The sequence below is a fragment of the Grampus griseus genome (assembly GCF_964374135.1).
Source record: "Grampus griseus genome assembly, chromosome: 7".
Classification (NCBI taxonomy): Eukaryota; Metazoa; Chordata; class Mammalia; order Artiodactyla; family Delphinidae; genus Grampus; species Grampus griseus.
The window spans coordinates 81,569,280-81,694,215 of record NC_139001.1 but is presented as its reverse complement, the minus strand read 5'-3'; the positions used below and the strand labels follow the sequence as shown (position 1 = coordinate 81,694,215).

Here is a 124,936-nt window from a genome sequence, read left to right as displayed (position 1 = left end):
GCAAATAAATAACACATGAGATATGCAGTTAACTCCTAATTAATTATGTTCCAGTGTAAATTATTTATGTTCTCTGTTCCCTTACTATCTCCCCTGGTTTAAGCTGTAAAACCAGAGGAATATGAAATTTGTCACAAGGATTAAAGATACCTTGAACTACAGAGAATGTATCAACATGGAGCCAAGCAAAATCAAACTTGATAAGCAGTTACATCCGCATTACTCGTAACAAAACATCTGGCTCTGAGGAGGAATGAGTATAGTTGGCCCTCGGTATCGGCAAGTTCCACATTTGTGGAAGGGCCGACTATGGAACTTGAGCATCTGCAGATCCACATCGGGTCCTGGAACCACTCCCATGCAGATACCAAGGGACTGCAGTACAGTGAGCAGGGCAGAGAGGTGATAGGCACATCCCATAAATCCTAATCTGCTTTCCGTAAATGGACCCTGTATTGCAGCACAATCCAAGGCGGCACTCACTCAGAAGGCTTCCCAGGTGGTTCCGTGCATGCTCAGATGAGCTGATGCACCCCTCTCTGGGTCCACCCCAGAATCATAGCTTTAAATCCTTCTGTTTCTTCCACATAGTGCCTACTGCACTGTCACTCATGCTTTTGTGGGGGAATTTCAGGTATCTTAGCACACAAACCATACAAAATATCAGTAACTGCTCATTTTGAAGGTGATTACATTAATTTAGGAGGTAAATCATTTAATCTTCCTCATGGCCAGTATACTCATTTCCTTTTATTCATTAGCGTGATACTATGTAAATAATTTTTAGATTCTTCTGAATCTTTCTGCTTTCTTTTGTTCTGTAGCCTCATTCTTTTTGGTTGCTGTGTCCTTCTATGCTTCTTTCCTCTTTAAGGAAATATTTTGCCCTTCTTGTGCAAAACCAGAGGCATTTTTCATGGATCCTTTAGACTTTGTGAAAGTATAATTTCCTTTCTCTAGTCCTACACCTCTATAGTTTTAGGCTGAAACTGCTCTCTCCAGAACCACTGGAATGTTTATATGACAGGATCTCTCATTATGAAACCTGAATTTTCTGATTCTCGTCACTCATTCAGTGTTTTCTGTGGTATCTTCCCTTTCCTAGAGCACATATCCATCTCCCTGTCAAGCTTCTTTCAAGTCTCCTGTTCCTTTAGACTCTCACAGGTTCTCTAAACTCCTCAGGTCTTTGCCATTTTCCCAGGACCACCAGCATCTCATTGTTGATTGTTCTTCATCTCACATGGTCATATTTCCCATTATTCATCTTTTGTCCTTTCTATATCTTCTCTGATTGACATTAGCTCATTCATTCACTTATTCATTCAACAGATATTTACTGAGTCACCACCATGCACCAGAGCTGTGCTAGGTATTAGGGTAAGTGGTAAAAGAAACAAACATGGTCCGAAACCTTACGGAGTTTTCTGTCCAGTTGAAGGATTAAACATTAACCTCATACTTATACAATTGTTATACTTGCATTCCTTAATCTGCATGTGACTTCAGGGGAAGTAGGTTTTTATTACAGAACCGTCTTGTGCATTTGCAACCCAAAAAGGAATAAGATAATCTTACCTTTTTGCTGGTAGCCTAGGCATAATTTCAAGACCATTTGCCATGTTTCCAACAAAATGAGTAGGTTATCCCCTATAAAAATCTTGTTAATAATTGTAACCAGTGTTCTTCTTGGCCATTTAGGCATGATTTACTATGATTCTCACAAAAATTTATGAAGAAATGGGCACAAAGAAGTCAGTGGCTGTAGTTATTCAGGCTCTATGTGAGAGAGTGGAGGTTCAAATCCAAGTCTGTTCAGTCCCAGAATCTGAACTCTGTTATTGCTCATATTTGCTGATTTCCACCACAAGTGAAATTAAAAGTCAAATGTATAAAATTTGTGTTGACCCTTTGCTGTTACTAACCATCCAGTATATCTGCTCTGTAATATGTTAAGGAATTTTGTTTCAAAAATCAAGATATAACCATATTCACAAAGCCACTTTTTGTTTGGTTGATTTTGACTATGAAAGAGATTATGACTTTTGAAACACTGGGAAATACTCTCAAGTGGAAAATATTTTTGTAAAAGGATTGATTGCATATTAGTATTATTTACGATTTTAAATCAACTTCTGCTTGATTGAGAGTCACTAAACATACTTTGTTAAAAATTTTTTAAGTGAGAAGATGAAAAGATATCATACATGCTTCCCCCAAGTATATTTTGTATATTTTTCACTTTATAATATTCACTTAATGTATTTCACCCAAAAATTAGATATAGAGCATCCCAATCAAGGCCCTGTATTCCACCATGCCCTTATTGAAATATTTCTCTTTTTATCCATTGTTTATATCATTTATAAAAAATATTTTTTAATCCTTCACATTTTCGCTATCAGGAAACTTTTTTCTGCTAGATAAAGATTGCACAAAAAAATTGAAAACCTGGCTTAGAAATACTATATAAAGTCTTTTTTTGCCTGCTTGCAATTTAATACTTAGTTTCATTTTATAGAATACAGATTTTTTTAAAAATTTTTATTTATTTATTTATTTGGCTGTGTTGGGTCTTTGTTTCTGTGCTAGGGCTTTCTCTAGTTGCGGCGAGCGGGGACCGCTCTTCATCGCGGTGCACGGGCCTCTCACTGTCACAGCCTCTCTTGTTGTGGAGCACAGGCTCCAGATGCGCAGGCTCAGTAGTTGTGGCTCACGGGCCCAGTTGCTCCACGGCATGTGGGATCTTCCCAGATCAGGGCTCGAACCCGTGTCCCCTGCATTGGCAGGCAGACTCTCAACCACTGCGCCACCAGGGAAGCCCCTAGAATACAGATTTATGTGGTACTTAAAAGCATTGGACTTGAAGTCAAATAACAAGATCTCTGCCTCGTTTTGCCATTAATATTGGGCAAATCACTTAACTACCTAACCTTTTCCATGCTTCTCTTCTCATATAAGATGCCACCAACTCCCTGTGACATGCCTAACTGAAGCTTCATCTTTATTTTGGGATCATAAAATTCACCCAACTAGAATTTAAAATATTCCCAAAACAAGGACATATAAAACAAAAGATACTATATTATAATAGCCATTGAATAAATAAAACAATTTTGACAGATCTTAGTTAATATTTTCCCTTATTTTTTACCTCTTAAAATATAACTTTTTAAAATATTTAAATATTTCAGTATAATGTTTGTTGATTTCCAATTCATTATTTCAGTATGTATAAATTTTTCATCATGTTACATTGATCTTTCAGTGGAAACTTGGGCCTGTTAAAGTCTTTGTCTCAGATTAAAAAACAATGTCTTAAAAAAAAAAATGTCTTTAATAGTCCGTGTTTTTTGTTTTGTTTTTTAGAACCAAGCGATTAACCTTCACTGTGCAAATATATACTTTTAAGAGTGATTCAGGCTTACCCTATATTGGCTCATCTTCTTTAAGAAAAAATTGTCTTCGTTTAAAAAAAATACATCACCATGAATTCTTTGGAAGAAAGCCATTATGTAAATACAGGTTATCTTGTTACTATTTATAGAATATTTTTGCCATTTAATGGTGGCTGATTTTTTTTCCCCCCTGAGGCCTTTTTCTCTCTTTCTCAAACAATCCACTCCCCTATCCTCCATCTCCAACTAATAGCATTTTCTTGTTGCCATCATTTTTCCTTATTTATTTGGTTGAGAATTGACACTGTTAATGACAGTGGGTTTTTAAAGAGTTGTAGTAAACATTTTTGATTGTCTTTAAATTTGTTCTTATTTTTCTAATATAACGTTTTTGTCTTTTTTCAAAATATTTGGCTAATGGCTTCCATTGTATTTGATTATGGAAGTTGATGGGGAGATCTGTGAAGAAGAGAAAACATAGGAGTACATATTTTATAACTGTAAACCAATACTTTCAGAAGAGTAACAGCATTTCTTTTCCTACCAATGGCACAGGATGTGGCAGGCCAAGAGAAGCCTGGGACCAAAGCTGATTTAGGCTGATAAGAGGTGACAGATAATGAGGGTCTCTGCAAACACAGAGCTTTAAGCAGAAAATTAGCTACCCTGGAGAGAATATAAATTCTCAAATAATAGAAGATGGAGTCTAATTTTAAGTCAGGAAAGCCCCTGAAAGCAGAAGTGAGTAGGTTCTAGCTACTAAGAAGCTGGCAGAAAAGGGATCAGTAGGAAGGAGGGAGAAGGAAACACTAGGCAGATTGACCCAGGGATGGATCCTCTGTGTCACAAAAATGTATTTGGTCTGAGTAGCCAACACAGCAGGTCCTGACCACTGAAACAAGGGCAGGGTTGAGAAACACTGTCCAGGTTCAGGGCATTTCTGCTTGAGTGTGAGGAAACAAGGAATGGCTGGTTTTCTTGGCAGCCAGTGTAAAGCAATGTTTCCCACATCACTGTTATAATTATTAAAGTAATTGTTGATTGTGGCAGAGAAGCTAATCTAAATCTCATATTTTGAATAATGGCATTTTCTAACATCCAGTCCAAGAGAAACTGTTGTTATTACCTCAGCCTTTGAAACCTTTGCAAGATTCCTTGGGCACCAGAACAATTTCTGATATCCAGGGCTTTTAAAAGCTTTTTGGCTATTGTCACATAGTCTTTAGCTAGTTAGGAAGCCCCCCCAATTTTCTTTTTTAAAGGTGACCATGGATCACGTTGAGAGAGTAACATTTGCAGATACTGATACGTGTCCATAGTCCCTTATCTATAATTCTGAACTTTAAAAAGTTCAGAGGGAGGAGGGAGGGAACTCACACTTTTTAAATAAAAAATTAAGTAAAAGTGTATTTAGTTAAGGCAGCAAAATCTGACTTGCACTTAACTCAGTTGGTCGCAAATCCAGAACTGAGTTTATGTGAGGCTATTTGTAGGCTTTATGTTTCCCATGTGTGAATACTGCTATATTTTACTGCAGAAATATTTATGTGTTTGATTCTCAGGTGCTGCCCCAGTCACCTCTGGGGATATCACATCATATATACTATATGCACTATATTACCTTTCTAAAATTAAAAGCAAAATACATATATATCAGTGCTGAAATTCTGCTAGCCCCAGTGGTTTTGAGTGAGAGGTATTGTGTCTGTTAGTAGTTTTAGTCATGTGACCCTGGGGTCACATACTTAGTAACTGTTAACTGTGATGGGCCTCATCATCCTGGAGAGAGTAATACAGGCAGTCTGTAATTTGTATATCAGTTTTTTCACTCAGAATTGCTTTATCATAGAAATGCTGTTTTACCTGGTGGTTATGCTTGGTGGTATTATGTCACTTTAATCAATCCATAGTGTATTTAAGGCATAATATTAGCAGTGTTTCTATAGAAAATATTTTTAAATTGTACCTATCTCCTTTACTCCATCTTGGCCAGCCCTCAAACATAAACACACACCTACTGCAGCCTTCATGTGACTTCTGAGTCTCACTTATCCCATCATGCAACAAGAGTAGCAATTCCAACAGGCCCAGACCATTGCTAAAGGCTCCTTTAACCAACAGGATGCAGGGTGGAGATGGAGTTCTTTTTGCTTCTTCTGGCTTCCCTATCATTCTTTTCATCTTTAGACTCTAGGAACTGCCCTGCCTAATCCGTTTCCATTTATACCATCTGTAATTCTCATGTTTATTTGGAAGTAATGCAACTATTTTCCCTTCTTTCTTATGTACCACTTTACCTTTGTCTTTAATTTTGAGCTATCCACTTAACTCTTCTGTCTTTCAATTTTCCTTTCATAAAAATGTTTTTATTCAAAACTACATGATAGATGAGCTATTAAGTAACTGACACCAGGAAGAAAGAATATTAGAGCACTACTACCAAGAAATTAGAAAAGCTAGAAGCATGGCTTCTTGTCCATCATGACCTTTTAGTTTCTTGCAGATTATTAGTTTATATGACAAGTCAGTTTGCGAAGGAATACACCCATTAGTACCTTTTCCTATAAATGGTTTCCCAATTTCACTCTGTCCTGTATGTATACACATAATGTACATATTGGTACACTGCTTTTAAACAAATATCCTAGAAACTATCCATGCAGACAAGTATCTTTTCTTAGAAAGTAATCATGTGAGAGGCTATGTACTTATTTCAGTGCTGTTGCTTTGCTTAAATACTTTTGGAACTCCTTAGGTTGTCTAAACAGTATGACATCATTTTGAATGTTATCTGTATTATCAGTCATTTTTTGAGGGCTAAGTTTGAATTAACAAGCAACTGTCTGAGTGATGTCTAATAAGCAAAGTTTTGTTTTTGTGCTTTGTTTCTTGGTCAAAAACAAGTGAAAGTTTAAAATCAGTAGAATTCTGTTAGGCTTTTAAATAGATTCTTACAGTAGTTCTAGAAGAGAAGGTTCAAAGCTATTCGGAACAATGTAGACCTGTAATCCTATACTTTGTTTTTCGGGGTTTTTTGGCCACACCCTGTGGCATGTGGGATCTTGGTTCCCCGACTAGGGATCTAGGGATCAAAACCATGCCCCCTGCAGTGGGAGCATGGAGTTTTAACCACTGGACCGTAAGGGAAGTCCCTGTAATCCTGTACTTTGAATAGAGCAACATTTATTTGGTGTATAGGTTTTTGTACGTTGATTTAAAATACATGCTATTCTTAGGTTTATTATTTTGTAACCTTTGAACATTCAGATACAGACACTAAATGATATGGGATTATTAGGAAGTTGAAGCTATGGAAATTCAGATACAAAAGAAAGAGTTTTCTTGAAAACTTAGCATGTTTCAATTCTTCTTTCATTGCTTTGAGCTGATGAGTTTATCTGGAAGAGCAGAAGAGACTGATCTGGAATAACATTTTATTAAGTACCCACAAAATAATGGGTAATTACTGGGTATTATATATTAATTATCTTGTTTAATCTTCATAACAGTTTTGGAGATACTTACTCTATTCCCTTTTATAGATGAGGAAATTGAGGTCCAGAGAACTGAAGATTTTACCATGTCCTTGATCACATGGGTAATAGGTAACAGAGCCTTCTGAGCCTCTGACTTTTGTTTTTAGCCCTAAATTTTTTAGACCATGCCTACTATCCTTACCAATTAGTGGTATATTCTATTATTATATAGTGAGACAGTGAGACCTTTTCTTACAAATACAATGCCATCAGATTAATTACAGTATTCATTATTTGTACTCCAATGGCAGAATTTTTCAGTATGGTGTATTGGAGGTCTTCACTTACAGAAAACTCTCCGAACTATTTACCCCATCCCAGATGATACTATGTGATTGACTTGGCCCCTGAGTATCTATCTACCCTCATTTGCAATCCAAATTAACCTATTTCTTGACACACCAAACTTGTTTCTCCTTTAGGACGTTTACACAAGTTGTTCCCTCTACCTAGAATGTTCTTCTCTCAGTCTTTCCATAGGTGGCTCTTGTTAGTCAGATCTCAGCTTAAATGTTAACTCCTTAGAAAAGTCTTCTCCAACCACCACCAAATCTAAAGAAATCACTCAAGTCACATTACCTTGTTTTAATTCTGTTTATGGCATTTACTACTGTCCTGTATTTTTCTGTTTATTTATGTATTTATTGTCCCCCTAACTAATAGAATGTAAGCTCCATGAGAGCAGGAACCTTGTCTATCTTGTTCACCAGAACCTTAAACAGCCTAGCCAAGAAATAGCTGTAGGAATAAATGAATGAATTGTGTCTAGAAAATATAACAGATTATTCAGATTACAGAAAACTAGGAATAATGTAGATTTAGAGATATTTGGACCAGTGGTTCGCATAGCCTGCTAAAATAACCTGGCTAGCAGCATCAGCGTCACCTGGAACTTTGATAGAAAAGCAAATTCCAAAGACCTAGCCAAGAGCTATTGAATCAGAAACTCTGGAGGTGGGACCTCGCAGTCTGTTTTTTATTAAAACAGAGACCAGCTGCTGCAAAGAGTAATTAAATCTTTAATAAGTTGCAGACAAAGCTTGATCAAAGAAGTGCATTGGCATTCTAAGGATTAGTATAATCTAGTATCTCCTATAGATCTTAGAAGGAAAATTAAGTACAGAGCCCTGTATTTGAAGCCCATTGCTCTAAACTGAAGGTTTACTCAGGGACATTAAAATATTTTCACAATCCCACTTAAATTTTATCTGTCTTGAAATATTGATTTCTACTGTCATTTTCATATGTACCCATTAAGTAGTGTTCAGCTAAGTTTAGTGGTATGAGTACATATAAAGTAGTTCAAAAAAAAGAATGAATCCAGAATGGCATCTGCATTGATATTTTGAGATATTGATTTTTTTCTATCCGGCACGGTACCAAAGCCTTATCTTTTTTGATCTAGAAGAGAATATTGTAAAAAATAATATGCTTAATTCTCTAAAAGTCTAACCATTTTTGAAGAGGAAGAAATGTATTGTAACTTATGGAATGGCAGCCACAAGCCAGGTACATACAAGTATCAGAGCTAATAGGTATAGAATCAGCTATTCAGAGAGTAAGATAAGTGACTTGACCAAAATTCCTTGGGTACTGTGCCAGTGAAAGGCTTGAAACCTAAGTGTGTCTATTTCCAAAGCCAATGCTTTTTCTACCATTGGATGCTGCCTCATAATGCCAGTGTAAAAGACCAGGTGAATCATCTTAAAACATTACTGGAAGCTAGCAGGGTATAAATAATAAATGAAAAATAAAATTACCACAAGTTATACTCTTTCCTCACTAAATATAGTTAAAAGGTTAACATTACTCTCAGCATATGCCTAATCACTTGAAAATGTTGGATCACAATTAAGAAATCCAGATTCAGCAACTCTTTTTAACAGGTGGGAAAATGTTGTTTGTCATAGAAATGTTCATTTTCAAATTCTTGAAAGAACACAGTGAATATTAAGATAACATTATTTAAAGAAGTATTTGAGACTGAACAAATTTCCCCATATTCTGTTGCTTTAGAAATTAAAACTACTTCCTTATGTTATTTTTACATTAGATCTTGAAGGGAATACAAAATTAAATGTAATTGCTAGGAAATGATTTATAGCTGACCGCCTGTCATTTTATATTATTGGTTGCATTATTTAATCCCTTTAGTACATATACAATCTGTATTTAAGTAAAAAGTACACTTGATTTATTTAGTATTAAAGTGCTTTAGTAATATAGGGTGTATTTTAAGGAAATACCTTTATTTGAAGACTTTATTTTCAGGTGCTTAAAATTTATTCCTTTCTTATGAAAGGTGGGAACATTTAATAATTAGATTTAACATTTATAAAGTGTTTTGAGAGTGTGTAGAATAGTATAACTACAAATTACTTATTATGAGCAATATATGTCCCCATGCATAATACTCATTTTTAAATTAATTCCATTAATTTGAGTTAGATTATCTTTGAAGTATTCTTGCTACCTTCAACAGAGTTGGAAAAAAAAAAATTTCAGAGTGAAGAAGCAGTTTTTCAGTGTTTGCAAGTGTTAAATGTTAATTGGGATCCCTGAGCTATAAAGCCACCAAGTGTGGGAGAAGGGAAATTGAAGTACCCTTTTCTTCTTAAAAGAGAATATAGAAAGTCATTGAAATATTGTTAAGAGTTAAAAGAGCAATATTATCAAATTTTAATTACCCCAGGACAAATTGTACAATCAGTTTAACATTTACACTTTTCCTTTTCTTTCTTTCTTTGATATGCTTTTGACTATTTAAAAGCGAATTACAAGAGAACAGAGAAGGAAAAGGAAAATGATGCAGACAGACTATGAACATTCAACCTGGTAATTTGTTAGACGTTCTGGAAAAAATGGGGGATAAATTACTGAAAAAGCTATAGAACTATAAAGTATTGTTCTTCCTTATCTTAAAGCAGTGGTTCTCAGCTCCTCATTGCACATTGCACAATGTTTGGAGATATTTTTGATTGTCCTCACCTGAGAGTAGCAAGATATTACTACTGGCATCTAGTGGGTAGAGGTCAGATATGCTGCGCTAAACATCTTACAGTGCACAAGACAGCCTCCAACAACAAAGAGTTATCCAGTCCAAAAATATCAGTAGTGTTAGGCTGAGAAACTCTGCTGCAGAAAGAGACACACCTCTCTCAAAAATAATATAAATACAGAGAGATTATGCATAAGGCCATACAACTACTAAATGAAGTGGCCAGAACTTAAACTTGGATCTGCTGATGCCAGGCATTGTGCTTTCCTTGGCTCTTAAATCAAAATTTAATTTATCTTTGGAGAATTATGGTGGAGTGGAGGAGGAACAAGAGAATCATCAGAGTCAATGCTATGTCTCCATTTCTGTTATGTTCCTCTTAATTGTAGTATAATTGGGTTTATATATATATATTTTTAGATGTCTTATTTATGCAGTCTCTGGTAGTACCCTTTGTTTTGGAATTGATAGCTTCAATTTTTCCGCATTAAAAACTTAATCGAGGGCTTCCCTGGTGGCGCAGTGGTTGAGAGTCCGCCTGCCAATGCAGGGGACACTGGTTCGTGCCCCGGTCCAGGAAGATCCCACATGCCGCGGAGCGGCTGGGCCCGTGAGCCGTGGCCACTGAGCCTGCGCGTCCGGAGCCTGTGCTCCGCAACGGGAGAGGCCACAACAGTGAGAGGCCCGCGTACCGCAAAAAAAAAAATTCTTATACATTTATGGTATGCCTTTCTAGATGCCTTGAATTGAAAAAACATTGATAGTATGTATCAAGTTTTTTCTTTTTTTTTTAGTGTTTAGTTTAGTGAAAAAAATTAAAACATGTTTAGTGAAAAAAATTAAAACAGGATACAAAATATATATAGCTGCTTTTGACGAAAAATAAAAGATATAGAAAAAATACTGGCAGATAAAATATCTGGTATATAGTATTACTTACAAATTCAAACTGGTGGTACTACAGTATTCTACTAAACAAAGTAAGTTATATTGATCCATTCATTCATGTACCAAAATATTTTCTTAATGCCTTGTAAGTTTCAAGCACTATGCTACATTCTAGACATAAGGCAGGGAACAGGAGAAGCACAAAACTTTTCCTTAAAATGCTAAGAGTCTTATCTGGGCAGACAGACAGGTAAGCAATAACAAACTATGCTAGGTAGTAAAGGAGTCCTGTGGGAATATATAGCAGAAGCCCTGTATTGTTATTAGTAAGTGTAGGCTAGGTTAATCTTGGTAGCAAATTAACCCAGATATCTCAGTAATTTATTACACAAGGAATTTGCTTTTCACACAAGTAAGATCCAGTTTATATCAGGCATTTCTCCTCCATCTTGCTTCTTCAGGTGGCTTCTTCAGTTGTCATGACAGAGGAAGTAGGAAGTAGAGAATTGGACATTTTTAAGGACAATCCTGTAAGTTGTTTACTTCTTTTTCCTCTCATCTTACTGGCCAGAAATCAACCTCATTCCCCCAACCTTACTCGAAGGCATGCTAGAAAATGCAGAGGAGGTACATTTGACTATTTGTTGAGCACCAGCTCTGCCACTGGCCTATACCACAGACTGGACATAGGAAAGGCCTCCCTGGAAGCTGTGGCATTTAAATTGAGACCTGAAAAATAAGTAGTTACCTAGACCAGTAAAGACATGGAAAAATTATTTCAGGTAGGAATAATCTTGTTCCAGTGCCTAGAGGAGAGAGAAGGATGACCCTTTAAAGAACTGGAAATTCAGTATTTGAGCTTTGAATGTAGGGGGAGGGCAGGCAGGGGCACATTCATGAAGGACTTTATAAGTTGTGTTAAGGTATTTTAAAATTATTCTGAAGGCGAGGAGAAGCCACTGGAAGGTTTAAAGCATGGTAAAGTTTGAGCAATGTGAGTAGAGTAATGTAATAAAGTTTGCATTTTAGAAAAGTCATTCTGGTTGCAGTGAAGAGTATGGATTGAAGGAGAGCAAGATTGTAGGTGCGAGGCCAGTTAAGAATCTCCAGTATCAGTCCAGTTAAGCAATGATGGTGACCTGTAGGAAGAATAGGGATAGAAAGTAATAGATTGGAGAGATATTTAAGAGTTATAGTTGTTGGAATTTAGTAGTTCATTGGAAGAACAGTAATAAGTGGGTTATTTGGGGGATGGGGAGTGATTAATTCAGTTTGAGATATCTTGAGTTCGAGACATATAAACCATCAGAGTGTTTCTGTCTGAATGAAAGATTTGAATACATAGATAGGTCTAGAAATCCGAAGAGAGATCTGAGCTGAAGATACAGATTTGGGATTTATCAGCATTTAGATCATACTTAAGCCACAAGAGTAGGTGAGTTTGTACATGCATACTGTAAAGGAAAGAGGGCCTGTGGCAGAGCCCTGTGGACAACATTTAAGGCAGAGGTTCTTAATTTTCACAGTGTCTGTGAAAAAAGACGGAGAAGGAGAAAAGAAGGAGGAAAAAAGAAGGAGAAAAAAAGAGTACTACCTGGAAAGAACCTGAGACTGGAGGAGAGCTCTTTTAATAATTGGAGAGACTTAAGCATGTTTAACTGCTAAGGGTAATAGAGAGACTGAACAAATTAGCAACAGAAATGATAAACAGGTAAGAGGATTGAGACTAAAAAACCAGAGCACGAAAAGAAATACCTTTCCATACTAAGAGGAGGGAAGAAGAAATGTTGGAAATCTATGAATAGTAGTTTGTAGCATTGGTGGTAGAAAATTGAGGGAACTGAGTTCTCATCTCATCTAAGGGCAGTGATTTTTTTTTTTCCTATTAACCAGCACTTTATATGCTCTGCTGGGAGTGAGGGAAGAGCTGGTAAGGACAGAGTTTTTAGAGAAGTGATGAATGTTTGAAACAATCACTAGGGAGAGGTTGAGAGAGCTAAAGAGGAAAAGCTAATAGGATTACCAGGCATCATTGAGGCCCAAATTGAGGGTGCTTACCAAGGATTTATGGTGGCCACTATCTGTAGAGTTTTATATTTTGTAATTTTTCTGTTGAAGCACTCAGGAACCCAGATACAATGGAAGGACAGTGAGGCAGGGGAATTGAATATATTGACAGGGGAGTGGCTTACGTGATGTACAACGCAATAAAAACAGAGTAGGGAAGGCAGTAATGAGAAAGAACAAAAGGTAGAAAGTAGCCAATGAAATGGTCTTCAATTTTTTAACACATACCATCGATGTATATATGTATTTATAAATTATATGTATTTACCTGTATGCTCATATACTTTATATAAAGCTTATTAAAAATATATTAAATTACATAAGTATAATAAAATCTACTTTGTATAACCTGCAACCTACTTTATATATTCTACAAAAATATAAACTATAAAAATATAAAATATAAATAATGAAAGATTAAAAAGTTCTAAGACTTTCATCTTGTGCTCTACAGGATTGTCTTACACTTGTCTTACAAGTGTATTTTAAGACACTTGTCTTACAATTGTCTTACACTTCCTACTTTGGAGATGACTTGCCTTGAGAATGTATATATATTGGATTGTAATTAGTAGAGAATGCTGGGATGTTGGGAGGTCATGGTCAGAGAGTAGAATGTCTAAATTTATTATTTTGAGGGTAGAGCAGTAATGACATCTGGGACATGTCCATGGAAAAAAATGGTAGATTGAATCACTAAGAAAAATCAAGAAATGGAAGACAAGTATGGGATTATTAATGTAGCATATTGTGGTTACTCTGGTTGATTGCAACTTTGGGGTAAAAATAAAAGCCTGTGAGCCAGGTGCAAGGGGATAAAAAATGAAAGAAGTTTTTGAAGAGGAAGTTATCTAGTAGGTGACAACGAGGAAGAGGGATAAATATACAAGTCTGCAAAAAGCATAGACTTGTACTCCTTGAGAGACTTTTTGTATACACTACCTGCAGTAGACAGTGAATGCTGAAAGATATTCCTAACTCAAAAGTAATTCTTTACTGGGTAATTTGTTTAAGGAAACAAGTCCCTCATCTCCCGTTGATAATCCCTGGGGAGGGATAAAGTGATTCATACTCTAGAGTTAATTGTTATAATTAAATTGATACTTAGTTTAAATCAGTACTAAGGAATGGAAGCAAAAACTTCCAAGAATTGGAGCATAATTTTGGAATCTTTAGTCAGATGTCCTTTTTTTCTCTCCAGAAAATTGGGATCCATCTTACACTTCTATCAATTCATGAATGCGTTTATATGGTAGTTTTTATAATGATATTATTTCATGTAGATTGATGTTTAGATTAATGAAAAGAAAAAAATGTATGAAATCAGTACTGTCTTGAAAACTGCCAGCTGTATGATCCTAAGTATGGGGCATTTTTAATGGCAGACCTGGATAAATTAGGAGATTTTGAATTTCTGGAGGTTATCATGAGGGTCTACAAACCAAGGTAGCATGAGGAAATGAAAGTGTGTGTCAGGAGAGAAAGGTAAGACAAACTGAGGGAGAACTGAGTCTGATTTGCAGAATTTTCTGAAACCAGAATGGAGACTGTTTTGTCTCTGAAATTCATCAGACCCTATGACTTTAGCTGCTAACTTCATTGTGCCTTTGTTCATTCCCGTCTAACCTGCAGTTTCTGAATATCTACTTTCTCCAGCTTTCCAGGGTCTTGCCTTTCAGTCCTTTATAGCAGGGTAGAGGTAGAGAGAAGCATTCATTCATTCATATACTCATTTATCAAGATGATTTTTATTGATCATCCATCACTATTTGATGCTGGGTATGCAGTAGTAAATAAGAAAGTTCATATCCTCAAGGAGCTTACAGGCTAGTAGGATGGAGGGATAAATAACTGGAACATAGTGTGATAAATTCACTAAAATCTAATAGAAGGGGCACCTAAATCCATTCCTTAGCAGTCAGATGAGTCTTCTTGGAGAATGTGACATTTCATGTAAGACCTAAGACCTTTGAGGAGATGAAGATCAGAGTGAGTGTTGGGTCACAGGGGAGGATGAATGTTCAGGCTGAGAGAATAGAATAGAATGTCCCTAATGCAAGAGAAAGCAAAAGCCATATATTGACTGGGAAAATTAGATCAGATGTTAACCCCCCCTGTCTTCCCCATCTCCATCATTAGAGATATACTCAGATTTTCATAGAAGTACAAACCTCTATACATAGGCCTCAAATGCCAGAGTCTCAAACTTGCATGTATGGAAGTACCTTATTCCAGTTATCTAATGGTGCATAACAAATTACCCAAAACTAATGGGATAGAATATACATTTATTATACTCACAGATTCTGGGTCAGGATTTCAGACAGGGCATAGTGGGGATGGTTTGTCTCAATTCCATGATGTTTGGGGTCCAGCTTGAGGATTGGAAGTCTGTGAGAGCTAAAGTCATCTGCATCATTGTTCATTCAACTTTTTAGCAATTAATTTTGGATGTTGGCTTGGGGAATTAATTCTTCTCTAAAAGGACTACTTTGTATGGTCTCCTCATGGGCTAGTTTGAGTTTCCTCATAGCATGGGGACCAGGACCCAAAAGCAAGTGTCTCAAGAAGAAGAAAATTAGGTGGAAGTTTTATATACTTTTTATGCTCTAACCTCAGGTGACCTAATCATCTTTACCATATTCTACTTGTTAGAACAGTCATGGGCTCATGTTGAAGGGAAGGGAAAATACCACCTACCTCTCAGTGGGAGGAGTGTCAGTCACATTGTAAGAAGAGAATGTGGGAAAGGATTGATTTATTGATTAGCATCTTTGGAAGGTACAATCTTGCATATTCCTCACTTAAGAATGTTCACAAATAAGATCAAATCTATGTTCCACTGCACCAGTAACAGTCATTAATTTCCCTTTATAGTTCACCTGTCGGTTATTCATCCACGATGTCTTTGACATTACTTTTGAGGTATTTTATAAATGTTAGTAGCTCCATCCTGTCCAATAAGTGCAAAAGCAGAAAAGAAGGCTAGACATGGTTCAAAGAAAAATCAACAAAGTTTTAAAATTAAAACAGAGATAAAACTACAATATAACTAATGCTTGTATGCTGTCACCTTAAACATATAAATAAATGAAATTAAATGCACATCCTTTCAGAACCTAAAATAAATTTAAGTAAAGGAACTTCAGTACTACTTTACCATCTTTATGCTTGCTAGCTAGGTTAGGAGAGTGTTGGGTTTGTTTTTTTAACCTCATTTTATTTCACTATACTGACTACTAGCCTCAGCTATAATATAAACTGAATACTAAACTTTTTAAAAATTGTGTTCTTTCAGTAAAAATAGATGTTAAATTTTAAACTACAACTCATTACATTTCTCTTTGTTTTTCTTTGTTTGGTCCTGATTTTCCCATGCGTAGATTTGTCTTATGTGTGTTTGTGTAAGGTATGTATGTGTACTCACACATGCGTGTATATACATACACAGATACGTTGAACACTCTCTATATACATACATAATACATACCCATAAATGCAAATCAAGCTCTTTGTTGTTTCACTTAGCCTATCTTAACCATTCACAGAATCCTCCAATTTAAAGTGATCCAGGTGGGCCTGAATTAAATTAGAAGGAAAATGTTTAAAAGTCATGTATCTAGTCTTGTTTTCAAGTTTGCTGTTCTAATCCATCCCATCCTCCTTTCTTCTGCCTCAAAAATATTGTAGGAACAAGGTTGATCTGGGCATGAAGTTAAACAGGATATTGCTTTCATCTACTTCAGCCAAATCTCAAAGTCACTGACCTAAGAAAGACCTCCCCATCTACTTTGATAAAAAGCAGAGTTGAAAATGGTAATGTCCACTATTTTTTGCTAGTTGCTGTACATTTGTTACCTCATTTAATCCTCTGAAGAGTGTATGTTATTCTGTTTATTTCAAGAGAAGAAAGCAAAAGGCTGGAAGAAATGAAGTAGCTTGTCTGTTACACAGCTATGACATAGTAGTGACAATAAGATTCTAGCCAGATCCGTCTAACTCCAAATGCTGAGTTCTTTCAATTTAGTATCAGTACCTGTAGTTTTTCTGTAATATTTCTCAGCTGAGTATTTTGATTTTGATGTAACATTTATGTGAGTGATCAGAATCGCTTGTTTTATTCAGCTAGCTGAATATATAAACCTGGATTGTTTGTAGTAGGCATTTACAAAGCAGAAGACTTATAAGAACAGAACATTGGCCCTACTACGAGCTCACAGTCTGTTCATTGGCAAATCAAAGAAATTTTAAAGTCAGACAAAAGAAACTATGAAAAGCATGATTTATTATGTTGTATAAGACTAGAACATTCCTACTCACCAAGAGAAGATAGATGGGAAAAATTTAATCAGAATATAAGTTCCCGTAAGAAAATAGAGCATTCTGTGAGAAATCAGACTGTTGCCTTAGAATAAATTTCTCATGTATCCATGTAAGCAGCATGAAGAAAACAAAATGTACATTATCAACTTTTTCTTTACTGTACCAAAGCCAAACACAGCCCCAACTGTGTTGCTACTTACTACTTGATCTTTCTATTATTTTGCTTTCCATCAGTGACTTTTTTCCTCTTCAGAGTAACAGCTATCCCTAATGGTAGAGTGCATTTCTTACAGAGATCAAAATTAATGCAATTGAAAACATTATGGCCTTGAAAATACTTTAATATTTAATTTAGTGGTTCATGGGTAAATGTTACTGGAGTTATAGAAAAGTTAAGATAGAAGTAGTGGTATAAGAAACAATCCCCAAAGCCAATCAGTCCTAGAAGAAGAGCCCAGGATAGTGGCCTTAGTTCAGGGAACCTTTTCAGGAAAACACACAACCTGCTGACATTCTGATACATGCTGCATACTAAGGTGGCAAGTTAGTACATGGAATAGTTTGGAAAGGTAGCCTCAGAATTCAGTGAAGTGCCCTTTCTTTGTTCTGGACCAGAGATACGCCCGACTCTCCCCCGACTTTCCCATCCCGTCATACATCCCTTGGCTTCTTATAATTTCTAGCTATGTCACTATATGGAAAACTGAAACAACATGGGCATGATTTTTTTTTTAATTTCACTGTATTTTAGTCAAACATGGATGTCTAAAGTTTGATTTCAAAATAAATTTAAGGTATCTTGCCAGAGTTAGGAGAATAATTTAAACACATTACATAACTCACATTATTAAAGCTCATTTTTAGCATTATCCAATAGTAAATTTAAAATCCTGTTCTTTATGAAATAATTTTTGTGACAGGTGCCATGCTTGACCAGTGTAATGTAACATATTAATGCATGATGAGGTTGTAAGAGGGGGCATGAGGAGCTGTGACAGCAGTGGCCTGAGTTCCCTCCTCCTGGAATGGCCAGCCGTCTCCTCCTAGCTAACTCTAATTTCTTCTCTCATACACAGCTTAGAAGTCATCCCTTCTGCGGACATTCTCCGATCTTTTCATTTTGCATTAGGTGTACCTCCTCTGTGAACATCTGTAGTATCCTGTGCATACTCAGGTACTTCTCTTTATATATCTCTCTCTCCTTCACTGGACTGTAAAATTGTTGTGAGCTTCACTGTTTTTCATCTTTGTATCCTCAACATCTAAACTTGTGCCTCATACCTGGTAGGCACTAACATCTTTGTTGAATGAAAGCATACATGAAAAGATGAATATGAATAGATTTATAGGTATTTTATGAAGCGCACATTCATAGAAGGTTATGTTTCACAAGGAAAAAGCATTAACTCATTACCCATGAAACATTGTCTTGTTATGCTTCTTCATCCCATTCTGCAATATTATTTTTTGTTTCTTTGGACCTTTAACCTATTGCACTAAACAAAAAATAGTTACTACTTAAACTACATTTTGTAACTTTGTCATTAAGTTTTTAACACACAATATTGACTATTTGTAAAGGTTACTCTAAATTTTTTCAGAATTTTTAATTTGCAGTTGTATTATTTTGTGGCCAGTTTTCCTCCCAAAGAATGTATCATTAGGTATTCAGTGGATGCAGTAGCAAAATAAGATTTGCCTTTTGGAGAAAATTTTACTTTGTGGAAGATTCTTTGGAATGTGTCTTTTTAAAGTTATGGGCTTTCTGATTTTAATCTAAAATTAGGTGAATAATATTTATAGTTTTTGTAACACCTTAGAGTTCACAGATTGCCTTATGTACTTTTTTATATAATCTTCAAATTAAATTGCTTGCGAGATAGCATAATACTTACGAGATAATATGGGATATCATAAATAAGTAAACAAAGAATCATAGAGGTTAAATAACACCTTAGATTGTACAGCTGAATCTGGAATTTTATTTGTGAGGAGATTTTTACTGTTGATTCAATTTCTTTAGTAGTTTTGTTCAGAATTTTCTATTTAATCTTGAATCAGTGGCAGTAAGCTATATTTTTCTAGTTTGTTCATTTCATCTGTCTTCAAATGTATTGGCATGAAGCTATTTTAATATGCTCTTATTATTTTAATGTCTGCAGCATCTGTAGTTATGTAGTTTCTGACACTAGCTATTTCTGCATGCCTGCCCTTCCTCCTTCTCTTCCTCGCTTCCTCCCTCCCTCCCTTTTTTTCTTCCTTTCTTCCTTACAACTTTTTAATGAAATCTATCCAGAGGTTTGAAGTTTTACGCTTTTCAGAGAGTCAATTTTTAGCTTTCCCGTCACCTCTATTTTATCTTTATTTTCTGGTTCATCAGTTTCTGGGTTTTTATTTTAATTATTTCTTGTCCTTTGCTTTTTTCAACTCCTGTTTTTTTCTTTTTTTTTTTTTAAAGTGTATTGTGTTTCTTTTATAAAGCCTGTTTTATTGGATTCTCAGGTCACTAATTTTCATCCTTTTCCATAGTAGGCATTTAAGGTTATAAAATTCTCTTCAGTTATTGATTTTCACATATACCACAGGTTTTCATATTAGGTTGTCACTTAGTTCTGAATATTTAGTTCCAATTTCCATTTCGAGTTATTTAGAAGTATGCTGCTTATTTTCAAAACACTTGAATTATTTCTAGTTATCTTTTTGTTATTAAATTCTATCTTAATCTCATTGTTGTTAAAGAATGTGGTTTGTATAATATCAATTATTTAACTTGCTGAGCCTTATTTTTGTGGCCTAGTTTGTGATCAGCTTTTGAAATGTTCTATTTTGGAAATGTACTTGAAAATAACGTGTATTTTACAGCTCTGGGTATCATTTTATACATATGTCCATTAGATAAGGGTAATTGTTCAAATCTTTTATGTTCTTATGACGTTGTCTTCTTGACCTTTCAGTTACTAAGCTAAACTATAAAGCTCCCATTTTACATCGTTTGTTTAGTTTTTCTTGTCAAGTTTTGCTTTATATATTTTGAGATCGTTAGCTGTGTACAACTTTGTTATTGTTATATTTTCCTGAAGAAGTAAACTTTTTATCATTTAACAATGATCCTCTTTATTTCTAGTAATGCTTTTTTCCTTATATTAATATAATTTTGATATTTGTATTAATATCTTTTTTCATTTTGTACTTTTATTTATGTTATGGATGTATCTTTTGAAAAGAGAACAATATAGCTAAGTTTTTTTAAATCCAATCTGACAATTTTTATCTTTTAACTAGACTATACACCCAGTTTACGTTTATTGTAATTACTGATGTATTTGGGTTTATTTCTGCCATTTAATTTGGTATATTTATTTTCCCATCATTTCTTTGTTTCTCTTTCTTTCTTTTATTGACTTCTTTGTGCATTCTTCACTATTTTTTTCTCATTCATTTTTTTTCCTACTGGTTTGGAGGTTATACTTGCTTACCCTAGAAATGTTATCATGTATACTGTTTAAATTATATACATACCTTTACTCTCTACCCAAACAAAAAGACCTTAGAAGAGAATATTTTAACTCTGCTTACCTTTTTCAAATTTATATATTTTTGCTTATGTTTTTAATTCTGTAAGAAATAAATATCCTATTTTATAATGTTAATATTGTTTATATTTACCACTTTTTTTCACCTCATCATTCTTTAGGCATTTCAGAACTTTTGATTGAAAATAAATTCAATGAGGACATGAGAGTGATAAACACTCTCAGTCTTTATCTCTAAATGACCTTATTTCACTCTCATTGTTAGAAGAATTTTATTGGGTATAAACTTCTAGGTTACTAGGTTAATTTCTTTTAGCCCATTAAAGTTATTATTTCACTGTCTTGTGGATTCTTTTTCTTTCAAAAGTTTAATTATTGGTCTGTCAGTCCTTTGAATGTAATTTATCTTTTTTTTCTGTTTGCTTTTGATGTCTTTTCTTTTTCTTGTATTAACAGTTTCACTCTTCCAATATATCCTCTACCTCTTTCTGTCTTTGCTAGAGCTTTAATTCAGATGTACATGAGATCTGTTTGCAATATTTTCCATGCCTCTTTATGTCTCAGGATTACATCTGACATAATATATTCATTTCTCGATTACAGTTCTCTAATTCTCATTTCAACTATTTTGAAGTTACTGTTTAACCTATTGATTGACTTCTTTTGCTTTATCATACTTTGCATTTTTAAAAATTCTCTTTTTTCAGAATTCATCGTTTCTTACATTGTTAAACTTTTTACTTCTTGAAACATATTAAACATATTTATTGTATGTGCAGTGATTCTAATACCTGGCAACTTCTTAGGAGGGATTCTGCCATACGTTGTTTATTTGTTTTACATATGATGCCTTGTTTTTTAATATATTTAAATGATTTTTAAAATCTTGAGCTACTCATTTTTCTTTGAATTTTACATGTGAAAGTATTTTGATACCTGTGTTTCAAGGTGTACATTCGTTTCTATCAGATGCCTGACAGTATTAGTATGATACTGTTAATATAGGACCACTTTAAAATCTTGGCTTGAGATTTTGTGGAGCAAAAGAGTAGTGAGACTTCAGACTGCAGACTGCAGTGAGGGTTAGCTCGTGATTACAAATTATCAGAGAGGACTTATTTTTCCCATCCATCCAGTGTCAAAGTTCTGTATAGGCAATTTCCCTTACATTTCCTCTTAGGGAAGGAAGCAAGAGGGTGGGGGTGTTATGGCATAATGCTTAAGAGCATTGTGCCTAGACCCAGACTGTCTGAATTTGCATTTTGGCTCTGCTGCTAACCTTGAACAAATTACTTAACCTTTCTGTTCTTCAGTGTCTTGATCTCTAAGATAAAGATTATAATGGTGCCCTTTTTATGGGTTTTCTGAGGATAAAATGAGTTAATATCTTTGAAGCACTTAGAACGCAGTAAGTTCTATAAGTGTTTCCTATTATTATCATGATCATCATTATTGTGTCTAACTAACTCTTATACTAAGTGAGTAGTGCTTTGTGGCCCCAGCACTCTTGGGGGGTGGGGTCTGCTGTTAGACATCCTACCTTTTGAGGCCTCAAAAATTAATACTCAACTTCAGCTGATTCAGCAAATATTCTTAAGACAAAAGACAACTCAAGTGCTTACCTTACTACTCTGAATACCAGTCTTCACTTAGTCTTGTCCCCAGAATTCCTTACTTTTTTTCTTACCTCATGGGATCATTTAAGTATTTTTTATATTTCTTATTTTATTTTAGTTGTTTTCAGGTGATACTCGTGTTACAGGATATAGAAGTCCGTTATACAGCTTGTAAATGGCAAAGCCAAGACTAAAGTCCCAAACTGACTCTGAGCATGGTGCTTCAAGAAATTTGGACAGCAGACATACACAGACATGAATGTTTCAAATATTTAAAATCATTAGTGATCCAAGAAATACTGATAGAAGTAACTATACAGTACCGTTTTTCTTATCAAATTAGAAAAGTTAAGAAGAAAAGAAAGGAAGAAGGAAGGAAACAGAATTTGAAACCCCAAATTAACAAGCATTCAAAAATCCAGAAACTTTCTTATCTCTTATTGGCAAAGATGTTAATTGCTACAACTCCTGTGCAGAGCAGTTTGGCAGTGTATATCCAAGTTAAAAGATTTATATTTATGACACATAAATTTCGCTTCTACAAATTTATAAAAACAATTAAAGGTATGTATAGAGATTTAGCCATAAGAGTGGACATTACATCACTTTACAGAAAATTAAAATATTGGAAACAAACATTTACCTCACAATAAGAGAATGGGTTGAGTTGAGTGTGAAACATCCAAATAATGAAATGCTAAATGCAATTTTAAAAGATTTCTTTGAATGCCATCAAAAGAAGTTTGTGGTAATTTGTTGAGGGGAAACAGAGACGGTTGCAAGTTAAAATATACAATCTAATTTTTAAAAAAACAATGGTGTGTATATATATAATCATAATCCATTGCAAAAGTCAAAATTAATAGCTCTTGGGCATGAGGTTTGGGGTGATTATTAACACATTTTCTTTTTACTTATTCGTAGTTTCTACAGTGATCTGAACACTATTAAAAATAGATAACATGCCGTTAAGTAAATTCTTAAATAAGAATCATAATTCAAGATGCCAGTACTCTAATAAAACTATTTATATTTCTGTATATTGACTTTTCAATTCTAATGCTTAGGCATATATATTTTTATGTAGTTAAAATTATTATGTACATATATTTTATAATCTGACATTTTCTTTGACAATTTCTGTTTTTCCATGTTTCTACATAGCTTTGCAGTGATCAATTTGATGACCACATCATATTGATATTCTGTTTATTTAATTACTAAAATTTAACATATTTTCTACAATTGTTTAAATATTTACTTTTTTTAGCATTTATCTATTACAGCTAGCACTTCAATTAAATAATACAAATGATAGTTCTGAAAATAATGGTAACACATTATCAAATACCTTTTTGGTGTTTCATAAAAGTTATGTATACTCTTAGAACAATTCTATGAGTTAGGCATTATTATTCTCTTATGAAAATGAAGCTAAATAACCCATTGATTACAAATCTAGTGAGAAGTTGAGCTAGAGTTCAATCCAGGTTTGTCTGATTGTATGTCTGATTTATCTAAGCTTTTTCCATTAAAGTTTGTAAAATTGTCCTCCGTAATCATTAACAGGAAATATTAGCAGGGATGAAAAATAGTTCTAATTCAGTTTCCTGAATCCCATATCTATTTAAGAGTTTTTGAGACCATTATCTTTTAGTTTCTAGTATTGTTGTTAAAAGAACAGTAACCTTTCAGAGTCTCATCTTAGGCACAGGAGTTCTCCCTGCCCAGTCTCTGGAATCTTTTAGAACCTTCTCTTTTTCCTCAGTGCTTTCTACTCTCTTAATGATTCACCTTGTTGTTTGCTCAGTTTTCGTCCTTTGACCTGGGTATTCCATTTGCAGATTTTTCATGTTTTATTTCTTTGATGGTTTCCTGTCTTCTAATTTGCTGTTATTGACCATGTTGTGTTGTTGTTGTTGTTGTTGTATCCTTGGAACTCCTTTTATTTGGATACCGGACCTCTTATACTCTTACCGTCGTATCTTTTGTTTCCTATTGTTCATTTCTCTATCATTTTGTTTCTACCTTAGGGAAGAGTTTTTAGCTTTATATTTGAATCCACTTTAAAACTCTGCCTTTTTTTTTTCATTGATCGATCTTGTTCTCTGAGAGTTTCTTTTTTTATAGCTTCTGATTCTTGCTTCCTGGATACAATATAGTTTCTTATTTCTGTGAGGTTTTTAAATACATTTTTTGAAGTTTCTTCTGTTCCCTGAATGTATGTTTCTCCACGTTCAGTTTTTCTATTTATGTGGTTTGAATTCCTATCTCTGTGTACTATGAGCAGAGCTTGTTGATTGGAGAGCTTCACTGAGCTTTGAATGCACGATGAACTGATCTCTTTGTTGGGAGGTCACCAAATGTCAGTATCTGCAGGTATTTACTCTTAGGCAGTTCAGATTACTCAGAGAGGAATTTTCCAGTATCTTGTCTCTGGAGGAAAACCCTGTATGCCAGAATTCTGGGAGGCAATCAGTGGAAACGGAGGAAAGGGAGTGGTGTAATAAACCTTTACTTAATCCCAGTTGTTAAATAAGACAAATTATTCCACTCTCAACTCTTTTTGGTGACTCATAATCTAAAGCCTCTTGGTTCAAACTTTTACGGAATAAAACTTGAGTCAACTATTTAAGTAGTCACCTGGCTCCAGAGTAGGGAAGATCAGTATGGCATCCTCTTTTAAAAAATTGTGAACGAAGCCCTACCTTATTATACCCTTCTATCCAGAAATACAATTCCTTAGCTTTTCTGAAGTTCTGCGATAAAACTGCCTTCTCTGTCTCTCTCTCTTCCCCTCCCTTCTTCCCCTGCTTCCTGCCTACCTCCTTCTCTTTCTCCCTTACCTTTCTCACCCTTTGGGTTATTTTTAATCAATTCAATTTCCAGTTTCAAAAAGTATATTGATACCTTCTATCTGTTTTGTCTCCTTTCTTTTTTTTTCTTATAGTATTATAATTTAAAATGTATGTATACATTTACTATCTTTTAAATGGTGTTTCAGGAAGGAGTAGAAAGGAACATATGTTTAATCCACTATGTTTAACTAAAAAACTCATTTTATAATATTATGGCCACCCATTCAAGAACATGTCTCCATTTATTTAAGTCATAGTTTAAATATACTAATTAGGTTTAATGGTTGTCTTCATAGAGATTAAATGCAGCTCTTATTAAATTACATTCTAAATAATGCAGTTTTTCCTCGTTATTTGGAATGAAGTCTCTTCTTCCTTTCTATTTTCTACCTAGTTGTAACTTGATGATATTACTTTAGCATGTTTAACTTACATCTGGAAAAATTGCTACTCATTAATGCTATAATTTCTGCACTGATTCTTTTAGATTTCATAGTGTACATTTCATCAAAATAATATCTTACCTCTTCCTATGTTATATTAATTCCTTATGTTTCTTTTTCTGTTGTTTTACATATGTAAAATATATTCAAAACCACTTTGAATAATATTGGTAATAATTAATATCCTTATTTTTATTCCTGAGTTTGGAGGGAGTACTTCTAGTAGAGTTCTATTTGATATAATATTGACTTTTGTTTTGAAATGTCATTATTTTTAAATGTATTTTGGAACAGGCTTAAAAACTGAACAGACATGTCCAAAGAGCATAGGAGCTAGCTTTAAGGGGGCTCCCTCTGAACATATTTGAGACAATTATGTCCCAAATCAAAAAAATAATGGTAGAAATGGATTGTAACACACCGAATTAAAAACAATAATCTGTAAGTCCACACTGATACATAAAAGAAATTAGAGAGAAGAATGGATGAAGGGAAAGTGCCTTTTTACAGAATGCCATCTAACAAATGTAGAAAGGATAAAAGAAATGGAAAATCACTTTTCTTTACAACGATTGTAATAATTAAGGCCTCAGTCACCAGTTGATGCTAAAATTATTGGGTAAAAAGACTGCTTGGAAACAGGATATTCACATGGTCTCCAAGTATCACCTCACAGGTCACTTATTAATTAGAATATTACCTGTAAAATGGAGAAATCTGGCAGCTACCATCTTAACCATACGATTAAACTTCAAAACACCAATAAAGGACAGTGTGGCATCATGTGCTTCCTAATATGTTGCACCTCAGAAGGAAAAGATGCACCTTTGTTATAGTCCTGCCAATAATGTTTAACCTAAATCTATTCGTGAGGAATTAACCAGACAGATTCAAATCGAGAAATAGTCTGAGAAACAAGTGATCTAGACTTCCAAAATGTCAGTGATGTGAAAAACTAGACAAGATTGGAGAATTGCTCTAGATGAAAGGAGAATGAAGATTGATTGGATCATAATTTGAAAAAAAAAACAAAACAGTAAAACCAACAAAAGGCAAATGGCTTGGGAGACAAATGGTAAAATAGAAATATGGATTATAAATTATATCATATTATCAATGTAAAGTGTCCTGCATGTGATAATTATATTATCACAATTGTGTAGAGAGTATCATTATTCTTGGGTGATACATACTGAAGAGTATACATCAATCAAGTGCTGCAGTATGTACAAGTAACTCTCAAATAGTCCAGCAAAAAAAAAAGTGTATGTATAGATACAGATATGCAGATACACAAGCACATACCCATAAAGGGGGGAGGGCAAATGTGGCAAGTGGTTAAAAATATGTTAAACTAGGTGGAAGTTATTAGGTGTTCTCTGGAGGTACTATTATTGGAACTTTCCTTAAGTTTGCAAGTTTTCAGAGATCTTGGAAAAGTGAAATATATTTTTGTAACTTTGATGTATAGTGTCACAGAATTTAAATTTAGCTATTCTGTATCTACAACTATATCTCTTTAGTAGTAAAAGAGAACAATTTGTTTCTCTAACAATTTGTTTTGATTCATTTTTTTTCAGCCTATATAAGAAATTTTGTGTGTGTGTGTGTGTGTGAGTATGTGTACACATACTCATTTGTGAGAACCTTTAATGTCTCTACTGAAATCCTGTTCTCCAAGGAATCTCCTCAGCATGTATATTTTTTATTGGAGGTTCTGCTCTGTCATAAATATCCTGAACTAAAATGCTCTTTCTTTCTTTAAAAAACTATACCATTTATTAGCTTCTCTTGAATTGTTTTTCTAAACTGGCCTAGCAAACCTTTGCACCAAATACTTTCTACTGGGTGCAAAATGAATGTCTTTATGAATTTTTCACACATTTCAAAATAAAAAAAAGCATGAGGAATTATCACATGAGCCTCTTTGTAGTTCATGGTCTTTAATACTTAATAAAAAGAGCCTAAAGTGCTATTTCTTCTCTTAAAATTTTACAATTTTTAAATGCTTATCATTGAGTCATTATCTACTTTGCCACCCAATTATACTGATTTGTATTTAAATCTAATCCCCATGATAATTCTGTTTATGGCTTGTCTATCTCATTTTGTCTATTATTATAGTGCTGAACTTGGAATTTTAAAAATTCTCTTAGTTAGACTCAGAAATCCTTGGAGGCCCAGTTCTGCCTCTGACTAGCTCTAAAATTCAGGTATCAGTTTGGTAATCTAAAAGTTTTATTAGACCAGATATGTAGAAAACAATCACCAATATTACTTCTACTCTAGCATACAATGAGTTGGACCCTCTATTGTATGGCATCTGCAGCTGTGCATTTTCAAACCATAGCTAAAAATCTTGCTGGTTTTATCACGTTCTCTCCATCTGTAATACCTCAGGTGAGGTTGGGGTTGGTTGAGAAATAGGTGGTATGACTTTAGAGCATCTTCTTAATTCTCATAATAATTCTTTCAATGATTGATGCTTCCCTTTTGCACATAAAGTTTAACTCTTAAAAAATTGGTACATTGTATTTCATCTGCTGGGAATATTACCTTGTGGAAAACTTTCTGATTTATAGTAACTACTCTCAAACTTGTACTGTTGATATTTTTGGCATTTACTGTTAACAGCTTCCAATCTCTAATTAAAATGTTGTTGACATCCCCAGTTTTGTTAGAGGATAGAGGAACTTAAAATGACATGCGTGGAGGACCCATTCACTACTTTCTGTGTTGCAGTGGAATGTGAGTAGCCTAAGTACACCTTATTCTGTTGTGACAGCCAATTTTTAGCATGGAAGAGGCTGCTAGGAAAAGTAGGACAAAGTGGTGAACTGGGTTAATAAATGATCATCACTTTGCTTTTGTACCCCATTTTTCCCCTCTCTATGAATAATCTGAAGATGACTATATACCATATGGTAAATATAACACAGCACACAATTTTGATTCTTTTCAATTTTTTCAACTACTAATTTTGTTATTACAAATGTAATATTTTTTCTTTTAGAAAATATAGAAGAGGAAAATTAAAATCACATGTAATTACACCATCCAGAGATAATCACTTTGGTGCTTACCCTCCCAGATCTTTCTCTTTAGGGATTTCTAGTTTTGAAATGAGTTCATGTTGTATATGCCACTTTGTTACTTGAATTTTGTCATTAACAATATACTGTGGACCTCTTTCCAGGTTATTTAATTTTCTCTGCACTATTATTTTATATGGCTGTATAATATTGTGTAGTTGTTCCATGACTTATTTAAACAGCTTCCTGTGATTGATCTAAATTTTTTATTATACTAGTGCTCTGATGATACTGATGAAATAAATCTGTGGTCACAATTTCTTTTGAATGAAAAATCTAGCTATTGCTAGATCAAAGAGGATTGAAATTTTAAAATTTTTGATACATGTTGCTCAACAACTTTTTTTTAAAGTACTCTATCCTCAAATAGCTTAATGGAATTTTTAGAGAAAACCAATAAGGAAGGTGGCTGGCTTAAATACTATGAGTACTCTAGATAATCTCTTAGCAAGCTATAAAATTGTTGGTTAATTGTTTAGAGGTGAGAATAAGTTAGTTATTACCTGCTGTCATTAGGAATAACATATCAGAAATTTCCAGTATAAATTGAAGGTAATACCTATGTAACAGCATAAGACATTTTACCAATATATAAAACCTATGAGCTTATATAGGAAATGATTTGTTAAATGTAGTTTTCCCTTCTTTTTTTTCCAAAAGGGGGATGTTTTTACTAATTATTGTAAATAATAAAAATAACATGAGATCATACTCTAATTCTGTTTTGCAAGTTGATTTTTAAAAATCTACCAACATATTACTAAAATATTCCCATATTGCTACATAGAATTACCTTACTGTTTTTAATTCCTGCATATTACATGGTATGGTGGATATGCTATATGTTAGTAAATAAATTCCTTGTTGATAATTATTTAGATTATTTACTTTTTTCTCAGTTATAAATAGTGAGTGCACTTATTGTCTTGTACAGACATCTGTGTACTTATTATTCCATTAAATACACCTGTAGCAGTGACATTGTTACTGGTAGAAAACAGTGATAAAACTCTGAGTTCTGGTATTAGAGCTTGAAACCCAGCCTCCATCATTGACATGCTGTGTAACTTTGGCAAGCTAATTGACCTTACTATAATACTGATCTGAAATTAGAAGACACTTTGTAGAATTGTTGAGAATTCTATAGCCTCTCCTTAATAACGGAATTCATGTAAGGCAGATGCTATGTACCTATTGCATCTGGTACATAATAAGTGCTAAAATATCCCTATTGTTATATAAATTTTCTTCTTTAGTGAATTTTCTAGTCATTTCTTTTGTTTGTTTTTCTCTTGGATAGTTTCTTTTTTATTAAGTTTGTGGGAGAATTTTTTATATTAAGAATATTTACTTGTCCCTTTTGTAAGTTATAAATATGTTTCCCCAATTTATCATATCTACATTTTGGTTTAGTCAAGTGTGTCAATCTTTTCTTTTATGATTTCTGGTCTTTGTGTCATGCTAAGAAAGGAAATCTCTACTGTAAGATTATGAAATTATCATCCTGTATTCTATCCTAGAGATCTTTTTATTTTCTACATTTAAGTATTTACCTCTTTTGTATGTGTGTGTGGCTAGTACTGCTCCTTCTCAGCTCCCTTGTATATTCCCCCAAGGGATATATTGGAAATGCTAGGGTCCTTTTTAGGTTATCACCATGATTGAGAAAGGACTACTGGTGGTATTCAGTGGTCAGGAGCCAGGGATGTCTGCCACACTCCTTTAGTGCACAGAACTTCCCTTAACAAAGAATTCCTGAGTCCTACTTGACTTTGAAATGCCTTGCCAGACCTCTGAATCTTACCATTGCTTTCTGCCAACAGCAAACATCTGAAAACTAAACATCTAAGAATTAAAAATAAAAATAACAGTGGATTTAATCGATTGCTTCTCAGGTTGAGTTTAAAAATAACACCTGAATATGTAGAGAAAATCTGAATTTCATGGACTAGGGGGAGTATGTAGAATAGTACAACCTTTTTTGGTTTTGTTTTATTATTGATTGCTCCTTTTCCGTGGGAGTTTATTCTTGTTTTATTTCCACAATACCCCTCAAATGTAACTGAAAACAAAATTAGAAAATTTCAGTCACCTCTCTTGTTTCTTGCATTGTTTTTCTTCATTGGGTGCCATTTGCACAGCTTGTTCACATTGCTCTTCTCTTTTGAGCTGCTGATTTTTCTCTTACGTCCAGTAATTTCTATTTGTGTAGATAGATCTCCATTAATAGTATTGTTGTCTCTCTTGGGCTTCTTCAGCACATCGATAGGTCTGGCTGCAGGGTTTCCCTGGCTGGGAAATAGGAATTTTTATTACTGAATATGATCAACTTGTAGAATAGAGGTTCAGTCCTTTTCCATAAATTACAGTGGTCAAATAAGTCATTCCTTGTTATTTTATACCTTTTTGTATAATATAGATAAGAACATAGTTTGAGTTTTTAGCCTTCTGGTAGTGAAAGTTTAAGAATACTACCTAAAAGAGTTGAAAAAATATATATAGCTTACAAATAATTTTCCATAAACATCATTTCTCTTACTGTTTTTTTAAGTAATTACCCACAAGAGAAGCTGGGGGAAAAAAGGCATTTCTACAACGTGAAAACATCTTTGGAGATTATGATGAAAAGGTACATGGCTATAGCGTCTACAGAATTTCAATAACAGTTCTTAAATAGATTTCTTATGGCTATTTATTCTCTACTTTTTCAATTAAAAAATGGAGTTTCTGTGAAGGGCAACCATTATCCCCATTTTGTTGATGTAGAAATTAAGGCACAGAGAATCTAAATAACTTGTTCAAGGTCTCATAGCTAGGAAAAAAAAAATAGTCATACAGATTGAATTAAAAATTCATGCTTATAGCATGCTGCATCTTTAGTTAAAAGAGAATTTGGGTTCTGCTCCAGGACACAGGAAAAAACTGTTTGAGACCTGGGAAGTCTTTACCATAAAGCATAAAACACTACAAAACATCTTGTCCTGCTTATTACTAAAGTAGGCATTACCATTATTCCACCATACCCCTCAAAGAATGGTCACCACTGAATACCCAGCACTTATCACAGTGCCGCCATAATCAGTACTCAGTAAATATTCACAAAAGATGAGTGAACCTATGTAATGTCCCCAGGGACTGACTAAAACAATGGGTGACATAGTCTCATTCTACCAAATAAGTTAGTTTCAAAAATGTGCCCCCAATTACAGGAATGAATTAATTTGCTGTATTAAATTATTGTTATAAATCAATTGTATTTTCAAGAAAAACTATTAAAAGTTTAATCATTTTAGCTTTACAGTCATTAATATTAAACCATTATATCTGATAATAGTTTAATAGTAGAACTGTTCTAGCTTGGTGTTGGTCAAAATAGGCAGCACATGACAAAGAGGATTTTAACCTTTTCTCTTTCACAAAGGGGGCATCTCCCCAGGTCACCTAAGGTAGGTTTCACTCACAAGTAATTTATATAAGGTAAAAATATGATATTTAAGTTATTTTAACAGTTTTATTGAGCTGTAACTTATACCAAATATCGATAATTCACCCACTAAAAGTGTATGATTCAGTGATTTTTTAATACATTCATAGAATAGTGCAATAATCAACACAATCAATTTTTAGAGTATTTTAATTACCCCCCAAAAACCCCATGTACCCATTAGTGGTCACTCCCTATTCTCCCCACCCTCCAGCTCTAAGAAATCACTAATTTACTCGTTTTTTTCCTATGGATTTGCTTATGCTGGACACTTCATACAAACAGAATCATATAATATGTGGTCTTTTGTGACTTGCTTCTCTCGTGTAACATAATGCTTGCCTATGTTACAGTATGTATCCTAATTCCTTTTCATTTATTTCAGTATATGGTTATAACATTTTGTTTATCCATCTGTCAATTGATGGACATTTGGGTTGTCCCCTATTAGGTACATGATTTACAGATATTTTCTCCCATTCTGTGGATTGTCTTTTCACTTTCTTGATGGTATTCTTTATAACACAAAAGTTCCTAATATTGGTGAAGTCTAACTTTATTTTTCTTTTATTGCTTGTGTTTTTGGTGTCATATCTAAAGAAGGCTTTGCCTGTCCCAAGGTCGCAAACACTTATTCCTATCTTTTCTTTTAAAGTTTTATAATATATCTCTTACAGCAAACTATGTGACCCATTTAGAGTTAATGTTTGTGTATGATATAAGGAAGTGGTCCACTTTTTTCTTTTTCATATGGATATTTGATTACACCCAGCATTGTTTGTTGAAAAGACTATTATTTCACCATTGAATGGTCTTAGAATCCTTGTCAAAAACCAGTTGACCGTAAATGTAAGGATTTATTTCTTGACTCTTGGATCTGTTCCATTAATCTACACCTGTATTCTTGTGCCATTATCACATTGTTTTCATTTTGTGAAGTGTCGGTTCTCTACTTTGTTATTCTTTTTCAAGATTATTTTGGTTATTCTTGCATTTCCATTTGAAATCCTAATCAGCTTGTCAGTTCTGCAGAATTTGATAGATTATTTGATAGTGTTTGCATTTATTCTGTAGACAATTTCAGGAATATTACTGTTACTGTCTTAATAATGGTAAGTCTTCTGATTCAGAAGTATGCCGTATTCTTCAACTTATTTAGGTTTTCTTTAATATCTTAATATTTTGTAGTTTTAAAAATTTAAAGCTTAAGTCTTATACTTTTTAGAAGTTTATTTCTAAGTATTTTCTTTTCAGGCTCTTGTAAATAGAATTGTTTTCTTAATTTCACTTTCAGATTGTTCATTGCTAGTGTATTGATGTACAGCTGACTTTTGTATATTGGTCTTTTATCCTGGTGTCTTACTGAACTCACTTATTCTAGTAGTTTCTATGGTGGATTCCTTAGGATTTTCTACATATTAAAAAAATCATGTCCTCTGTAAATAAAGATCAGTTTACTTTTTCCTTTGAAATCTGGCTCTCCTTTCTTTTTTCTTTTTTTCTCCTTTTTCTTGCCTAATTGCCCTACCTAGAAACTCTAGTATCATATCGTATACAAGGGGCAAAAGACTTGTTCCTGATTTGGAGAGAAAGCATGCAGTCTCTCATCATTAAGTATGATGATAGCTGTGGGTTTTTCATGATGCCCTGTATCAAGTTGAGGCAGTTCCCTTCTGTTTCTGGTTTGTTTGGGGCAGTGTTTAAATTGTTGAATTAAAAATACTCAGTACTCCATTTTTACATTGGATTTAACATTTTGTATTTTAGAATTTACATCATATAAAGACTGCAGTAACTAAAATATCCTTCAGTTATATTATCAGCTCTTCTACTTTTTATTAAACAGTGTTTCTTCTTTCCAGTTGTGTGAACTTGAGCAACTTTAACTTCTGTGCACCTGAGTTTCCTCATCTGTAAAACTGGGTTTCACTGATTTCATTACCTACCTTATAGAGCTTTTTAAAGACTAGACTATTTACAAGTAAAGCATTTCGAATAGCTGATGTCCCCATTGTAAGCAATAATATATCTCAGTTCTTATTAAAGGTATGCATAGTTAATGCCTGAATTAATCCCAATATATTTTTTCACATGTACAGCTTGTTTAGAAGAGATTTCTTTAAGAAAATAACATTTCTTTCAGAGCTTTTATTTCAATCTCTTTGTTGTTTACAATAATACGTATCTCTAACAGTAGAAGAATATTCAAGCAAGCTTGTCTAAGACTTCATATCTAGCACCTATAAAATTAGGCAATGTAAGACCCAGAAACCCTTGTTCAATATTTGGAAAGTTTTTAAGTTAGTTTGGTTTATTTTTATGTCTTACCTTTTCTGTCAGATGACCTTGGTTCTTCGGTCATGTTTCTTTTACAAAGCCATGTACTATGTCTAAAAAAACTTGAGAGGCATCTTCCTGGTTTTGATATTTAGTTATTTACCTAAGCTACTTCCTTAGAGAACATGAATGAACAGCTGTGAAAAGCAAGACATCTTGCCATGACGGACTAGATTCATTAAGGACATCCTAAATTTTTTTTTAACATCTTTATTGGAGTATATTTGCTTTACAGTGGTTTGTTAGTTTCTGCTGTATAACAGAGTGAATCAGCTATACATATACGTACATCCCCATATCTCCTCCCTCTTGCATCTCCCTCCCACCTTCCCTATCCCACCTCTCTAGGTGAACACAAAGCATCAGGCTGATCTCCCTGTGCTGTGTGGCTGCTTCCCACTACCTATCTATTTTACATTTGGTAGTGTATATCTGTCCATGCCACTCTCTCACTTCATCCCAGCTTACCCTTCCCCCTCACCGTGTCCTCAAGTCCATTCTCTATGTCTGCATCTTTATTCCTGTCCTGCCCCTAAGTTCTTCAGAACCATTTTTTTTATTGCATATATATATGTGTTAGCATACGGTATTGTTAATCTCTTTCTGACTTACTTCACTCTGTAAGACAGTCTCTAGGTCCATCCACCTCACTACAAATAACTCAATTTCGTTTCTTTTTATGGCTGAGTAATATTCCATTGTATATATGTGCCATTCATCTGTCGATGGACACTTAGGTTGCTTCCATGTCCTGGCTATTGTAAACAGAGCTGCAGTGAACATTGTGGTACATGACTCTTTTAGAATTATGGTTTTCTCAGGGTATATGCCCAGTAGTGGGATTGCTGGGTCATATGGTAGTTCTATTTTTAGTTTTTTGAGGAACCTCCATACTGTTCTCCATAGTGGCTGTATCAATTTACATTCCCACCACCAGTGCAAGAGGTTTCCCTTTTCTCCACACCCTCTCCAGCATTTATTGTTTGTAGCTTTTTAATGATGGCCATTCTGACCGCTGTGAGGTGATACCTCATTGTAGTTTTGATTTGCATTTCTCTAATGATTAGTGATGTTGAGCATCCTTTCATGTGTTTGTTGGTAATCTGTATATCTTCTTTGGAGAAATGTCGACTTAGGTCTTCTGCCCATTTTTGGATTGGGTTCTTTGTTTTTTTGATATTGAGCTGCATGAGCTGCTTGTATATTTTGGAGATTAATCATTTGTCAGTTGCTTCATTTGCAAATATTTTCTCCCATTCTGAGGATTGTCTTTTGGTTGTGTTTATGGTTTCCTTTGCTGTGCAAAAGCTTTTAAGTTTCATTAGGTCCCATTTGTTTATTTTTGTTTTTATTTCCATTTCTCTAGGAGGTGGGTCAAAAAGGATCTTGCTGTTATGGAGTGTTCTGCCTATGTTTTCCTCAAGAGTGTTATAGTGTCTGCCCTTACATTTAGGTCTTTAATCCATTTTGAGTTTATCTTTGTGTATGGTGTTAGGTAGTGTTCTAATTTCATTCTTTTACATGTAGCTGTCCAGTTTTCCCAGCACCACTTATTGAAGAGGCTGTCTTTTCTCCATTGTATATTCTTGCCTCCTTTATCAAAGATAAGGTGACCATAGGTGTGTGGGTTTATCTCTGGTCTTTCTATCCTGTTCCACTGATCTATATTTCTGCTTTTGTGCCAGTACCATACTGTCTGATTACTGTAACTTTGTAGTATAGTCTGAAGTCAGGGAGCCTGATTCGTACAGCTCCATTTTTCTTTCTCAGGGTTGCTTTGGCTATTTGGGGTCTTTTGTGTTTCCATACAAATTGTGAAATTTTTTGTTCTAGTTCTGTGAATAATGCCACTGGTAGTTTGATAGGGATTGCATTGAATCTGTAGATTGCTTTGGGTAGTATAGTCATTTTCACAATGTTGATTCTTCCAATGCAAGAACAAGGTATATCTCTCCATCTGTATCATCTTTAATTTCTTTCATCAGTGTCTTACAATTTTCTGCATACAGGTCTTTTGTCTCCTTAGGTAGGTTTATTCCTAGATATTTTATTCTTTTTGTTGCAGTGGTAAATGGGAGTGTTTCCTTAATTTCTCTTTCAGATTTTTCATCATTAGTGTATAGGAATGCAAGAGATTTCTGTGCATTAATTTTGTATCCTGCTACTTTACCAAATTCATTGATTAGCTCTAATAGTTTTCTGGTAGCATTTTTAGGATTCTCTATGTATAGGATCATGTCATCTGCAGACAGTGACAGTTTTACTTCTTCTTTGCTGACTTGGATTCCTTTTATTTCTTTTCCATCTCTGTCTGCTGTGACTAAGGCTTCCAAAACTATGTTGAATAATAGTGGTGAGAGTGGGCAACCTTGTCTTTTCCCTGATCTTAGAGCAAATGGTTTCTGTTTTTCACCATTGAGAAGGATGTTGGCTGTGGGTTTGTCATATAAGGGACATCCTAAAATTTAAAGAACGAAGTTTCTAAGCTTTTTATATCAGAGTAAAAAAAAAATCATTTTCTTTTCTGAGAAGTCCTTTGATGGAAATTGAAAGAAAGGAGACAGGTATAATGTTTTCTTATTTCCTGTTATTATGAGTTAGACATACAGATCTAAGAAGTTTCCAAATGAAATTCTTTGCATTTCTTTACAGTCAACTATGAAAGCATGTTTCAACATGTGAATTTCCTTACCTTATGAACAATCAACATATGATTTACTCTCATCTTTTAAAATTTGAATACCAACTTAAATTATTCTTTTAGCTATCTAGAGAAATTCCAAAATTAACGGACCTCCCCACTTTTGATATGAAATAAATTTTAGCACAAGCAACCATTTGAGTACAACTCCTAATACAGAGATAAAGTAATATAAAAACTCAGAGCACTGAAAAGAGTTCTCATGAAGTACTTGTATTAAAGCACTTTACTTTCTCTTTAGACCCTCAATAACATTATTATTATTATTTATTTTTGTGTGTGTGTGCTGTACGCGGGCCTCTCACCGTTGTGGCCTCTCCCATTGCGGAGCACAGGCTCCGGACACGCAGGCTCAGCAGCCATGGCTCACGGGCCCAGCCACTCCGCGGCATGTGGGATCTTCCCGGACCAGGGCACGAACCCGTGTCCCTTGCATTGGCAGGTGTACTCTCAACCACTGCGCCACCAGGGAAGCCCAACATTATTAAATCTTAACATCATTTTCTAGCTGTCCAGTACAAAAAAGATTAGAAGTAATACCTGAATGTAGAGATGTGTAAAAGTATTTGGATGAAAGAGATACAACCTTTATTTAAAGAGGAATCTGGGCTTCCCTGGTGGCACAGTGGTTGAGAGTCCGCCTGCCGATGCAGGGGACACGGGTTCGTGACCCGGTCCGGGAGGATCCCACATGCCATGGAGCGACTAGGCCCGTGAGCCATGGCCACTGAGCCTGCGCATCCGGAGCCTGTGCTCCGCAACGGGAGAGGCCACAACAGTGAGAGGCCCGTGTACCACAATAAATAAATAAATAAAGAGGAATCTAAAAAAATGAGAGACAGTAATATTATGACAGTGTATCATAATAGATGGACTGAAATCATCAAATAGAGTTAAAATCATTCTATATCTTTCTACTTAGCAAGGTAGGAATGTGTATATTTTCGAATGCTTCAAAAGTGGTTAAATTTTTTTAAAGTTTGACATCTAAGGAGGTAAATATCCGTTCCTTAGAAAATTATGTCAAACATTTCATTTCCTAAAAATTGCATAAATGATATATTTTATTTTCTTAACTTTTCCTTAGGATGGCTTGATGAAAATAGCATATACCTTTTCCTATTTATTAGGTTGACTCTTTTGTCTGTAATAGTAAACTATGCTATGTTAGCCTCAAAATGTCAAATAAATGGTGGGTAATTATGTTAATGCAGTGGATATGAAAGCAGCTTTTGTAAACTCTAAAGTGTTATATAGAGTTCATTCTTGGCCATTTTTATCGCCTTCAAGGCTGTCCCTTAAAGAAGAAGGATAAGTGAATATTAGAGGCCATATGTGAGCCAAATGACTTGGCCAAAGGTAGGGTAAACTAAGGGTAGACAGATGGAGGTGGGCAATGGTGAGTTGGGTAGAGAGTAGTGATTGCTAAGAATATGCAACTTTGTGGTCTCATCAAGTGCTGTTCTTCTCCTTAGCTTTTACCTCCACTCCTAATTTTTTTTAAAGTCTTTCTCCTGTTTATCACATATATAGGCACATAAAAAGTACTTATTAAAAATTTGTGGAAATATTAGAAACTGAGGAGTTTGAGCTTTATAGTGTGGGAAGCTTTTCAGATTAGCACTGTTAACTGAATAGACTTTCTACATTTTAGGAAAATGACTTTAATGTGAATTATCATGGGGAGATTAGAAACAGGGAACTCAGAAAGCTATTATGGGTTGGCCAAAGAGTTCATTCGGATTATTCTGTGACAGCTTACAGAAAAACCAGAATGAACTTTTTAGCTAACCCAGTATAATCCAAATGAGAGATGTATGCAAGTTATGGGACTTTGAAAGGGAGAGAATGTTAGAAACAATGTTGGTATAAATTCAACATTGTTTATTAATTACTGACCGGTGACTGCCTATGTTGGGGACCTTGTAACCTTGTAAAAAGGATAGGAATCACAGGTGTTTCTGAGGTTTCTAGAATGAAAGTTTGATTCATTAACCAAGATATGGAGCAATTATCAAAGTAGGATTGAGAATGAATAAGGTGGGTTGTGTTTTGAATATGTTCATTGAGTGTTGACTGTGTGATATCCACTTAGAAAAGTCCCTCAGACAACTGGTAATAAACTATTTCCAACTTTATTTATCTATTATTCACATGTGAGAAGTGAGACCTAAGGAACCTAATAGATATGAGCTGACACCATTAAATAGGTAAAGTCTCCAAAGGAGGTATCTGTACAGGAAGAAGACTGATGAGAACTAAAACGTGGGGAACAATAACAAAATTGGGCCATAGAAGGGGAACCAGTGAAGGATATTGGATAGAACACTAAAGCTGGAACTCAAAAGAGTGAAGTATCCAACAAGACAAAGGATAGATCACTTAAACTATGGAAGTTAAAACAAATGTTCATAGTGATTTTTCTAAGAAATGTTAATTTTAAGAGTAATATGTTATTTTTTTTAATTACTGAAAGAGTTTTAAAAGGTAGAAAGTGAAAAATTAGTGCCCCTCTCCCTACCATGTTCTTCCCTAGAGTATTAAGTTTTTAATTTCTCCTGCATCTTTCTAATCATTTTTCTTGCATATGCAAGCATTACTGTATTTCTACCATCTGAAATGCAAATTTTTTCACATTTTAACATTTCTGAAATTAGGCTATATCTTACAGTAGGTATATATGTTAAATTTAATGACTTTTTTCCCAGAAAGACTGATATTAAATGAATACCATCTGAACGTCTAGGAATAGAATTAATATAAAATGTAAGTGAATAAAAAATAAAAGTACATGTATATTTATAATATATCAAATCAAGAAAATGTAGTTATCTAAGTAAAAGAAATATGTATGTATGTAAAAAATACATTAAATTATATACAATAAAATACATATAAGTATAAACATGTTTAATATACAAGTGGAACTAGGAAGATATTTATTTAGAAATGCTTTTTAACTTTGAGATGTTTTTGACATACAAAAATTCATATATATACATAATTTCATATTTCATCAATTCTAAGAGGTACTTTTTTCTTACTTTAAGGTCTCTGAATCCAGGTTATATTTTACCATTTCTAGCATCTTAGACTCAAAAATACAGTGATTAAGTCTTTCTCTTGGCTGCATATTATTCCATGGTATGAGTCTTTCATAATTTTCTAACCAGTCCCTTATTTACAAATTAGGGGTTTTTGTTATTGTTCATTATGATTTTGGGTTTTCATTTTGCTTTTAGCTTTTTATTATTACCAAAGATGACTTAATTAACATTCTTTTTCTACTTTAAATGTTGTGTTTATTTCATTTTATATAAATGCCTGTAAGCTATATTGCTAATTTATATACATTATTAAAATGGAATAGTGGTTAACTTCTTAGTTTTTGCCTTTTATCTTTTTTCTTTTTATTTATTTTTATTAATTGGTATTGGAGTACAGCTGCTTTACAATGTTGTGTTAGTTTCTACTGTACAGACAAATGAATCAGTTATATGAATACATGTATCCACTCTTTTTAAGATTTCCTTCCCATCTAGGTCACCACAGAGCACTGTGCTATACAGTAGGTTCTCATCAGTTATGTATTTTATATATAGTAGTGTATATATGTCAATCCCAATCTCCCAATTCATCCCACCCCCCACTTCCCCCCTTGGTAACCATAAGTTTGTTTTGTACGTCTGTGACTCTATTTCTGCTTTGCAAATAAGTTCATCTGTACCATTTTTCTAGATTCCACACATAAGCAATATTATACGATGTTTGTCTTTCTCTTTCTGACTTAATTCAGTCTGTATGACAATCTCTGTGTCCATCCACCTCACTACAAATAACTCAATTTTGTTTCTTTTTATGGCTGAGTAATATCCCATTGCATATATGTGCCACATCTTCTTTATCCATTCATCTGTCAGTGGACACTTAGGTTGCTTCCATGTCCTGGCTATGGTAAATAGAGCTGCAGTGAACATTGTAGTACATGACTCTTTTTGAATTATAGTTTTCTCAGGGTATATGCCCAGTAGTGGGATTGCTAGGTCATATGGTACTTCTATTTTTAGTTTTTTAAGGAATCTCCGTACTGTTCTCCATAGTGACTGTACCAATTTACATTCCCACCAACAGTGTAAGAGGGATCCCTTTTCTCCACACCCTCTCCAGCATTTATTGTTTGTAGATTTTTTGATGATGGCCATTCTGACTGATGTGAGGGATACCTCATTGTAGTTTTGATTTTTATTTCTCTAAGAATTAGCCATGTTGAGTATCTTTTCATGTGTTTTTGGCCATCTGTATGTCTTTGGAGAAATATCTATTTATGTATTTCTCCCATTTTTTGATTGGGTTTTTGGTTTTATTTGATATTGAGCTGCATGAGCTGTTTGTATATTTTGGAGATTAATCCCTTGTCAGTTGCTTCATTTGCAAATATTTTCTCCCACTCTGAGGGTTGTTTTTTCATTTTGTTTGTGGTTTTCTTTGTTGCGCAAAAGCTTTTACATTTAATTAGGTCCCATTTGTTTACTTTTGTTTTTATTTTCATTACTCTAGGCTGTGGAGGTTTTTGCCTTTTTCTGATTCATTTTCCATATTCTAATCTAGGCCTTTCTAAAAAAGTAAATGTGATTATGACAATTATGTAATATAGTATATAAATTCTTATGATATTCCCTCCGCTTGAAATACCCTACCCAAATTTTTGTTTGCCCATGAAGAATTCAGGACTTAGCCTTGCTGTCATCTCAGAAAACTATCTTCAACCTCAAGGGTGTCTCCAGCATTGCTCGATAGCCCCCTATGCTTAACTCCTTTCAACATTTATCATAATTGTACTGCAGATGCCTATTTATTTTTCTGTCTCTTGTATTCGGCTTCCTTAAGATCTGGGACTGTGTAGCTAGCATAAGGAGTAGTTGCCACTTGATAGATCAGTAAATATTGAAGGAATGAATAATGCTGTGATTGTTTTTAAAGTGTTTCCAAATGTTTTAAAAATATTGGCTATGAAAAGTTTTTGTTATGCTGAAAAGGAAAGTAAAAAGAGAAATTTACAAAGCTGTATGACTAGCTTAGAAGGAAATGAAAAATATGTTAGTATTACAAGTACATGCTTTTTTTCTGGTTTTAGCCATCTTAAGAGGAGCAGTAACTAAAATAAAAATGTGTTCAAGAGATCTGTTATCTACCAACCAAGGCATTGAGAATTACGGGTCAAGAAGTAGGTACCTTTACAAAGGAAAAATTACTAAAGGCTTTGGATAAAGAACTATAACTTTAGTCTTTAGATGGCTAAATATTACTTTCCATATGTGTTCTTGTTATATTTCACTATATATACTGAGTGCTTACTCCTAAATGCTTCCTTCCCATACTTTACACATACACCAAAGGGAAAAAACAAAGCAATCCTTTGTGCTTACGTTTCTCAGACTGATGTATGAATTACAGCTTTAAGAGGAGGGCTCTAACCTGGGCTATGTTAATAATAGGAACAATGATAATACCATTTTTTTCCCCTAACTGTTTATACTGAAATAGAAGTTGACAATCTCTTATCCAACATAACTACATGATGGATAGTAGTCACATGTACAGCACATTCCTTACTCAGAAAAGCATATCAGAATGCACTTAACTGAAAGAGAGAATATAATTTACAGTTGAACAATAGTATTAAATATTCCTTAAAGTAAAAATAAATTTAAAATTTTTTGCAAGTTTCAGTACTTAATTATTAATAATTACTGTGACACTTTAGTTGAGAAACTGTACTTTAAAAACCACGTCTACATGTATTTCTTTACATGCATATAATACAGTACGTATATTATTGACCCTTACGATAGACCTGTATTTGGGGTAGTAAAGGTCCTGGTATCCTGAAGGCCAATTACAAACACTTGTCTGTCCAAAGTTACATGTTAATTAGAATTGGAGGAGAAACTAAGTCCCAAGTTTCTTCCTTCATGGGCCTGTCCTTTTTCCGTCATACCACATAGCCATGTATGGACTGAAAACGACAATCAGCACAAAAAAGTAGTGTATAAATTTTCATATACGGACACACTCAGATATACACATTCATGTATATGCGTGTATTGCTAGTGAGTCAGTCTTTAAATATCTGAAAACTGTTTTACCAACAGCAAATATCTGAAGCTTCACTTCCACCTCTCTCTTAGAAAAACCTTAAAGTTAATAGGTTTCATGTGTATGGAGTGTTTACACTTATCCTTATTTAGTATACCAGCACAATTCCTGTTCTTTAAGGGAAAAAAAAAAGTCTGGCATCTAATTGAATGCTCCTGTCAGCACTGTTGTAAAATTTGATGCAAAGTTTTGATCTTGTAAGAGTTGAAGCTTTAACTCTATTTTTTTAGGCTATCAATTTCAGACTACTTTTTGTCATTTTATAATGATCTCCAAAATGCCTTTATCTATCCAATCCCAATTTTGAAGATATTACAGTTCAGGAGAATTAAAAGCAGCAAAGAACTGTCAGCAGTCCTGAACAAGAAAACACAAGCTATGGCTGAGAGAAACTTAAGGAACTTCCTAACCAAAATAGTGACTCAGATCATAGTGTTATGTCTTAAAAGATAGGCTCAGTGGAAATACGGCCGACACATTGTACAAAGAAAGTTGTCACTGAATTGAAAGTATCACTGATCATTAACAAAAAGGAATATTTTGTTGGTAATAAGTTTTAAGAACTTGGCAATTGATGAAAATATGGAAATTTGGGGGAAGAACTCATTAGTTCTATATCTCCGTAGCTTTTTTGTGGCTATACGCCATAAAAATTGATAATTCAGACATTAAGTATACTTTACTAAATAATTGACAAGACAAATGTAGAATTTGGTATTAATATTTAATTTATTATTAAATAATACAGGACTTAAATTCTTTTTACTTTATGTACTAACTTCCATCTATAGAATACTTAAACATAATTTAATAGCCTTCTGAAATTTGGACTACCTACCTCCCTGACACTTTCAAAAAGTTTTAATTTCCTGTTGTTTAAATGTATGTGATTCAAATAGTTTTCAAATTAAAGAAATTTTGTGACATCACAGAGATTTTGGTGGCTTCTGTAGGCTTTGAAATAATTGTTATGGATGGAGCACAGTCTTTGCTTCATGGATCTACAAGCAAAGTCTCTGAACATTTAGGGAAATAATAGTTTCAAAGCCCATGCATTATTTTCTAAAAGAGAGAACTATAAGCATTCTAACTATTTAGGAAAAAAAAATGTTAGTATACTATTTTAAGAAAATGTTAATATAAGTTTTAGGTAAATTGGTTAAATAAAGTTCATCTTCTGGTTTTTCTGACAGCTCTCAACTCTTCCTATATAGTAGTATGTTAGAAACACTGTAGTTCTAGAAGTTGACACAGTATAGCAAATGCCTCTAGAATATCATCTTTAGTGATAAACTAGGTCGATGAAACCATGCAAATTTATTTTCAATATATTGCTTCCTATAACCGGTATTTCTGTTTGTTACCATACAAACATCTAGAAATAAGCGTGTAGAAAATTTTCATCAAAATTCATCAAATTTGAAACGTTTGTTTGAGATTGTCTAACTTAAAATATAAGCTGTGTGATATAAACAAAATTTACTCTGGGAACTGAGGAACCTACCTCATAGACCAGTTAAATTATCATACCAAAGAAGTTCTTATGACTCCTGGTCAGGAGAGACAGGGATGTGTATTAACACACTGTACAAGGAGAAAACAGTGGTGTTAAATACAAGTGTCCAAACAAATGTCCAAAGGATGGACCTGCCAAATTGCAGACCTTGATTTGCTATCCAGCTTTGTCTCATATAGCATACTCCAGAGTGAGTAGCAGCAAGGATTTACTCATTTTAATGATCGTTAGTGATTCTCCTGGGCAAGGTTGAGGAGACCAGAAAATATGTAATAAATTTTAGAAAGCTCGCCAAAAGTGATTAGAGTCAAAATAGTTTGGGCAGTTATTAAGTGAAGCTTCACCTACCTGAAAACTGCATTCATCCATAACATCTTATTTCCTCATAGTAAGAGATGAATGAGAAATTCTTAGTCATAAAATGTGGTATAGAGGCCATTCAAAGGACTTATTTTGTTCCTATTTTTAAAGAGGATTTATGGGTCAAGTTATACTATCAACTAATTACAGTAATCACTTGTCCATGTTCAAAAATAGAAATTAATTAGAGCTTATTAAGTGAAAAGACTATTGATTTTGCTGTCTTTAAGAACATTAGACTCTAAGCTTTTATAGTTTAGGGACTATCTGTTGGTCATCTTTATACTATGAACATCTAGATACCCTGTTTGACATATAACGAGTAAATCTTTAAGGAAGGAATGAAAGAATAGCCTTCATATGTATGTAAGATAGAAAATCTACTTTTATTATTATTATTATTATTATTTTTGGCTGCATTGGGTCTTTGTTGCTGCATGCAGGCTTTCTCTAGTTGTGGCGAGCAAGGGCTACTCTTTGTTGAGGTGCATGGGCTTCTCATTGTGGTGGCTTCTCTTGTTGCAGAGCACAGCCTCTAGGCGTGTGGGCTTCAGTAGTTGCAGCACGCAGGCCCTAGAGTGCGCGGGCTTCAATAGTTGTGGCACGTGGCTCAGTAGTTGTGTACACGGGCTCTAGGGCATGCGGGCTTCAGTAGTTGTGGCACGCAGGCTCAGTAGTTGTGGCTCGCAGGCTCTAGAGCACAGGCTCAGTAGTTCTGGCACATGGGCTTAGCTGCTACACAGCATATGGGATCTTCCCGGACCAGGGATCGAACCCATGTCCCCTGCATTGGCGGGCAGACTCTTAACCACTGCGCCACCAGGGAAGTTCCAGAAAATCAATTTTGTCTTAGTTATAAGGGTATTTTGTTTCTAACATAGCTTCCAGGTGTAGCTGTTTATATTAGACGTGAGTTTCTTAGAAATGGAGGTTCTCATGCTTCGGCCCCACATTTTCTAATTCAGTAGATCTGGGATAAGGCTGAGGAATCCACATTTTATTAATAAGCACTGTGGATGATTATTTTACAGGTACTGAATGAACCATGCTGAGAGATACTGCACCCAAACTCATACCCAGTTCATACCTGAACTGCCACAGCCACTCTCTTTTCTTTTTCCAATTTGTATCAAACTTTACCTTTCTTTTTTTAAGTATAATATTGATTTTTTTTTTTACCTCAGTTCCCTAATATTGTATTTAACAAAATGTGGATCCTGGACCACCAACATCAACATCGGCTGGGTGATTTAATAAAGTATTCCCAGGAGAAATTGTTTATCAGTCATGTTCATAGTTGTTAGAACATAAAATCTAATTCTGACCAGCATCTAGCACAGTGCCTGGCTCCTAAAATAACCACACAATATCTGTTGAGTGAATAGATAGAAGAGAGGAAGGATGTTGGAAGGATTAAAAGATCTGCTTGTTTTTCTATTTCCCAACCTGCAGTTGTTTAGGGGTTTTTTTTTTTTTTTTAATGGAATGAGGGGCATATCAGGCAGAGGTAGGCATGCTTGCAGTAGCCAACTAATAAGAAATAGGAAAATGTTAGAAAAGATTTAAGAAGTCAAAAAGTATGGTCACCTGGGTCCTATTACAATAAGGGCAAATAGCACTACTCTCATTGACAGCTAAGGTCACCGCTATAATTAATTACAGCATAGTCACTGAATTTTTTTAACCAGAAGAGATTCCAATTTTAATAAGAATAAATTTTCATTATCAAGAAAAGTTACATTATTCTAAAAAGTTTATTCTGTTAAGAATATAGGAAAATGTATTATGTGTATTTAGAAAAATGCCCTTAAATATTTTAAATGATGAATAGAGTGCTGTGTTTTAATTATCTGGAAAAATCTCCTTAAAGTTTCTAAAGTTTCTAAGTCTTTGATGGTTCCAGATGACTGAGATGTTATTGTATCTTTTCAGCATGATGACCTCTTCACTTATGGGATGTGTGTGTGGTGCGTGTGTGTGTGTGTGTGTGTGTGTGTGTGTATGTATATGTTCCTTTTGGGGTACTGTTCACTAATGACTACTTTTCACATTGTCATCTTAGAGTTAAATGTTTTTGATAAATGACTTTTATATGATTTTAGAGGAAAGAGCTTTGAAGTCAGACTTGAGCTATGATTCTGCCCATGTGACCTCTCCAACTTTGTTTCTTCACTAGCAAAATGGGAATAATTTGCTTGCTGCATAGATCTAGTGTATTATGGGAATTAAGTGAGATAATTCACTGAGCACAATGCCTCGCACATTGAAAGTTCTCAATAAATAATCAAATCTATTTTTAGAAGATTGGAAAAAGAGAATTTTATATGTATTGTGGTAGTTTTTTAGATCTGCTCCTTCGTGTTTTTATTTTTCTGTAGACTAAATCTACTTAGTCTACTGTTCAAAGTCAACTGTTCAAATACTAGAATGAAAATAAAATACACATAGACAATGCATAATTTACCCTCTGTTGCTTTTACCTCTTAGTGTAAACAAAAGTTCTCTAGGCTTTCAATAGGCATGGATCTTTAGTGAAGTATATCCATATGGCAATTCTAAAATATAAAAATGAACTTTTTTAATATTGAATAAGCATAAAAATCAAATTATGTTGCTCGAAAAGGAATACATCTTTTCCCATCTTGCATAACACAAAAATAGCTAACTGCTTTTGCTCATAAAAATCATATTTAGAGGGTGACTAAGCATGAGACAGTTCCCAAACAAATCTTTGAGAAAGTTATGCAGGAGTAAAAGTGAGATTTCAGTTGTAATCAGTTTCTTCATCTAGGTTAGTTCAGTGACGGTAGACTGGTAAATTTCTTAAATCAACTGTTAGCCATACATCATATTTCAAGATATTTTGTAAATCACTGGAATATTAAAACCTAATGTGATTTGTTTTTAACCAGAACCTGGTTTTGTAGGCTCTAGCTACTATGTTCTTCTTTCTTTTACAGGCACATGCGTACATTTCCGTAAGAATATTTGTTCATTTACATAAAATGCATGAAACAGAGAACACTTATCTGAAGGATGATTTAGTAATCTGTCATCTTATGTATCCATATACTATTGTTGCTACATAAAAATAATTGGATGGTCCATTTATTAACAATAAAATTTTTATTAGAAAGTGGGGATATTGATAGCACCATACCAGAATGTTACTTTAAAAAAAAATTCACAGTTAGTGTCTCAGAATACATAATATGAAGGGATTATGCAATCACTTATAAAGGAAATATAAAAAGTTTATCTCTGCTATTCATGAGGTCCAATAATAGTTTAATTTGTTTCTTCATCTTTTAAAGAAGCATACATATCATATTTTTAGGACAATCTTTGTATAAGTTTTTCTTATGGTAATCAAATGTCATTTAGGGTAGATTGTATTTTCTTTTTTCATATTTCAAGAGATTCGGTTTTGTAGTTTACCTTAAAAACCTTATATTTACAAATTATGCCATTTAAAGTAAGTTATTCTCAGTAGAATATTGAGGTATGAATTTGCCCTTGTTTATCTCCAACTTTTAACTTTCATTTGGATAACTTTCCTACTGTGACATTTCTGCCTTTACTTCATTTTCTTCTTTGTTTTTCTTGTCATTTTAGTTGTCAAACATAGAAAATAGAATGTATAAGTAAAACTATCCTATTTTCAGAAAAAAGGCAAGTTAAGCATACTATTTGTAACTTATTTTGAAAAGAAAAATAATTGCCTCGAAATTCACATTACATTACGAAAATTTATTTGCAAAGCAAGGGTAATGAGGATAGATATCCAAATTGCCATGCATGTCACACAGAAAATATTCCTCTGGAGTTATCTGGAATGTGAAGAAAATATTTTTCTGCTAAATAACTGTGTATCATCCAACCTTTGAACAAAATTTGACTTTACTTCTACTTATCATGCCTAGCTCTTGTTTATCTTAATGGTTGGATAGAGACAGACAGACATATATATATTTACATTTATATTTTTTAATTCTTAGCACTGAAACAAGAAAGATATATAGTAATTTCTTTTAAATGTGTTAAATAAACGTGTTTAAATGTGTTTTTTTACAAAATAATCATATTGCTGAGTTTTACTTTTTTTTTTTTTTTAACATCTTTATTGGGGTATAATTGCTTTACAACGGTGTGTTAGTTTCTGCTTTATAACAAAGTGAATCAGTCATACATAAACATATGTTCCCATATGTCTTCCTTCTTGCGTCTCCCTCCCTCCCACCCTCCCTATCCCACCCCTCCAGGCTGTCACAAAGCACCGAGCCAATATCCCTGTGCCATGCGGCTGCTGCCCACTAGCTATCTACCTTACTACGTTTGTTAGTGTGTATATGCCCATGACTCTCTCTCGCCCTGTCACAGCTCACCCTTCCCCCTCCCCATAACCTCAAGTCAGTTTTACTTTTTAACCCTGTCTGAAACTCCCTCTATTTAAGAGGAATCCTCATATCACTGTGCAGAGTGACAACTGATACACGTCATTGGACTTCTTCCATATTACTTTATGTTCATTTTTGTTGTTGTTGTTTGCTCTTTTCCCTTTCCTTTCTTTTTACTGATTTGTTCAAATTACTATTAATTTCATTTTTCCGTTTGTTATTATTTCCTTTTGTGCCTTGTTAATCTGGAAATAATGTGCTTTTTTATTTTAATACTCATTATCTGACATATATTTCTCCACAGTTATATGAAAACCAGAAACCAAATAAACTCTCCACCAATCCACTCTATTCCCCTCTCCTAGATGAAAGCTTTAGAATGTTTTAATTCCCCATTCCATTCCCCTTCCCAATGACATTTAGGGTGACCTTTTACTTTCCTTTACCCCCTTCCAACTCAGTTTTGCTGACATAGTTCAGTACTTTTAGTTCCAGATTTATTAGACTTTTCCCTTGCCATATGTCTCCTCTGTTTTAAGAATCCTTACTTCATAGTTACATTACAAATTCCCAGTCAATCATTTTCCATTTAGTTTTAACATATATATTGCAAGGCTATTGTACTGTTTTCTATTATTCATCATCTTCTGTTTTGGGGTTTCTATTCTGATTCATATGTTGTTTGGTTCAAGTACTTTTTTGAGTATTTTCATTAGATGGTTTAGATAAGTGGTATTATCTCTCATGGTTGTATATCCACAGTTCTTTCTTCTAACCTGCACAATGTATGATATACTTAGTTGGGCCTAGAATTGTTTGTTGGCAGTCTTTTCCTCAGTATAAGGATGTATAAAACATGTCTAACATATTGTGAAAGTCTGTGGAAATGTCTTAACTAGTTTGAACTTTATTTTTGTTTTTGTTTTTTTTTTCTTTGCGGTACGCAGGCCTCTCATTGCTGTGGCCTCTCCCGTTGCGGAGCACAGGCTCCGGACATTCAGGCCCAGCGGCCATGGCTCACCGGCCCAGCCGCTCCGCGGCATGTGGGATCCTCCCAGACCGGGACACGAACCCGTGTCCCCTGCATGAGCAGGCGGACTCCCAACCACTGCACCACCAGGGAAGCCCTGAACTTTATTTTGCCTAAAGCATTTTAAATTGACAAATCACTTAAAATTATCATCAGAATTAATTATAAAATAATTTTTGTAATGTCAGATTATGTGAATGTATTTATGAAATATCCTTGAAATTGCTATAGGTTTTGTATAGCCTGCTCAAAGTAGTTTCAACCTGTACAGCAAAACAGAGTAAGGAAATAGCACTTTACTCTCGATGCCTCTTGAGTATCGCTTACTCTAAAGAGTAAGAGATCTTCAGATCCTAACATTTGGAGATCCTCCTACAAATAGAATATCTTATCTGATCAAGGTGATTAACTCTCAGTGAAGCCCACAGTTGACAAGTCCTACCCAGACACTTTCTTTTGGTGTTTCATTCTTAATATGAGTGAATGTCCAGCAGTTCATTCCAGCAGTTTTCCAGTAATTTAAGGAAAGCCTCCAACATGAAAAACATGATAAATCTAAAGCAACAGAGGGAACTGACAATGAAGGTAGCCAGATAATTAAAATACAAAAGCAAAAAGAAAAGAAACATACACAAGTTAGAGAAAAACAAACTATATCCTCGAAGAGTTAAGAGAAAATATGGAGTCCATTAAATAAGAAAATACAAAATTCATTAAACAAGGTGCTATTTAAATTTTTTAAATTAGAAAAGGCAGAACTCTGAAGTTAAAAATACTATAACATAAATAAAATTTAATTATAAACTTTAATAGGCTGGAAAAGAAAGTATGGTGAGCTCCTAGAAAATAGAACAAGAAGCAAAGAATAAGAAACCAAAAGGCAGAAAATACATGAGATTCAAGGCTTAACCAGGAGCCCCATGATATTGCAAATAGGACTTCATAAAAGAAGAACAGAATAAAGTAGAGGGGAAAAGAAATTGTCAATGAAATAAGACATATTATTAAATTTCTCAGAACTGAAGGATATGAGTCTTCACACTGAAAAAGCCCACTGAATATCCAGCACAATAAATGAAAAATATGCATACCACAGAAAATTTTCACAAAATTTCAGCATACCAAGGATAAAGAAAAAATGGTAAGAGCTTCCCAAGGGCAAGGAATGGGGATAGTTCACATCCAAAGGAGTATAATGGCATTGGACTTCTCCGCAAATACACTATGGAACAATTTCTTCAAAATTGTAATGGAAACAATTTTATTACTTAGAATTTTATCCCCAGACAAATCAAGTGTGATGGTAGAATAGAAAGAGTACTCCCTCCAACCCCCCAAAAATACTTTCCATGGACTGATTCCTAGGAAATTACTGCAAAATGTGTTTTGCTAGATGATTAAGTAAATTATGACGGAAAAAGATGTAGACAACTGAAAATAAGGGATCCCACTCAGGAGAGGGATAAAGAAAAGTGTCAGCATGGCTGCTATTCAGTAAACCAAAAAGACAACCAGTTAACATTGTACTCTTAAAAGAGAACCTTCAAGAAGGAACTCACCAGGAAACAAAGGAAAATGATATGTTTGAGCATATAGAAAAAATATTGATATGCATGTTGCAGTGATGTTGGAAGAGTACATAATAATTGTATTAAGCACCTAGAAAACTAGGTTAGTGAAAAAAATGAGGAAATTATTAACTCCAGAAGAAAAAAATAGGCATGGACCTAATTCACTTCTTGCCCTATAGTGTTTATAAGTCATGATACGTAAACATTGGCTATTCGATTAACCCAAAATTATAACATTATTTTGGCATCAGAGATGTGTAGAAATGTGGGGTAAGTGTACAGAAGAGTTAAGTCTTCATATATGATTGGGAATCAACCAGTAGTGTTTAAAATTGACAAGTGAAGAAATAGAAGAATAAGAATATCATTTAGAAATATATAGGTTAATCCCAAAGGAAAAAGCCAGAAGAGTTGAGCATGATTGCCTCTGGGGACATAGAATAGAAAGGTATGTGGCAGAAGAATGCTGTTTTTCACTAGAAGTCTTTTAATATTATTTTACTTTATAAACTACATACGTATGTTACCTTGATAAAATCAATTTTAAAAATACAATATCCTACTTTTTGTGGAAGTAAGAGTTAATTTTGTGTTGTTTAGTCCTCTTCTATTCCTGATCTGACTTGAGATCTTCTTTTTTTTTAAAAAAAAAAAAGGTATTTACAGCTATAAATTTCCTTCTGAACACTACTTTAGTTGAATCATACTGGTTTTGGTGTATTCTGTTTACATTTTTATTCATTTAAAATATTTTCTGATTTCCCTTGTGACATCTTATTTGACTCATTGATTATTTAGGAATGTGTCATTTAATTTCCACATATTTGTGAATTTCCATGTGCGTTTAAGAATAATAGTCTACTGTTGTTGGTTGGAGTGTTCTATAGATCTCTGTTAGGTCCCGTTGATTTTTAGTACTCTTTTAAGTCTTTTATTTCCTTACTAATTTTCTGCCTAGTCTGTCCATTGTTGAAAATAGAATAGTGGAGTCTCCAACTATTACTGTTCAATTGTCTATTTTTTCCCTTCAGTTATGTGAGTTTTTGCTTCAAGTATTTTGGGACTTTTTTGTTAAGTACATATATGTTTACAATAGTTATGTCTTTCTGATAAACTGACTCATTATTATAAAACGTCCTTCTTTATCTCTAGTAAAAATTTTGGCTTAAAGTCTCTTTTGTCTCATATTAGTGTATCCATTCCAGCTCTCTTTTGGTTACTGTTTGTATGACATATTTTTTTCATCCTTTAAGTTTCAACCTATTTTTGTCTTTGAATCTAAAGCGTTTCTCTTCTAGACAGTATATAACTGGATCATGATTTTAATCCATTCTGCCAATTTCTGACTTTTGTTTGGGGTGTTTGTCCCATTTATATATAATGTAATAACTGATAAGGTAAGAATTACATCTGCCATTTTGCTACTTGCTGTCTGTGTTTTTTATGTTTTTTCCCCCCTCTTTCTTCGTTATTACCACCTTTTGAGTTTGATAGATTTTTTTTATAGTATACCATCTTAATTGTCTTGTTGCTTCTTTTACTGTATTTTTCAGCTGTTTTCTTAATGGTTGCCCTGGTGACTATAATTAACATCTTAACCTAAAACAATCTAGTTTAGATTAACACCAACTTAATTTCATTGCAAAAACTTTGCTCCACTGTAGTTTCATTCCCTTCTTTACTTTGTACTACTATTGTCATATAAATTACATTTCTTATACACTATCAGTCCATCAACAAAGTTTTAAAATTATGCAGCTGTTTTTTAAATCTTATAGAAGAAAAGAATTACAATAAAAATATATATTTATACTGTCTCTTATACTTATCTATGTCGTTACCTTTACTGGTGCTCTTTGTAATGTAGATTACAGTTATTGTCTAGTATTAGGCTGAAGGATTCTCTTTTTTATTTCCTGGGCAGAGCTGCTAGCAACATATTCCCTCAGTTTTTGTTTTTCTGGAAATATCTTGATTTCTCCTTCATTTTTAAAGAATAGTTTTGCTGGATGTGAGATTCTTTTTTGACAGTTGTTTTCTTTGAGCACTTTGAATATGTCATCCAAGTGCCATTTGACCTCCATGACTTCTGATGAGAAGTCAGCCTTTAATCTTACTGAGGGTCCCCTGTACATGATGAGTCTATTTTCTATTGCTGTTTTAAAGATTATCTCTTGTCTTTGTTTTTTGACATTTTGACTATGATGTGTTTGAGTGTGGATCTCTTTGAGTTTATTGTACTTCTGTTGAGCTTCTGGGATATTAAGATTAATGTTGCTTTTTTCAGTATATTTGGGGAGTTTTCAGTCATTATTTCTTCAGATATTCTTTCTGCTCCTTTCTCTCTCTCCTCTCCTTCTGGGACTTCTGTTTTGCATTCCCTGGGATGCTGGATGCTGTCCCACTGGTGTCTGGCTCAGTTAATTTTTTTAAATTCTTTTTGCTTTTTGCTTCTTATATTGGATAATTGCAATTGACCTGTCTTCAAGTTAACTGATACTTTTTTCTGCCAGTTTATATATACTATTCAAACTTTAGTTATTTTACTTTTCAATGCCAGAATTTGTTTTATTATTTATTTTAATTTTCTCTCTTTATTGTGATTCAGTAGTTGGTGAAACATCATTTGCATATTTTCATTTAATTCTTGGACTTTTTTTTTTTTTTAGTTCTTTGAACTTATTTATTATAGGTGATTTAAAATCTTGTCTAATAAGTCTAACTTTGGGGCTTCCTCAGAGATAGTTTCTATTGATTGCTATTTTTCCTATTTATGAGCCATACTTCCTTGTTTGCATATCTCATATTTTTTTGTTAAAACTTGACATTTTGAATAATAATCAGCTCTAGAAATCAGATGCCATCCTCCCTAAGGTTTGTTATTGTTGCTGTCTCTGTTGTTGTTGCTACTTGTTTTTTCAGTGATTTTTCTATAAAGTCTGTATTATTTGTTATTTTGATCACTAAAGTCTCTGTTCTGTTACCTTAGTAGCTATCTAATGATTGATGGGAGGTTGAACTAATAAATCTCTTATCCTTTCCTGAGAAAGCTCTGTGTATGTGTTGGGGTATGTTCTCAGTGCTCCATCAGGCAGTTTACAACTCTGCCTTAGACTTAGCCTTCACTTTCTCCTTACACAGAGCCTCAAAGTCAGCCAGAGGTGAGAGCTTAGAACCTTCTCAAATCTTTCATGGTCATGCACAAAGCCCTATGCCTGTTCATGACCCTCCAGGGTATGTTGGACCTTTTCATAGCCCTGTGTGGACATCCCATTCTCCAGTTTTCCCTTTAATTTTTTTGATCAGCCTCTTGTTAGTCCCAACTATCAAAGCCGCCTCCCATAGCTTTAGTGTTAAACAATTGCTGCTGATTGTCCTCAACAAATGCCTTGGGGGGAGGACTGTTTTTACAGAGGTAGGTCTGAGTCAAATGAAATGAAGTGCAAAATGGAACCATGTAATGAATGACCTGCAAGATTAGTCAAATAGTGACAGTTCTCTGGGGATGGACATTTTGGGGAACTCTAAATCTGTACTAATCCCTTAAGTGGCTGATAAGCTGCAAGTTTATATAGCTACCAGAATTATGTGGCGCTTGGTTTTCAAGGCTACTCCAGAACCTGAGAGGGGAATGGGATTAACAAAAATTAAAATATCATAAGATTTGCTCTTACCAAGATTCAGCCATTTATCTTGAATAAACAGTCCTTGGATTGTCATTAAGCCTTCAGTTAATTTCCAGAGTTTTGAAAAAGGTGATTTTGACAGTTTTTTCCAGTATTATCATTGCTTTTATGCAGAAGCTATTTTTGGAGGTCTTTATTCTACCATTCCAAATATTGATCTCTGTTTTTTCAAAACAATTCAGATAGTACAAATAGACCAAAAAAGTACTGTAAATAAGATTTTTACCCTAAACACCTTTTTTCCCCAGTCCCATCTGGAATATTAACTAGTATTAGCAATTGTGTTCTTCATAAATATATGCCTAGAGAAGCATATATGTGTATAGAGATAAGATCTATGTTTCCTTTTATACATATAGAAATATACTGTATACTATAGTCTATACCATTTTCTTTGCACTTGATAATTTACCTTAGATATTGGTCCATATTGATCTGTATTGATGAAGCTATCTCAGTCTGGTTTTGCTCTTGTTGTAGTTGTTTGGTATCCCATGATGGATAGTCCATTATTTATGAATTTTCTAGTATCAGATATTTGGGTTGGTCTACTGTTTTGTTATTTCAAACAATGATGGAGTGAACATTGTTGCATTTACATCTTGACCGTGTGTGCTGATATCACTATAGGATAAATCCCTACCTATGTAATGTAAGATGTATTTGTTTTTAAATTTTGATGGATGTTGATAAATTGCTGCTTCAGTGATGTTTCATCAGTTTATACTTCTATCCCTGGTAAAAGAGAATGCTGTTTCTCCTCACCCTTGCCACATTGTATTACAAAATACATTTTGCTAATTTCAAAGATGGAAAAATATATCATTTTAATTTTCTTCTCTAATATCTTTTTACTAATACCTTTTTACATCTTTGTAAATCTTCCTCCACCACCACACACCACCCTTAAGAGTGCCTCTTTTCATATCCTTCATTCATTTTTTTTTTTAAGCGAGTTTTTGATTTGTAATAGATCTTTGTGAGTTAGGGTGATTAGACTTTAGGTCTGTTTTATGTATTACAAATATTCCTATCTCTAGTTGATTATTTATCATTTGGCATGTTTACAGTATTTTTTTTCTTAATTTTTTAAAAATAGTCAAAATTTTCAGTCTTTTTCCTGTGGTTTTTATGTCTTTTTAGAAAGGTCTTTGCTTTTTCTAAGTTTATGAAAATTCAAACAATTTCTTCCAAGAACTTATTGTTCCATTTATTCATTTATTTGGCTGGTTCATTGTTTGTGAGTGCTAAGGAGTTGTCTCTGCACCATTCCCCTTGATTTAAAATGCCACTCCTTTTGAATACTAAATTCTTCTATGTATAAAGAATATTTCTGGACTCTTCATTCTTTGCCATTGATGTCTTTGCCAATTTGTCCCTTCTCTAGTGCCAAATTTTAATGTTTATTTTTTCCATGAGACCTTTAGAATCAGCTTGTCTAATTCTGTTTCCTTCTTGAAGAAACAAATCCTGTTGTTACTTTTGTTGATAATTACATTAAAAAACAGTGATCTCACATTTTTGCATGTATCAATCCGGATCATGTAGAAAGCTTGTTAAAACATAGTTTGTTGGACCCTACCTTTAGAGTTCCTGATACATTAAGTCTGGGCTGGGGCTTGGGAATTTGCATTTCTAAAAAATCCACGGGTGACATTGATGCTGCTGGTCTGAGGCACCATACTTTGAGAAACACTGCAGTAAATATATTTATACATTAATTTTGGGATAGTTGTTACCCTTCCAGTGTTAACATCATTCTAACAACAAGGTATGTTATTTCATTTTTGTCCTGTTTTCCCAGTAGAGTTTCAAAGTTTTCTTTGTATTGATCCTACCTAAGTTTTAAGTTTATTCCTACACAGTTTATTTTTTGTTACTTTTGTAATAAAGGTTAGTTTATAGTTTCACTTTATATCAGAGACATCCCTCCTTTATTTGGCAATTTGTGAATTATTGTTTATTTATGGTTAACAGTTCCTCCTTGTTCAGCTTCTTGCAGTGGAAGTGGGGGTAGTTTTAAGTTACCATCTGGGAAATTGGAGGAAACAGGGAAAGAAAGGAAGGTGAGCTATGTTAAGCAGATGATTCCAAAGCTTTCCCCACTCATGGCTTAAAATGTATTGCCCACATGTGTTTCTACTGCTGGAAAAATTAGTTGGGATAACTAAGTCTTCTAAAATACAGTAAAACCTCTGAAAAGTGTTGTCCTTGCTTAACACTTAAGATGAATTACTAATATTTTTCATTCAAATAGCTTGAGCTCTAAATATATGTATATTTAGAGGGCAAAGGGAAGTCCCAGGCAGGGTGAAAGTCTTTATCAATTCCAAGGGCAAAGGATGAAGGAATGATGACTAACAAAAAGATACTCTTACTTTTACAGAAGGTAAGTACCTTTCAGGACCGTAGCAATATGCTGCTAAATATTATTGCGTAGACGGAGGATATCTGAAGATTATTTTTAAGATGTGAAAGATAGATTTTTAAAATTCAGTCTAAATTTTCCTGCCATATAGTGTAATCCAATTTAGTATTTCCCAGTCAGGCTAGTATCTGTTTCCTTCTTTTTCTATCGGTAAGAGAAATAAAAAGAAATGGAAAACACATGTCTCCACCCTGTTCTTCAATAGTAGGATCATATCATGCTATGGTTGAGGATTTTCTTGGTTACTGTGGTAGACACACTACCAAAAATGACGCTCCCCAAAGATGTCCATGTTCTAATCTTCAGAACCTGTGAATGTGTTACCTTAAATGGCAAAGGGGAATTAAGGTTGCAGGTGAAGTTGAAGTTGCTAATCAGCTAAACCTTAAAAAAGGGAGAGTATCCTGGATTATGCAGGTGATCCCAGTGTAATCATAAGAGTCTTCAAAAGTGAAAGAGGAAAGCAGGAGAGGAGGTGAGAGTGATTTCATGTGAAAAGGAAGGACTCAACCTGCCCTTGTGGGCTTTGAGAATGGAGGAGGGAAAAACAAGCCAAGGAGTGTGTGAGGCCTCTAGAAGCTGGGAAAGGCAAGGAAACTGATTCTCCTTAAATGCCTCCAGAAAGGAATGCAGCTCTGCCAACACCTTGATATTAGCGCAGTGAGACCCATGCAAGATTACTAACCTACAGAACAAGGTAATAAATTGTGTTGTGTTAAGCCATAAGTTTGTGGTAATTTATTTTGGCATTAAATAGGAAATTAATGCAGTTATTAAACGATTAGGACAGAGCACTCACAAATATTGAAGATTTGCTGTGTTGGTAAACATTTAACGGGTGGGTAAAGTTATGCTTAATATGCTACCTGCTTCCATTTTTTTTCTCAAATTGTTAGAATTTGTCCAAAATTCTGAAAGTTTAACTTTTTTTTTTTCCAGTTAACATTACATTTTCTGGAAGTTTAATAACTCAGAGTTTATTTAGGGCAATACTTCTTCTATCTGCAATTACTTATCTGGAAATCTGAACTATCTGCAAAGTGACTAAGGACCTCCTTGGAAAATTAGCCTGGAAAACAGCTGAGTCAGAATTAAGAATTTGAGCTTTGGAGTTGGAGGCTCAGACACTTAGAATGTTTGCTAGGACTGGCTATGTGACATTGAATAAGTTATTTAACCCCTCTATGCCTCTTTTTTCTTATAATAGAACTTAAATTATAAACACGTGGTGAGGACTACATAAAATGACATATGTATAGCAGTTAGCATGGTTCTGTCCCATAGGCAGAAAAATTATGAATTGAAGATACAGATACTCAAATTAAAAAAATCATTGTAGTGCCTTTCATCATAAAAGCAAAAACTCCAGACAACTCAAGAGTTCCCAAAGGCATAAACACAGCAAGTAATAGTCATAATGGTATTCTTGAGTTATCGAGTGTAAGCTTTAAACTTTTAAAGATCTTTAAATATGTGAGTATTGGTGCTTAAAGTGGCAAGCTTTTTGTACCTGGAAAATTAATTACACAGAAAATTAATTTATGTGGAATTTATATTGAATGTCAAATGAACAAAATATTTTTAAGTGTGTTTTCATTATGACTCAAACCTTAGCTCCTTCGCTTGTTATTCACCTATACAGCTATGAGCCACTTACCCTTTCTGAGCCTAAGTTTCTTCTATAAAATTTAGGTAATAGAATAGCTACCTGGCAGTGTGGTTAGGAGGATTCGAGATATGGTATATTTTAGCATGAAGCATCTTGCATAGCATATAAGTAGGTGCTCAGTAAGTGGTAATTATTCTCGTGATTATTTTGTGCTCTTCTAAGACTGCATTGCCTCAACACTGACCTAGTTATGAAATCCTATGGATCGTCCTCTTCCTTTATTTTAGTTTCTGTTATATTTGATGCTATTGAACTTCTTGAAATTGTTTCTTTTCCCCTTTTCTAGGGTTCTTCCTACTCCTGTGGGTATTCTTCAGATTTCTTTGCTTGCTCTTCTTCCTTTGCCCACTCCTTAAATACTGGTGTTTCCCAATTTCCATAGGTCTTTATAATTTCCTTTTTCCTCTACATATTGTCTCTGGGTATGAAATGCTTCATGGCACCAGCTGAAAGCGTTTCCCTGAGCACCAGTTGGGATATCCCACAGATGTCTCCTAATGAAGTGTATCTAAGAATGAACTTATAATCATCTCCTGCATACTTTTTCTTTCTTCTCTCTGCCCATATGGACAACACTGTTCATTCATTCAATGAATTAATTCAGTATTCATTGAGTGCCTACTCTGTTCTAAGCCCTGGGGATACAGTAGTGAAGTAAACAAATTACAAATCCTTACCCCTCAGGGATCCTATTTCTAGTGGGAGGCAAAGAAAATAAAATATGTTATGTGTCTGATATTGATAAATTCTGTGGAGAAAAATAAAGCAGGGAAGAGAACTAAGGAAAGCCAAGATGAGGATAAAGGTTGCAGTTCTAAGTAGGATTTGGGGGGAAGTCAATCACTAAAAAGGTGCCATTTGAGCAAAGATCTGAGGAGGTGAGGGAGCAAGCCATGTGGATATCTGGAGGAAGATTATTTCAGGATGGGGAAATAGCAGCTGTGCACTGCGAGGCAAAGGTGTGCCTGGCATTTTGAGGAAACAACAAGGTAGCCATTGTGCCTGGCCTGTGTGAGGGAGAGAGCAGTAGGAGAGAGGTCAAAGAGTTATAGGAAACATGATTGTGTTGGTCCTGTCTATACTTTTCTTAAAAATAGGCAACTAGCCTTCACTACTTAATCTATCATTCTCCTTTCATTTCCTCCTCTTACATCTAGTAACTCACCAAGTTTTACGGATTACAACTCCCATATTACACTCCTGTCTATCCTCTTCATTCTCACTGCTTTTGCCTTAGTTCAAGCCTTTATTATTGATCAGCTAACTGACCTGCTGCTAGCCTCACACTTTATGTTCATCACTCATTCAAGAGATTGTTTTGAGCAACCTCTGTGTTCCAGGCCCTGCACTAGGTATTGTGGATATCATGGTCATCAAGCTAGACACGATCGTTGTCCTTAACAAAATTCACAGTAATTGGAGAGAAAATCATACAGGCAGTTAGTAACATGACTGTGTAATAAGTGCTTTGAGATTGGAAGTTCTAGCAGTCTTAGTACTTAGTGGTGGGTGGGCAACTCTGACTTATGAGGGTTAGTGCAAGCTTTCCAGGAGAAATTATCTTCCAGTTGAGATCTAAAAGATAAGTGGGAGTTAGACCCTCAGAATGGGAGTTAGACCTTTCCAAGCTAAGGGACCATTTGTGTGAATGCCCAGAAAATAGAACTGAACGTAGCATAATGTGACCAACTAGAGGACAGAGGAGAGTAGCTCAGACTCAAACTGGAGAGGTACAAAGAGCCAGATCATGTCTAGTATCTTCAGGTCCTTTTAAAATGTTCAGTTAATCCATTTGTTACCAAAATGATCATTTTATGACTTGAATATAGTAATTTATCTCCCAGAATTAAAACCCACCAATGACTTCCTATTGGCTTTATGTTAAATTCAAGTTCTGTAATATAGCACACATTCTGTTTTTTTAAATTTTTTTTTATTTGAGGTAACACTGGTTTATAACAGAAGTTTCATATGTACAACATATTTCCACTTCTGTATACCCTACAGAGTGCTCACCACCAAAAATTTAATTTCCATTCATCACCATCTGGTTGATCCCCTTTACCCATTTCACACACACCCACCACGCACTCCTTACCCTCGGGTAACCACTACTGTGTTCTTTGTATCTACATGTTTGTTTTTGTTTGATTTGGTTTGTTCATTTATTTTGTTTGTGTTTCAGATTCCCCATATGAGTAAAATAATACGGTATTTGTCTTTCTCCATCTGACTTATTTCACTTAGCAGAATACCCTCAAGGTCCATCCATGTTGTCACAAATGGCAGATTTCATCCATTTTTATGGCTGAGTAGTATTCCATATACTTGTATGTGTGTATATATATAAATATAAATAAAAACAAATATGTATTTTTTTTCACATCTTCTTTAGCAATTTGTAGATGGGCACTTAGGTTGTTTCCATATTTTGGCAGTTGTAAATAATGCTGTGAAGAACATAGGGATGCATATATCTCTTCAAATTACAGTTTTTGGATTCTTTGGATAAATACCCAGAAGTGGGATAGTTGGATCACGTGGTAGTTCAATTCTTAATTTTTTGTGAAATCTCCATACTGTTTCCCATAGTGGTTGCACCAATTTACATTACCAGCAACAGTGTGTGCGGGTTCCCTTTTCAGCACACAGGGTTCATTAATCTGCCTTTTGCCTCTTCAGTGTCAGCTCCCTAAGACCCCACTCTTACGTTTATGTACTAGTAGTGTGGAACTGCTTGTAATTACCCTCCAGAACACAGAAATTTTAAGTCTCCAGGCCTTAGCAAATACTTGGAATATGCTTTGGCCCTTGCCAACTTCATGAATTCATTTTTGCTTTCAAAATTAATCTCAAATGTCTTCTTCTCTGAGAATCTTTCCCTGAAAACTCAAAGCTAATCATTTCCTCTTCTTTGCTACCACCCACTTCTTTGTGATCTTTTCATTGCAATTATCTCAATCTGTAACAGTTTGTTTATATGTTAAACTTCTCCACTAGTGTGAATTCGTTGAAGGTCTATGGGTTTTTTGTTTTTGTTTTCATCTGTGTATCCTTAGCCCCAGTATAGTGCATGGCACTTAGCCACATTTAACAAATGTTTAGTGAATTTAATATAATAAATTCTTAGCGCTATAATTCTCAGAGACTATCCCACCGAAATCAATCTCATGTATGAATCTGAGTTGCATCTTTTTAAAGAATCTAAAGGCGTTACATTCTTAATTTAGCATTATCTTTAGTTTTGACTTTCAAAACTTGCAGAAATTTCCCTATCATACTTGTGCACTCTTAATCATTTTTAGTAATTTTAGAATTCCTTTACTTTTAGCCACAGAGTGATAGGCTCACTGTTAAATATTTAAATCATTTTGTAAATTAATATTTGAATGAAAATATTTGTCATTTTTGTTTTCTTATAATAATCCTTTATATTTTTCATCTCTGCTTACTATTTTTTAAAAACCTAGTGTTTTATCATAGACAATGGAATGATTTCACCAATGTAGGTATGTAAGTATCCCAAAACACAAAACTAGCCTTCCTGGCACTTCCAGAGCCCTTGAATAATTTCAAGTTTAACCTCATCTGAGCCCATGTATCCCTTACATAGGAACCTTTAAAGCATCCATTGTAAAAACCACTGGAGATGCCTCACAGAATCTCAGAATTGTCTCATTACTATGGACAGTTCTGAAAAAGAAGAAACATAGATGACAAGTAAATATTTTAAAAATCAAAACCTTACTGTTCATCACTGAAAATGAAGAAAAATATTTTGTAAAACCTTTCTCACTGTCAAGGTTTTTTACTTTTTAATATATTTGGAAATAAGTGTGCTATGAAATGGGTTCTCTCAGATACTACTGATGAAAGTATAAATTGGCCTACTTTTTGAAGGCAGTTTAACAGTATATATTGAATTTTTTTTTAATGTTCATTCTTATTAATACCTCAAAATATTCATCCTGATGGAAATGTTTCAGAAGTAATGGTGGTGGTTGCACAACATTGTGAATGTACAAAATGCCACTGAATTGTTCACTTTAAAATAGTTAATTTTATGTTATGCGAATTTTACCTCAATAAATTATGCTTTAGAATGTTCATCCTAAGGAAATAATATAGAAATGTTAATGAATAAGGATATTCCGTTCAGCATTATTTATAATAGCAAAAATTTATAAACAAAATCAGGGCTTCCCTTGTGACGCAGTGGTTAAGAATCCACCTGCCAATGCAGGGGACACGGGTTTGAGCCCTGGTCCGGGAAGATCCCACATGCCGCAGAGCAACTAAGCCCATGCGTCACAACTACTGAGCCTGCTCTCTAGAGCCTGCAAGCCACAGCTTCTGAAGCCCACGCGCCTAGAGCCCGTGTTCTGCAACAAGAGAAGCCGTGACGATGAGAAGCCCGTGCACCTCAACGAAGAGTAGCCCCCTCTCGCTGGCAAGTAGAGAAAGCCCGCGCACGGCAACGAAGTCCCAACACAGCCAAATATAAAAACAAATAAATAAATAAATTTATTAAGGAAAAAAAATTTATAAACAAAATCAAAGCCTAACAGAAAGGGAGCAATTATATATGATACATCTTTATGCTAGTCAACTATGCAGCCAGTGCAGATAATATTTGTAAAGAATTTTTAACGAAATGGGGAAATGCTCAAGAGAATATGTCGTATGAAGAACATTGAATACAAAATTATACCTTTGGACAGTTTTGTAAAACAAGCATACATAGAAAAAGATGGGAAGAAAATTGTGAGTATTCCTTGAGCTCCTTTAAGCACATGAAGCCCTTGTCCCTGGGTTTAAATGGCAGGCTTTCCATTCGAGTCTCTTGCAGTTGACTCTGTTAAGATCATCAGCCATGGGGGCTCCAGTTTTGTCAGTGGTCTGTTCATTATATCCAGAACCTTAACCATCATGGTACAAAGAGCTAGAATAGAGAAAATGTTATTAACATACTAAATTGGGAGATTAGATTTGGCAGTTTATATTGTCTTTTAGCTTTAAATAGGTTAAATAGGATTGGGGGGCTCACATGGGGGGAACATCAAATTTATTGAATATTTACCATGTGTCCAACTGTATACTAAATACATTCACATTCATCATCTCATGTAATCTTCACAGAAACATTGCAGAGTTAAAACTTTATATACCCACTTTACAGAGAGGAGAACAAAAAGTTGAATGTTCTGCTCTGGTTTATACAGAGCAAGTGTAAATTGAGTACAGTTGAGTACTAAATTGAGTAAATTGAGTAGTCAATTGAGGCTCAAACACTAGTACCCTACTTCTAAATCTATGCTTTTTCTACTACATAACATAGGTTTTATTTTTCTGTGCCATGCTGGACATCACTACCACAAAGCTTCAAATACAAATAGTCCTCAATTTGCAAATAAGTAGTGTTCTAAGTATATTTCTCAGTTAGAAGTGTACATATTAAATGTCTTTTTTCATAGGTATAACATTAAACTCATTAAGTTTCAGCCCCCAAGACTGTCATTTCTCAAGTCTGAATTGGCAAATACTTAGTACTTAGGATGCCACTCCCATGACAGTTGCTAATATTTATTGAAATTTTCCACGTGCCAGGCACTGTTCTAAATTCCTTACTTAGTAAAGTTTTTATTCATCTCAGCAACCCTAGTAAACACCAGTATTATTCATGTTTTCATATAAGGAAGTTGAACACAAGGTCACACAGGTAATTAATGCCAAAGCCAAGATTTGAATCCAGGCAATCTGAGCTTGCACTGGCCCTAGTATCCTTCTTAATACAGTGTTCGTGGCAGCCACTGAGAAATCCAAATTGGTGCTCATGCTATTTAAAATGTGTCTGTGTTGTAAAAGTGTGTAATGTACATTAGCTGTCAACCCTGGCTACACATCAGAAATACCTGTGGGGTTTTCTAAGCATACAGAGGCCCAATCCAACTGTGGACAAAATGAATCAATATCTTCTAGGGTGGGTTATGGATATCTGTGTTAAGATGTTCCGCAGATGATTTGGGTGTGCAATTATCTTATGTACACAAAGCAAATGGAATTGTCGTGGTATCTCAGGCTCTCATAGGCAAGAGTTTTTTTAATATAACATTTACAACAATGTTAAGCAAGGTAGTATTGCTTATTGATTGGTAGTGTGGCCTCTGGAGCTAGACTTCCTGACTATAATTTATTAATTTTGTTAGTTTTCCGCATGTGACTTAATTTTTGTAAGCCTTAGTTTCTTGATGCATGAAATAGAGTCGGTTTTGTTAAGTAGCATGCAGGGTTGTTGTGAGGATCAACAGAATAAATACAAGTAAAGCAATTCAGCACAGTACCTGACAGTAAAGTTACCAAAGTTTAAGGTAGTTATGTAAGTGATATCATAAATAGTAAGTAATGTGGGTAGGGTAGTCATTACATGTTATAGAGAACAATCACAGCGTTTGAGACCAGGTGAGAGAGCTTCCTAGAGTTGATGGCATTTTCAGAGGTCATGTGAAATATAACAAGAAGCTGTTGAGTGGGATCTTTCCAAGACATTGGATCTATTGTGGGAGATATCTTTGAGATGGATAAGCAGAGGAGTTTATGAGATTCGTGTTGAAAGTTATAATTAGGGATAGACTTGCATCTGAGTTCCTTAGTATTAGATTTTGAATCTCAGTCCACCAGAATTTGATTTACTTTATATCTTAATTCTTCAAGAGTTACAAAGGAGTTATTACTCCCTCCCACCTCTTAGTTTCCATGGTATTTTATTTGTATCTCTGCTTTTATGGTGATTTGTGCACATTGATATCTCCAACTCTTTGTACTCCTTAAAACGCTCAAGAGCACCTGAAACCGATCTCACACAGTAGGGTTTCCAAATTTTACTGTATTGAATTAAGAGAGAAGACCCAGTTATGTTCTTTAATGTTAGTTTACTAGAAGAACTATGATGTATATATAATGCTAACAACATGGAAGTCTAAAATTATGTATATGTTGAGATATCTACATTGGAATTAATAAATTATATATAGCTTCAAGAGCCAGGTCTTATTAACAATCCAGGAAATTCTTTTGGTAGGTGAGCATTTGTTATTTCTTCCAAGATCTGTTTTAGTCATAATATTTAAATTTTAGTGTCAAACCTAGTGATGCCTATTTATTCCCATAGTCTGTTTGGAGAAGTAAGTCATACCATATCTAATTTCTATCTTTGAAGCAAGAAAGAGAGGGAAGAAAGGAAAGAGAATAGGTAAGTAGGTGAGCAGAGAGGAGAATTTAAAATGTAGGTCGTGTGTAGTTTTGTCCCCTCACAAGATATTATAGTGGCAGACTTGGAAGTAGAGGACCTGGAATGTCAGATTCTCAGTAAACCACAAAGGACTGCACCTACTCAGAAAACCGAAGTTGGTGCTGAGCAGGAGTATATCATGAGAATGGGACTGAGATGGGGTGGAGTTAAACTTCTTGCCCTTTGCACTTTTTCCACTTATATCAGTCATTTCAGAGGCACATGAATTTAAATACTGACAGATAAACTCGACTCTTTACCCCTTAGCCCAGTTGAGGAGTGTGTCAGCTTTCTTTACCCTAATGAGGAATTATTTATGTCACAAGATCCAAAAACATTTATAGGATAAAAGCCAGGCTTGTAAACCTTGTTATACTGTATGCTATTTTCGTGCTGTGTTAAATGAATACACTCTGTTTCTTCCCAGGAGGAAATTGTAGTTTGAATACTAATTAATAAATATTTAATTGAAAAGATGGGTTTGAAATGGATTGCATAGGTGTTTTTCTGGAAAGTGCTAATAACACTTAGGAGAAGTTAGGCTTTGATATCTTCCTTCTACTTTCCATATATAATATGTAATATACCTTCCAGTTTTCATAATATATAATGTGATCAAAACTGGGTATTATACTAATGTAATTTATTGAAATGAGTTTGATCATATTTGAATTAAAATCTCTCTGGAAATGAATATATTAGGAACTAGAAATATCTATGTAGATGTTCTTGGTCACTGTACTAGTTCTGTAGACTTTCTGCATTATTCCATCAAATAGGGAATAACTGAAACCCCCAAGCCTCAAGTTATAGGGTGTTTTTTTTTGGTAATTTACTGTTTTGGAATTGGAAATACATTTCTACCTTTGAAAACCATGTAGTAGATGGAACTAGGTTCCTAGGGCAGAGTTCCCACAGAGATCACATCATCCTGGCCACCTGGGAAAAGGGAGACCTTTTCTGATTTTTGGATCATTGTTGACAACTACATCACTGAAAATAGAGGGACCCATAGAAAAGAGAATTCCAGAGTGATTATACCTGACAACATTGCTGAATTAATGATATTTTGAAAAAAGCGCTATATTGCTAAAGTAGGTCTTATATATTAATATGTTCCTGTACTGTCATCATAATGATATATAAAAACATTCATTTCCTACAACTCTTTCTTAATCTCAACTTTTCCCACTCATAATTTTTCTTTATCTCAATTTTCTCACTTATTTCCATTTTAATATATGGTACTGGTACTTTATAAGCTATCTCAATCACTTTGTAATAAAACAGACAAATAATTTTAAAATGTAATAAATCTGAATTTTGATACTAACAACTAAAAAAACAATGTGGAAAGATGGAGTCAGCACTAGACTTGGGCTTGGGTTCTACCACCCCAGTTTTTCAATCCAGGGCCAGAGCTTTGTCCTCTCTTAGTCTCTTGGTTTTCTCATCTGCTAAGTGAAGATGAGAACACCTATACCCTAAGGTTTTAATGATGATGAAATCACATTATATTAGGGAAAGTATATAGTATAAACTAGAAAGTTATTACTTGAATCCAGATCAGATTTTCATAGTTTGGGAAAAAATATTTTGATTTCTGTTCATTTAAAACCTATCATTCCTGTGACTGAATTGTTATAGGTTGTCCCAGTCACAAGGAACGAGTCTAGGCATTCTGGATTCTGAGCATCTGGTTTGTGAAGATCTAATTAATGCCACGTTTGTGCTGTACCTAGAGAGCTCCCTTTAGAGAAGAAGGCTTATTCTTTGATCCTCCCATGTTGTCTGTATGCCAGTAGACAGCAAGAGGAAGACATTCTCCAAGCCTCCAAAGCAGGAACCTAAAACACATCTTAGAGAAGTTGTGCTGTAAATAGGATTGATTTGTTTTGGTTTCTCCCCAAAGCTATTTTACTCTTAATATAATTAAACAACTGTGCACTTGTGAGAATATAATTTATACTCACTATATTTCTTATTGTAAATGGGTCTTTCCCTCAGGTGCATCTAGACTAGTTATCTTCATGTTGGCCTTCATTCTGAGCCAGCATTTTCTTCAGTCAGGAACTTCTTTCAACCTGTTTCATGTCCAAGCCAAAAAACTCTGTACCCAGGGCTTCCCTGGTGGTGCAGTGGTTGGGAGTCCGCCTGCCAATGCAGGGGACGTGGGTTCATGCCCCGGTCTGGGAGGATCCCAACATGCCACGGAGCGGCTGGGCCCATGAGCCATGGCCGCTGAGCCTGCACGTCCAGAGCCTGTGCTCCGCAACGGGAGAGGCCACAGCAGTGAGAGGCCCGCGTACCACACACACACAAAAAAAAACTCTGTACCCAGATGACTTGTTAATGAAGTAGTACTATATTGTTGATTTAAAACCTTTTATGGATCAATGAAGAGCTGTTAGAAGCACTTTTCTTGTTTATATGTAGTTTTGGAGCGGAGAGAAAAACAAAAAACGTGGGCAGGGGAGAAAAACTTTGGGTTAAAGTGCTGGGATAATTTTTTTTTTAATTTACATGTCCACATCCCCCTTTTCCACACTTTGCTTAATTTTAGGAGGTGTGACTTTCAGAAAATAGCTCTTTATCTTTTGAGACTGGTGACTTGCTGTAAATTTTAAAAGAATTACAGTAATTCAGATGTATTTCATGTTAATGGAATTGTTAACAGTCAAGATGTATAATATATAGGTGTATAATATAATATAAGGTGTATAATATAATATTATATATATATATATATAAAATATATATAGCCGTACACAAACATCCTTTCACACTGTTAGTGAGAAAATAATTAAAAGACATACAGATTTGAAATATGCTCAAGTTCGGAGGTGGTGCAATGCTTATAATACTTCCTACAAGTACATACATGAAGAAGGTATTATGTTGTGGAGCACAGATGAAAAGCTCTGCAAATTGCGTAAAAACTATGTCAATAGTATTTTAAAGTTTTTTGTGAAATGGACATTTGAGAGGAAATGAGAAGACCTGGATCCTAGCCCTTTTATCGCTGTTACGACCTTCGGCAAGTCAACCATTTAGCTGTTTTCTTTTCTTGAAAATGAAGCAAGGTTTGGGAGATTACTAAGGTTTCTTCTAGCTGTAAATTTCTTCTTTTTAAAATGTATTTTATTCAGGTATAGTTGACTTACAATGTTGTGTTAGTTTTTGGTGTATGGCAAAGTGACTCAGTTATACATACATATGTATTCTTTTACATACTCTTTTTCATTGTGGTTTATCACAGGATATTGAATATAGTTCCCTGTGCTATACAGTAGGACCTTGTTGTTTATCCATTCTATATATATAGTTTGCATCTGGTAATCTCAAACTCCCAGTCCATTCCTCTTCCACCCTTCCCTCCCCCTTGGCAGCCACAATTCTGTTCTCTATGTCTGTGAGTCTGTTTCTGTTTGATAGATAAGTTCATTTGTGTCATATTTTAGATTCTACATATAAGTGATATCATATAGTATTTGTGTCTTTCTGACTTCATTTAGTATGATAATCTCTAGGCCCGTCCATGTTGCTGCCCAGCTATAAATTTCTGTTATTCTTGTTATTAAAATTGAGATGATAAGAAATTAGACATATTGTACGTAAAATGATTGTTTTACTCAAGAGTTATTAATAGTATATAATTTTATATTGCAAACTGCTCTTTTAAAAATATACGAAAGTACAATTTTATTCTTTTTTTCCCAAGTTTTTAGTGCTTTATGTGCTATATTTCTTTACCAGACTTCTTCATTTTGAGAAGGAAAATATGTTTCCAAGGTGAATCTCTTACCCTTTTCATTTCCTACTACCTCTCCCCCAACCCCACCCCCTCAAAAATACCCACCCCGTGCATTCACACTTTAAAAGTAAGTCTGACAACCACAGAACCCACAGAGTGACAGCAGAGGTGCTCTGACAAAGTCTGGGGCGCTACTTTCTGCAGTAGAGATAGACCAATGCTTGGCAACTATGTCGTAAAAATATAATTCAGAGCAAGTAAATGCATGCATAATTGTCCCAAATAGAATGATAAGTAACATGGCACAGTTTAAGGGGAAACGTCATTTCTTTACTTTCACACAGCACTTGCTTTCCACCTTTTTTTCTCTGTTCTCTGCAAAAAATCACAACTACAATTCAGTTTCATAGCTACAGTATTGATCTTGCTTGGTACAGATACATAGTTGATATACAGTTATTTTTCTCACTGGTATGTTTAGCTTTTGAAAGATCACCGCTCTTTTAATAAACCTACATCAGTGGGTAGTATGTGACCAAAGATGCCCCTATATGGCCCACAGAGCTCAAGACAGCCATCTAGTTTGGTTTAGCTATCCAGTTGGCTGTAAGCACTAATCCAAAGTGAGACATTGAGCAGAGTGAAGATCCAGAAATAGGAATCCATCAGATTTGACATCACATTGACCACAGGAGCTCTGGCATTATGGTAACACCAGGACCTGGACCTGAGCTCTTCAGGTCAGCAACTATCAACTGACCCCAAGAAACATAAATGCTATCGAATACTCCAAAAGGAGGAGGCTCTAAGATGCAACTCGGATGAATACTAAGAGGAGCAAAGAAAGACTTTAAAGCTGAGGAAGAATTCAAATCTGAGTAACAGAAATTTTACTTAGGTCAGGGCAGTATTGTCTTTTCGGGGAAAGCGTTTGTGGATCCTCCAAATGACTTTATCCATACTTTGATTTTTTTTTTAATACCATGGGCCTTCAAGTTGCAATAGGAATGTAGCCATTTATTAGGGACCGGCCAGACTGATTATTTGGTTTGATGCTTCACATTCTTTGTTCTGATGGGTGTTGGTCCTTGCTGGAGTTTGAGACATTATAGGAATCTGTAAGGATTATTTCTTGAAAGAGTTAAATCATAGGCTGGTATTATTCCTTGAACTTATATGTTTCCTAGTGTCTTTGTACCAGGCTCCTATTGGGTTAGCATTTTGAATTGAGAAGTTACAAACTACCTTTTTAGTAGTAATATTGGGCTGGCCAAAAAGTTTGTTAGGGTCTTTGTAACATCTTATTGAAAAACCCGAACGAACTTCTTGGACAGCCCAATACTTAGATATTGTCACCAATATCTAATTTCAGCTTCCAGTCAGAACTGGTTTGCCAAAATTTCACCAACATTTTGGGCTAAATTTACTTTGTTGGAATGATCACTGTGGCGATTGGGGGCTACCTAACAGCTTTAATAGGTAATGTGGTACTCTGTCCATATGCTCTTGTAGCCCTTCACTGTTTTGTACACATCAGCCTTCCAAAGGCCAGCACCTGCATCTAAGCCATAGGATTGCCTTTGAGCTGCTGGAAGCTACTGGGGGAAAACTTTAAGCAATGAGTGATAGGTTTCAGCTTCTTGTCCTTGGCTTAGGCAGTTCTGAGACATGTATCTTATACCATTTGCCAGGTTCCCCCATTAGATTGTTTCTATTGGCTTCTGTGATACCTAGCTTAATAATGTACCCTGTATTAGCTGCCTGCCCTTCTCTTATCACCTTGCCCCCTCCCCTACCAGTTTCGCTGAACCTCCCAAATAAATTATGTCCACTCAGTCCTAGTCTCAGGGTCTGCTTCCTTGGAAACCCCACTAAGATAACTAATAAACCCAAAGATGAGAATCCTTCCCGTTTTGCTGGTATAATTTATTTTATACTGTTATGATAAATTGTTTAGAGTAAATGAGCAGTTGTAAAGGTTATCTATTAATTGTTTGGGACTGAAAATATTTAGTATGATAGTATTTTGTATGATACAAAACTGTTAAAATTACTAGCTACCAAATACTGGTAAAAATTAGCGAAGTTATGTAAGTAAAAGGGTCTTATATGGTCACCCTTTTATTAAAATTCTAAACATAACTTTAAAATACTAGAATCAATATAAATAGTAAAGTCTCAACACTGGAAGTAAGAAAAAATGCATTTTAACCAAAAAATTAAATATAGTTCTAACAAAAAATATATTGAAACCTACAGTCTAAATTAAAACAAACCTTAATACTCTTAAAATGCTCAAATATAAATGTTTAGGGATACCTAAAAATGCTAAGAATTGAAAACAAAATAATAAAGTAATAAGATCCTGAGAGACTAGAAACTAGCATTCAGAGCATTTAATATACCAAATAAATGAATAAAATACTTAACGGCCACCTTGATTCTAGAAGTAAAATGTAATTCATTGCTCAGAGGAAAATATTAAGAGCAATCTAAAAATACTAAGAGTGTTAGAGATAAATTATTTAGCACACCAAGAAGTGAACTTAAAAAGTAACCTTTCAAAGCCAGAAATGGTCACAGAGCATTCAGAGGAGTCTCAAGGGTAAAAAGAAGGCCTAGGTCTAGTTTGAAGAAGATAGAGTCAGGCAGTGGCTGAGTTTAACCCCCTTGGATCAAATATGCCCATTCTCTTGATCTGAGGGAAAGGTGCCAGGCAAGAGCCTGGTCACTGTTGTTAATCCAGTTTGGGGAGCCCAGGCCGAAACCAGTTGCAAACTGTTTGCAGGCTGTCTTTAAAAGGACACTTACCCTGAAAGAGGAGGGAGAAATCAAGCCCATTTTAGGGACTATAGATTTCCTGCTGGATTTTCCACCCTTTAAGTGTCGTTTTGTAAAACCTATGATAGATATGTAAATAAGAAAAGGAAAGATAACTCAGGAAGTTTAACTGTGATGAAGAAGCAATGATAGCAGCATTTAAAGCCTTTGACAATAGACAAACTTGGTGTCTCCATAAATCTAATTTGTCTTAGCCTGCTTTTCCTCCAACCACCAGCATGCAAGATAAATTCAGTGTAGCACTCTTTTTTCTTCTTTTGCTCAGTTTGACCTGCTTTGTTTATATCACAAATTGAGAAACTACTATGTATTTCTTCTCAGTGTTTTACTTTTTATAAGTATTTATAGGTTTTATGATTTATATAACTCCAAAGACAATACAGTATAGTCATTAGGAGGAACATAGGCCCTTGGTCAAATCCTGGCTCTGCCACTCAACGAGCTAATGTGACCAAGCACATGTTACTTCACCTTGCCTTGATTTCCTCGTTTGTTAAGTGGGCATGATAAGAACATACTACTCTGTAAGAGTTTTTGAGGATTAAATAACTTAAATGTAAAATTCTTAGAATAGTGCTTATCATATATGAATGCCCAATAAATTTTTCATGTATGAGAACAGTGCATTATGGATAAAATTGGAATTTATAAAATTGTTGAAATACATAACTGCTTTTTTTTTTGGCGGTACACAGGCCTCTCACTGTTGTGGCCTCTCCCGTTGCGGAGCACAGGCTCCGGACGTGCAGGCTCAGCGGCCATGGCTCACGGGCCCAGCCGCTTCGCGGCATGTAGGATCTTCCCAGACCGGGGCACAAACCCGCGTCCCCTGCATCGGCAGGCGGACTCTCAACCACTGCGCCACCAGGGAAGCCCATAACTACTTTTATATAATGATTACTATGGGGAACATTCATTCTAATTCTACTCATTTCAAAAATGAATATTTAAAACATGACCCATTTGTGATAAAGGATTGCAGTTTTTGCTTATTTTTCCATGTAATATTTACTATGTTCCTAGTAAGGTGAGGAGAAAGTAAATGGTATGCCTACCGTGTGCTAATAATAAGCCCATTATGTCATTTCACATAATCCACAATCAGCCCTACTAGGTAGCTAGTAATAACTTTATTTCAAAAGAAATTGAAATTTCAAAAAGATCCAGTGATTTACTCAAATAGCAGAGCTGCTGTAATATAGTCTCTCTGACTCCAAGCTTAAAGCTTGTGCCCTGTCTTATTAACAGAGGAGAGGTTCGAATTATGTAAGGGCTGGTATGGTCCAAGCACCAACCATAGTGGATGCCAGGGTCTTGTAGGCCTTATGCTCTGCCAAGTGTTAGCTCCTTAGGGATTAGAACATGGAGAACTCTGGTGGGGGGAGAGGTCCCTCCCCCCACAAGAGAGAGAAGGGGACATATGGAGAGGTTGGAGCAGTGGCTATTTTCCAACAAGTGTGGAAGTCTTTTACTATTTAGTATTTAACAACTGGTATAGCCACACTGTTCATTCTGACCAAACATTAGATATATCAAAATACATAATCTTGATATATCTAATATTTGGGTAGATATGTAAAGATTTGAATACTGTATTAATTTTTAATGTTTTTTAAGACACATTTATAGGATCAGGTATAACTGAGAATTCCTTCCTTGAGATTTCTGCTAAACTTTTATTGTATGATCCTTTTCAGTTATATTGATTGATGATTGATCGATCTCCAGATAACATACATTGCCTTTATTTGCAGTCAACAATTTTTTTTTAATTATGAACTTGCAATAGTTTGGAAGAAACTTGCGATTTATGGTTCTCTGACCAAAAATTGTATTGTTATTGTAAAGACTTTGTCGGTTTGCTTTTCCAAATGTGAATTTGCTCTCATTTATAACCTTCTTCTTGTTACGTCTTCTTTATCCACATCCAAGAAAAATAAAACAATGATGATTTTTACCTAATAATCTATATAGTGTATGTTCAAATTTGCTAAAAACCTAATCTCTTAATTTCATAATCTGGGAGCAACAGAAAATGACTGAGAGTATTTATTCTTTCACCTTTTTGTGTGATAGAAAAATTATTTGAAATGCAGATTTCAGTGAATGAATACATTTTTTCTTGGTTTGTATCACAATATTTCGTATTTTTTTAACTGCTTTTGAGATCATTTCTTTCTATTATTTTTATATGAAAGAACTGAATATTTCATTTTATTTTTTGCTTCATTTGCTCTTGTATTTTTTTAACTGCTTTGAGATCATTTCTTCCTATTATTTTTATATAAAAGAACTGAATATTTCATTTTTTGCTTCATTTGCTCTCTGTTGCAACCAGCCAATCAGTAAATATTTTAAACGTTTTATATTTAATTTTTACCGAACATGAACCCATCATACTAAGTTTTCCTTCCACATATTAATTTGCAGTTTACTGTACCTAGTTAAAGATCTACTTACTGTATATTTATATAGGGTGCATTTTATTATTTCTGTATCTACCATGGTACCTACAGCTGTATTCTCAGTGCTAAGGAATCATCAGAAGATCACAGCATTATAGATGCTGGCCATGTTTGGAACATTTAATATTCGACTAATTTTAAGTAGCATTTAAAGCTATATATGAGAGGTGGTATTAAGACTTAAATCACTCAGAGAAAAATGGCCTATAATCTGTGGTTTAAACGTTCAAGTATTTTTCTGCATAGTCATTCAGCTCATTATAAACACAGAGAAGATGGAACAAATTTCTGGAAAGACTTCACATTTTATATGTATAGCATTTGACTTGTCACCTTTGAAAGATCTAAAATGATATTTCATTAATTTTTCATACATCCCACAAAATCTTGACAGGACAATCCTCTAAACCTGAAAAATCTCTAATAAACAAGAGTGACTCAGAAGCTCTTTTTGGTTGCATTTGTGCTCATATTTGGATTTCATTTTTTTATTTCTCAATTATCTTTCACCGAGTCAATAATGACCCCATCTTTGTTTAATCCTAGAGGTAATTTGTGTAATCCAGACATCTTTTTCTGTTTATAAGGAATTTATTCCTTTGGCAGTGTGTTATTTTCTCCAACAAAACTCTTCATTATTTGACAAGTTGGCATAATATTGAGCTGTTCTTGGTAGGATTTGAAATATTGTTTTTGAAATATTGTTCTTTTGGTAAAAGATAGCTGTTTCCAGATGTCATAAAATCAGTCATTACTGCAGCTCACAGAATTTCTTACATAATATGGTTTCTTTTGCTGTTATGAGTGCCGGCACCAAAAATCTGCAGAAGGTCAGAGCCTAGGTGGCTTTGATACTTTAGTCACATTAACGTGTTTTTCAGACATCACTAAGGATGATATTCCTATTCTTCTGTGCATTTATTTGCATTTTCTCTGCTTGTCATTTTATTGTTTCAATGGGTTGACATATGGGGACTGCACCTCCTTGCACAGAGCTCTATCACCTCTCCCTGCTATCTTTTTGTTTCTGTTGGAAATTGTGGTAGAATTTGATTTGGTTATGTAGGTAATTTTCATTTTGGTTTTTTTCCCTCCATTTCTTTCTTTTATAACTTTTTAATATTCTCCCAATATACAACCACTTGTTGCTTTTTTTCAGTTATATTGGCTAAAGTCTCTTTTATTAGGATATTACCTTGAATATTTATTTCCATTAATGAGGAGTGATGATTCATCATTTTGGAGGGCTGTTTTGTTTATAATTTGAAAAGTCACTTTGGCTTTACATGTGTTATATAAACTATGTGTTATATATAAAGTATATGTTATATAAAAAGATTATGCTTTCTTTACATTATCAATGTTATAAATATTGGAAGGAGGGTATTTACATATTAAAGGACGTTTAAAAAGTCTTATAGCATAAATTTGGTGTTTGCCTAGGAGCACTTTTTATGCCAGTTTTAATAATCTATAGCTGTATTGTGAAGCTGCTTATTTAAAAAATATCTACAAGAGAGCAATTTTTAGTCTGTATGCACATACTTTAAATTGTATTTATTTAAAATTTTTCTATAAGTTAATGTAAATATATCTTCCCTCTAATTAGTTTTCTCTCAAATTAGTCTTAACTAACAAGTACTAATTAATGAGTCTAGCATATCTTATTAATTTTTTAACTTACATGATTTTGTTTTTATATAGAGAACATCTTCCAAAGAGACTTTTTCTGAGTTTTGATTCAATATTTTCTGCTAAAGCTCCTATAACACTGTAGTAATTTGTTCAGTTAAATACAGTGGACCTATTATTTTAGACCTATTATCTTTGTTACCACCATGTAAATAAAACATGGTTCATATTCTGGATCTGGATTTCTTTTTAGACAGTGGGCTGGATTTATGATAGATTCATGAAATCTTTCTTCATAATAGTGTTCTTTGAGATGTCAGTGTCTTTTATGTCAAATGCCCCAAAATGTTGTTGTAGCACCATTAATATACTGGAAAATATGTGAAACTTCTTTAAGGCCTCCTAATTTTTGTGCACAAAAACAATGGTTTCTCTCTCTCTCTCTCTCTCTCTCTCTCTCTCTCTCTCTCTCTCTCTCTCTCTCTCTCTCTCTCTCTCTCTCTCTCGTGCGTGCGCGTGCACACGAGGTCATGGACCCATTGTCTGTTTCAGCAGCAGCAGAACATCTTTTTTGTTTTGTTTTGTTTTGCGGTACGCAGGCCTCTCACCGTTGTGGCCTCTCTCGTCGCGGAGCACTGGCTCCAGACGTGCAGGCCCAGCAGCCATGGCTCACGGGCACAGCCGCTCTGCGGCATGTGGGATCCTCCCGGACCGGGGCACGGACCCGTGTCCCCTGCATCGGCAGGTGGACTCTCAACCACGGCGCCACCAGGGAAGCCCCAGAACATCTTTTTTGTTAGGCAAAATTCCAGTTCTTTCCTTTGGTGGCATGAAGTTCAGCATCATTCCCCAGGTTTTGGTTTTATTCTTCATGTTGGCTCATGATCAATTTATAATATTTAAACCCCAAGGTTTTAACCTTGGGGTTAGTTAAATATGTTAGGTAGTAAATTGCTGACTGGTAAGACTAGTGCCTGTATTTTGCCATATTGCTTTAGAATTTAAAAAATTAGTGATACTCTGTTAAATGTTCATGAATTTCTGTTGTCTTCCTCCAAAAGGAGGCAGTACAACTTTGGTGTTTGACTTGTGAATGCTTTTTTCAAAACATTCTTCTCTTGTTTGCTCATAAAATTTGTTGTGATTCCTAATCATAAATTCAAAGAATCATGGAGTTGAAAGGGGCCTTCAAGGTTACCATGTTTCAGAAGGAATTTAAGCATACCCTCTGATGTTGAAATTCCTTCTTTGATATCCCTGTCTCTTGTCCAGTAATCTCATCTACTCTTTTAGCATAATCCTGAACAGTGAAATCAGTAGTTGTTGTCACTCTTACATTTCTTCCCTCTTTTTCCTCCTCTATAGAATTTTCCAGCATTGAAAAGTACTTCATTTCTGGCATTCTGGAAATGTAGGCAACTCCTGTTGGTGATGATAATCAGAGAAAGAGGAATATGATGTTTTAGAAAAGAAAACTGAGGTTATGTCAGTGGTAGTGACTTTTTAAGGAAGCCACACACACACTCACACACGAAAAGATAAAGGGGGGGATAAACTGCTAGAAATGTGTTGAGAGACTACTGGGAGAGGACTCAGGAGGCAAGAGGCAGAACCTGAGAAGATAAGAAGATAGCATCAACATCATCATAGCTATTTATCCTATAAATAGCTTTATACTGTTTCTATAGCACTGCCTCTGAGGAAGTCCCTGAAAATTTCTAACACATGGAAGGATAAATGAAATGATTCCTTTAAAAAATTTTTGTTTTATTGAATGTAAACCTATTAACACAGACCTTCATATTCACTTGATTTCGTTCTCCCAATCCATTTTTTTTCTCTACAACATACTCATTTTTGTCAACCTTGAGTTCTCATTCCATAGTAGTTGAGGAATGAGAACCTTATTTTTGAGGTTGAGAGAGACTATATAGAATTATAGTAATAAATGAGCTGCCAACCCATTTACTGGCTGCAACTTTATTAGCTCATTAATTGTCTATCAATAAGCCCAATAGGATAATAAGATTAAAGTTGAATTTAGTATTGCCAGAATATTCATATGTGTATTCTTGGTACTGTATTTTGGCAAAATGTTGTACTTAGTTTTTTCTCTCCAGAAAGGTCAGTTCTCAAGGTGTTTGCATATTAGTGTAGCCAAAAAATCACTCACTAGTATTCTCCAAATAACAGATGTAATTAAGGAGGTCTGTCACAACCAAATTGATTATCTATTTTAGCTGAAGAGATACCCTGCCTAGACCAGATGGATGTTTTTAGAGAATGCTAGTAGGGAAAAAAAAAAGGATGGCTATTTTTTCTTTATTTAATGAAAATATATCATTTACTGTGAATACTTTGAATACCCTGGTTATTATCAACTTTCATAGAGAGAACTTCAGTTGCTTTGGACTTTATAGTTTCCTACTGAAGCCAGATCATATGGACAAGTTGCAAGAGGGCTAAAGACAAGGCTTACTTTGGTGGACAGGATTTAGAATAACCTATGGTTGGTTGTTTTTGAAAGTGACTTGGGCATACTCAATAAGGGCCTCTTAGGCTGTTTACCACAAAAAAATAGAATAGCTACAAAAAAACATATATAAAAGTTATTCCAGATCCACTAAAAGAATGATCTGGAATAAATCTAATAATGGTCCTAACTGGCACTAAGAATGGCTTGAATATGCTCAGGCTAAGATTATTCTCTATGATAAAAACAGTTGAGAAAACAAATCTTCCATGGATTGCATGATTAGAGCTCTTGTACTGAAGAAATTTGGAAACTTTAAGAAAGCAAACATAGGCTAAAAATATTTTTAATTCTTTGAATGTTTGTTTTCTGTTAAGACTTTGTGAGGTTTTTTTATTCTATAATTTCTTTCTGTAATCTGTTTCTATTCAGCCATATATGAAACTTGTGAATTAAAAAAAAATTTTACATCACTGTCAGATCAGAATAAATGGGATCTTGAGGGCTATGAAATTGCATACTGCTAATGGTATGAAAGCAATAACCTGTAAAAGTTTAGTTAAATATAATTCCATAGCTCAGGGAAGTAGAAAGCATGTTTTCTTCCTATAAAAACTGCCATGTTTTAAACTTGGGAGTGCAGTGATATTTTAAGAAGGCAAATTTTTTTGTAGAAAAAATTGAGTTAAAACCATAAGTTTTATATCCCAGTATTGAACCATACTTCATTGATTTTAATGTGATTAGGCTTATAGTACATTACATTCAGAAGCAAGACTGAGGTTTTTAGGATACACCCTTTATATCACAGAGGCTTTATTATGTAAATGGTACAGAAATAATAGGAAGCATGTAGAGCTAAATGAGAACTTAGAAATCATCTTATTGTGAGGAAGAAGTGTTGGAAGTAGACCACCATGACATTTTCCTTTCTGTGGGAAACCTGATAAACTGCAAAAGGGTGGAAGGCGTAAGGCGGAAATGATATGAGGATGTATTAGATAAGGCTACCAGAGCTAATGGATGAGGGTTTCATGAAATGCTATAGTTAATTGTAGACTGCATGAGTTGAAAACCCAGCTCTGCCAGTTATTATCTGTGAAACATTGGGCAAGTTACTCTCTCTCTTCCTCAACTTACTTATCTGTAAAATGTAGATGATAAAAGCATTTCTTACTGTTGTTGTGAGGATTAAATTAATTAATGCTACATAGAATTTAGAAATCAATAAATGTTAGTTCTTACTACTGTATTTAAAAGCAAGGAGGAAGTTTTAGCAACTTATACGACAAATGTTGGAGATACCTAATGTCCATTATCTAGAAGTCTGTATTTTTAATCATTGAAGAGTAATATATATAGGTTGTGAATTCTTTGGTGATGTAAAGTATTGTGTGATTTAGAGTTATTGGTTCTTCTTAAAACAGGTGGTTTTCCTAAGGAAACACTGAACCATGTTCCCTATGACTTCTGTGTTAAGTATATTTAAATAGATTCTAATTTACTGAAAATTGTTCATTCTTGTTAATTTAGTTGCTATTAATACCAGTGATTATTACGCTATTACTCTCAGACAAAATTACCTGGTTTATTAGACATTAAGAGAGTTAGGTGCCATAGTCTTCAGAACAGATGGGAAAGTTCATGCAGCATAGGGAGATTACAATTTTTAAAGCATTCATAGTCATAAAGTATACTAAAGAGAAAAGCTAGGTGCCTCACTTAATCACTGTAAAACACTGTACTTAATTACTAGAAAAACATGCTAAATCTTAAATAATAACAAAAGTAGAAATAAGGGACCACAAGTGAGTACCTGATTAATTAGCTAAGTAATTTGCAATAATGAGTGAAGGAAGTCAGAAGAGAAAGATAGCTTTAGTGTCAGGTTGATGGAAATTTCCGTTAAGGAGCAAGCAGTATCTGAGCTAATTTTTGGTTGACCAAGAGATGAGAGATAAACAGCAAAAGGCAGCTGAGGTCAGATAATAGAAGATCAAGAGTCTTCTATTAAAAGACACTGGGACTTCATTTCATAGCTGTGAATCACAGAGGCAGACTTACAGCCTCTGCTACTGGTTTGAGAGGTGGAATAGCTCCCTTTTTGTGAAGACATTTGGGAAGTCCATGACTGTTGCCCAGCTGTTAAGCAGCACTAAGCCGGGGAGAAAAAATCGACTTTGGTCACGAACTTAAGATCGATGTTAACTTAGTAGAAAAACCTAAAGTCTTTAGCGGCACATGCATGTAGGAAGAATACTTTATTAGGAGCTCTTCCATCTTAGGCAGATAAGAGAAAATATCTATAGTTTTCTTTCAAGGTTTAGTACTTGTTGATTACCATCTTTATTGTGTATAACAGAGACTCCGATACTTACCTCTGTTTATTAGACTTTTCTTTTTCAGAAAAAATCTAAAGAATAAGTGATGTTGAATATATTATTTTTATTGTGAAGTACTTCTGGACCTGTTTATAAGAATTTTCAAAACTAAAATGTTAACAGCCTATTTCATGTTATTTTTAGTAAGTTATGTTTGTGTGTGTGTGTATGTTCTTGAGGAAAATGAATCAAGATGTTTTCTTGGCCTTGTATTTAAACAGAGCAAATGATATTAGAGTAGCTTTTCCCCCCCACTAAGTTAAGGACAAAAAACGTTAATTTTGAGACATTGAGGGCATGTTTCTAGTTATATATGAGGTTTTAGATTAAATTTTCATTATAGAATATAACCTGATTTTCTCTTTTTTGGGCCACAAGTATTTTATCAATTACGTACACAGTTTATTTAGGAGGATAGCAAAGCTTACAAAATATATGATCCATAAACATTATTTTAGCTTAACTACATTGATTTATTGCTGAAATCCTATTTACTCTTGTTTAAAGTTACTTTTTACCAGTGGATTTTAGAATTATCTTTAAAGATCAGAAATGTAACTGCAGAATAAACTCAAGAAGTTTTTTTATAAATGCTTATAATGAAGTTCTAGTAATAGTCACTATTTATAAATACTTGGAGCACTGTTTTTTTTGTTTTGTTTTTGGCCACGATACGCAGCTTGCGGGATCTTAGTTCCCTAACCAGGGTCAAATCTGTGCCCTCGGCAGTGAGAGCACAGAGTCCTAACCACTGGACTGTCAGGGAACTCCCTTAGAGCACTGTTTTACAGGGACTGTAGACCTTTTGTATTATGATCACCAGAGATACCTCTAAAAATAGAGACTCCTATTAGCCTAGTTCTTCTGAATCAGAATCTCTGGGCATGGCACCTGGGAATCTATATTTTATTTTAAAGTAGTACCTTTGGTTCTTAAGTGCATTATAGTTTGGGATTCACTACAACCACCATTATGCCATGCTTGGATCCATGTAATCTAACATATAGATTGTTGAGGTAGGTTTATGTGTGTCATGGAAGCTTTGAAGTCATTTTAAATATTGAGTAGTGAGATTAGCAAGTATCTTACTAGTTTTCATAGACATCTGTAGTAAGTATTTTTTTTAAGTTAATGTCTTATTAGTTATCTGTAGAAACTAAGTCAAATAGTTGCAGGGAGATTGTTTCTTAACCTGCAGAACAGATATCCTTCCTCAATGCTTTCGAAAAATAGTTTCTGGCCCCCATGTGATACCAATTAAATCAGAATATTTAGGGAAGAGACTGAGTCTCCATACATTTAGTGCCCCAGGTGTTTTTAATGTGTAGCTGCAACTGAAACAAGGATCTACACTAATGACAGAAAGGAACAATGATGTTCCTAATCAAAAAGTTATTGATTGGCTTTGGAATCCATAGTGCTGAAAACCACATGCTAAAGGTATGGCACTGTAGCATCCAAATCCTGTTTCCCTAACTGCTTGTCTCAGGCTTATTTAAAAAATCAAAGGAAATCAGAATCAAATTATTTCAACAAAGAGCATTTTCTCTGAATAATCCCAATTCTCTGTTAGAGGCAATTTCTTTTAAAAGACCCCTGCTAAGCTTTACTAGGTTGATGTAAAGCACTGATTGGGCAGTTGAAGTGATAAGGGGTAAATAATACCTTTTCATGAGGACAGAATATTTAACTAATTGATTTCTATGATTTTGACTTTTATAGGCAACTCAAATGTAATTGAGAATATATTTTTGGTAATTATTCATTCTGAACAAGGGAAGTATTTTCTAGGGTAGGGCTACTTTCATGTAGGACATCAGAATCAATGTGTTTAAAATTATATTTCTTAAAAATGTTGATAGAAACTAGGTTAGCGAGATAAAATTAGTACTTATAGAAACTATTAAACTCTATGCCAGGAATCAAAATATATGTTTCACAAAACTTTCTGATCTTCTAAAGGGAAGAATTATTATTACTGTTTAATTACATAAAATATGTCCTATGATACATACCTCCCTTTGCACACAGTTATTAAAGAAATCATAAAAAATAATTTCAAGATCTCCTTTAATAGTTAAAATAAGTAGAAAAATATTTATAACCTCAAAGTCATGATATTTTCTTATGTTTCTCTTTTAGATGCTTATTGAAGATAACAGTTTCTGCGTATGAGAAGTAGATATTGAAGGGTATATGGTTTACAGACAAGATCTTTAAAAAATAGACACTCAAGGTAAGTAATAAATATAGCCTCATAAATAAGCTAATTTAAATGGTTAGGGCTGCCAAATTATAATTTAATTTGCTAAACTTGCTTACTTTTTGTCACTGACCCTGTCTAAGCAACCTCACAACCACATTCATTCATTTTCGGAAACAAATTTTTATGCCCTAATACCATCTTGACAGGAAGTATCAGATTTCATTTATAATGGGAAGTTGATAAAATTGATGTATTATGGAAGAGTGCAAACCAATTAAGAAGACTGGAGAAGAGATTAAGTAAGCTTCCGTCAAAACTGTGTGCATAACTCAGTAGAGTTTAACTTGAAAAAATAATTTTACAGAAACTAGTATCCACTGTATTTTTTAAATTTATTTATGTCCTTAACTATATTAAAAGCGTGTCTTTTAACCACTCCAAAAAACACTGTCATAGTTTCAAATACTAATAGTATTACCTCTGAATACCAAACCTCTTTTTCACTATTTCTTGAGCCCCCAAAGATTTGTTTTGACTTACCATATCCTTTCACTTATATTCTGTGCATGTCTCCCATGACTGTTCACATGCTTATGTTACTAAGTAAATTTCTGAATACACTTGGTAAAATTTTGAGTGAGATACAAAGAATACAAAATGCAAAAAAGGTACTTTAAATAATTTTGTGTGTCAGGTAGGTACACTGGAACCTTGGAGAATATGTGACCTGTTAATGGGACACTTTTGTTTAGCTCTAGAATCCTTTCTAAGTGGGAATATTAGACCAGTAAAATCAAATTTTGTTATTTTTTTTCAGAAGAAACCAGAAATACTTTGAAAAGTCCTAATTTTTCAATATCAGCATAAAATTTTTCCTGTGACAAACTCCACTTCTGCTACTGTGTGAATCAACTAAAACAGTATACAGCCTCTGGTGCAGGAATTTTTTTTTCCTTTGCTCTCTATTTTTCTTCTTTTTGAGTGTAGATACTTAGAGTCTATTTGTTCCCCTTAATTTCTGGTTAGCAGCTTAGTGATTTTTGCTAGTTTTCTGTGATGAATATTATTGTCAAAAATGACTTCTCTTGAAAATATAAATATTACTTATTTTTAATTTGTTTCTATAGTTTTATATGGTGAGTTGGTTGCTTAGAAGAGCTATTAAATTGTTTTCTGAACTATAATAATTAGACAGTTATTTTTATAGTTCCTTTATCTCCACAGTCTAACATAGATCATTCTGATTCAAAAAAAAATAAAAAAAAGATTTCCTTTTTTTTTTTTTTTTTTTTTTTGGGGTACGCGGGCCTCTCACTGTTGTGCCTCTTCCCGGACCAGGGCACGAACCCGTGTCCCCTGCATCGGCAGGCAGACTCTCAACCACTGTGCCACCAGGGAAGCCCAAGGTTTCCTTTTCACTGTACCTTTTGCATAGAAAATAGAGTTAATCACATTCCTTAGTTCACATGACACACTGTCATCACTGGTCCATGAAAAGCACTTTATTTATTTATATATTTTCTTTTATTCTCATTTCCACTCTCATGCTGCTGACCTGGACTCATAGGAAATCATTCTAATGTGATAGTCTAATATCTGTTGCACTGTTCTCTTTTGTTTATATGTATTTTCAGAACATGAGTATTGGTTTATATATATGTATTTTTTTAATATTTTAAGTGGAAATTTTTAAATAAATAAAAAAGAAAAGAGAGTATAATATCATGAACTTTCATGTGCCCGTCTCTCAGCTTCAACAGTTATCTCACAGCTGAGCTTGTCTTAACTATATCTTATGCCTTCTCCCCTACTTACGCACATTAAATTTTAATATGCATAAATGGTATTGTGCTGTGTAACTCATTCTCTTTATTACTGTTTCATTTTACTTATCTCTACATTTTTATCATTTATTTATGTTGTTGTGTTTACATTGCTTCTAACTGCTGCATAGTATTCCAAGGTTTGTAGCTATCATGTTTTAACTATCCACATTTCCAGTGATTTCCACCCAGATTGCTTCCAATTTTCTGTTGCAACAAACAATGCCACGATGAACATCCTCATATTTCTCCTAGCATAGAACTTTGCAAGGATTTCTTTGGGATATATACCCAGGAACAGAATTGCTGGGTTTATACTTAATTTGTCTGAGTCCTGCCAGGTGCTCTGCCAAATAAATACTTGGACCACACTTTCACCAGTGGTAACCCCCTCCTTCCTGCCAACCCTTGACATTATCTAGCTTTCTAATACTCTCAATCTAATGTGTGTAATTCTGTAGCTCACTGTTTTAATCTGAATTCTTATCACTAATGAGTTTGAGTATCTCTTTCATATTCTTGTTGGCCTTTTGGCGTCCCTCTTCTGAAATTCCTTGTTCATATACTTTATTTTTCATTTGGGCTCCTATCTGTTGGTTAATGTTCTTTAAGAGTTTATTATATATTTTAGATCTTCATTTCCTATCAGTTTTAGATATTAAAAACAATCTTCCATTTTTTCAACTTTTTAATTTTATGCATGATGTCCTTTAAGTAGATATTCATGTTTTAAATATTCAATTAAAAATATTTTCTTGAAGTCTGCTGCTGGTGTACAGAAATGCTACTGAGTTTTTGAAACTTGACCTTGGTTCTAACACTGAATTCTCATTCTTAATAACATTACTGTACTCTCTTTCATTTTTATAGGGAGATGATCATATTATCAACTATACATAATGACGGTTTTATTTCTAATTTCCTTATCCTTGCATACTTTTACTTCTTTCTTCTTTCCAATACCTTTGGTCAGTTCCTCTGGAACTATGTTAAATGGTAGTACTGACAGTAGGCATTCTCATCTTATGCCTAATCTTAAAGAGAATATATCTAATTTCTCACTTAAGCATAATGCTTGCTGAAGGTTTTTAATATAAAACCTTTACCAAATTAAGAAAGGTTCTTATTTCTAGCTTGTTATGCATTCTTACCATAAATAACTTTCAAACCCATAAAATGTTTTTTATACATCTGTTAAAATAATCATGTGATATTTATCCTGGTATATTAATGTTGTGAATTATATGGATAGAATTTCTAATGTTAAACCATGCCTGCATTACTAGTTTACACCCTACTTGACCATGGTGCATTATTTTAATACATTACTGTATTTGGTTAGCAAATATTTTATTTAGGATTTTAGAATCTACATTCTTAAGTGGAATGTGCTATACTTTTTTCTTCATTTTCCTTGTCTGGTTTTGCAATTAAGATTACACTGGCCTTATAAAATGAGATGAGCAGCTTTTACTCTTTTTCTGTTTTCTAGAATAACTTTATATAATACGAATTTACTGTTTCTTTAATGTATGTTAAAACTCATATGTAAAAGTATCTGGTTGTGAGATTTCTTTGAATGCTATTTATGTCTTTAATTCCTTTTGATCTATTCAAGTTTTCCCCTCAGCTTCTTCCAGTCTCCCTCTCATGGGTACTGCTAACACCTGATTGTCCTCCCACCTGCAGGTATAATAGCCCAGACCCACTTTCCTTTCAGTCAGGAAATACCTAGACAATCTCAGTGTCCACATCTGAGCCATGTAATAGTCACTCTGTTTTGAGCTAATGTCCTAACCCTGACCAGTGGGCTCTGATCTGCCCAATCTTGCTTGACTTAAACTGCCGCTGACACATACCTAAATTAATCCTGAACTCCAATAGTTTTCTACTATTCTATAACCAGAAACTTTGGTTAACAATGCTCTGAATTGACTTCTTTACATCTCTTAAAACCTTTGCCATACTGCTGGTTACGTGTGTTAAGGTTGTGTAAAAGGTAAGTATTTTGACAAAAGAACAAGTAAGGTTATTATGTTCAGGGAAGGTTAAGTGTTCGGAAAAAAAAAGGCAACCATCCAGTCTAATGTCCTGTACAGTATATACCAAATTGTAGTTAACTTTGGAAGATTTTTACTTTATCTCCAGAGTTTGACACTTTATTGTAACCATTTATTATCAGAAGAATAATTAAAGGTATTTCCATGTACAAAAAGAAAAAAGAGTAGAGAGCACAAGCAGGAAGTTCATAGACCCACTAACAAAAAGAAATGATAAATAAACATATAATAGTTATAATTTTTGATGCATTTTAATGTGTTTCTACCATCTTATTTCAGTTTTTCTTACACACTTTCATACTATATCTTTATTTCTTTTTAATTCTTTCTTACTTAAAAAAAACTATATATAAAGTTTTATTTATATATATATATATATATATATATATATATATATATATATATATATAAAGATATATATATATCTCCCCTAAAAAGATTCTTGCTGGGGCAAATTATGTATGAGACTTAGAGGTCTTATTAAGGAATTTAAAGTTTAGGTTTTATTTTAACTCTACAAGAAGCCATTGGTGGGTTTTGAACATAGGATTGATGTGATTTCTGAAATTTAAAACATCTTTGGAAAACATTGGATGATAACTATGACATTAGTATTTTGTTTTAAAAGCAACTCTTTAAAAGCCATAAAATAATAGATGTGTAATTTTTACTATAAAAATTTTAAATAATTAGAAAGATCTATAAATTAACTTTAAAAAGCACTTCAAAACCTAAGAATTAATAGTTAGTAGCTACAACAAGGAAGATGCTGATTTTCTTAATATACAAAGAGTGTCAACAATTCAATATGGAAAAGACTTGAACATGTAATTTATCAACGAAGAAATACAGATGGCTAACAAACATGAAAATGTTCCATTTTCCAACCTCTCCCTTGCATTGTAGTAACATTTTTCTAGTGATCAGTTGCTGCCTGTCATTATGTTTTGCTATTCTTTTCATTCGCTTAGAGTATCCTTGTTATCAGTGCCATGCTAGTCCTTTTTTTTATTACTCATGACCGAATGTAATGGTTTTACCTGGCATGTATGCGTGTGTGTGTGTGTGTGTGTGTGTGTGTGTGTGTGTGTGTGTGTTGGTGGAGAGGGTCCAGAGTATTGTTCCCAATTTGCTTTCCAAGGAGCAGTCTTCTCTGCTGCCACAGACACAAAATATTTCCTGTAAATATGGCTTGTTTATGTATTCTGTGTAACCCCTACCTTCTTTACTTCTCTAAATCTAACGGAGTCTACTGGATTCTGCTGATAACACAACTCACCTGTGTTCCCATACCTGTGATTATAAACAAGGCCTGTAACAACTTAGGGTGTGTTATGTACCTTCAGGGCATATTTTTTGCCATCAGTTTCTGAGATCCACACCATGGTGTCCTTTACCACTACATTTCTCCAAAACTGCTTCTCTTCACTTACGCTCATGTGGCTACTATCAGGTCTCAGCTGCTTTTGCCTATTTCAGAGTTTGGAGATTACAACTGAATCCTAATATTACTGAAAATATATTTAAATGTATTTCTCCATAAAGAAAGAAAAGGAAAGAGAGAGACATGGAGTGATGGATAGAAAGACACAGAGACAGAGAGAGAAGAGAGAAAATGAATAAAGAAATCAACTCTAGGAGCGGAACTGATCCAGAAAGCAAGAACTCTGGGAAACATGTTATAAAATGACAGAAGGTGAATTATGAGCTGGCCAAAACAAACTTAAGAAATACTTACTTCAAAGTTGAAGTTGGAAAGAACAGAGAAGAGACTAGACATTATGGAAATTACTTTTAAGGAATATAAAAGGTTAAAATGAGAAGAATGAACAAAAGAAGCCAAAGAAAGAATAGAATAATTATAGAAAAAATTTTGTGTGTTATGTCTATAAGTATTGATAGATAAATTGAGATAGACACTAAAGAAAAAAAAGAACAAATATTTAAGGATAAAATTTAATATCTTTTATAAAATAGAAGGTACATATGGAAAAGGCACACCATGGGCCAGGGAAAATTAACCAAGAACTGTCAGTACTGAGACATAGCTTCATGAACTTCCAGACTTTAAACATGAAGAAAGAATGATTAAGTCACTGATTAGAGGGAAATGGGGAAAAATATTTGCCCTTGTCTCTGATGTATCCACAGTAACATTTAGGGCCAGTTGAAAGTGGAGTAACATCTACATGACCATATAAAAAACAAAGTATTTTGTATTTTAAATTCAAAGTGTCTTTAGGTATAAAGACTACAGACAGTTTTGAACTCAAAGAATATTGTTTTGAAAAAAATTCCTAGAAGATGAACTACTGCCATTCAGATGGAAATACCTTAAATTACCACAGAAGGATAAGCAGTGAGCATTGAAAGGATTTAACTGTAAAATAAAGATGAGAACAAAATATAAACACTATGTTCTATTCTCTAAAAATAGAAATTACTCACTACCTTGACCTATTTTCTCCCCTTTTCCTCCTGGGTTTTGTAGTTATAAGTTTGTTGATTTCCACTTCTTTAATACTTGAAACTTAAAGAATGTCCATTAAAGCTGCAAATAATAAAAGTATTAGCAGAGTTTAACAGTACAGAGGAAAATACTAAAAAGTATTAACTGAAGTATGAAGGAAAGAAAGAGCAGGACAGAGTAACAGGAAATATGCTAATATCTTAATTGCTTATAGAAGTGAACTAATAGATTTTGAATAGAGAAATAAAAGACAAAGTTGTATAAATTACCTAAGTTAATTTATAAATACAAAGTTGCATAAAGTTATAAAAACATAACTACTGGAACAAAGATATGTACAGAGAAGCTACACATGGAGAGAAACAAGATAACTAATGATAAAATATTTCTTTTAAAAAAAAATCCCTAAAGTAAGTTAAAATAAAAAGAATGAAAAGCAATTCCATTTATCAGATGCCCACTGTCACAATTATCATTTAAGATTGTACTGAAGGGAATCAGCCGAGAGAAAAATTAATGTAAATGGGCTTTTAGCTTGTGTTGGTTTTTTAGAAAGTGGATTTCCAACTAAATCACAGAGCAAAATGCTATTTTCTGATATATACAAGAAATTGCTTTTAAAATACTGAAAACTAAAGAAGGATAAAAATTAAAATTAAGACAGATAAAGGCAAGCAAATACTTAATGTCAGGCCAGACCAATCGTTCCACATAAACATCAAATGAGATGAACAAAGTCATTTTTTAATGCAAAAAGTACAATACACAACGAAGATGTAGCAGTTATGAATATCTGCAAACCAAATAACATGGTGCCAACACTTATAAAGCAAAAACAATGTAGGTACAAGGGAAAATAGTCAAAAATACACCAAACTTGGAAAGTTTATTAATTCTCTCAGTACAAAACAAATCAGCCAGGCGTGGGGGTGAGGGAAGAATGAGGAAACACTGAAAGCATTTGCACAAGTCAGGAACATTGCAAAGATGCCCACTGTCATGACTATCATTTGATGTTGTGATGAGGGCAAAAAGCCAAGAGAAAAATACTAGAACTATAAAAGAAATTTAGAAAGATGAAGTTAAAAGCTCCATGTGCAGATCATATGATTATATACTTGGAACTACCATCCAGTGGATTTTACTTAATCAACTGAGTGACTACTACAAATAATAGCATTCAATAAGCTATTGTGACACAAGATTAATGTATACGTATGGGTAATTTTCATGTGTAACAAAATAATTTTAAATTAAGCCCTAGTGCCACATTGTGCTTACGTATATTGTTTGAGTATGTGCCATAAACCTAAGAATATTATTAGTTTCCTATGGCTTCTATAACAATTACCACAAACTTGGTGGTTTAATACAACAGATTTTTTATTCTCTCACAGTTCCAGATGCCAGAAGTCTGAAAGTAGTGTCCCTGGGCCAAAATCAAAATCAAGGGCTATTCTCCTTCTAAGGCTCCAGGGAGAATTGTTTCCTCACCTCTTCAAGCTTGTGGTGGCTGCCAGCATTCCTTGGCTTATGGCCACATCCCCACTTCAGTCTTGGGCTCCATGGCCACATTGCCTCCTCCATTTCTGTGTGTGTCTGATTTTCTCTTATAAGGGCCCTTGTGATTGCATTTAGGACTCACCTGAATAATCCAGGACAATGTCCTCATTTCAGAATCCTTGATTTAATCACATCTGGAAAGACCCTTCTTCCTTATAAGGTGACATTTACAGTTTACAGGGATTAGGATGTGATAACTTTGGGTAGCCATTATTTAGCCAATGTATGTAGTGAATTAACTTCCTATGCATCTAGAATGATACTATGTACCATTCTTGGGAAAATCAGGAAAATACTACGCTTGGGATAGTTAAGAAAATTTTATTCACATATTTTTGTAGAATTTAATTCTCTCACAGAAACCTATTTGGAAACGGCTATATTGGTGTATGAAATGACAGAATGAACCGGATTATAAACTTAGCAATAGACTTAATAAATGCAGGAATATTGAAAATAATAAAGATGGCATCTCATATCAGTGGGCAATTGTTTAATACATGTTGGGACAACTGGTTAGCCATCTGGAAAGAAAAGTTGAATCCATACCTCACACCATACACCAAGATATATTATAAATGTACCAAATATTTAAATGTAAAATATGAAGCTACAGAGGGTCTCAGTAAACACGGGAGTGGTTTCATTTTTTCTTATTTTGACTTTAGAGTAGAAAAACGTCTTCAAAACAAGATCTATAAGCTGCAAAATGACATGACTAATAAATCTGACCTCATTTTGCAACACAAACACACACACATAGAAGCAAAACTCAAAAGACAAACTTGTACATAGAAAAAAAAAGTTTGCAATTCTTACTGAAGTGACTAAATTTTTTTTTTTTTTTTTTTTTGCGGGGAGTACGCAGGCCTCTCACTGCTGTGGCCTCTCCCGCCGCGGAGCACAGGCTCCGGACGCGCAGGCCCAGGGGCCATGGCTCACGGACCCAGCCGCTCCGCGGCACGTGGGGTCCTCCCAGACCGGGGCACGAACCCACGTCCCCCGCATCGGCAGGCAGACTCCCCACCACTGTGCCACCAGGGAAGCCCAAAGTGACTAAATTTAAAAAAAAAAATTTATTGTAGTATAGTTTGATTTACAATATTGTGTTTCAGGTATATAGCAAAGTGATTCGGTTATATATATATTCTTTTTCAGATTCTTTTCCATTATAGGTGATTACAAGATCCTGAATATAGCTCCCAGTGCTGTACATTAGGTCCTTGTCATTTATCTGTTTTATGTATAGTAGGTGTGTGTCTTTTAATCCCAAATGCCTAACTTATCCTCCCTCCTTTCACCTTTGGTAACCATTAGGTTGTTTTCTATGTCTGTGAGTCTGTTTCTGTTTTGTAAATAAGTTCATTTGTATCATTTTTTTAGGTTCCACAAATAAGTGATATCATGATATTTGTCTTTATCTGACTTCACTTAAATTTGATAATCTCTAGGTCCATCCATGTCACTGCAAATGGCATTATTTTTGTTCTTTTTTATGGCTGAGTAATATTCCATTGTATATATGTACCACATCTTCTTTATCCATCCTGTGCTGATTGACACTTGGGTTGCTTCCATATCTTGGCTATTGTAAATAGTGCTGCTGTGAACATTGGGTTGCATGTGTCTTTTTGAATTAGAGTTTTCGTCTTTTCTAGATATATGCCCAGGAGTGGGATCGCTGGATCATATGGTAACTCTATTTTTAGTTTCTTAAGGAACCTACATACTGTTCTCCATAGTGGCTGCACCAATTTATATTCCCACCAACAGTGTAGGAAGTTTCCTTTTTCTCCATACCCTCTCGCACATTTATCATTTGCAGGCTTTTTGATGATGGCCACTCTGAACAGTGTGAGGTGATACCTCATTGTAGTTTTGATTTGCATTACTCTAATAATTAGTGATTTTGAGCATTGTCTCATGTACCTGTTAGCCATCTGTATGTCTTCTTTGGAGAAATGTCTCTTTAGGTCTTCTCCCCATTTTTTGATTAGGTTGTTTGTTTTTTTAATATTGAGTTGTATGAGCTGTTTGTATGTTTTGAAAATTAAGCCCTTGTGGGTCACATCATTTGAGATATTTTCTTCCACTCCCTAGGTTGTCTTTTTGTTGTTTATGGTTTCCTTTTCTGTGCAAAAGCTTATAAGTTTCATTAGGCCCCATTTGTTTCTTTTTGCTTTTATTTCTTTTTCCTAGGGAGATTGACCTAAGAAAACATTGCTACAATTTATGTCAGAGACTGTTTTGCCTATGTTCTGTTCTAGGAGTTTTATGGGGTCATATCTTTTAAGTCTTTAAGCCATTTTGAGTTTATTTTTCTGTATGGTGTGAGGGAGTGTTCTAACTTCATTGATTTACATGTGGCTGTCCAGCTTTCCCAACACCAAAGTGGCTAAATTTTTTAAAATATATCTAAAAAATACAAAATAAGTTAAAAGACTAATGTTGCAGTCAGAAAAATGACAAAGTATATGAACAGGCTGTTTACAGAAAAAGAAATACAAATGCCTCATAAGCATATGAAAATTTCAACTTCACTCTTAATAAAAGAAAAGCCACCGTGAATTACTACCTGTCACCTATTGGAATTTCTGAAATTCTCAAAATTGGATATAATAGTTTTGGTGAGAATGGAGGCATTCTTTATGTTCCTGGTGGACTGTATTGACACAAATCATATGGAGGGTAATTGGCAGTATCTGTCAAAATTAGAAAAGCATGTTTTCCAATGACCTAGTTAATTACTTCTAGGAGTTTATCCACTGATATATTACTTTATGAGATAGGTACAAAGTTATTCTTAGCAATATTTAATAGCAAATGTTGGAGAGACCTAATGTGCATCTATATGGGACAAATTTAACTATGGGCTATCCAGATGAAATACTATGCATCTGTTAAAAGCAAACCAGGAACTTGCTATTTCTAATAAAGAAAAATCTTCATGGTTTAGTTTTTCAAGTTGCAATTAAAATATTACACATACAGAACAGTATGTATAGGATGCTACCTTTGTGGTTCAAAGATAATGGGGAAGAGAATGTTCATTTTTATATGCTTACTTATGCAGAAAAATCACTGCAAGGATACACAAGGAATTAATAACAGTGATGATATTATCTCATGGAGCGAGAATAGGAATTAGATAGATGGAGAACAGGAGTGGGAGGTAAATTTTACTATAAAATATTTTAAGCTTTTAAAAATTATTAAAATAAATATATATCTTAAATGAATAAACTTTTGTTCATTTTTTTCCTCAAATATTTATTGAGGGCCTACTTTGTGCCAGGCAGTGTTTTGGGTGCTTGGGATCAGTGAACAAAACAAAGATCCAAACCCTCATGGAGCTTACCTTCAAGTGGTGGGAGAGGGACATTTAAAAATAATCATAATACATACATAGTGTTGTACCTCAGAAGATAATATGTGCTATGGAAAAAAACATAAAACAGAGTAAGTTGTATTGGCAGTGTCGGTGGAATTGGGAGAAGGTGTTGCAATGTTAAATATGATTAGCAGGGTAAGTCTTATCAAGAAAGAGCAAATTTAAGCAAAGACTTAAAAGAAGCAAGGGGGTTAGTCATGTGGATATCTGAGGAAAGAATGTTCCCAGGTAGCGAGAACAACCAGTGTAGACTCCTTGGGAGAGGGACATGTCAGATGTTTTAAATAAAAGTGTTAGAGGCCAGTGTGTCTTTAGCAGAGCAAGAGGGATAGTGGTAGGATATGGGGCCAAAAAGATAATGATATCCATTGGACTTTGTCTTAGCAGAGAAGTAACATGATCTGACAAATTTCTGAAAAGCTTACTCTGGTTTTACCAATGATAATTATTACAAATAGGCTGATGGGGAGCAAGTGTAAAACCTGGGACGTAATTTGGAAATAATGGTGCCTTAGACCAGAGAAATAGCAGTGGAAGTGGTGAGAAGTCATTGGAGCTTGGATGTAATTTGAAATTAAATCAACTGGATTCCTGATAGACTAGATGTGGAGTGCGAGAGAGAGAGGACTCAAGGAACAGGAGGTGTGAAGACATTATCTAGGAAAATGAGAGACTGAATGGCCTAAGAAATTATACTATGATTGGCTGAGAGTGTTAAGAGCCCACTTGAGTTCTTCATGAATTTAAAAGTGAGACCAGTCAGTATATTTATTGGTTTTTCTCCAGCTGCATTCAGCTGCATGACTTAGGTCTCATCCAGTCTAAACAAGCAGATCTCTGTGGTATAATGGAAGGATACCCTTGTTAAATTTATTTTTAAACTGAGTTATAGGACATTATACATAGAATGTTCTCATCTTAATAATTTTAAAAGGAATACATGTATGCTTATTTATATTTATACAAAACTTAGATATGTTTCCCCAAGGTTTAGCTGAACGTTTTTTACATGCTCATTCTAGACATAAATGTATAAGCATCAAATGATCCTTAATAAACCATGCTTCTTATTCTTACTATATTAGCAGGTGGCAAATATAAGATAGATCTCAATTAAAAAATTGAGGGGGGTGGGGATGGACTGGGAGTTTGGGATTGAGAAGTACACACTGCTGTGCTTAAGAGGGATAACCAACAAGGACCTACTGTATAGCAAAAATAAATAAATAAATTTTTAAAAATTGAGGTGACAGGCAGGTAGTGACCATTTAAGGCAGCAATGCATTTCAGAGTGCTTACTTATTTAATCTTTTTACAATTAAGCTTATATTATGCAGTTTTAAAAATGAACGTCATACTTATTTTGAGCTTAATATAGTATATAAAATTGTTTATACGGATTTTATGTGTTTCTGATCATTTGTTAACTCAAAATGCTTAAAAGTTTTAGTGTGTAAAAACTTTATGAGACTATGAAACAAATGCTTACAAAATATCAAAAGAGTTGGAACGATTATTAGCCAGATTGAACATCTAGTGAAAACAGCTTGTAAGGGAACATACAGAGGGGGAAAAAAAGAAGTTGGAAATGAAAGGAGGCAAATATCAAAGGCTGAACCAAACATATATAAAAGATATAAATAATTATAACCCACAATCAATAGCAAAGAGGGAATGTGGATGGGATACATCCAGAAGCAATGCAAGGCATGATGTTGCAGTGTTGGAGACAATAGTTAGACATTGAATGAATACACCACATGCCATGTGATAGAGCATTTTCACTTGACCCAACTGAGTTCTCTTTTCTGAATTCTCTGTATAAGCTGCTTCTAGGAAATATACACAAATCCAGAAATAACTCAACAATGAGACCCTTTACTAGTGGGTACTAAGTTACTACCTGTATTTAGTGAGAGTCAAATATGTAGTGTTAGATTTCAGTCATTGAATACCATGACTAAGAACAAGATTGCGTTTCATGTATAGTGAAGTATGTGAATGAATAAAAGGACACAATTTATCATTTAGGTATATGGTAATATATTGTGTTTCCATGGGTAGAGTTAATACAGGTCTATAATTGCAATTCTAAAAGGTAAAAGGCTCTGAAATACAAAAGGTTCTTTTTCCCTCAGTACATTTTGACGGTAAAACCTGACTGACCAGGGAACATTAAGAACTCACCTGAGTTCATTGAGAATTTAAAAACTATTTATGACCACACACCAGATAAGAGGTTAATATCCAAAATATATGAAGAACTCATACAACTCAATAGCCAAAAAGTGGACAATCTGGTTTAAAAATGGGCATAGGACCTGAATAGAAATTTTTCAAAAAAAGACGTACAGGTGGCCAACAGATACCGGGAAAGGAGTTCAGCCTCACTAATCATCAGGGAAATGCAAATCAAAACCACAATGAGATATCACCTCACACCTTTAAGAATGGCTGTTATCAAAAAATAAATAAACAACGTGTTGGCAATGGTGTGGAGAAAAGGGAACCCTAAGGGTGAATGTAAATTGGTACATCCATTATGGAAAACATTATGGAAAAAATTAAAAGTAGATCTGCCACATGGCCCCACATCTGCATATATATATCCCACTTCTGGGAATATATTGGAAGGAAATGAAATCATTATCTCAAAGTGATACCTGCACCCCCATGCTTATTGCAACATTATTCACTATAGCGACAACATAGAAACAACCTAAGTGTCCATTGATGATGAATGCATAATGAAAATGGGATATATATGTGAAAATGTGATATATACATATCATATATATTTACATATGACTGTATATCTATATGTATGTATATATGAATATTATTCAGCCATAAAAAGAGAAGGAAATCCTCCCATTTGTGACAACATGAATGTACCTTGAGGGCATTATGCTTAGTGAAATATGTCACACAGAGAAAGACAAATACTGCATGATCTCAAATATATGTGAAGTCTTTAAAAAAAAAAAAATCAAACTCATAGAAACAGAGATTAGAAGGGTGATTGCCAAGGGCTGGGAAGTAGGGGAAATGGGGAGATTTTGGTTAAAGTGTACAAACTCCCAGTTATAAGAGGAGTAAGTTCTTGGGATCTAATATTTAGCATGGTGCCTATAGTTAACAATACTTATACTATATACTTGAAAGTTGTAAAGAGAGTAGATCTTCAATGTTCTCACCACAAACACACACACACACACAAAACTGTAATTAAGTGAGGTGATAGATGGGTTAACTAACCTTACTGAGGTAATCATTTTGCACTATGTGTATCAAATTATCACGTTGTACAGAAATATACCAATTATATCTCAACAAAGCTGGAGGAATAAAATATCCTCTGAGGAAAAAAATAAAAGCTACTTGTTAATATGTGAAATTATTTATGTTCTATGTTTATATCAAAGAGTGAATATTCACTACAGATAACATGAATGTCTTTGATTGTGAGCTGCTGGCTAGACACCATTGACTGGTGTTAGTGGTAAAATTCAATAAATGCATCAAATTATCTTTCTAAATCTGAAAAACTCCAGATTCCTAAATACATTTGTCCCCAAGAGTTTCTAAGACAGGTGTATAAAATCTATAGAATGAGATATGAAGGAAATTATAATGGTGTTCATCTGTGGAGAGAGAGACGGGGCTTTTATTTTTCACTTTACAACCTGCAGTGCTCTTTGAATTTTACCAGCATTATGAATTACTTTAATAAATTTTTTTTAATGACCTTAGAAATAAACATACGATGGATTATCTCTGTGCTATGGGAAAAAAATCAGTTGGCTTTTTGCTCTATCTCATGACTTTTAAGTGGGTAGTACTCTCAACCAAGAGTCCAGAGAAAGGGGAGCATACTATGAGCTAGAGTGGGTAGGATGGACTGTATAATTCTGGGTCTTGGGGCTAAGTTTTAAAATGTGAGGGGTTAGAGAACAAGAAAGGCAATGAAGAGCAAACCAGAAGGAAGGGTTATATTATATGAAAATGCATATAGTGTATAATTTGGGGCTTCTTGCTAATTGTACAAATCTGTTTATTTTTACTTTATATTATGCAGTTATACTTTAATCTCTATGTATGGGACTTGAAAATATTCAACAATGTGTAATTAGTAGAACTTTCCTTGCTGTATTCCACATTAGTTAATTAATGGATTTTACATAGCTTGCATGTCATACAGTTGTGAAGACATGAAATAATGACATTGTACTCTGTTTTTGCTTCACCCAGATAACTACTCTAATAGGCTTAAATTATAAGATTTCATTTCTTCTAAGTGAAATGTGTGACTAGAAGCAATTTTGTGATCTTGCTATATACCTACTTCTTGTTTTACATTTTTAGCAGTCAATTTTTTTTAAGTTGCCTATAAGCATCACTTGGCTATTAGTTATTTTTATAGATTCTTTTGTCTGTCACTTATATGGACTCTTCATTCCCCAACTTTTCTGTTTAATTACTTATTTTTCTTAGAAACTTTAAACCAAAACTTTTCATAACAAAGCAAATGCTTTCATGAAGTATAAAGTTAATACAAAGTGTCACCAAGTGCCTCTCTTCTATAAGTTATAGTAAAAGAATTTATTTAAAGCAAATTAAATTTTAATTAAATGTCTCCAGTAATGTTTCTGCATAGGATTTCTTTTTGTATTTAATGTAAAAAGTTTCCAAATCCAAATGTAATTTTTAACCCTTATTATTACTTCTCTTTTTCATTAATATTGGTATTAATATATTGTAACTTCTTCATTTGATTTCTCCAAGAATACAGAAGGATTTTTTCTTCCAGGTCTGTTGAGATATAATTAGCATATAGCACTGTATAAGTTTAAAGTGTACAGCATAATGATTTGACTTAAGTACATCATGAAATGATTACCACAATAAGTTTAATGAACCTCCGTCGTCTCATATAGGTATAAAATAAAAGAATGTATTTTACTTGTGATGAGAAAGAACTCTTAGGATTCACTTTCCTAACCACTTTCATATATAACATACAGCAGTTTAATCATATTAATCATGTTGTATATTACATCCCTAGTATTTATTTACTTTATAACTGGAAGTTTGTACATTTGACCACCTTCATCCAGTTTCCTCTGTCCCTTCCCTTTCCTCTGTTAGCCAGAAATCTGTTCTCTTTTTCTTTGAGTGTATTTGGTTGTTTGTTTTTTGAAGTATAATTGACCTATATCACTAGATTAGTACCTGGTGACAACATAGTGATTCCATATTTCTTTTCATTACAAAATGATCACAGTAAATCTAGTTACTATGTCACCATACAAATACATTATTACTGACTGTATTTCCCATACTGTCTATTTCATTCCCATGTTTCATTTATTTTGTAACTGGAAGTTTGTACCTCTTAATTTCCCTCACCTATTTCACTTATCCTCCTCCCCTCCTCCCCTCTGGCAACCACCTGTTTGTTCTCTGTATCTGTGACTCTGTTTTGTTTTGTTATGTTTGTTCACTTATTTTTTTAGATTCCACATATCAGTGAAATCATATAGTATTCGTCTTTCTCTGTCTAATTCATTTCACTTAGCATGATATCCTATGGGTCCATGCATGTTGTGGCAAATGGAAAGATTTCATCCTTCTTTACGGATGAGTAATACTCCACTGTGCATGTGTGTATATATATACCACGTCTTCCTTAGCCATTCATCTGTCAGAGGGCACTTAGGCTACTTCCATATCTTTGCTATTGTGAATAATGCTTCTGTGAACACTATATAATGTGCATATATCTTTTTGAATTAGTGTTTTTGTTTTCTTTGGAAAAATACCCAGAAGTGGAATTGCTGGATCATATGGTAGTTCTAATTTTTTGAGATAATTCTATACTGTACTCCACAGTGACTACAGCAATTTACATTCTCACCAACAGTGCTTAAGTGTTCCCTTTCCTCCACATTCTAACACTTGTTATTTGTTGTCCTTCTGATAATAGCCATTTTGACAGGTGTGAGGTGATATCTCATGTGGTTTACTCATGATTAGTGATGGTGAGCATCTTTTTATGTGCCTGTTGGCCATCTGTATGTCTTCTTTGGAAAAATTTCTATTCAGATTCCCTGCACATTTTTTAATAGGCTTTTTTTTTTTTTTGGCTATTGAGTTGTATGATTTCTTTGTATATTTTAGATATTAACCCCATATCATATATATTGCTTGCAAATGTTTTTCTCCCATTCAATATGAAGCTTTTTCATTTTGTTGATAATTTCCATTGTGGTGCAAAAGCTTTTTGGTTTGATATAGTCCCATTTGTTTATTTTTGGTTAGTTTCCCTTGCCTGAGGAGACATGTCCAAAAAAATATTGCTAAGACTGATGTCAAAGAACATACTGTCTTTGTTTTCTTTGAGAATCTTTATGGTTTAAACTCTTATATTTAAGTCTTTAATCCATTTTGAGCTTATTTTTGTATATGGTGTGAGAAAGCAGTCCAGTTTGATTTCTTTGCATATAGCTGTCCAGTTGTCCCAGCACCACTTATTGAAGAGGCTGTCTTTCTCCATTGTGTATTCTTGCCTCCTTCATCAAATATAGGGTGACCATATGTGCATGGGTTTATCCCTGGGCTTTCTATCCTGTTCCATTGATCTATACTTCTGCTTTTGTGCCAGTACCATACTGCCTTGATTACTGTGGCTTTGTAATATACTCTGAAGTCCAGGAGCCTGATTCCTCCAGCTCCATTTTCCTTTCTCAAGAATGCTTTGGCTATTCAGGGACTTTTGTGTTTCCATATAGATTGTGAAATTTTTTGTTCTAGTTTTGTGAAAAATGCCATTGGTAATTTCATAGGGATTGCATTGAATCTGTACATTGCTTTGGGTAGTATAGTCATTTTCACAATGTTGATTCTTCCAATTCAAGAACATGGTATATCTCTCCATCTCTTTGTATCGTCTTTAATTTCTTTCATCACTGTCTTACAGTTTTCTACATACAGGTCTTTTGTCTCCTTAGGTAGGTTTATTCCTAGGTATGTTTTTGTTGTCATTGCAATGGTAAATGGGAGTGTTTCCTTAATTTCTCTTTCAGATTTTTCGTCTTTAGTGTATAGGAATGCAAAATATTTCTGTGCATTAATTTTGGATCCTGCTACTTCACCAGATTCATTGATTAGCTCTAGTAGTTTTCTGGTAGCATCTTTAGGATTCTCTTTATATAGTATCATGTCATCTGCAGAGTGACAGTTTTACTTCTTCTTTTCTGATTTGGATTCCTTTTATTTCTTTTTCTTCTCTGATTGCTGTGGCTAAAACTTCCAAAACTATGTTGAATAATAGTGGTAACAGTGGACAACCTTATCTTGTTCCTGATCTTAGAGGAAATAGTTTCAGTTTTCACCGTTGAGGACGATGTTGACCGTGGGTTTCTCCTATATGACCTTTCTTATGTTGAGGTAAGTTCCCTTTATGCCTACTTTCTGGAGGGTTTTTATCTTAAATGGGTGTTGAATTTTGTCGAAAGCTTTTCTGCATCTATTGAGATAATCATATGGTTTTTATCCTCCAATTTCTTAATATGGTGTATCACATTGATTGATTCACATATATTGAAGAATCCTTGCATTCCTAGGATAAACCCCACTTGATTATAGTGTATGATCCTTTTAATGTGCTGTTGGATTCCGTTTGCCAGTATTTTGTTGAGGATTTTTGCATCTATGTTCAGCAGTGATATTGGCCTGTAGTTTTCTTTCTTTGTGACATCTTTCTCTGGTTTTGGTATCAGGGTGATGGTGGCCTTGTAGAATGAGTTTGGGAGTGTTCCTCCCTCTGCTATATTTTGGAAGAGTTTGAGAAGGATAGGTGTTAGCTCTTCTCTAAATGTTAGATAGAATTCGCCTGTGAAGGCCTGTGGTCCTGGGCTTTTGTTTATTGGAAGATTTTTAATCACAGTTTCAATTTCAGTGCTTGTGATTGGTCTGTTTATATTTTCTATTTCTTCCTGGTTCAAGTCTTGGAAGGTTGTGCTTTTCCAAGAATTTGTCTATTTCTTCCAGGTTGTCCATTTTATTGGCATATAGTTGCTGGTAGTAGTCTCTTTTGATCCTTTGTATTTCTACAGTGTCACTTGTTACTTCTCCTTTTTCATTTATAGTTTTATTGATTTGAGTCTTCTCCCTTTTTTTCTTGATGAGTCTGGCTAATGGTTTATCAATTTTGTTTATCTTCTCAAAGAACCAGCTTTTAGTTTTATTGATCTTTGCTATTGTTTTCTTCATTTCTTTTTCATTTATTTCTGATTTGATCTTTATGATTTCTTTCCTTCTGCTATCTTTGAGGTTTTTTTGTTCTTCTTTCGCTAATTGCTTTAGGTGTAAGGTTAGATTGTTTATTTGAGATGCTTCATGTTTCTTGAGGTAGGATTGTATTGCTATAAACTTCCCTCTTAGAACTGCTTTTGCTGCATCCCATAGGTTTTGGGTCTTTGTGTTTTCATTGTCATTTGTTTCCAGGTAGTTTTTGATTTCCTCTTTGATTTCTTCAGTGATCTCTTGGTTATTTAGTAGTGTATTATTTAGCCTCCATGTGTTTATATTTTTTACAGATTTTTTTCCTGTAATTGATATCTAGGCTCATAGCGTTGTGGTCGGAAAAGATACTTGATATGATTTCAGTTTTCTTAAATTTACCAAGGCTTGATTTGTGACCCAAGGTATGATGTATCCTGGAGAATGTTCCATGAGCACTTGAGAAGAAAGTGTATTCTATTGTTTCTGGATGGAATGTCCTGTAGATATCAGTTAAGTTCATCTTGTTTAATGTGTCATTTAAAGCTTGTGTTTTCTTATTTATTTTCATTTTGGATGATCTGTCCATTGGTGAAAGCGGGGTGTTAAATTCCCCTACTATGATTGTGTTACTGTCGACTTCCCCCTTATGGCTGTTAGCATTTTCCTTATATATTGAGGTGCCCCTGTGTTAGGTGCATAAATATTTACAGTTGTTATATCTTCTTGGATTGCTCCCTTGATCATTATGTAGTGTCCTTCTTTGTCTCTTATAATACTCTTTATTTTAAAGTCTATTTTGTCATATGAAAATTGCTACTCCAGCTTTCTTTTTATTTCCATTTGCATGGAATATCTTTTTCCATCCCCTCACTTTCAGTCTGTATGTGTCCCTCGGTCTGAAGTGGTCTCTTGTAGACAGCATATATATGGGTCTTGTTTATTTATCCATTCAGCCAGTCTATGTCTTTTGGTTGGAGCTTTAATCCATTTACATTTAAGGTAGTTATCATTATGTATGTTCCTATTACCATTTTCCTACTTGTTTTGGGTTTGTTTTTGTAGGTCTTTTCCTTCTCTTGTGTTTCCTGCCTAGAGAAGTTCCTTTGGCATTTGTTGTAAAGCTGGTTTGGTGGTGCTGAATTCTCTTAGCTTTTGCTTGTCTATAAAGGTTTTAATTTCTCTGTCAAATCAAATGAGATCCTTGCTGGGTAGAGTAATCTTGGTTGTAGGTTTTTCCCTTTCATCACTTTAAATATGTCCTGCCACTCCCTTCTGGCTTGCAGAGTTTCTGCTGAAAGATCAGCTGTTAACCTTATGGGGATTCCCTTGTATGTTATTTGTTGTTTTTCCCTTGCTGCTTTTAATATTTTTTCTTCATATTTATTTTTTGATAGTTTGATTAATATGTGTCTTGGCGTGTTTCTCCTTCAATTTATCCTGTATGGGACTCTCTGTGCTTCCTGGACTTGATTGACTATTTCCTTTCCCATACTAGGGAAGTTTTCAACTATAATCTCTTCAAATATTTTCTCAGTCCGTTTCTTTTTCTCTTCTTCTTCTGGAACCCCTATAATTCGAATGTTGGTGCATTTAATGTTGTCCCAGAGGTCTCTGAGACTGTCCTCCGTTCTTTTCATTCTTTTTTCTTTATTCTGCTCTGCGGTAGTTATTTCCATTATTTTATCTTCCAGGTCTCTTATCCTTCCTTCTGCCTCAGTTATTCTGCTATTGATTCCTTCTAGAGAATTTTTAATTTCATTTATTGTGTTGTTCATCATTGTTTGTTTGCTCTTTAGTTCTTCTAGGTGCTTGTTAAACGTTTCTTGTATTTTCTCCATTCTATTTCCAAGATTTTGGATCATCTTTACTATCATTACTCTGAATTTTTTTTCAGGTAGACTGCCTAGTTTCTCTTCATTTGTTTGGTCTGGTTGGTTTTTACCTTGCTCCTTCATATGCTGTGTGTTTCTCTGCCTTCTCATTTTGCTTAACTTACTGTGTTTGGGATCTCCTTTTCGCCTGCTGCAGGTTCATAGTTTCTGTCATTTTTGGTGTCTTCCCCTAATGGCTAAAAGTCGGTTCAGTGGCTTGTGTAGGCTTTCTCGTGGAGGGGACTGGTACCTTTTGTTCTGGTGGCTGAGGCTGGATCTTGTCTTTCTGGTGGGCAGGACTACGCCCGGAGGTGTGTTTTGGGGTGTCTGTGACCGTATTATGTTTTTAGGCAGCCTCTCTGCTAACGGGTCGGGTTGTATTCCTGTCTTGCTAGTTGTATGGCATAGGGTGTCCAACACTGTAGCTTTCTGGTCATTAAGTGGAACTCAGTCTTACCATTGAGATGCAGATTTCTGGGAGAGATTTCGCTGTTTCATATTACGTGGAGCCAGGATATCTCTGGTGGACCAGTGTCCTCAAGTTGGCTCTCCCACCTCAGAGGCACAGGCTGGACACCCAGCCGGAGCCCCAAGACCCTGTCAGCCACATGGCTCAGAGGAAAAGAAAGAAAGTAAAAATAAAATAAAGTTATTAAAATTAAAAATTTAAAAATTATTAATAATAAAAAAAATTTGAAAAGTAATTTTTAAAAAAAAGAAAGAAAAAAGAGAGCAGCGAAACCAAAAAACAAATCCGCCAATGATAAGCAGCACTAAAAACTATACAGAAAAATAAAGAAAAAAACGACAGACAGAACCCTAGGACAAATGGTAAAAGCAAAGCTATATAGACAAAATCACACAAAGAAGCATATACATACACACTTGTAAAAAGAGAAAAAGGGAAAATGTATTTATATCTTTATATTAAAAGGAAGAGAGCAACCAAATCAATAAACAAATCCACCAATGATAATAAACTCTAAATACTAAACTAAGATAAACATAAAACCAGAAACAAATTAGATGCAGAAAGCAAACCCCAAGTCTACAGTTGCTCCCAAAGTCCACCTCCTCAATTTGAGATTTCGTTGTCTATTCAGGTATTCCACAGATGCAGCGTACATCAAGTTGATGGTGGAGATTTAATCCACTGCTCCTGAAGCTGCTGGGAGAGATTTCCCTTTCTTTTCTTTGTTCGCACAGCTCCTGGTGTTCAGCTTTGGATTTGGCCCCACCTCTGCATGTAGGTCGCCTGAGTGTCTGTTCTTTGCTCATATAGGAGGGACTTAAAGGAGCAGCTGATTCTGGGGCTCTGGCTCACTCAGGCCAGGGGGAGGGAGGGGTACAGAATGCGGGACAAGCCTGCGGTGGCAGAGGCTGGCGTGATGTTCCACCAGCCTGAGGCGCGCCGTGTGTTCTCCTGGGGAAGTTGTCCCTAGATCACGGGACCCTCGCAGTGGCAGGCTGCACAGGCTCCCAGGAGAGGAGATATGGATAGTGACCTGTGCTTGCACACAGGCTTCTTGGTGGCTGCAGCAGCAGCCTTAGTGTTTCATGCCCGTCTCTTGTGTCCACACTGATAGCCGCGGCTCACACCCATCTCTGGAGCTCGTTTAGGTGATGCTCTGAATCTCCTTGCGCACCCCAAAACAATAGTCTCTTGCCTCTTAGGCCTTTCCAGACTCCCTCCCGGCTAGCTGTGGTGCACTTGCCCCCTTCAGGCTGCATTCACACAGCCAACCCCAGTCCTCTCCCTGGCATCTGACTTCCGAAGCTGGAGCCTCAGCTCCCAGCCCCCACCCACCCTGGCAGGTGAGCAGACAAGCCTCTCGGGCTGATGAGTGCTAGATGAGTGCCCTGTGCTAGAATCTCTCCACTTTGCCCTCTGCACCCCTATTGCTGTGCTCTCCTCCGTGGCTCTGAAGATTCCCCCTTGCCACCCCCCATCTCTGCCCATAAAGGGGCTTCCTAGTGTGTGGAAACTTTTCCTCCTTCACAGCTCCCTCCCAGAGGGGCAGGTCCTGCCCTATTCTTTTGTCTCTGTTTTTTCTTTTTTCTTTTGCCCTAGCCAGGTACGTGGGGAGTTTCTTGCCTTTTGGGAAGTCTGAGGTCTACCAGCGTTCAGTATGTGTTCTGTAGGAGTTGTTGCACAGGTAGATGTATTTCTGATGTATTTGTGGGGAGGAAGGTGATCTCCAAGTCTCACTCCTCCTCCATCTTGAAGGTCTCCTGATCACAGTATCTTTACATGTTTTTTTTTTGTAAAGATTTTTTTGCTGTACACCATTTTTAAAGTCTTTATTGAATTTGTTACTGTATTGCTTCTGTTTTATGTTTTGGTTTTTTGGCCACGAGGCATGTGCGATCTTAGCTCCCCGACCAGGTATCAACACCTCCTGCATTAGAAGGCAAAGTCTTAACCACTGCACCACCAGGGAATTCCCTCTTTACATGTTATTTTAATATTTTCATTTCAAAAAGAAAAGTAAAGCCATAAAACTACTTACTTCTAGATGCAAGCATTAGCCAATTTCTTCATCCTAAACAGGACCTATAGACTGATTTTCATATGAATCAGTTGCTGTTGCTATGTTATTGTCACATATATGTACCTACCCATCATCCCTTTCTATCTCCAATGTTGAGTGTACTACTTATGAAAGAATTCTGAATTCTTTTTTTTCTCATACTTCAAACATACCACATGATTTTATACAAACTGTTCAAGAGATAGCAGCTTCTATAAAATGATTGGGAAGCTCATATTTTGCTAAATTACCTAGATCCAATTATATTTTATACTTTATATTATTAAGCTTTCTAGTAGTAAACTTATATTATGATCTTAGAAAACCAAAACAAATAAAAGAATTTCTAATAGTGTTGTTGTGATTTACCACATATTAAAGTAAATATTGGGAGCTGCTTGAATTTATCTCATGGTCATTTCCTAGAATCTAGTAATCATATTGTGATGTTATATTTATAAATTGAAATTTATTTATTTTACTTACGTTGCCCAATAGGAATAAGACACAAAGTATAAAAAATATATAACTAAATAAATATTGGTAATTTGGTAAGAATTTTATCCTGTTACAATTTATTTTCGATGAATATTAAAGAAAGTGTTTCTTGCTACATATATAAAGCTTTTTGACTCATAAATTTTCAGTATATGTATAAATTTTCATATATATATATGAAGATTATGCAGTTGTAATTTCACTGTAGACTTTCCCAAACCACTGGAGTAAATTTCTCTCTTTACCCATTTGCTGACTAGTTGTGATCTACCAATGGAAGCAATCATTCAGTTGATCTTAACACCTGAATCATCAAGCCAATTTAAGTATTCTAGATAGTAATATCTTCAGCTCAAGCCTAACTGGAACATCAGTATGGGACTCAAGTAAATGAACATAGATTTTGGTGGACTTTGCTGTCTCTTTTCTTGTTTGTTTTTTGCTCTATAATTCACCTTTTGCATGTTAAAACTTCAGGTTCAAATTCAGACAGATTCTAATTTCTTCATTCTTCTGATTGAATCTTCAATTTTAAATTTATTCCAGTTCCCAAATACCATTGTTCACAGTAATCCTATTGTAGTTGTTGTAGATTGGTTTATAAATATTTCCTAACTTAATTTGGAATAAAAAGAATTTGGACTTTGAATTTAGAGGGGGAAAAATACCAGATTAACGCTTTAGGACTATTTTCAGCCTCTGATTGGAATTTTTAATTTTTATTATGTGTTTGAAGTAAGGACAAACTATAGTCTAAACCAGGTTTAGTCTATTGTTTGATTCTTTTCTTATTCTTTACTTATCCATACTAATTATATGTGTTCCCATGTTTTAGATTTTTGTGTATGTGCTTAGAGTTTTAAACGTGAAGTGTCTGAAGAACTTTATTACTACTTTCTTTTAGCTATCTTACAAGATCAATGTGGTTATTCAGTCACAAACAGAAATAGTTCCCTAGGATAGTTCATCTTAGCAGTTTATTTTTAATACTTTACAGATTGAACATTCTCTGATAAAATAAGTTCATTCTTCTTCATAGAAAAAATTTTGATGACAGCTTTATTAAAATACAATTTGTTATAAATTTCACAATTTTAAATTGTACAGTTCAGTGCTTTTTGGTGTATTCAGAATGTTGTACATCAATTACCACTTATTCCAGAACATTTTCATCACCCCAAAAAGAAACCCTGTACCCCTTAGCAGTCACTCTTCATTCCCCTCTACTCCAAGCCCCTGGCAGTCATTAATCTTCTTTTTGCCTCTATGTATTTGCCTATTCTCTACATTTTATATGCATAGAATCATACATTATTCTGCTCTTTGTGTCTTGATCCTTTCACTTAGCATAATGTTTTCAAGTTTCATCCATGTTGTAGCATGTGTCAGAATTTCATTCCTTTTTATGACCAAATAATATTCCATTGTATGGATGGTACTACATTTTATGTATCTGTTCATCAACTCATGATAGTTCATTCTTTTTGAATAAGTTATTATCAGCGACAAGAAGCCTAAAATTTCTTTTGGTACAGAGCAGTCTTTGATGTATGTTTTAGGCATTAAAAACTTGTGGTTTTTTGTTGTTTTTTTTTTAGTTTTGGTATGTTTTTTAACAGTTATAATGGATTTAAACTTACCTTTCAAAACTAAAAAGTTGTTAATTACAAAACACATCTGACTCCCAAAAGTTTTGAATGAAGGTATTGTGTAAACTCTCTGGAAATTAAGAGAAAAGGAGAATTTGGTCATCTGTTGAGAATATTTAATTTATCCTTTTTTCTAGATAAACATTCACTAGACCCTGCCTTCCTTATATCTGTAACTAAAGTGCATCCTTTTTGAAAAGAGAGTCTCTCTTCTGTTTTCACCACCAGGAACTGAGTTCATTTTTGTCTAGATTATAAAGTAGCAGCTTCTTTACATCTGTGAGCACCTTACTTTACATCTATTAAAGAAGTTAACAAACTGAATTTTAACAATCGGTATACTTGTCACTTTTCTAGCTACCGGCCTGTAAGCTCCTTGAAAACAAAAACTATCATTTATCTCTTGGCTTTTTTCTACAAGGCTGGCAAAGAGTTTCTACTCATTTGTTTGCTGGAAGAATAATGAATGAATATGTAGAGTCAATAAGTATTATCACTTATTTTCCCTATTCTTTGGTACAGTGTTTCTCAACATTTTTTAATAGGTAAGTGTTAAAACTTTCAAGAAGAATGTAATTGTTTTTCAGTTACAAAAATGTTGGGAACCTATATTGTTAAAAATTAGATCATAACCCAAAGCTTTATGAAGGAACATTACAAATCAAGGGGAAATGGACCTCTATAGTGAACATTCAGAGAAGTAACATTTCTAAATACAACAAGTTTCAAAAACATAAATATTTAGAAAACTGTTTATTGCATAAAACTCCTATGAAGCCTGTAAATCTGCTTGCAAAATCAGCTGATTTTAATTTCTAAATAAGAGAAAATTTTACTCAAGAAAATTTTGAAAATGATCATCACCATATTCTTTTTAATACTGACTTTTAGAATATTTGAGTCTTTTAGGGGTTCCTTTTGATTAGATAAATGCAACTTACAGATTTGATGACAGTCATCTTAAGGCAGATTTACAGGCTTCATAGAATTTTTATTCTCCTCATTAATTATATGTCACCAAAAGTTTCTTTGTGTTTGCTGTCTTTAACCAGCAATCTGTGTGACAGTAAATTTGAAAATGTAGGACTGGTAGTTAAACAATTTAAACCTCTGTAATAATCACAAACACCATGGTGTCAAGGAGGTCATCCGAGTGATCAGCTGCCTGAGTGGCTGAGATGCAAGCATGCTTCTCAGGCCCCTGGGATAGTCATTGACTCATATGCCTCGGGTGCTCTCAAATCATTCCATTAAATAACTATGCAGTTATTAATTTCTTAAATTAAAATTTTAAACAGATGTTTTTACCACCTTTAACATGAACTCCTTGGAAAACTCTGTGACCTTCTAGATCAGCGATCAGCTAACTTTTTCTGTTAAAGGCCAGATAGATAGTAAATATTTTAGGCTTGACTGACCAGCAGGTCCTCAACTACTGTTGAGGCATGAAAGAAGTCACAGGTGATACATGAACGAATGAGCATGGCTGTGTTTCAGCTTTATTTATGGACACTTAAATTTGAATTTCATATAATTTTCAGGTGTCATGATTTTTTTTTCTTGTGGTGCTTTCTGAACCACTTAAAATGTAAATACCATTCTTGGCTTGGGGGGACGCGGGGGGCATACAAAAAACAGGTGGCAAACTGGGTTTGTTTGCTGGCTGAAGTTGGCCAACCCCTACTCTAGATGGTTAAATCTTCTGGTTGGGAGAAGTCTGCTGTAATGCATTCTTAAACTCCTCCACTACCAATTCTATCATGACATCCCAAAGTGATTTGAGCTTATGCCTGAAGACAAAAGATGTTCAATTTGTTACCAGCAGCTTCTGTGTGACCCCAATAATGTTGCTTCTTTCTCCCACTTCACAAGTAGCTCACAAAAGTAAATAAAAGGAAATTTCAACGCTGCCTGCTGTGAAACTAATCGTCTTTTGTTAAGATGATGTAGTGTGGTATAATGAAAAGAAAAGCTGGGAAACTTAGAAACCAGGGTGTAGTTGGTTTTACCACTACTCAAAGTGGTCAAATTTCTCAAACTTCTGAGGCTTCATTTTCTCTCCTGCTCATCTGGAAGAAGTATTGAGGTTATATTGTAGTAGTAGATATGAAATCACTGGTAAAGTAAAAAGCATAAAAATGATTGCCATTGTGGTGGTGGTAGTATTGAATGCTTTATTATTTACTCTTACATAGGATTTCTTGCAGGGTTCCCTATATATGCTGATATATTCCTCTTGAAGACTAGGTATAGATTAAGGATTGCTCATAAACTTTCCACAGGCATTTTACCACCACATACTCTCACACTTTCAAGCTGCCCTCATCTCCTTACTGTATAGATGTACCAAGTTCATTACTGACAGTACTATGAAATTTTTAAATTATATTCCTCATATTCTTTCTTATTCCTTTATGAGGGCAGAGACTTTGTCTCATCCCTGTTGTATCTTCAGTACCTAAAACAATGTCTGGAATATATTTGAGTCTCATAAATAGTTTCTGAGTGAATCAATGACAAAAATAATCCCATATGTTTACTTGTCTTTCATTATCAAAAGGCATATAGAAAGCTCCTTACAAACAAAATGTATTTAAATACCTAAAATACATAGGATTACAAAGGAAATCTACTTTTTGCAACTTTACTAAAATATAGTTCTATCCACAGATCCTTTAGGGTCCATGAACCCTGGTTTTTAAAATATGGAAGAATTTTTAACTAGTATCAGGAGACACACAATCCATAACTCTAAACTGCAAAATTACTTTGACAGGATCAAAAAGCAAATGCAAGCTTCATTAGGTCTTTTTAAGAAATCCTTCCTCTGCACTTTTAAATTATAACAAAAAGAACAATGGATTTTTTAAAAGAAAACAATGGATTTTCTTTTGGTTGCAGTAAGAAGAAACAGAGTTTAGCAAGCCTATTTTAAAAGGGCATTTGCCTGGGAAGATACTAGAGTATCATGAAATTCACAGGTGGGAAGAAAATGAACAAGGATAGCTCTGGGGATTTCACCTTTCTCTAGAGTAGAGCCATTCATGGGGACTCCCACTCACATGTCAAAATTTCAAGCTACTAAAAGAGAAACCTGGATGATTCAGCTTAGATCACAGATGCAGTCCTGAATTGGTCAGCCAAAGTCAGAGGGTAGAATTATGCAGTAGAGCTATGAGCACTGAGGGCCACTGTTCGGTGTCAGGGTGAGCTGGGAAGCTACTTCAAGAGATGTGTAGTCTTATTAGTTTGACTCCAGAAAACAGTACATTTATTTTATATTTATTAATGTCTCAAGCTGAAACTTTACACTCAAAGCTACAGGACATCTTTGTCCACTGACAATTAGACTACATTTACAATTACGAATTTCAATATGTGCCAGATCACCCACTGCCGTATTAATAAATGGCTTAATATCTTATAATACAGTATGCCAGTATAATGTAGTGGCAATATAGCATAGGGGCTTAGAGTGTAGGCCCTTGAGCTAGACTTGCATGGCTTCATATCCACCTCCACCGCTTTATTAGCTGTGAAAGTTTGGACAAATTACTCAATCTCTGACCCTCATTTTTGCTGTCTATAAAAAGGAAGTTTATCAGTGAGCTTTTGCTGCAGTACAGACCACCACAAAAATCTCACTGGCATGTCACAAATGCATTTAGTTCTTGCTCAGAAGTCTGGGGGTAAGCAGGAGGAGGTCTGATCCAGGTTGAGCTCAACTGGACGTGGTTCCAAGTGGAGGATGGGCCTAAGTCTGTACCACATGTCTCATCTTCCTTGGACCTATAGCTACCTGAAACATTTTTTTCTCAGAATAAAAAGCAAGAGTGCAAGGAGGAAGCCCACTTGCTAAAGCTACGTATTTCAAGGCTCTGCTTGTGTGTTGCCTGCTGTTATCCTCTTTGGTCAAAGCAAGTCACCTGGCCAAGCCCAAACTCAAAGAGCAGAGAGGTACACATGCACCTCCCATGAATGTGTGGTGGGGAAAGGGAGGAATAATCTAATATACCACAGAGATTTAATATTAGTATCTAGCTAATAGAATTGTTGTAAGTTTAATATTATACGTATGGAGCTTAGAATAGCACTTGGCACATAGTAAATGCCCAATAAATATTTGTTATTATTAGGCATACTCTTATGCAGAAACTCACACAGAAGTTCAGTATTGTTTACCTGTGATATAAGGTAGATATTTTACAAATGTGTCACTTCAAAACATGCATGCTTAAATTTAATTAAAAACTTATCTCTAATTTTTAAATTGTAGATTAGATGAACAAGATTATATGTCTTTCAGACTGGCCAGCCAGCTTCTGGGATAGTCAGAGTGGTTACTGCCTCAATTACTTAATTCAGTAAAGTCATAGAACTACTAAAGATTGAGTTCTGCCTTCTCATTTTAGAGATAATATGTTGGGCCAAGAATGGTAAGGTATCTAAATCAAAGATAAAGAGATAGATGGAGGGAAGGTGGATAGATAAATGATAAATAGATAAGTAATTAAATAGAAAATGGGAATGCAAGGAATCACCTAGATCTCTAGAATTCCAGTTGAAAACTCTTCCCGCTATATTACACAGCCCAGGTGTTGTTTCCTGTAGTTTTGTTTTGGGTTTTTTTTGAATTTTATTTTTTTATACAACAGGTTCTTATTATCTATTTTATACATATTAGTGTATACACGTCAACCCCAATCTCCCAATTCATCCCACCCCCCACCACTTTACCCCCTTGGTGTCCATACGTTTGTTCTCTACTTCTGTGTTTCTATTTCTGCCCTGCAAACCGGTTCATCTATACCATTTTTCTAGGTTCTACATATATGCGTTAATATACGATACTTGTTTTTCTCTCTCTGACTTACTTCACTCTCTATGACAGTATCTAGGTCCATCCACGTCTCTACAAATGACCCAATTTTGTTCCTTTTTATGGTAGAGTAATATTATCTAAGTGCTGTTTATCATATTTTTTTCTTTCAGCAACCCATATAAGAAGAAATAATTTTAAGAAGCTTTTAAAATAATTTTTTCAACTTCCTTCAACTGAGAAGAATATTATTATAGGATAGGGTTTACTTATAATGTTAAAAAAAAAAAAAACTAATCCTTACAGAAACCTTCACTTACCTACTTAACTAATATTTATTGAGTACTTATCTGTTAGGTACTTGGGCATACAGCAGAAAAAGAAAAAAAAAGCTGGTCTTGTGAGCATACATTACATAGAGGAGACAGGCAATAAACAAACTAATGCATAGTATATTCCACAATCCTTTATCTGCAATTCCAAAATCCAAAAGCTCTAAAACTGAAAGTTTTTGCAATTCATATAATAGTAAAACCTGACCTAATCTTAACTTGTTTAGTGGTAAAACTGATATGAGCTATTTATTGTCTTTTTACAAATACCACTGAGAATGGATATATGTTTTGCTGTAGAGATATTAACATTTTATTTCAGAGTGCTGTCCCAGACCTCTCAGACTAGGGGGAGAGGCTGCATAATTATAGTCCATTTACCATATTACCTTTAAAAACTCAAATAATACTTAATCCCAAAACACATCTGGCCCCCTGGGGATTATATTGGGTTGTTTAATATCTAGAAATTATAAATACTGTGACTGGAAATGAAGTACGTATGGGTATAGAAAAATGAGGGTCAGTAGGGAGAGGGATGAATGCTGGAGGGTGGGAAAGTCGTTTAGCTAGTAGTAAGAGAAAACCTCTCTGGGAGGTGACATTTGAGCAGATTCTTGAAACATGCAGTGGAGCTCTCAGGGAAAAGAATGTTTCAGTCATTGGGAACAGACATGCGCCTAGATGGAGAAATGTTCCAGTCTGAGGAGGAACCAAGGTCAAAGACCTTACCCAAAAGTGTGCTTAGTATATTTAAGCAAGAACAAGAAGACCACTAGGCTGTAGATTACACAGCAAGGGGAAAAAATGATAGGATAGGCTCTCAGAGGTAGCCAGGGCCCAATCATCTAAGGCAAGATAAGGCCTTTGGATTTTATCATAGATGTTCTGGGATATCTTTGAAGTGTTTTGATCAAGAGTGTCTAAAATCCAATTTTCTTATTAAAAATATTGCTCTGTGGATAATAAAAATATCCTTTTTTTGCTATATGGATAATAGATTGTTGCAGTACCAAAGATTAGAAAAAATAAATGATCATAATTGTTTGAAATTCAGAAATTTAAGTGATTGGTCATTTTTAATAAAATACTCTTAATCGTACTTTAATAAAATAGTATCGTAGGTGTTCATTGAGCAAGTGCTGTGCTTTGAATTAATAATCTAAATATTACTTAACTATCATGTTTGTTCTTTCTTTCTAGATTTTTCTCTAAGCATTAGGGCTGAGAAACTAGCTTGGTCATGATAATGCTATTCCCAGTCTCCCTTCCTCTTCCAAAGAGTCTTCTCTTCTACCTGCTGGGAGATAACTAGAGGAAAGAGCCCTGGATTTGAAATGATAAGAACTGGTTTGTCACACTGGCTCTGCTACCAGTTGATTGTAACAATGGTTGAGTTGTTTAACCTGTCTGGATTTCAGTTTCCTATCCTGTAAGATATGGGGATTGAATCATCTGATTTATATAGCTCTTTCTTACCTGGAGTCATAAATTTAGCAAGTCCTGTGTGTAAGACTAAAATTCTATGATTCTTAACGAGACCTCGTTAAGAATCTCAAAATGTCTTTAAATATGAATCTAAAGAAATATAGAATAACTGTCTGTTCAGAATTCACCCTTATTTCCTTTTTAACAGGACCAAGGAAATATATACCAGAAGCCAAGAGCACAGAATATTTTTCTTCATCAATCTGTAGACCTGTGATACTCCTCTAATTCCATCAAACACAAAGGAATGATCACCTTGACAGATGGCCACAGAGGATGTCAACAATTTTTTGGAGGCAAGCAATGAAATATTTGTGCTGAGTTTTCTATTATTAAGTATGTACAAACAAGTAGAATTATCTTACGTTTTAATGAAAAAATAAAAAGTAGTCTTTAGTATAGCAATTTATATAAGCATAGCTATTTCTTTTTCTTTTTCTTTTTTTCCTGAGTACTGCTGCATGTCAAAAATTATAGTAAGCTGCTTTTGCCCTTACCTGGAGTACTATATAGTATAGGACTACATTATATCCCTAAATACAAAAAATCTAAATAATAAAAATTAAGTACCCATGTTTGAAAATAGGGCTCTTTGCATCTATCTTGGACACACATATCATATAACTACAAATACTAAATAGTTTGGGAAGTTAGAATTATTTTCTGCTTATTTTAAAATTATCTGTACCATGTATGAATTTTTTTTGTTTAATTTCTACATTTTTTTCCCTCACTTATTTTAAACAACTATTCTGAAGTGCTCCAAAATCTTGGGGTGTGATCCCTTTACATCCCTAATAGCTTTATATTTTATGAGAATCATACACCACAAGATCCCATTGAACATTTCGTTACTTTCACAGCAGCTCTTATTGCTCCCGGAAAAATAGCTGGCCAAGGATTATGGACCACAGTGCCATCTTCAAAATTGAAATTAATTATATTACCCTTTAAAGGGGGTTTGCTTGGAAAGAAATTGACTGGATTATAAAGAAAAAAATAATAAATGTATGGAATCTGCTTTCTCTACTTTCATGAAAAATAAAGACTTAAGTAGATGAATATAAAATGAAGTAAAAGTAAACTCAAAAATTTGAGTAGAATGCACTAAAGTTGAATTTCTCCAAGCATTTTATACAAACAAAGAAACTGTAGGTATGTTCAGAATTTTTAATTTAGTGTTAATTCAACTCATAGGCCTAAAGTCATCCAGCAAATGAGTCTGCTTTTTAAGCTGTACATAAAGGGATGCTTTCTAGGTAAAGGAGACCATAAATGTTTAAAAAACCCAGTGTAGCTTCTAGTTACTGAAAGCAGTAACTAGAGTCAAAATTAGTTCTTGCTTTTCTGTTGGGGAAAATTTCATCTAATTACATTCAAATTATTCTGCAACTTTTTGGACAGCAAATCCTGATCACAAAAGAAAAGAAAAAGCAGCTGTGTTGCCCTTTCCTCGTAGTTATAAGAATAGCATTATTATGCAGTCACTAGGCTTTATAGAACCATAAGTGATTATCCACTGGCGGCTTTCTGGCAGAGAGACACCTAAACCTTTCTGAACTGCTGATAATGTATGCCTTCTCTTTTTAAGGATCTTCAGAAAAATAGATTTCATTGCTTCCTTCAGTAAACCAATCTAGTATAACAGCTCTCAGGAGTAGGGAGATCTTTCTTAACCCTTTTATTAAGTGACTGTTTCTAAAACTTCTTTTCTCAGAATTACACTCTAATCATGATTTAAATCTTCTCTTAGTTCGATATACATAATTCACCTAACTATTTAAGAAAATAGTTAAAATTGACCATTGCTAAATTAATGGAACTAGTTCCTATAAACAGTGCTTCTCTGTAAGCAACCTGTAGTCAAATTTCTTCTTTCTCTAATATTTCCTTTTTTAACTCATCCACATGTCATATATTATTTTGATCTTCAGTTATTCTTTAACCACAGCAACGTATCTTGTGTCAGATAACTGTAATTTATATTTCTTCCACATTATATTAAGAACCAGCCCTTTGTTCTCTTTGAATTGCATTCTATTTATGACCATGTCATTAATAAGCCACAGATATTTATAATTCTAATCAAAAGTGCTATTTCATTTATTTCCCATATTTTAACATTTATTTGAAAATTATGATTTAAAAAATTTTCAGTAGTTAGAAAAGCAATTAGAGCATAACGGGTATGACTTACAAGCTTACTATTCAAGAACACAAATTCATAGAACAGATTAAGACTGACTGATTAACCACAACTGTGCCACACCCACCAGCTGTGTGACCTTGAACAAATTGATTCTCTCTGACCCCCAGTTTGTACATCTTTAAATTTGATAATAATAATATAATTGTAAGGATTAAATGGGATGCATAATATAAGTAAAAAGCTTAGCTACCTAGCACTTGTGTAGTACATAATTCAATAAATAGGTGATGCAATTATTCTACTTTTTGCAAAATGAGTAAAAACAGGTTTCCTCATAGTAGCAAGCTGAACTCTTGCAAAAGCAATAATGAATTTGTCCATTATACTCATGCCAAATTTCTTTTATCATGTTTGTTGTACTGCTAGTAAATTTTATGCCCATTGAAGTTTCCCAATCAGCAGTTGAAAGTTGATTTTTAAACATGTAAAAATAGTTTATCCAGAAATAACCCTTAAAAAACATAATTCTTAAAAAATGGTTGTTAACCTTTTAGTCTCATGAAAACTATGTATATTCCAAATTTTGCAAGAAATTTTACTTGGGTGTTCATGGACTCACTGCCTATTATAAAATTTAACTTCATATCAACCACTATTATTTGGAGAAATATTCCATGTGCAAGGCAGAATGATTTGAAGAATTTTCTTATTTGGATTAAATATCTTTTATGTACACATTGATCAGATATTTATTTAGTCTGAGAAACTGATTTGACATTTCACTAGAAAAATAAAAGTAAACAGGCAGTTTGGTTCTCTGTTAAAGTTTCCTAGGTTTCTGTAACAGATTACCACAAACTGGATGGTTTAAATTAACAAAAATTTATTCTCCAAAGTTCTTGAGACTAGAATTCTGAAATCAAATTGTCCATAGGGCCATGTTATTTTGAAGGCATTGGGGAGAATCTGCTCTATGCCGTTTTCTTAACGTATTGGCGACATTCCTTGGCATGTGTTGGTTTATAGACTCATCACTCCAATCTCTGCCTCCCTCATCACATGGTTTTCTCCCTGTGTGTCTGTGTCTGTTCTCTTATTATAAGGACACAGTCATGTTGGATTCATCATGACTTCATCTTAACTTGATTACAACTGCTAAGGTCCTGTTTCCAAATGAGGTCACATTCATAGGTGTTGAGGGTTAAGATTTGAACAATGTCTTTTGGGGGAACACAATTCAACAATAACACTGTCTTTTATATATATCTATATATTTTTTTTAACTGAAAATAAAGTTAGGGAAGAAAAATTGATTTTAAAAACAAAGAGTTTTTTCTCCTAAGAAAGAAGTTTTTACAGTTGTGAAAAGATACCTTTTGCTTATAATGATTTGGCAGTATCTTTTCTTCAACATTGTTTCTTGATACTTTTTCCCATCTCCTCTATAGCTCTATTTCTTAAAATTATATAACAATAGCTATCATTTTATTTGTTTACTTGAGGTCAAAGTTCAAATAATAGCATTATTGTTTTATTATCAAAGGCTTGAGTCCATATTATACATATCAACAAATGAAACACCCTGAAGACTGTAAAGATGGTATAGCGTTTGCATTTATAATTGAACTGGTAGTTGTACTTTGTAAATGAACTGAGTCAGTTTTTCCTTTCCTTTACTTGATTCAAACCAAGGTTACTTTTTATTTCCATGAGTAAGAAATTCGCTTTAAATAAAGTTAAGAAAAATTGATGACCTTTCAAAATGAACATAGCCACTATATATTTTTAACATTAATTCTACGCTTTATTCTAGTCAAGTCTTTCTAACTTATACTTGGTATGTGGTATATAGATCATCAGTACATTTTTATCTTATCTTTTTTTGCATTCATTTCCCATATATTTAGACAATTGTCACAGATTTTTCATGTAATAAAACTTATACAGGGTGTACACTCTTATTTCAGCACTTCAATATAAAGATTTTATGTTTATTTTCTTCTCTTTGAGCTTCCGAAAGGAAGGGAGGTAAAGCATTATAAAATCCTATTGTAGGGTCCTTGTGTTTTTCCATTCTTGCATGAAGCACGTGAAGTTTCCAAAACATACTTTTCTTGTGGGTAAAACCTGCTTCAAATTATTTTTTGCATGCAATAGACACTCAATAAATGTTTTTGAAGTTAATGAAGAAAATTGTAATTAGGCCCTCTGCTGTAGACAGCATCCAGAAGGATTGCTATTGCAAGATAAGTTAATTCTGAAGCCAACTCAGTTATACACCATTCATGTTAAATATTTTCCTTGAGTTTGGTATAAATGATAAACAGAAGTAGGAACTAGAGAATTTACAGTGCTGAAAAGTGGAGTTATGTTCTTTATTTTCCAGAACTTAAGCCTAAAGGATTCCAGGCTTTGGTTTATATTTTTATCTATTTTTCCAAAAGAATGTTTAGACTTTGGGGAAAAAAACAAAATGCATGGTTAAATGAATAGTTGACTGTGTATTTACGGAGTGAGATTTTCTAAACTATGGATCAAATTAGTAGAGTGGTGGTTCTCCACCCTGACTGTGCTTCAGCATAACCTGGAAAGCTTTTTAAAAACACAGATGTTTTGGTCCTGTCTCTACAGGTTAATCTTGATTCTGCCAATTACTAGCTGCTTGACTTTGAGCTTTATTTAGTCCACAGAATCAGATTCTCTAAAAGTGGATATGATACAAGAGTAGTAGACTTAACAGACAGAGGAAGGCAAGTATCATATGATATCACTTATATGTGAAATCTAAAAAAATTATACAAAGGGATTTATTTACAAAACAAAAATAGACTCACAGACATAGAAAACAAACCAAAGGGGAAAGAAAGGGGAGGGATAAATTAGGGATTTAGGATTAACATATACACACTACTATATATAAAATAGATAAACAACAATGACCTATCATATAGCACAGGAAACTATATTCAATACCTTATAATAACCTATAATGGAAAAGAATCTGAAAAAGAATATATATGTGTATATGTGTGTGTGTGTGTATAACTGAATCACTTTGCTGCACACCTGAAACACTGTAAATCAACTATACTTCAATCAATCAAGCAATCAATAAGAATAGTAGACTTTTGGGGACTTCCCTGGTGGTCCAGTGGTAAAGAATCCACCTTGAAATGCAGGGGACACCGGTTCAATCCCTGGTCGGGGAACTAAGATCCCACGTGTCACGGGGCAGCCAAGCCATGCACTGCAACTACTGAGTTCACGCTTCAACCAGAGAGCCCGCATGCTGCAAACTACAGAGCCCATGCTCCTTGGTGCCTGCAGGCCACACGCCACAACTAGAGAGAGAAAACCCGCCCACCACCACTAAAGAGAAGTCTGCATGCCACAACAAAGAGCCCGCGCACCGCAAGGAAAAGACCCCACGTGCCGCAACTAAGATCTGATGCAGCCAAACAAAATAGTAGACTTTTGGATGAGAATGTACCTCACAAAATTGGGAATAAAATATTTACTTAGAGATGTGCTGATCTAATTAGGAAAACTTTGAAGCTTTATAATATGAAGAGGATCAGTAACAGTGAAGTAAATACCCTGTACCTCTGGTAAAAAATACCTGATGGAAATGTAAGGAAATTGTACTTTTGCCCTCAAATGTCTATATTCAGAGGCCCAGGGTACATCTGAAACTGGAATGGACTGATTTCTTAGGTGGAGGATTTAACATCAATGGAGTGTTCCCAGTGAGATTGAATAACCATTTGGAGTATGACAGTGGAAGCTATGGTGGTGATTAGGGATAGGCTAAGGGTGGCTTAGGGAATTCTTATAGATTAGAAACCTCTAAGGTCCTCTCCAACTCTAACATACTATATTTGTAAATAACAGTCCTTTCTTTGCACTTACTTATTCTTCTATATATTTAGGACACTTTTTATTTGCCAGACACCATACTGGAAGATAAAATTTATGGATATGAAGAAAAATAGAATATACTAGATTTGATAATCACTACAATATAGTATAATGGAGGCAATTAAATGACATAATTGTATTTCATTTGTATATGTGTTAATTCTGTTACCATTTAGGAGCTAACTGAAATGTATGAAATAGGAGTTCCAATGTAATTAAATGTTCAGAAAGAAATTACATTGTGATTATTAGAAAAAGTGTCATTTTTTAAAAAATTGAAGTATTGTTGATTTATAATACTATATTAGCTTCAGATGTATAGCACAGTGATTCAGTATTTTACATTTATACTCCATTGAAAGTTACTACAAGATAATGACTGTGATTCCCTGTGCCATATACTATATCCTTGTTCCTTATCTATTTTATGCATAGTGGTTTGTATCTCTTAATCTCATACCTCTATCTTCCCTCCCCCTTCCCTCTCCCCACTGGTAACCACTAGTTTATTTTCTATATCTGTGAGTCTGTTTCTGTTTTGCTATATACACTCATTTGTTTTAATTGTTAGATTGCACATATGATATCATACAGTATTTGTCTTTCTCTGTCTGACTTATTTCACTAAGCATACTATTCTCTAGGTCCATCCACGTTGCTGCAAATGGCAGAATTTTATTCTTTTTTATGGCTGAGTAATATATTCCATTGTATAGATGACCACGTCTTCTTTATTCATTTGTCTGTTGATGGACATTTGGGTTGCTTCCATATCTTGGCTGTTGTAAATAGAGCTGCTATGAACATTGAGGTGCATGTATCTTTTCGAATTAGTGGAGTTTTTTCCAGATATATACCCAGGAGTAGAATTGCTGGATCATACGGTAGTTCTATTTTTAGTTTTTTAGGGAACCTGCATACTGTTTTCCATAGTGGCTGCAGCAATTTATATTGCCACCAA

The 124,936-nt window shown here is 34.4% G+C and overlaps 1 long non-coding RNA gene across 1 annotated transcript; it reads left to right on the top strand.

Moving 5' to 3' along the window:
- The first annotated feature begins 18,314 nt into the window (after window positions 1-18,314).
- On the top strand, window positions 18,315-118,198 carry LOC309824784. Its single transcript, XR_014296968.1, has 3 exons — window positions 18,315-18,384; window positions 85,064-85,157; window positions 118,057-118,198. It is a non-coding gene; the product is annotated as an uncharacterized lncRNA (long non-coding RNA).
- Window positions 118,199-124,936: the final 6,738 nt, after the last annotated feature.